Source organism: Zootoca vivipara, chromosome 16 (assembly GCF_965207765.1).
Source record: "Zootoca vivipara chromosome 16, rZooViv2.hap1.1, whole genome shotgun sequence".
NCBI lineage: Eukaryota > Metazoa > Chordata > Lepidosauria > Squamata > Lacertidae > Zootoca > Zootoca vivipara.
Window position 1 is genome coordinate 24030206 of NC_142599.1, and position 140437 is coordinate 24170642.

Genomic DNA, 140437 nt, shown 5'->3' on the forward strand with positions numbered 1-140437 from the left:
ACCTGCAGGGGTCTTCTTCTGCAGTGTGTGCCATGCAGGGCCCTGCAGAATTGAACCCCACCCATCAGGCGATATCAGCTGATAGGTCAGCATGGTTTGCAGGAAATTGCTTTTAGAGCCAACTTAGGACCCACCCCCACCCCCCGCTGGCCAAGATAGGTCCATGGGCCGGAGGTTCTCCCCACTTTCACCCATGCTGATGCACAAGAGGGAGGTTTTGGTGAAACCCCAATATGTGAATTTTTTAAAGAATTAAAACCGGTAATTGGGAGCTATAAGGAGCACCACTGTGGGCTATGGCCAATTTAGATTCACTGGAAATAGCACAAAATAAATTGTTGCTCACACTCCTGTCAGTCCCTGTTTCTACAAAAAAGCATTACTCCATGCATAATTGGGTGTAAAGGTAAAGGGACCCCTGACCATTAGGTCCAGTTGTGACCGATTCTGGGGTTGTGGCGCTCATCTCGCTTTATTGGCCGAGGGAGCCGACGTACAGCTTCCAGGTCATGTGGCCAGCATGACAAAGCCGCTTCTGGCGAACCAGAGCAGCGCACGGAAACGCCGTTTACCTTCCCACCGGAGCGGTACCTATTTATCTACTTGCACTTTGACGTGCTTTCGAACATGCCCATTAAAGCTGAAGCTCTTAAAATGGCAGGTATCACATCTTCTCTTGACAATTTTGGTAGAGATGCTGATGCCCAAACCTAAGGAAGTGTGGAATGCGGTTGGCTGCCGTGAGTTTGGGATTCTCTTCCAAGACATCTGGTAGACTACAAATGTTAAAATGAGGGTAGCCTTTATGCAGGCAAGATTAAATGTTCTCCCATTAGCAGATTGGATGGGTCAACATAAAGGAATTCCTAAGAAAGAGTCTGTGGCTCGGCTGCAGCTCGGGGCTGGATCTTCTAGACACATCAGAAAAACGTTTCATGAAAATGCGTTGCAAACCTCATAATGGGACTAGAAATCACATTGCTGAAAGATGGAACTCTACAAGCGCCATCTGGGGTCACAGTGTTATAATGCATTTACACGCACACACACACATATACCCAATGTAGCTGAGTCTCGGTGTCAATAGAAGAATGCCATTTCTATAATGATATTAGAAACAATTATGTCTATCCACTGTTAAGAGCGCAGAAGGGAAGTTCATCCCTTGCAAAGACTTGGTTTTTTGCTGTCTGATGTAGAGAAATACAGGGTGAGTCCTTTAAAAAAGGCCCCGTGGAAACAGAATACACATGTTCCATGGGGCCTTTCTTAAAATGCTCACCCTGTATTTCAGAACATCCAAATATCTTGTAGCACTCTACAGATCTGCGCTACAAAACTTAAAAGGATGTACCGTATGGGAAATGACGCGTTTTTTAAAAAAGGATAAGGAGTACAAATGCAAATAATTATTATTGCTATCATTTTTAATGTGTATATTGGCTGTTTGCTAAAACACAATAAACTGACTATGTAGTCCCCACTTAGCCCATTTAAGTCCCAACTTAGTCAACAAGTCCGCACTTGGCCCACTCAGTTTGGGGGCGGCAGGCGGCAGCACTAAATGCGGGCTTTGCGGCACCAAACCAGCAGATCACAGATGCCAGCGAAATCCACAATCCTCTCCCCGCCGCTGCAGAAGGGAGGGGGGACAGGGGAGGCTTACGACAACCCTGCAGTGTAGTGTCCACTCGCGGTTGATATCCCTGCGGGGAGGTGTGGAGCCAGAAAGTGACTGACCATTTGCAGCCGGAAAAGGGGGGGGGAACGCATGCAGAACACACCTCCGCTTGCAGAAAGGGCGGCCGAAACTGCCGCCGCTGATTTAAGTTTAAATGAAAAAAGGAAGACGCGAGTTAGAGAGAAGGAAAGGGGGGGGGAGACACACGACGCGGCAACGCTAAAAAAACAATTCTGCATGCATCCCTGGTTTCCTGCTTTCCTTCCCTCGTTACTACGGAAGCGACGGAGAGGGTGTGGGGGTCAAATGAACCCGGAATATAGCAACGTGTGCATAACTTTGATTACTATAAGTCTGTGGATCAGAGTAAGCCGCCGGAGCTCCCCCAGCATGCCTTGCCAAAGCGGGACTTCAACTCCCATGCTGCCCTGCGCGCGCGGCGGGGGTACGGACGGCTGAAAGAGCGCATTCGAATGAGAGAGCTGGAGAGGTGAGACGGAGGGGGGCGTGTTGGGAAGGCGCCGTTCTGCATGCAGCCCCGCCATCGGCTCCCCACCTGCGAGGATCCTGGTGCAGCAGAGGCGCAGCTGCAAATTGCAACAGCCTTGGGGTGGGTGCGGCTCGTTTCTTCTCCCCCCCCCCTTGATGTGCAGCATGAGGTTGTGGCTGATCGGGAATGCAGGAGGGGTGCGATCAAATTTACACCTCCGCGCGGAGGACTATTGTTATGCGATGTTGCTTTTCCCGCTGCAGATACGGATCGAACCATGTTTATAAAATGTAGGGAGCTGCCTTAGTTCCCGGATGCTCCCTTTGCCCGCCAAACTCAGAGCAGGCAGTAGTTCTCCAGGGCATCTCCTTACAACCGCATCCTCCCGCCTGAACATGGCAGAGCTGCAACATGCGCGACAGATGCTCTGCTGTTGAGCTCTACTCCCTCCCGATACGATATTCCCAAACTTTTTAGGGGTGCGGAGTTGTGCACCTCGTCAAGAATTGATGTGGTGCAGCCTTTGGCAGTCTGATGCCCCCTGCAGATGTTTTGGGCTGCAAAAACAGAGGGCTGGGAGTGATGGAAGTTGCAGCCCAGATCATCTGGAACGCAGCAGGTTGTTGATGAATGAACAGTGAGTTTCCTCCGTGTTCAAAACCCTTCAGATGCAGAACCCTAAAATACCGTTCTCCCAAGTAGGCCAGTGTTATGTCTGCATCTGACAGAGAAGGAGGGAAGAGCCAACTCTTAAGAGTTAGTAAGTGGCTCACTGAATGCAACCATGTGAGTTCATAGCTTTATTGGAGAAGGGTTGTATATCAGATGTTTTGCATGGGGGAAATTGATGATTCAATCCTCAGCATCTCCAGGGGAAATGCTGGTCTCTGCCTGAGACCCCCCCCCCCAAAGATAGTCTTCCTCAGTCTTAGGTCCCCCGATGATGTGGGACTGCAAGCCCCATCATCCCCTTCCCAGCCTGGCCAATGGTCAGTAGTAACAAGGGTTGTTGTTCAGTTGTATCTGGAGACCAAGCTTGGTCATTTGCCTAATAATAATTTAGCAGCAGGTTTCCCACAAGCATGGGGTGCAGTACAAGCAAAAGGTGACCGTTTTTTGGCAGCGCTGCACTCCCAAGACGGATGGCTCTTTTGTTCCTCAGTGGGGCATCCACATTCCCATTGACCATTTTGCTACCCCAAACCTCCCCAGGCCCCAGATCTGAGCTTTCAAGCAGCTCAGGCGTTGCAAAATTCCTCAACCAGGATTGCGCTTGGGCTGAAACTTCCTGCTCTGCACTTTCTGGTCTCCAGTTTGAGATAGGTTCCCCCCCCCCAACCTCCAAGCAAGGCAACGTGGCACACACACTAATGGTCTAGTGGGCATTTAAGTCAGTGACAATATTAAAATATACTTCGGCTTTACTTTTTTCATGACCCCATTGAAGATTTAGATGAGCCTCTCTGTGCTTACCGAGAAAGAACGGATATTTCCTGCTGTTAGGTTTTAAAAGCTGGCAGACATCTGTTACACGAGGGTGGGGAACCATATGTTTCTGGACTCCAGTTTCCATCATCCCTGACCATTAGTGGTTAGTTCCCCATCTCTGTCTTAGGCTAAAACATATTTGAATTAGATGGACTGCCCTCTTGCCCCCTGCTAATTCTGACCCTCCTCCTTCTCTTCTTGCTCTCTAGTGTGCCCCCTTGGCCATGGGGCTGAAGGGTGCTCAGAAGGCTCTCTTCCCCCTGCGCTCTGTCTCGGATGTGGTCCGCCTCTTTGAGCTGGAGCTTCGCCGGGAGCAGCCCGACCTGGTGCTGCTTTCGCTCGTCTTGGGCTTCGTGGAGCATTTCCTGGCCGTCAACCGCGTCTTGCCCACTAACGTGCCGGGCATCAGTTTCGAGCCTGCCCAAGGTCCCGACAGCCTGACCTACTTCCCGGTGGCTGACCTGAGCATCATCGGGGCCCTGCATGCCCGTTTCACTGCCCAAATCCGTGGGGCCGTGGATCTCTCACTCTACCCGCGGCCAGAGGGCTACTCTTCCCGGGAGCTTGTCAAGAAAGTCTCCGATGTCATCTGGAACAGCTTGAGCCGCTCCTACTTCAAGGATCGGGCCCACATCCAGTCACTGTTCAGCTTCATCACAGGTGGGGCCATGAAGGGAGCATGCTGCTCTCCATCCCAAGTGCAACTGCCGATCTCATGTTACCATGCATATATTTATATTTGTTTATTAGATTTATGTTTCCCCTTTCTTGCAAGGAAGTCTTGGGTCTCTTCCTCCCCATTGGGGGGGGGCATATTGTTTTGCTTTGTTTTGTTTCAATTATTTACTTGTGTTTTTATCTTGCACTTTATTTTGTGAACCGTCCTTGGATCTTATGATCGATGGGGCAAGCTCCATTTTTGAGGATCAGCTCAAAGTTGGTGAGCTTACCTTGCAAAGGGAAAAAAATCCTGTTTTTATGGGGTTCAACTCACAGTTCTGCAGCTTCTCTAGGAAAGGAAACGGACCCATTTCTACAGTTTCCAGACAGATAATCTAATCAGCCAGTCACATGTCGCTGGAGAAACAAACAGCCTCCCTCTGCAGACAAGAATTGAGGCCTGGGCGGGCCCGGAAGGGAGCTAGCTCCCTTATCTCCCTCCCTGATTTCTTGCAATCAGCTTATCTCCCTCCCTGATCTCTTGCAATCAGCTGCTGAGCGGGTTCCTTTCAACACTCTCTTTCCCTCTTGTTAGCCTTTAGCTCTTTCTTTTTTTAAAAAAAGCATGATCTGCCTATCGCCCCGGGCAATTAGGCTCCAGGGACCACACATTCGCTCCATAAGACGCACAGAATTTCCTCTTACTTTTTAGGAGGAAAAAAGTGCGTCTTATGGAGCGAAAAATATGGTGCTGCAGTGTTCACCCTCCAAAAACAATTCTTTTACAAATGTAAGAGTGGCTGCATGCCTCTTATTTTAATCCAGATGCAATAGTGTTTTTCCGCTGCTCTTCAAGCTGTCCTGAACGTCCTGCTCCTTTTCTTTCTTTTACTAGGCACCAAACTAGACAGCTCTGGGGTGGCTTTTGCAGTTGTGGGGGCCTGCCAGGTCCTAGGACTTCTGGACGTTCACCTGGCGCTCTCTGAGGACCATGCTTGGGTGGTGTTCGGCAAGGATGGGGAGCAGACCGCGGAGGTGACATGGCACGGCAAAGGCAATGAGGACCGGCGTGGGCAAACGGTCAACTCTGGTGTGGCAGAACGGGTAAGATATCAGCTCAGGAAGGCAGGATGTTCCCCTCTTGTCTTCACAAAGGAGGCAGGTACAGCTGGATAGATGGTTTGTAGCTTGCAGGTTCTGTACTCCATCCACTTCTTCCATAGGAGCGAATTAGCTTTACATGGTGTACACATTTCATTTCATTTTATTTAATTTAATTTCATTATTATTGGAGCATGAGTGTTTGTTTCATACGGCCAATCTGAGCATCTCATTGTGTAGAGGCAAAAATAAATTTTGCGAATAGGTCCATTGTACATGGATTTGACCAGCCAGTAAATGTGAAATACAACCTGCCCCCCCTTCATGAAAATTCTTATCTTAGTGCTGCTGCCTGGCGAGACCCACCCACAGCTGCAATTTGCCTGTCAGCCTTGCAGCAAATGTCTTTGGAAAGTTTACAAGGAAGGTGTGAGCAGTGGCCTAGTTGGGGGTGGGTCACCCCGGGTGCAAATTTGTTAGGGGGCACAAAATTTCAACACCTGGTGCTGCCTCAGTACAGCTGCATGCTTCCGTTGCTGCGCTCAGTTGAGAACTGCTGCTCCGTGCAAACCAGGAAGTGACTTCTCCAGACGACTCTTCTTATTTCTCTGAATGCAATCTCCTGGGTGATAGACACCATTGGCAACCCATGCTACGCCACTGGGCGTGATAAAGGTAAAGGTAAAGGTCCAGTCGTGACCATTAGGTCAGTCGTGACCGACTCTGGGGTTGCGCGCTCATCTCGCATTATTGGCCGAGGGAGCCGGCGTACAGCTTCCAGGTCATGTGGCCAGCATGACAAAGCCGCTTCTGGCGAACCAGAGCAGCACATGGAAACGCCGTTTACCTTCCCGCTGTAGCGGTTCCTATTTATCTACTTGCATTTTGACGTGCTTTCGAACTGCTAGGTTGGCAGGAGCTGGGACCGAGCAACGGGAGCTCACCCCGTCACAGGGATTCGAACCGCTGACCTTCTGATCAGCAAGCCCTAGGCGCTCTGGTTTAACCCACAAGCGCCACCTGGGTCCCTACTGGGCGTGATAGGGACTCCTTTATGCTTCTTTAGTTTGTTGCCATTGCACCTGGGATTTGCCAACATCCTTCCTTGAGTGAGGCAGCTGGGTTGTTATCTCTATCGTGATAGATCACCCTCCAGGAATCGGTTTTCTTCAATTATTATTATTATTATTATTAAAATAAAACTCTCCAGTATGCCTTCAGCCACACAACCCTATGCAAATATCTGAAACAAGGGAAATCATAGCTGAGTGGTAGAGTACATTGGTTAGGATACAGGAGGCCCCTGGCTCAATCCTGGTGATATGAAAGACCCACCTCAGTCCGAGAACTTGGAGAGCCGCTACCAACCAGGGTGGGCAATAGTGGAGTAGATGGGCCAACCGTCTGACCTGGCAGAGGGCAACGTCTTTGTGTTTTCGTGGGTGGCACAATCATCTGCTTGGAGTGCAGAAGATCCCAGGTTGCATCCTAAGACAGAAAGGAAGATCCTGCAATGGGAAAGTTGATGCCCACCTGGACTTCTCACCTGCAAAATTCCCTGTTGGGATTCTAGACAGGGCAGAGTTAAACACTCCTGTGGGCGTTCTTATTCTCTGGGCGACTGCCCATATTATCCTGGCATTTTCTCCTTTGTTCTCAGCACCCGGTTCTGTCTCAGTCTGTCTGAGTATGTAGGAGTATGAGTCTGAGAGAGTTAGTTTCGTTTCCGTAAGAAAGATAAGAGCTGCAGACATGCAGTTGGTTTTTCTGTTACTTTATGCTTCTAAATACAGTGGTCCCTCAACTTACGAATTTAATCCGTTCCGAACGGACCTTCGTAAGTCAAAAAAATCATAAGTAGAGGCCAATGGGGGGGAAATTTTAAAAAATTCGTAAGTCGAAAAAACCCTATCTAAACCGCTTCCAAAATGGCGGATGGAGCTCCGTTCGTAACTCGAAACATTCGTTAGTCGAGTTATTTGTAAGTCGAGGTACCACTGTAAAGACTTATTAGAATAGAAGCATTGGTGTCAGTTATTTGAGACACCACATCTGAGACACAGACAACTGCCATCATCCTTGCTATGCTGGAACTCTGCTACGTTTTAAGAGAATTGAAGTGTGGCTGAGCGCAGTTGGAAGAGTGCTGGGCAGCCATAAGCATCGGACAAGGTTGTAAATCGAGCTGATTACCCTGCCGGCAGTAAACTCCGTGGGTCAAAAGGCTTTTATGACCCACAACCTTAAAATACCACAACATTCCCATCCCCTTTGCAGAGCTGGCTGTACCTGAAGGGCTCCTACCTGTGCTGCACCCGCCAGATGGAGGTGGCCTTCATGGTGTGTGCCATCAATCCTTCCATCGACTTGCACTCGGATAGCCTGGAGTTGCTGCAGTTGCAACAGGTGAGCTGACATGGGTTGACCTCCCTCCTTCCCTTTGGTGGGGGTTTGCAGAAACTGGAGCCAATATCGTCCCCATCATCATGATGCCTCTCACGCTTGCCTCTCTGTCTCCATCCCTTGCAGAAGCTGCTGTGGGTTCTCTATGACTTGGGCCACCTGGAGAAGTAAGTACTTTAGAGAGGGTCTGGTCTCACAGGGCCCGGCCCTATCGCTAGGCAGAGGAACCTTTGGCCCCTCCAGATCTTGCTTGACTTGCAACTCTCAATGTTGGTCACGCTCACTGGGGCTGATGGGAGTTGTAGTCTTCCCAGTTTGGGGAAGACAGCTCTAGGGAGAGAGGAATCCAGTCGCCATCCTGATGCTGTTAGCTAACAGAGCTTCATTTCTCTGTTAAACTATGGAACTCACTCCCACATGACGCAGTGACAGCCACCAACCTGGATGGCTTTAAAAGAGGACTTGGCCTGATCCAGCAGACATAAGCTTATGCTCTTATGTTCTTAAGTTACAGAGGGAGTCTTGCTCCTTTCTAGAGGAGCTTCCAGCTATTTCTGAGTAATTCCCAGAGGGACTCTGCCACGTGAGTTGGAAGCAGCCAAAGCAGCCAGGAATTTAGTGGAGGTGGACTCTGGTGGTGACTAGCTTGAGTCCATTGATTTCAGTAGGTCTGCTCTTGTCTGTCTTAGCTGAAACTCAGAAAATTAGAATATCGTCAAAAAGTGCATTTATTTCAGTAATGCAACTTTTTATTTTTTTATTTTAATTTTAATTTTTACAAATGCTTTCTTTTGGAAATTCCACAGTAAGAAAACAAATAGTTACAAAAATACAACAACAAACATCGCTATTACATTTCATTACTTACATTCCATTTATAATTGACCCGCCTAACGACGAATAATTACAATTACAACAAATAAAGGCTTGGCATATCTTGCTTTGCATGTCATGCATCTATCTCATATATTGGTTTCACCTTTTTAAGTTGCATTACTGAAATAAATGCACTTTCCGACGACATTCTAATTTTCCGAATTTCACCTGTACAGCAAAAAAACAGGGGGGGGGAGACTTGGTCTCTGGAACTCACCCTTTTGATGGAAATAGACACTAAATACTAAGTATTAGAAAAAGAACAATATGGGAAGGGGATGCAGACATTCTTAAGGCATGGGACATAACAGCCTCTGAAGTCAATTTCAACAGCAATAAGGGAAAACTCTGAAGTTTCTTCAGGGGTGGTATATTCTCCCCTAAAAGTGGCTCAGATCACCTGTGCAGATACTGCCTCCTGCTGGAGGGTCTGTGATCAAAGAGTGGAGTGTATGTCATCTATGTGAGAGAATATAAAGAGTGCCTTGGCACAGAATGTGAAAGTGTGGAAAATATTTATTGAGATAACCTCTTAAATATCAAGCGGCTGACAGTCCATTTAATGCTTCTCCTCGCGCGCCCCCCCCCCCACTGTAGCAATTTTAATGCCCTGCCCTAGATGCGGTGTGATTTTTAATTGCATTTTTATGGCTTCTCTTCCTTCTTGCGTTGTACCATATTGGCCCGAATATAAGCCGCACCCGAATTTAAGCCACACCTTTAAAATTCAAGGGGGAGGGGGAGACAATACCCAAATGTACGCCGCTCCCTTAAAATTCCGCAGGCACCCACACCCGTTCCGTTTTACCATATGTCTGTTTCAGCAGCGATATCCTAAAAAAGCAATTTTTTTGTAAAGTCGCGAATTTAAGCCACACTTTTAACTTTTCACGGTTGGAATTTGGCATAAAAAGTGAGGCTTATATTCAGGCCAATACGGTAATTTATTGCAGGGAATAAAAGAAACAATGATAATACAATTGAAGAGATTGTGTTGAATGCAATGGCTGAGCTGTTCCCCCCCCCCCCGGTCCTCAGCCACAAATCCACAGTGCTCTTATTTGTGTGTTCTTAAATTGTCCCCTTGGGAGCCTCGGCCTCCTCTCGCCTCTGCTTGTCCTCAGTGATCCCTTGGCTTCCTCTGCAGGTACCCAATGGCATTGGGGAATTTGGCAGATCTTGAGGAGCTGGAGCCCACCCCTGGCCGCCCAGACCCCCTCTTCATTTACCATCAGGTATTTCCCCCCCTTTCTCCTAAGGGTGCTGGTGGGACGCGGGTGGAGCTGTGGTCTAAACCACAGAGCCTAGGGCTTGCCGATCAGAAGGTTGGTGGTTCGAATCCCCGCGACAGGGTGAGCTCCCGTTGCTCGGTCCCTGCTCCTGCCAACCTAGCAGTTCAAAAGCATGTCAAAGTGCAAGTAGATAAATAGGTACCACTCCGGCAGGAAGGCAAACGGCATTTCCGTGTGCTGCTCTGGTTCTCCAGAAGCAGCTTAGTCATGCTGGCCACATGACCTGGAAGCTGTACGCCGGCTCACTCGGCCAATAAAGCGAGATGAGCGCCGCAATCCCAGAGTCATTCGCGACTGGACCTAACGGTCAAGGGTCCCTTTTAAGGGTGCTGGTAGGTTGGGCTTGGCAGTACTGTGGCCAAGAAGGGGATACAAACCCTAGTCTGACCACTACACCACATTGCCTGAAGCAAAGCTGTTGAAGGTGGGTCATGACCTAGATCTGTGTGTATGAAAGGGGGGGCAGTCCAGTCCCCCTGTCCCCGAGATGAACCGTGACCTCCAGATTGCCAACTTCCTTTCTTTTCTTTTTATTAAAAAGTAAGTTTCTAGCTTTCGTGGAACCTGAGATATGAAGCAAAACGTACGGGCAGTATTATTGTCATTTTAAAAATAATAATGAAAAACCGACCTGGTTCTCTTTGCAGTGTTTTAACTCCCCCATCCCACCAAGGGAGGAAAAAATTCCCCGGGATTTTGGCCCTTCAAAGTGGGGTCCAGGGAGTAAGGCAGCGTTGGGGAGATCCGTGACATTGCAGGTGCTGCTGGAGTCCAACTGCCACCTTCTCTGCCCATGGGCCAGGCTGGCTGGAGCTGATGAGAGCTGGAGTCCAGCAGGATGTTAGTAAAGGGAGCCTGCTGCTTTTGAGTTGATGATGCAGAAGGCATCACCCAAAACGGGTTTGACGTCTGTCACAGATGGGTGTTGGCTACTCCCGAGTAAGCACTCCACACCTCCTCTGGATTTTTAGAGTTTTATTGTGCGTGCTATATACAGTGGTGAGATGTCTCAAAATTCAAATCATGTCTGCTCTGCATGGGGCAGAAGCCCGCAATGGCGTCTCGCGGGCTCTGCTCCCCCCTTTTAAGACTGGGCATCCAAACGCCCCTCCTCCTGGCTCTACGGTTACTCCGCGGCCCCAAACTAGGCTCCTGAGGTGCCGTTCTACTTCTCCCCTCCTTTCCAGCCGCTGCTGAAGCTAGCTCCTCCCCTGCTTCCCTGCTACCAACCTGGAGTTGAGCCTCCAGGACTCTGCAGAGCCCTGGACCCGTCTTTACCACTTCCTGTTCCTGGTTTTCCCTCCCAGACTTTCTGCTCTCGCTGCTGCTCTCTCAGCTGGTGGAAGTAAGCAGAGTGGGCTGCTCTCTGCAAGCCCTCTCTCTTACAACGTCCATGTCGTGATATTGGTTTCATAATTCATGACCTGGCAATATATCACAAATCATGTGCGTGTGTGCTATGCAAAAATCACAATGTGGGGAAAACTGTGAAGCCAGCCAACACCTCTGCGTAGCTCCATCTTTATTTCAGACATCGTGATATATCGGTATATTGTGATATTTGATATATCATAACGTTGAAAAGCAGGTACAGTGGTGCCTCGCTGGACGAATTTAATTCGTTCCACGGGTCTTTTCTTATAACGAAAAATTCGTCTAGCGAATCCCATAGGAATGCATTGAATTTTTTTTGAATTTTTTTTTGCCCATAGGAACGCATTAATTGAATTTCAATGCATTCCTATGGGAAACCGCGATTCGCTAGACGAATTTTTCATAAAACGAATTCGTCTAGCGAGGCAACCTCCACTCGAAAAATCCTTTCGTTAAGCGGAAATTTCGTTAAGCAGGGCATTCGTTAAGCGAGGCACCACTGTATCGCCCAGCCCTAGATGTTTCCCCAAAACACCTGAGCCTGGATGTCTTCATGGATCAGCTCCTGCTGTCCCTGAACCCCACCTTATCCCCCACCCCCCTTTTCCTCTAGGGAATCAACTCAGCCAAGCAGTACTACCACAACGAGCACATCTATCCCTACATGTACCTGGCCGGCTATCACTGCCGCAACAAAAACGTCAAGGAAGCCCTGGAAGCCTGGGCTGATTCAGCCACCGTGATCCAAGAGTGAGTGTCCTCCTATCCTATTGATCTTTCCTTTCCCACAGGAGGAAGCGGAGCCTGGTGGCAGGACCCCTTCTTTGAAGGCAGAAGGTCCCAGGTTCTGTCCCCGGCATCTCCCAGAAGGGCCGGCACATATTTGTACCGAAAGCCCCAGAGAGCAGCTGCTGGTCATTGTAGAGCAGGCATGCCAAACCTGCGGCCCTCCAGATGTTTTGGCCTACAACTCCCATGATCCCTAGCTAACAGGACCAGTGGTCAGGGATGATGGGAATTGTAGTCCAAAACATCTGGAGGGCCGAAGTTTGGGCATGCCTGTTGTAGAGTTTACCGCAGCCTGGTGGTTGCATCCATGCATTTGAAGTGCTGGTTTCATTTGGCCTCCAGTCAAAGGTAAAATAAAATTGCATTCTTTTCTCAGTTCCTTTTAGTTGGGGAGGGAGAAAATGCTGATGTGGAAGACAGGTTTGTCCAGGACTCTCAGTTCTCCTGAAAAAACCCAGTTTATCAGATTGCTCTGTGGGCAGCAGCTAACAGCTCCTCAAGAGGCTTATTCCAAGGTGGAGATGCTGTGATGGGGATTTTCCCCCCCTGTAGTTAAATGCCTCATGTTGGGCTGTCGGAGGCTCCAGATATCTCTACATAAGACCCACGTCTGCTGTTATCTGTTGGTGGCATTGCACCCTCTTCTTCTCCCCCTCTCAGTTATAACTACTGTCGAGAAGATGAAGAGATCTACAAGGAATTTTTTGATGTGGCCAATGACGTGATTCCCAACTTGCTAAAAGAGGTGGCCAGCCTTGCTGACTCAGCTGAGGAGAAGGGGGCCGGCGAGAGGGGAGAGGTAAGGCGGGTGAGCAGACAGGCGACGTAAAGGATGAATGTTGTGCCTTGCTGGCATTCATCAAACGGGGAGGAAATTCTGCTGGGTTTGCCAGGTGTTATGAAAAGTATCATTAGGTAGAATGAAAGTTGCCGGATGGAGCGGGGTGGGAATTCTAGCAGGTGCGGCAAAAATTGGGCTGGGACTTTGCAGAAGCAAAGGAGGCAGAACAAAAAGGCACAGGAAACAGTGTGAAATTGTACAAGAAGAGAAGGTGGAAAATACGACTTTGCGCAAAGCAGAGGGGGGGGGGTGTTAATGAGAAGTGTCGTTTTGCACTGGGGACTAGAAACTTGGAGAGAAACCATGAAGCCCTGAAAAGGGGATATTGGCATCCAGTCAAGGCGAAAATAGAGAGGTTGTCGCCTTAAAAGGTGACAGAGACAGGTGAGTGGAGCAGATTTTCTAGTGGGTGGAGGGGAGAGTTTCTAAAGGGAGGCTGACTGGAGTATGGCTAAGAGATTTGGCATCACAGAAAGGGTTTTGGTTTTTTTAAGAAGCTTAAGAGAGGAGAGTTGGGAGAGAGTCTCTTGTGAATTGGATCAGGGCAAGGAATGCCCTTGGCAGACTTTGTTGGGAGAGGCCCAGTTGGTGCCAGGGTGGCATCTCTTCACTGAACAACTTGACCTTGTCTTGCCCAGGCTTCGCCATCGCAAGGAGGAGGCGGCTCGGCCCTGCAGGACCCGGAGTGCTTTGCCCACCTCCTTCGTTTCTACGACGGCATCTGCAAGTGGGAAGAGGGGAGCCCCACGCCCGTCCTCCACGTGGGATGGGCCACATTCCTGGTCCAGTCCCTCAGCCGTTTTGATGGGATGGTGAGTGCTTGTGGCAGAGCAGGTTGCAAAGTTCAGAGCATTTTAAGTGGCACTTGGGGGGGGGGATGGCCAACGTCATGCTATGTTAAGGGGTGCAATGACTCGGCAGGACTTTTGGGGGCCTAGATGCTGTGTATGTTTATTAGCTGGAAAAGAGGGAGCTCTGTTGTTGCCAGATTCAGGAGAGAAGGGTGAGTTACGTGGTGTGAGGGGGAAAGAGTACAGAGAGCCCCCCCCCATCCTGAGGAGCAGCTCCTCCACCAGCAGTAACGCCAGCGGGGAGGGGGAAGAGTCCAGTGAGGAAGGAGGAAGGAGGAGACGGGGCTCTGGCAGCATAGGAGAGCCCCTGCTGCACGTGGGAGAGGAAGAGAGGGGGGGGAAGAGGGGGAGAAGGAAAACAGGGAAAGGAGACCCTTTTTCCCTCCGGTTCCGGAATTACGCAGGAGTAAACGCGGGAGGAGATTTGGCGTGCCCAGACTCTTATGTTGGAAGAAGACGCGGAGCGCGCCATTCCAGGGTTCTGGGTCAGACTAAGCGGATGTATCCTGTATAGCTCTAGCACTGTAAATAGCCTGCACTTAATAAAAGCATGAAAAGGCAAAGGTCTGGAGAGTCGTTACTCTAGAGTAGTCGCAACACACCGCCTGTGACACGTGGAACATAGCAAAAAAGAAAATCAGCAGTTTAACAAGAATAGAAATGAATTAAAAGAATGGTATAAAGAGGTGTGGGATATAGCTGTTAATGATAAATTAACATGTGCCATTAAGGTAAGGCGGGGAATATGCAGGAGAAATGATTTTGAGGCGATATGGAGGGTGTTTGTAGAATTTGTACTGTTAAAACGGAAAGGGGTGAAACCATTGCAAGAGGTGTTGAAATTTTGGGAGGTTGGATCGTTACAATGGAACGGTGCCGGCGGTGGGGTGCACATTTTTATTTTATTTATTTTTATTTATGTATGATTATACTTCGTAAAAATAAAAATAGTGAAATGAATTATGATGCATGTTTAACAGGCACAAGGAGATTGTTTAAGCTGAGATGCTAAAAACTCGCAGAGTAATTGCATGTGAAATCAACAGGCAGGCAGGCATCGCTTGTTCTCTAGATGTCAAAATGCGCCAGCTAGATATCGGTGGCAAGATTTAACTAAATCTGTTCTGGAAGTGTACAGCCCAATCAGATAGGCGGGGTATCACCTTCGTCATCCAGTAAGTGGCCTTCAGTTTTGTGCCAAGGGCGCCCTTGGCTTTCTGACTACTCCTCTCCCTCTCAGGTGCGGCAAAAGGTGACCCTGGCGAGTCGGGAGGTAGAAGCAAATGAGGACGACGACCAAGGCAGCGAAGACCCCCGGGAGGGTCGCCGCAGGGGTCCGCGACGGGAGTCCAAGCCTGAGGAGCCCCCCTTGCCCAAGAAAGTGACCGAGCGCCGGCGCCCCAGTTCCAGCCAGCGAGTGGACAGGCCCCCCCTGGAGAAGGAGGACAGGCCCAGCAGCGGCCCCAGCCCACCTCCCGAAGGGCCCGTCCTCACCTTCCAGAGCGAGAAGATGAAGGGCATGAAGGAGCTGCTGGTGGCAGCCAAGATCAACTCGAGCGCCATCAAGCTGCAGCTGACAGCTCAGTCCCAGGTGCAGCTGAAGAAGCAGAAAGCCTCAGCCCCCCGGGACTACACTCTCTCCTTCCTCAAGCGGCCCCGCAAGTCCCTCTGAGCCTGCCAGGGGCAGCAGAACTCTGCCCTTTCCTTGAGCAATATCTTGGACCTGTCTAGAGTCCACCCAGGGTCATGGTTCTCGTCCTTCCTTCAAGCAGCCAGGAGTAACCCGGGGTGGGGCGGCGGCAAGCAGGTCTGTCAAGAATCTTCCCAGCTATGCTGCAGAGCCACGTTTTGCGCTCCAGTCCCCCAGCTCCCCAAAGGCAGGAGAACTTGGCGCGCCCCCCTGCTTGAGTTGCAACGCAGGCAGGATTCCTCTGGGTTGCGATTGGAAGCGTTTTTTATTTTGCTTGTAACCCTTCCCTGGGAACTGAGGTTTCAGACATGAGTGCAAATCCTGCCAGAGACAAGGGGCAGCTAGCAGTTTTCATGGTGCCCAGAAAATTATGGGTTGAGCACAAATCAATGCCTGTGAAATAGTGGTAGGCAGAGGGGACTCGCTGCCTCTGCTGCTGTCAGTTGTACTAATTTACAGGATTTTTTTTCTCTAAAAGGAATTTTTAATAAATCTCAAGTTGTTGGGTTTTTTTAATAAATAAAAAAAAAATCTCTTGTAGCAATTCATGTTTCCAGTGTAGAAGCTGGTACAGTATATTACGTCTTTGGGGACAGGTGAGAGGATGGAAATACAATCTAGAGCAGGCATCCCCAAACTGCAGCCCTCCAGATGTTTTGGCCTACAACTCCCATGATCCCTAGCTAACAGGACCAGTGGTCAGGGATGATGGGAATTGTAGTCCAAAACATCTGGAGGGCCAAAGTTTGGGGATGCCTTATCTACAGACAACCTGTTCATTGGGCTACATCTCTCACCAGACCTGAGCAAACAGGTTAGGGCTAAAGGGAGCCAATAAGCCCAGCATCATGTTCTCACAGTGGAAAACCAGCACAAGAGCACTCTCCCCTCCTGTGGTTTTTTGGGCAACTGGCATTCAGCAGCATAATACAACCATTATGGCTCGTAGCCATTCTTCTGTTTCTCTACTGCTGACTAATGCAAAGGAAACTGGCATGACCTGAAGGGCAGGCAGATGTTTCTGTATGACCAATCCATCCTGACGTCACCCTCACCCCAATGAAGCATCATCACCATCTGAGATGTCGCTATAACATCTGGTTTATGCACTCCTTGGTAACATTTCCTCCACCTCCCAAAAATTTACGCCAACAGCTGCATGCCTTCTCATGTTAACAGAATATTTTTGAAACCACAACGAGCACAACGTTCTCATTTCCCCCTTGGGTGATTTCACTTTATTAAGTGTTGATAAAGAAAACAAGGAGATGGGGCAGAGAGAAAGGGACGAGGAGTTTTTGTGGGGAGGGGGAAGAATACAAAAAGGAGTGGAGTAGAGTTTCAGCCCCTCACTCTTTGGCCCCCTGCATATGAGATGTAAAACCTCAAATGCCTCTTCTAATGAATAGACGACCCAATTATTGCAGTCTCTGGTAGCATCTTCAAGTCCTGATCCCCAACAAACATCCAGGGAAGTTGGTAGGGAGGGGCCCATTCCACCCCCACCCCACCCCCCGATTCTCATGGAAGCGACATGTGGAAAGGGGTGGAGGGAGGCACACAGCATTCACCCGAATGGCCTGGCTGTGACTGCACACTTGAGACTGAAGGTTCGCATCTGAACAGCTCCAAAGAGGGCCTGGTGAGCACAGGTGGAAAGGGGGCGTATTACTGGTAGCAGAAAAGGGGAGGTACAAGGGGCAGCAGCCAAAAGTAGAACTTGGAAAAAAACTGGATGCCTGTAGAAAGCTGCTTGGGTCACAGGACAGCCTCAGCGGAACTGCAGGGGGCTGATTCTTAAGCCAATGACATCCTTGCCGATCTCCGTTACCTGCATAGCCAAACGAAGACATAGTTAGCGGCCCCTAGACTTGGAACCGAGGGGTTCTTTTAATATGGCAAGAGCCCCTTGTCCTGCTGCATGGAGAGCTTCATTCTGAACCTCAGAAAGCAGGGAAATTTCTCATTCCTCTAAGCACTTCCAGACCACGGATGTGACACACTGTGCGTGCCTCTGAAACTCAAGTGTTGGGTCCAAAACAAGGTATTGCCAGGCTCAGGGTAGCCAGCCTGACGATACGGCTGTCCAAAGATCCTAAACCTTTTGATAACCACATCATCTGGCTGGCCACCAAGGAGAGGCATGATCTACACAGAACCATGCAAAATAGAGGAGGAAGTGCAGTTCTTCCCCTCCCGCAGCAAAACTTGGCAAGTGCTGGGATGCAGGAGCTCATGACAATGGAAGGATGTGACGTGAGCCAATCCAGACCAGCGGGAAAATCGAGGCATCTCCGCGTTCAGGGCCAGCAGGTTGCAAACACTTCCTCTCTGAAACTCTCCCTGCAGAGCCATTGGCCCTCTAGACATCGTTGGGACTCTCCAATTCCCACCAGTCATGGCCTGTGGTCAGGAATGATGTGCGTTGTAATCTCAACAACATCTGGAGGGTCACAGGTGAGCCTAGAGAAATTCTCCCTTCCAGCAGGTAGCCAGCAGGCCTCTCAATGCTGGGAGAAGGGGAAGATTAATGCTCCCACCCCAACAGGAGGAAGCCGAGGCCTGATTTATCTATACATGAAGCAAAATGAGATGGTACAGTCCTGCAGAGGTAGAATGGACTGCGCGTGCCATGTCAGACTGCAGATGGAGGATGCCATTATTAACTATCCTTGCAGGTAGAAGGGAGCTACTTAGGTTACTAATCTACATAGCAGTAGTAAAAGGTAAAGGGGCCCCTGACCATCAGGTCCAGTCGTGTCCGACTCTGGGGTTGCGGCGCTCATCTCGCTTTATAGGCCGAGGGAGCCGGCGTTTGTCCGCAGACAGCTTCCGGGTCATGTGGCCAGCATGACAAAGCTGCTTCTGGCGAACCAGAGCAGCACACGGAAACACCGTTTACCTTCCCGCCGGAGCGGTCCCTGTTTATCTACTTGCACTTTGATGTGCTTTCGAACTGCTAGGTGGGCAGGAGCTGGGACCAAGCAACAGGAGCTCACCCCGTTGCAGGGATTTGAACCGCCGACCTTCTGATCAGCAAGCCCTAGACTCTGTGGTTTAAGCCACAGTGCCACCTGGATCCCTTTGGTAGTAGTAGTAGTGTGGTTTTTTAAGCATAGAGGAATAAGAAGGTACACTCTCCCAGATTCAAAAGTGGTGCACCCTACTAGTAACAGCAACTAGTAGTAGTAACTAGTCGTAACTAGTACTGGTAGGGTGGTAGTAACTAGTAGTAATTACTACCACCCTACTAGTTACAGCATGTGTAGAGTGATGCTTCAGCCCGTTTCTGTCAAAACACAGTATCTGCCAGCAGCAGCACCCTTGATGCCCTAAACTTGCCACGGAGACCACGGGAAAGGCTGCCAAGAAGTAACCAAAAGAGGCTGAAAAGTCTCCAAGGAAAGAGTTGCTCCCAGCAATGGAGGGAAGGAGGCGGCACTTACGGTTGTGACTCTGCAAATCTGGCCGTGAAACTCAGGGCAGTAGCAAGCTCCGCTGAGCGGACACTTTTCCACCGGCTTGCCCCGATAGATGGGCCGGTAGGAGGCGGCGCAGATGTCGAAAGGGTTGTGCATGTCGTAGTTGAGCTGGTAGGCGTCGCTGGGGTTCTTCTCGCACGCGGTTAGGATCTTGCGTGTCTGCAATGGTGGCGGAGAGAGAGGAAAACTAAGCAGCCGTTAAGGAGAAACAGGATAGATGGCCTGGGAATCCGAATGTTCTGTCTCAACACTTTAGAATGAGCAGGGGAAAGACGGCACTGCCCCCATTTCCTACCAGCACTGCAAAGATTCGCCTGGAGTGTAAAGAATCGAAAAAGGGACTTTACATAATTGTATGGTGGCAGAGGTGGGGAACCTCCAGCTCACGGGCCAGTCTTGGTCTGCAGGGCAATTTGGCGTGCGGGGGTTCAATCCTGCCTGCTTCAGTAGACCCAGCAGGAGTGCGTGCCCTGCTCACCAGCCGAGCAAGTGGAGAGTGCAATCCTGCTGAGTGCTGCACATGCCAGGACATGCCCTTCACAATGGTGAAGCAGACCTCTGCAGCTAACAGGATTGACCCGGTCAGCTCATCAGCTAGTGGGAGGCAAGTTAAATTCTGCTGGGGGCTGCCTTGGAAGCGCATTACATGGAACACCATGACAAAGCAGACCTCTCTCCCCATAAGTCAACTTCGAGAGGTGGGCAGTCACCTGAAACTATCATCCCATCAGGTGATTGAGCCCCCCTATCCATCAAAGTTGGCCTGTGTCATAGTAGCACTACTCCTGCGCCAAGGGATCATTCTTCAGATATTTTACATCTTGTGCCGGAACCTCACCGTGGGTTTATTACACTTCAAAATACCCTCTGCCCTTTGTGCTTAGAGCCCTTGAAGACGATGAAGATGACGGCTTTGAGCAGCTCCTCTGGGAATTTACCTGCTGAGCCACTTCCGGTTTGGGCCCCAGTTCCAGGAGGCGGCGAGCGAAAGTGGCAGCCGTCTTGAAGTTCTTGAGCTTGAAGAAGAGATTGAGCGCTGTGCGAAGGACGAGGATCATGTGGACGGGCTGCAGGTTGGAGTGGGTGAAGTAGGCGGCCATCTGTTGGGCAGAAGGATGCAGTTCCAAAAAGGAGTTTGCTTTGGTTGGGGCACCGCTCAGTTGTGCAGGAGACGGGCCTGCAGCTCAGCCACAGGGCAGCTGTTTTGCATGCGGCATGGATGTTGCACTGCCGCCTAAAAGGTTCCAGTCACCAGGGCAATGAATGACCTCTGTCTGAGGTCTTGGAGGGCTGTTCCTACTCAGGGTAATAGGCGAGAGGGACTCAAGAGACAATGGCACTTTGGGGTCCTCACATCCGCTGTGTTAAGGGTTTTCCCACAAATGCAACTACTTTCTGAACTTGCCATCAGAAATGGCTAACCCTTTTTGGACCGAGGCCTGCTTTCAGCTTTGACAAACTCCCGGGGGCTGTAGGGGAGTGGTAGGTGTGGCCAACCCTATGGTCCCTACCCTCCCCAACTGATCCATGTAGGTCAGCTGGGGAGGATGCCACTCAGATGATTGGGAAGAGGGTGATTTGCATCCCCACCAGAGCTCTTAGCCCCTTCCATTCCAGCACTGCCCTCTACTCTGTTTTTTTTTTGCTGCCATCACGGACAAAATTAGTAGGGTCTTGAGTCAGTTGCTTGGAAGGGTCCGATCAGGCTCATGAACTGGGAGTTGGCCACCCCTGATAGAGTTAATGGTGTTCATTTGATTTCTTAGCCAATTATTGGTGCTCTTGTCCACAGAGAGTTGTGTAAGCGTTGCCTTCTGGCAGACTGTAACAGCTAGGTTGGTTTTGGTAACCCAATGTTTGAACCCTTGGTGTGAGGTCATGGAGAGAGAGAGGGGTTGCCCTACCTCGCAAATGCGCTTCTGCTCTTCCAGGGTCTCCTTGGGCAGCTTCTTCCTCTCGATCTCCATGGACAGCCCCACAATGTACTCCCGGCAGATGGCAATCAGCTGCTGGGCCTGTCAGAACAAAAGAACGAACAAGCCAGGGCACGTTAGCTACAAACAGCGACTTGAAAATTTAGGGCAGTGCTTTGTAAAGCTTCAAATAAAAACAGGAGATGGGGGCGTGTAGGGAGAGAGCAGATTTCCAGCTGTTGGGGTGGGTCATTCAGTCTACCCTATACCCCTGAGCAGAGGAGAATGAGCGGATGGCTGGTGCAACAACATTGCCAACACACAAGGGATTGAAGTGTTGGAACTGAGTTTATCCCAGCGCAGAATCAGCAGGGGCTGGTGTTCTTTTAGTACAGTACACAGGCCTGAGCACACAATGCTTCTGGGCAACGTGGAATAATGCTTCTCTTTATGAACAGAGAGCGAATGGGCTCAGTCCACCTCGGACGATGCGAATGAATCGACAGTGGGGTGGGGCTCACCTCCGCGATCTCCTGCTTGTTGTCCACCACCAGCAGCGGCACGCTCAAGAGGATGGAGCGGAACTTCTCCACGGCCTCTTCAAACTTGCCAGCTGTGGTGAGCTGGTAGCACAGCTGCAGCCGCTGGATCAAGTCGTTCAGCTTCAGTCCCACAGCCGGGAGGGCGTTTTTCAGGCCAGCGTCCTTCCTAGAGAATGAGGAGGCAGTGTGAGGACTGGCCTACGGCAGATGCTTGAAGTGCAATGTTTCGTTAGCCGATTCCAGAGCAAAAGGGGTTAAAATTAGGTGTGGGGTAAAACTGGTCAAGGAAGGGGGATGCAGGGATGTTCAAGGACTTGCTTATTACTGGATGGACACCAAGTCAGCTTGACTGAGTAAACTTGTCGGAATCAATGGGCCTAAGTTAATGGCCACTAATGTTGATTAGTCTGTTTTGAGTATGACGAACAGTGGATATGAAGCTATGCAGCATCTCAAGAGATTCCTCTGTTTGAGGTTAAGCATCAGCCAACAGCCCTGGCTCCTGCATTCATGCATGCAGAAGGCAGCCAGGGGCAGGTCATGGCAAAGCCCATTTCCTGCTCGCAACCTAGAGAGCTCATGGCAAGACCCTGGGTCCCACAACCAAGCGCAGCCGCCAGTCGCGGCAGGAAGAACAAGGAGACTCACACCTACCAGTTGCGATGGGGGTATCCATACATGGCTGGGAGGCTGGGAAGAGCCTGGTACGTGGTGCGCCCCCGGGCGTAGGTCTGCAGGAACAGCTGTTTGTAGGGGGCAAATGTGACCACTCCCACCTGGTCATGGAGAAGCTGCAGAGGAAAGCGGAGGGGGAGAGGTGGTGTTACCGGGGAGGGGGGGGCTCCCAGGTGCTTCCCAACCAAGTTCTGCCGCACAGACCCTCCCCTTCTCTCATTCTTCTCCCCTGCTCTAAAAATATCACTTGGCTTGCCATATCTAGGCTAAGTTGCTGCAATGCATTATACTTAGGACTGCCTTTGAAGAGTTTGAAAATTGCAGATGCTGCCGAATTTGCCCACTGGGGCAAGATCAGGCATTCCCAAAATCGGCCCTCCAGATGTTTTTGGGACTACAACTCCCATCATCCCTAGCTAACAGAACCAGTGGTTAGGGATGATGGGAGTTGTAGTCCCAAAACACCTGGAGGGCCGAGTTTGGGATGCCTGGGCAAGATGGTCTGAGAACCTAACATCAATCCTGGCCCAACTGCGTTGGCTGCCAGTTAGTTTCCAGGTCCGATTCAAAGCGCCGTTTGTGACCTATAAATCCTTATGTGGAGCAGGACCTCAATACCTCAAGGTCTGCCTTTCTTCATATGAACCAACTTGGACCCTGCAATCATCATCTGAGGCTGTCCTCTGTGTGCCCTCTCCACTGGAGGTCCAGAGGGTGGCAGCATGAGAACTGGCCTTTTCGGTGGTGGCTCCTCACTTGTGGAATGTTCTCCCTGGGGAGGCTCACCTGGCGCCATCACTACTTTTCTATAGGCACAAGGCAAAAGCATTTCTCTTCCGCCAGGCCTTTGGCTTGTGGCCTCTTTCACTGGGCTTAATCCTGCCTTTTAAAAATACGAATGTGTTTCAGATTTCTTTTTGTTTTATACTGGTTTTAATGTAAATGTAATTCTTGTAAGTCACTCTGAGTTACTTTTGTAAATAAAAAAAACAATTAGTAAGTTAAATAAATAAAAATAACAACATCCTTTAAAGGTCACATTGTGTAGGCATCCAAATCAACCATTTCCGCACAGAACTGTGCTCAAGTTAAAGACAGGCAAGAAGTCACAACCCCTCTGAAAGGAAGCAAGGCTCACAGGGGACAAAGCTTTTGTGACAATGGCGAACCCCCACTTGGGATGCGCGCCCCAAAGTTCAACACACGGTATGAGAAAGAAAAAAGGCCAATGCAGAGACATTGTCCCCAGGCAACTCACCCTCATAGCTGTCTCAAAAGAGCCAGCAAGGATATGATCAACTGGAAGCTGGGAATTGTTGCACCAGACCTAAGCAGGGAGAAAAGAAAGGGATCCGGTTAGAACCACAAAAATCAGAGGACCTGTGGAGGTGAACTTATCCCATCGGCCCTCCACCGCAGTGAGACAGGAACCAGCCCAAGGGTGCTGAAGGATCTGCCTGATTTTAATTTGTTTTTCGAAAGCTCTGCAAACCTGGCCAGATTTTTCAATCCGGCCTTCAGAAATTGGCTCCTGTTGCTTTTTTTCTGTCTTTTACACTTTCAGAATGAGCATGTCTTAAAGCACCTTGAGGACCAATGCACTGATTCGCCTTTGAGGTGTCACGAGACTCCTCAGATGCTTTCGTTGCAGCAGACTCCGCACCCGGCAGACCCTTCTGGATTTATTTTTTTAATGGGAATTTCAGCTGCGTGCTTATTGTCGCAGCCGGCTGCCTGGGAGCAGCACTTGCATTTGAGGGGAAATGCAGGGAAGTGTCAAGCCTCTGCCCACCCCCAACCACCTTCCTTTTCTCTGCTACTTCTAGGGCTTGGCCGGTCTCAAAGAGTCTTGTGCTTCAACACAGATGCCCTCCTACCTGTGCAGGGCTGGTGCCTTTGGTGGGCGGCACGAAGAAGCCGTCTTCTGCCTCTCCAGCGGAACCACCAGGAACATCCTAGCAGAAATGTGAGTGGGGGGGGGAGAGAGAGAAGGAGGGGCAGTTACGGTGGGTTCAGACATGGAGGTTTTCCTGGTTACAATGCTAGTGCTTCCATCCCGTTTTCCTTTCCTACTATGGCACCTGCTGCAACGTGAACAGTGGCTTTTCCTCATTCACACCAGTGGTGAAACACGACAACAAACGTCTGATCACAGAAGAGCTGGGAGGGACCACGAGGGTCATCTCCTCCAACCCTTTGCAACGTAGGAATCTTTTGGCCCAATATGGGGCTCGAATCCACAACCCTGAGATTAAAATCTGCGTGCTTTTACTGACTGAGCTATCCCGCTACTCCCCATCTTCCCCGCACATGTGTGCTTCTGTTCCCCATGTTCCAGTGCATGAAGATATCTGAGAGGTAGACTGTGCCCACACATGGAGGTTACACAGAGCTCATGTGGTAGTCAATGGAAAAACATGCTCTCCACGATGGAAGGCTCATGCGTTGCATGCAGGAGCTTCCCGATTCCATCTCTGGCGCTTCCAGGTAAAGGGGAACTGAGGCAGCAGCAGGCAAAGGCAAAAGGCCCCTCGTAGCCTAGGATCCTAGAGAGTGGCTGCCAGGAAGAAAATGGTCCAGACTCAATGGGCCAAGAGTGAGACTGACTTAAGGGGAGATGTGTAAGCATTTGCTTTTTGTCTGCCCTCCCCTCCAGTCCTGCTGCAATACATCCCACCAGTTAAAAATGAATGAAACCCATAGTTACCAGTTCAGGGGGAAGATCCAGGTCCTCTTCGATTTCCCACCCACCTCCTTCCTCTTGGCTTTTAGCCTGGGCTTCGTCTCCAAAACCTTCCCCAGCATCCACAAAGCCATCTGTAAGGGGACAGAGCACGGATTGGGGGAGTTTAAGAAGGGTCGACATGCACCCCATATGAAAACAGGAAGTGGTTGGGTTGCTTCATTGCGAAGTGGTGGCAAGGAAACACTTTAATTAAGTAATGCAGAGCAGGAAAGCTTCAGAGAGTGAGAGACTGGGGGGGGGAATCCACACACGTTAAAAAACGTGAAAATGTTTCTGTTTGTTTTGGTTTTAAAAAAACATTTTGAAAAATGTGTTGATTGGCTATAGCTCACAGTCGCCATCTAGTGTGCCAATTGTATATTACACTTTACAACGCATTCAAAACGTTTTATTTGCACCTGTATAGCTGAGTCCCGGGAGAGGGAAGGAAAGCTCCCTGGAGAGAGCTGGGAGGGTCTTTCATTTTCTGTGGGTGGCCAGGATTAAGAGCTACCTTTGGATAGAGAGAAGACTCAGGATTTGTGCACTGCGCTGCATGTTGCAAACGGCCCTGTGGCCTTCTGACGAAGGATGGTATATGACCTTAAACCAGCAAGCAGCCAAGAAAACCTGGCCTTCATGGGATTTCACCGCTGAGCTCTCACCTTCATCCAGCTGCAGCTCAGCATCTTCTCCCCAGCCTTCGGTGCCTACTGTGTCTATATCAATGTCAGCAGCCAATGCACCTCCTTTGCCTGCAGAGAAGAACAAAATCACCAATTTGTCTTGTGGTGGGATTCTGCAGCCTCAAGAAACAGGCACGGCTCGAGGTACAATGGCCCTGTTCGACAGCAGCCATTTCTGGCCTCCACAGAGGACAGCAGCAGCAGCCACTGACAGGAGCAGCCTCAGTACCTGGGAGCCCCTGCCACTCCCCTCCTCCCCTGCGAAATCTGAGAAGGGGAAGCCTTCCAGTAACAACGTCCAGGCCTCCTTACCTTTGCTAGCAATTGTGCCTTCAAAAAAGCCCTTGGAGACAGTGAGCAGAGGCCAGTTGGTGTCCAAGGGCATGATGGGAGCAAGCGGCTGGAGCAGTTGTGCATTGGGGTCTATTTCTGGGATCTGGAAGAAGAAGAAGAGGAAACAAAGAACTTTCAACCCTCCATGTAAATTTGCACTCTCCACAGGGACAAGGAAGGGGCTGGCTGGGAATTAGGCAGGGAGCCACACAGCCATTTCAGCCCAGGGGCAGTTTGGGAGAAAGCTTCAAGCTGCAAGCAGGTGGGTGATGATGCTTATGCATTCTGAGATGCAGAGCCGGGGGTCCAACCTGAGAGACTTGGGTTAATAGGTCTAGTAAGCGACAGACTTGTAAGCTCCCGCCCCCAGACTAAAACTCTTCCACCAGTGTTAGGCAAAGGGAGAACGGCATGCCAACCAAATCCAGCCTGCCCATAGTCCTGCACCAACCGTTTCCTTTTCCAGGTCAAAGGTCTCTTTCAGGCTCTCTGCTTCCTCATCTAAGCCATGGGTTGCAGCCGTCAGATAGGCCAGGGACTCTTGACAAAGACAAGCAAGCAAGAGAAAGGTCAGGATGAAGGGAAGCTCTCCAGGGTAGTCTGGTCATGCAAAAGGCTACCAGTGGCTACCACCCATGATGGCTATGCCCCACCTTCAAAGCTGGGAGGCAGCAATGCTTCGGAATACCAACTGCTGCAAGCCACAGAAGGGGAGAGGGCTCTTGGGCTCAGGCTCTGCTCGCAAGTTTCCCATAAGGTGGCACCTGGTTATCCACTTTGAGAACAAGATGCTGGGCCAGATGTGCCACTGGCCTGATCCAGCAGGCTCCTCTTGTGCTCTTGTTAATAGAAACTGTGCTCATTTTTCTAGGAACCCCAAAGCTCACATTGCCAGCTTACTTACTCTGTCCACAGTTCTTCAGGATCCTCACCCTCTCAGCCACGTCCCCAAGGTACAAGGCATTCTGGTAGTGGCCGCTCATGTCCTTCCGGATTTCGGCTGCAACAAAGAACAAGGGAAGGGGGAAATGGGTCACTTCCGCACCCAGCTCTCACCCAGGAGTTTCAAGCATTAGCTCACTGCAGCATTCCTGGTTGCTGCTGCTGCTGCTGCTACAAATCTTTCCTCTTCCAACCTGAAGCGGATTCCCTAGTTGCAAAAGGGCAGCCACCTCCCATTACTATGCAATCGCATTTCGTCCTGCTTTTACCCCCTCCGCCACGAATCAAGGCTACTGGTCAGTAGTCAGCCTACACAGAACCTTCCACATCTAGGATTCCACATGGTTTTCCTTACACTGGAATGGGATGAATGTGTCTTGTTATGAGGTTAACACCATTTCCCAGTCCTTGACTGTTAGGAGTAAGTTTGCTAATAGTCACAAGATTTTGAGAGGGCCAAATATCAGCAACTGCGATCATGCTGCGAGAGAGGCAGTGGCTGCATTCTCACACAGTAAGTCAGAACTCTCTACTTATTCTGGGTTTGTTGTGAATGAGTAGCTTGCTAGTACATGGAGCCCCTTCGCTCTTCCCTTCAGAGAAAAAACAAAGCAGGAAGGGATCCGGCTTATGTCCGCACCCAAAATTCTGGTGTGTTGCTTCCATATAAACCAGGAGCATAGGCCAGCAACAAAACAGGATCCTGGGTTCTATGTCCCATCAAGCTATCCCTTCCTAGCAGGGGCGGAGGAAGCGGGGTGCGGGCCACCCTGGGTGTCACCACTGAGGGGGTGGCAAAATGCCGGGCGGCACTCACGCAGTGGCTTGGGCGCCCGCAGGCTCCATGCTGCCCAAACAGTCTGCCCGCTGCCTCCCCCCCAGCTGTAGGGTGGCTGAATGGGAGGAGGCAGGCAGACTCCAGAGGGCCCCGCGGTGCGCCCCACCCCTGGGTATGCCGCCCCAGGCGCCCAAGCAGCTTCCTCCGCGGCTGCTTCCTAGTCAACTGTGCCCTTGGGTGAAAGGAGGAGTTGAACAGGAAGTGTGCTGCTGGCTCACAGTAAACTGCAAAGGTGGCCAAGTCTGTTGCATGCAATTATATTTTTTTGTAATGCATTTCTGAACCATCGAAAGTTTCTGGCTCCATATGGGCTGGAAGAGCCATTCGTTGTAGAGACCAACCTATCTTCATCATCTTGCGCAGTTTCTCCAGATTGCCCGTAATTAGGTACAGGAAGGAGAGCTTGTCGAAGTTCTTGGTGCGCTGGTAACACATCTCCACGATCTGGTGGTTCCCTTGGAGCAAGGCCACTTCTCCCAGTTTTTCCCAACAGTTCTTATCATCCAAGGCTTTGGCTGCCTCCAGAGCAATCTAAAAGAGCACCAAAAACATGGCTCTCAGGTTAATACCTAGACAACCCCAAGGGGGCGGTAGCAGAGAGGCCGTTCCCACCCCTGCTTCTTGAGATCATGCAAGTAAAAGTTCACCAAAGACAGAACCCGGAACCTTCATGCTCCACCACTGAGCGATAGAGAGGAAGATTTAGCATTTTACGGCTTAGCAGTCAATTGCTGGGACAGAACTTGCCAATAAAAGGCAAGTTTGCTTTAAAAAGAAAGGAAGGAGACAACGCTGGAACGAAGGAGTGGATTTGCTAAACTAAAGCCCTAGCTAGTTACAGATTGTTGGGAGCGGGGAGGAAGCATGGGACCCTTGTGAGAGACACCTCTAGGTCTTAGGTCTGCATGCAAGTCCTCCTGGAGGAGAGCTGGCGCCATGCCTCACCTCAATGTTACCGCATTCGAGAGCCAGGCTGAACCGAGTCTTCTCATCTTTCACAAAATGGAGAGCAACTTCAGGGTAGCCCTTCTTCTGGAGGTAGGCGATGATGGACTGGCCCACCAGCTTGGCGTTCCGCACCATGTGGAGCACCTGGAACAGGAAGGAGGTGGGGGACAAATGAGGGCGCAGTCACGCATTTAGGGAATAAATCCTAGGTTAGCACAATGGCGATCACACGTGGCAGGTGGTAAGGAGATCTGGAGGGAAAGAGGCTCAACTCAATGTGTGGTAGCACTGAAAAAAGGAAATTCAGTGCTATGGTTATTAGGAAAGGGATAGATAATGAAAGGATCTGTATTGGGATGCCTTTATAGAACACTGTGTATCATTCTGGTCATTAGAGCTGCAGGATAGCATGCAAAAAGATCAGGATGTTTAGGACACCCTAAGAGGAAAACGCAAAAGCTCTCACTTTAGGGGAGGGGGGGAAGATAACTAGATTGTTCCAAGGCATGGAAGTAAATGAGGGGGAGATTTCCCCCTCTCCAGTAACACAAAATCTTGGGGTCACCCATGAGTTTGACAGGCAGCCAAATTCAGGGCAAACAAAATAAAGAGCAAATTAAAGTGGGAATCTGATCTGAATGGGAACAAAAAGGACCACAAATGACTACAAATTCCTAGATAAGATGATGTTGTGAATTCCACTGAAAGCATCAAGAAAAATGGTTGTCTTGTTATGTATCCATGGTCCTTTGGCCCTACGAAGTCTGAAAAGCTGTACTGATATAATTGAGCTCTGTTTGCTTTTAATACACATTTGGAATTTTAAAAAACAATAATACCATTTTAATTCACTAAGCAACAAAAGTTATGTATGAGGATTTTAGGCAAAGGATAATTCTGACCCCCAGAGTGCCTTTAAAAAAAAATGACGTGTGAAAATAGGTGAAAGAAAATGTTAAATTGTGTACGAATATTCTTGCAGCAGCTATAATGCTAATTGCTAAGTACTGGATGCCATGCAGAATTATAGCTATGGAGAAATGGAACCAAGTGGTTTCTTCCTTCGCACCCCTAGTAAAATTCCTGTTAGGAATTAGTTTCATAGGGTAACTGTAAATTAATTCTAGTTATATGTTCCAGAGAGAGAGAGAGAGAGCTGCTTGTAAATCATTGGGAAATTAAGATTTTCTTATGGTGTTTGCAAACAGCTTATTGAGTATTCTAAGGTTTAAGGCTTAAGAGGAATGTTTCAATTTTGTAAGCTGAATCTTTATATGCCTTTGTTCATTCTTTACCGTATATGTTGTATTTGAAAAATAATTTTAAAAAATGAATTCAAGTGCCTCCCTTCAGGCTGCACACCTCGGCCTCCTGTTCTAGCAGTGCCCTTACGTTTCTACGGCAAGAAGCGGACGGAAGTCCCGGCATGACTTCCTGCCTGCTCATATCAAAGATGGCCAAGGAGGTAGAGAAAGATACAGTTGCCCTCCACCCTCCACGGTTGCTGGGAGGGCAATGCAAGAGATGAGCCGTTTGAGACGACCCCTCCTCCCCACCGCTGGGCACTGATGGCAAGAGGAAGCACGCACCTCATCGTACTTCCGGTTGATGAGAGCCAGCTTGAACTTGAACTCTGTCGGGTCAATGGTCAGGACTCGGGGGCGGCATTCACGATCCAGGCAGTAGACGTTGTTCCCCTTCACCCGCGTCACATAGATAGGCAGGTCCAGGGTGCGGATGATCCCGTGGTCTCTAGATGGGGAATGCGGAACAGGAGTTGTGGGGGGTGTTAGGGACTGGACTGAAGAGGAACGGTGGGAGCCCCCCCTCCTTTTTCTGAACCGTCCCAAGGGCAGGAGGACAGCATTGATTTAGAACAGTGGTTTGCAGAAGAGCATAGTCCAGAGGGGAAAAGCTAGGAAATACTGGGTGAGGAAAACTAGAAGAGGAAACGCCAAGAGAGAGACAGCTGGCAGATTGTGTGCTTGGATAGCATTCCTGGCCCCCCACCCCCCTTCGCCTAAGAAAGTGATAGAAGAGAAAGTGCAACGACAACAAGCTCAGATTACCCAATATAGAAGTGACATAGATTAATGGGGACGGAGGGGGTGAACCTTTACTGGGAGCAATGCCATTTTTTTATCTTGCTGTGATTATTAAAGAACTTATCTAGTACTAACACTCCTTTCGTTTGACCTGCTTATTTACTGCCACTGGGGGAGGGATCCGATTCCCTGAAGCCTGACGGGGGAATGGGCAGGAAATGGGGTCATACGACCCTCCCTTAAAATTTACAAGATTGAAAGTGGGGGGTGGGAAGCAGGGAGGACACTTTCTGCTACTGGGTAAGCGTTGGAACTTTATAGTAAAACTGACTTAATATAATGATTGAGCTCTAACTAAGCTTTGCTTCTACTAGGGACTGGAAAGGAAGAGGAAGGCCACTCGAGCTCCATGATCTTTACATCAATGAGCCATCTTCCTTGGCAAACTCCTTTCAAATCTTGGTCTCTGTCATTTCTGTTCACTCAGATCAGTTTTCTTTATAAGAGCACAAAAAGAGCCTGCTGGTTGCCCATGGGGAGGATCCATGGGGAGGATCTGAGCACAAGAGCACACTCCCCTCCTGTAACTGTTCCCAGCAACTGGTCTTCAGAAGCATTACTGCCCCCGACTATAGAGGCAGAGCACAGCCATCATGGCTAGTAGCTGTTGACACCACGCCACAGTTAAAACAAATCGAGGTTTGCAAGCCAACAACAAACCATGGCTCCAGATCATGGTCTGTTGGGCAGTAAACATACCACAGTTAAGCTTCTGGAGAAGGCTCAGATGATCTAACAAGCCATGGTTTAACAAACTGCATGCATGCCTCTCTTTAAAAAGCAAGTGCAGGCTTTCTCTCAAGACCAGGTGCTAACAAGGGATTTTAATGCTGTTACTAAATCCTACTGGGGACTGGCTGCACACCAGCTTTTTAGAGCCTTGAGAGAACTCCTGTTTTGCAGCTATGATGCATAGCACTCTGTCCCTGGGAAGCTTGTGTTGTTGTTAATGAACATATCAGGTTTTCCCTGTCTTCACGGTGCTAAATCATGTACCTTCAAAACACAGGTATGGCTGCTGAAAAAGCAGGCCCCAAAACAACTTCCGGAGAGGAGTTGCTTTGGGGCTTATGCCTCAGAGGGCAGTGATCATAGTAAAAATAAGTGGCACTTTTATTTTCAACCATCCTGGATAACAACGATGCTTAGCCAGCAACCTGCTGGGCGTCACAGTCCATTCACGCTGCCCGCTTACCCGGTGGTGACGGCATATTTGATGTGGTTGCTTGTGGTGTAGATGAAGACTCCGCTCTCGTCCCAGGCGCCGCTCTTGACCCGGATGTTCTCATGGATGTTACAAAGCGACTCCAGCTTCCTGTTGCAAATCATGATGGCTGGAGAAGCAGAGCAGAGGAGAGATGTCATGCACAAGAGGGCTTATTCCTAAGTAACCCCAACTGAAACAAATCCAAAGTACAGGGGTCCTGGGGCAGTGCCTAGGCTGGGAGGTCCTGATTCAAATCCCCATTCAGCCATGAAGCTCAGGGGGCAGGTGTGGGCCAGCCAGTCTCTCTCAGTCTAACCTATCTCTAAAGGTTGCTTTGGAGCAGGGGGACAGAGAGATTCCCGTATCTGCAGCAGTGAGCTCCTTGGAGGTAGGAAAATGAGACAAATGGGGATCATTCCTGTGAATGGCTCTTCTCTTCACTCAGTTCAAGGCTTGTGTTTGCAAGCTCCTCAGGGCAGGGACCCCGTTCATTCTTTCCTCCCACCCCTTAAAGCAACATGGATAACTAACAAAGAACAGAAGGATGCCAATGTGATTTTCTGCAATAAGGCACATTTTGCACCGCAGCTTTCAACCAGGGGGAGGAAACCATTTCTCTTGGCTTCCTCTTCAGGCTGTCCCTCTTTCCTTCACCCTAATGTGAGGAAGAAAGGACCAGGTGACATTTCATTCAAGGAGGACCTGCCACCAAAAAAAAAAATCCAAAAAAAAGGGTGTAGATCTGCTGGCCTATCAGCAAACCCATTTGAAACTACAGTGATTAAGAGAAAACCCAACGTGTAAACTTGTGGGGAAAGAGCCTTAAATGAATGCACCATTCAGCCCTAAAGTTATGTATGGCACTTTAACTCCCCTCTGCCCCACTCCACCACCACCACCCCCAAAAAAAGAGAAGAGAAGGATAAATTTAAAAAGGAGCTTCCAGTCAAAAGCAAAACATCGGGGGGAAGATGAGGAAGCTGCAAAATGGAGCAACCCAGAATAAGAAAATCACTGATACAAAACCCTTGGGTCTTTCTGTCAAGACACCTGTGAGGCCTCTTCTTACCGTGCTTTGCCAGGAGAGCCACGTGGGACATGTCAGCCGACCAGATGACATACTTCACCTTGGAGATCTTGACAGAGGCCAGAGTCCTGCAGGAAGGGAGCAGCCCCCCCGAGTCCATGAAGTCACACCAGGACACGGCACCTTCCCTTCTCCCCCATTTGCCCGCTATTCGGGCACAGGAGAAGCAGCAATCAATTGGTGGTGGTGGTGGGGAGGTAGTACCACGGGCAGAAAAAAGCTTTAGCCTACAGCCCATGTGAGACTTATGCCAAGTCTGCTTCAACTGGCCCACAGAAACCAGCCCTTCTCCTTCCTCTAGGGCAGCTCTCTGGGAATCCCTGGTGGCCAAGAACACCCCCAGATACCCTACAATATGCACATTATCTGTGGTATCTTAAGGAAACCTGGTAGCTGAAAGGCCCTCGCAGGAAAAAACCTGCAAGTGTTTGGTAAGGATCAGCAACTGGAAGCCCCTGGGCCAAATCCGGCCAGGTGTTTCTACTCCCCCATCCAGAGAGAAGGAAATCAGAGGGTTCTACATTTACAGCCTTAGGGTTCCATATGAAAGTGACCAAGCTGGTAAAAGTCGTTGCCCACCTGGAGTTTGTCTGATGGACTCCAACCACCACCACCCGAGGTCAGAGGTTATCTGCTGCTCAAGGTTCTTACCGTTTCTGCTGCACATCAAAGAGGGTGATGGAATCAGCATCTCTCAGCAAAAGGTTCCCTGTCCCAGCGTAGAAAATCTCATCGCAGTTGGGAACCTGGACTTTCTTGGTGATCTCATTTTTCAGGTTCTTGATCAGAATCTGCCATTTCAGCAGGCCGGCAAGAGACCGCAAAAATCAGGGAGAGGAGCGAAGAGAGAAATCAGGTACACGAAAGCGAAATCCGGAAGAGCAAGACTCGGCGCTGGCTCAGGACCTCGCACAGAGCTGCTCAGCACCTTTGCGTGCTGCTCAGTGTTGCCTCGTTCCTTCTCATTTTAATCTGCCACATAACCTGACAATGGCTTGCAGGGGTAGCTCACAATCAAGAGAGTGGCAGGGGAGAGAGGGGGGGGAAATAGAGAGCAGCAGTGTAGTGTAGTAGCTGAGACTAAGCTGCGAAGCAGAATGCTCCGTTTGAATCTTGGCTGACATGAATTGCCTCGGGGGACTTAGCCAAGCCATAAATTCTCTCAGGCTCACCATATGCAACATTGAGAATAGCATTCCTCTCAGGGAATAACTCTTCCAGAAAGAGTATTTCTGTTCCGACAGGATTTCCCAGCTTGGTGAATGGGTCTCTACCACGAGTGCCTACTTGTTGGGACTTCCGCCTTGCGTAAAACGTATTTGCTCTCTTTGTGTTTTAAACTGTTTTTGATTATCTTACGTGTAAAATTATCTCGAAACAATGGTTTAGAAGGTGAGTGATAATTATTATAAATTCCTGTGCTTTAGTCTTCTTCGCAGAAGACTTCTTTGGTTTTCCTCCTCTCTTCCTAAATCAGCTTTTCTCTATCAGGATTGCATGAAACTTGTGGAAGTTCCAAGCTCAGGCAGGAGAAGCCGAGGCTCATGGGAAGGAAAGCAAGGCTGCTGCTGCCCAGAGACAGCTCACGGCTTGATGGGACAGGCAGAGCGTTTCATACGAAGCTTATGCAGAGTCAGACCCTCAGTCCACCTAGCTCACTATTTTATCAACAGGCTGGCGGCAGCTCTCGAGGGTTTCAGAAAGGGAGCCCCTCCTAGCCCTCCCTGGAGATGCCACTGGGGAATGAACCTCGGACCTTCTGCATGCCAGGCAGGTGTCCTGCCACTGAGCTATGTGGTTCTCCCCACTCACCGAGTGCATCCGATCCAAGACGGCAAAGCGGTTCCGAGCTACCCACACAGCTGTCAGCCCAGAGGAGCGTTTCCCTTCAGGAGCTGGGGGGTGGGGTGGAATAATAAATGACAGGCATTAAGTCATAGACTGCTGGCTCTGCTCCAGCTCTGCTCCTGCGGATCAGCTGCTCTCTCCCTACCTCCACCCCACCCCCAACTCCCATTTAACCTCAGGCTACATGTAGGATCCAGGCCCTCCTCCTCTCTGCCTCTGACACATACTTTTGGATTCTCAAAGTGGCCCACTGGAGGAGCCAAGCAGTTGCTGGGGGAACCAGTGCCACGACTGACTGGCACAGGAGGAAGCAGCCATCCTGGCTGACACGCCACTATGTCACGCTAATGAGCTATTCCTCTGCCGCCAAACAAAGCGAGCGCCGAGGGTCCTGTAGCCAACACACACCCCTCCCTTGCCTCTGCTTCCAGCAGCTGTTGCCTCGCACTGAAGCACAAAGCAACGAGTGTCAAGAAAAGAAGCCTCTCCGGGAGAGAATTGCACAGAGTGAGGCACCTGGGCAGCTTCAGACATGCAGGCGAGGCCACCAAAGATGCAGGGCGCAGCGCTTCCTGCAGCCAAAGGGCAGTATATAAATACAAGTTTAAAAATTGCATCAACAGCCATGTAGATCAGGGGTGTGGAGCTTCTGGCTCTCCAGATGTGGCTGAACTGTGACCTCCATCACCTCTGAATATTGACCATGCTGGGTGGGCTTGATGGGAGATGGAGTCCGATAACACCTGGAAGGCCTTCCTTAGTGCAGATTACAACAACAACAACAACAACACCCAACACACTGGGAATTGCCCCATCTCAACATTATCCAGTGTAGTCGTTAAAACAGACCAGGATGTCCCAAGCTCAGATCTCTCCTCACTCAGCAGTCTTTTAGGCTAGCTGTCTCAGTCTTCCTACCCCCGTTGTTGTTGTTGTTGTTGTTGTTGTTGTTGTTGTTGTTGTTGTTGTTGTTGTTGTTGTTGTTGTTTTATTTATACCTTGTCCATCTGGCTGGGTGCCCCAGCCACTCTGGGCAGCTTCCAACAAATATAAAAGCATAATAAAACAGCAAACATTAAAGACTTCCTGATACAGGGCTGCCTTCAAGTGTCTTCTAAAAGTTGTGTAGCTCTTTATCTCCTTGACATCTGATGGGAAGAGCGTTCCACAGGGAGGATGCCACTACCGAGAAGGCCCTCTGCCTGGTTCCCTGTAACTTCATTTCTCTCAGTGAGGGAACCCCCAGAAGGCCCTTGGAGCCGGACCTCAGTGTCCCAGCTGAACGATGGGGGTGGAGATGCTCCTTCAGGTATACCATTCCGCCAGTTATATGGGGGATAAGTATACTGGGCCCTCCTTACATGGTTACTCTGCGAATAACTGCAAATTATCCAACAGTTCCCCACTTGATGATTTTGGTGTTAATGCACATAATCAAAAAGGGAAAGGACACAAGAATATACCAGAACCGCCTTCATGTTTGTAAAGCACAGTAGGAATTTTTTTTTCCTCTTTGTGCCATCACACAATGTGAAAAGAAGTGCCTTAACACACTTACTGCTATGAAAATGGTGAGGAAATGGGGCAGCCCAAATATTTGCTTGCAACATTGCGGGATATAAGAGCGAGAAACGAAAGCGCCCCAGAGTCCTTAGTGCCAGGAGGAGCTCAGCTCACAGCAAGGCTGGAACGTAACTAGCAGAGTTTCTGTGCCTTGGAACGAGGGGAGGTAACATCGCCTTTATAGCAAATGGCGCCTGGCAGCCACGCAGAGCCCGTAAATCTGCTAATGGGGGGGGGAGGCGGGAGGCTGGCCTGGCTCATGCATCACTGGAACTCACTCCGGGAGCTTTTACTGCCGTGACGTCAGAGGCAGGGGAGACCCAGCTGGAACTTCAACTCCCAAGTGGAACGAAAGGCACTCTCGGAAGGAAGAAGTTCCAGCGGCACATTTTGATGGGCAAATTACACGCCTGGTCTGGAATTGGCCAAGAGGGAGAGAACAAGCACTGGGCACTTGTACAGCTACTTTGGAAGCAGAGGCCTGCCTGGGACGGAGCTGCCTTGCTAGGAGATCCATCACGACAGGCGAGCCAGTGAGGCAGCCTGCTGGGCAGAAAGGCAGGATGGATAGTTTCTAATAACTGATTTATAAAAAATATATTTGCAACCGTAAAAGCGAGGGGCACAAACATGAATTTTTCAAGTCAAAAGAACCTGCCAAGAGCATGTGGGCTCCGCAGGAATGGTGGAGAAGGAACCCAGTTGTGATTTTCGGAGGGTGGGGGAAGGCGGTGGGAGGCAGGGAGGAACAGATGCAAAGCTCACCATCAGGATTCTGGGAATCAGCATCCTTAGGAATGGTGTACAGGTCGTAGGTGCTGTTCTCCAGATTACTGGCTCTCTGTGGAGGGAGGAAGAATTCTACACGTCAGTCCAGCTCTCAGGACTAGGATTTCTTTCAACTGTTTGTGCTTGTTTCTTTTGCTTGGCAATTGTGCTCCAGCATTCGGCACTAGCCTGCAGGTCAAGCCCAGGGGAAGCCCCACATAGAGCGCACTGAAGTAATCCAGATTTAATAATCTAGAATTAGGCAAAGTCATGGAAGAGAAGATCTATCCTTGGGCATTAAGCCACAAAGGTAATATACTACCTCTGAATCTGGAGGATCCATATCTGCAAATACAAGCCGGGGGTGGGTGGGGGTTGCCTCCCTGGAGGTATCTGGTTGGTTACTGTGGGAAGTAAGGATACTGGACTGGAAGGGCCCCTTTTGTCCAAGGCAAGTAGCAGGTTCCTTGGGCAGCTGCCCTGTTCTTCCACTTTCTGAAAAGGTGGGCGTGTACATTGCCCCTGTGGGACTGAGCCCCGCAAGTGGCAAGGCCTCAAAAGGAGTCCCCAAACCCCTTAGCCAAGGGTGATGAAGGGCTTGCGGAGCTCCAGGTTAGCTTCAGCTTACCGTGCAGAGGAGGACGGCGTTCTCCGCAGGGTTGTAGGACATGTTGAACACGGGGAACTTGGAGCCGCTGAGGAGGAAAGTAATGAATGAGGGATGCAGGGAGAACACAAATAATAGCTGGCCTGTGTCACAGCTCTGGCTTCAAGCAGCAGCCACTGACTCGGAAAGAAAGGACCCCCATGACATGTACCCTCAAAAAAAAAAGGTGCTCTGCTGGTTGTCTGCCTTCATGGTTGGAGGTGGCTATGCTTCTGAATAACAGTAGCTGGTAACCGCAGTGAGAGAGAGAGTGCTCTCATGTTCGGGGCCTGCTTGCCGGTTTCCCAACAAAGGCAGCTGGCTGGCCACTGTGAGAACAGGATGCTGAACTCGATGGATCATTGGCATGATCCAGCAGGCTCTTCTGGTGTACAAGCAGCGCATGGCGCCTTCTCCACCCGCAAGAAGCACAAAACAACCACCTGGCAACAGTGGTGGAAGGCATCGAGCGGAAGAGGACCTCCTCACCTTCTCAGCTGCATTACGGCAACATCTTTGGAGCTGTTGAAGTCGAGCTGTCGCAGGAAGCGGTCCTTCACGTAGTAGAGCATGTTGCCGTGCACAGCGTATGCCGGCCGCTCGCGCTCCAGCTTGAAGACAATCATGCCTCCATCATGTCCTGGAGACCGGGGAGAGAGGCAGCCGTGTTAAGATTTCTGCAGCAAACGCTACATGCACTCGTGGCACCTTGGAGGGGTAGACAAAGTCGCGTGCCCTTCAGGCTCAAGGGTCGCAGCTCAAGGATGGAGCATCTGCCATGTACGTGGAAGGTCAAGAGGTTCAATCCCTGGTGCAGAAACAGATTATACTTTATACCAAGCCAGACTCTAGCTCACTACTGTCTGCAATGCCTGGCAGTGGCTCTACAGAATTCTAGGCAGGAGGCTGACCCAAGCCTAGCTGGAGATGCCAGGGATTGAATCCGGGGACCTTCCGCTTGCGAGGCAGGCGCTCTTCCCTATGGCATCTCAAGATGGGGCTAGGAGAAGCCCCTGCAGCTTTTGTCTCAGTGGCGGCCCTGCACCTTTGACCTCTTCCCCATCAGAGGCATGAATGTCAAGCTTTTGGCACCAGCTGAAAACCTGGCTATCTTGGGAGCTTAGTGCCAGGATGAATGCTTATTTTATTAGTGCTTGGCGGTAATTTATTTTTGTTTCGTTTTGCAACAACAACACAACAAAAACAAACAGCTGTGGGGCCCCAATCCAGATCAGGTGCCCATGCAGGTTTCTGCCTGAAAATTTGCCTTGGTATGTGACACACACACACACACCGGCCGGGGTGCTGTTTGCAGAGAGTGGAAGCTATGCAGGCAATGTGCAGTCAGAAGGGAGAAGAAGGGAGAGCTTTTCAACAGGAAATCAGCACCAGGGCCCAATCTGGAATGGGAGCATGTTCCAGATCAAGGTTCCACAGCAGCTTATTCTCTCCAAAGACTAACGCAGCCTGGTTACGCGTATTCATTGGAACACTTGACTGTTTTGCAAGCAAAGGCATATTAAAGCACCTTTAAAGGAGAAGGTGTAAGATGCTTCAAAGGGTGCTTTCCAGGCATCCCCGTGTTCCTCTTTTAAACTTCTGACATTGGGTTTAAAGCATGGGAAGACCTGCAAAGCCACAAGAGGGATGGCAGATAGGGGGGTGACCCCACTCCTACGTCAATCATGAGATGTCGTAATAATGGTATGTGACTGACAGATCATAAGCTCCACCCATCTGTCAAATTTGGCCTGTGAGGCCAAGCTTGATAAAAAGATCTGGCCCCTGGAGCAAAAGATTCCCCCACTCTTGGACTGGACACTGCCAACTAATTAGATACATGAACTACTTTCCTCTGCACTTAAGTGTCATTTTGACCCCATTTTCTTTAAAATTATACAATACGTGGTTACATCTGCCAACTGCAGAGACCATTTTGTGCATGCCGTGACATGGGCTTGAAATCACAAAAGCAGATGCCACCATAAATCTGTTTGCCTTTTGGCTAACGGAGATCCCTTTTTGGCATCTAGTGAAAACTCATCATCAAATCCAGAGCGCCTTCAAGAACAGATCCCTTTACCTGCAGCAAAGAGGTTGAGGTTGGGGTGAGCCGCCAACACCCAAAAGCGGTCGTGATCCCTGCGGAAAGTCTGGACTCCCGTGCTGGGAAGGGGAGAATGAAAAACAGAAGCAGACTAATTAACACAAAACAACTGGACTGCTTTATTCAATTGATAGCCTCGAAGCAGCTATTTTCCTAACAGAGGGGTAGGGAACCTCTGGCCTGCAGACTAAATGTGGCCGACAACAACCAAAAGTTTACTAACACTCCCTCCTCACCTGACCCCAAGATCTGGTGGCCCTGAGTTTTGGATTCCTCCATCACGTAGCGGAAAGGCCGGAGGTCAGTGGCAGAGCTTCTGCCATGTCAGCAGGAGGCCCCAGGGTTCAATCCCCAACAGCATCTCCAGACAGGGCTGGGGTAAATCTCCCTGCTTAAACTGTGGGGAGCCACTGCCAGTCACTGCAGACAAAATTGAGTAGATGGACCAATAGCCTGACTTTCTATAAGGGAGCTTCCTGTGTACTTGAGCCAGGCATTCCAGGATGTATTATTTTAAATAGTGCAGGGCCCAATATCCCGAGATCAGGAAGGGCAGGCAGGATGGTGCACTTACCGCTTAGACATATCCCAGACGCGAATGCTCTTGTCCTCAGAGTTGCTGAGGATGAGTTCCTGGCGGGGGTGAAAGACGGCGCAAGAGACGTTGTTGTAATGTCCGCGGCAGGTGTCTACCTCCCAGGCTTTCGACTCTAAGGATAAGAATGCCGGTGATCACGAACCGCTTCCTTGGCAGAGAGGTCAGGGAAATGGGAGCCTCCCCTCCAGCTTGCAGAGCAACTCATCAAGGTCCTACTCAGGGAATTGGTCCTGAGAGTTGCCTAGAGCAGTTCTGGTGCCCAGCCTTTTGAGGTCCTTATTGTTTTTACCCTTTTAATGCCTTTCTCCCAAGCTGGGATTCAAGGTGGCTTACAACGATTAAAAACAACATTACAAAATAAGCCACGAGCACAAATGAGTTAAAAGCTAAAACGCAGTAAATGGTTAAAACGCAGAACACATTTGGAGCCAGCAATTAAAACACAGTTTGCCCCAACGGCAGCCCAGTGGTCAACAGAGCCTGCAACTTAGTTTCCAAAGGCACTGGCCTTCTGGCAGAAGGATAACAACTGAAGGCCATCACTTCCAGGCTCTGCTCGCCTGCCTCCCAAGGAAGCTCAAGCCAGACAGACTTTTGAACTGGGCCTGCAAGGCATTTCTAAGGCTTCTGCAATCTTCTACTGCAGCTTGGCATACGTTTGCCCGCATTTCTTCCCCTAACCTACCAGAGAAGCAATCCCTTCCGGTGCCGGGCTCATTTCTAAACAGCTATCTATGCTGGATCAGGTCCTCACCCTGCAGCCAAGGTTCCTTCTCTTAAGTGCCCCAGCCAGCCTAGCAGCATGTGCGGCTGGGTCCTTGCTCTCGCAATTCGGCTCCGTGGAGGGAGGGAGGAAGAGGATGGCGCTTACCATTCATCCGCCAGATCTTGACTTGCCGATCGTCAGCCCCCGAAACTATGAGGGGCATGGTGGGGTGGAAAGCGGCCCAGTTCACACCACGGTCGTGCCCCTATGAGAAGAAGGGAACTAATCTCAGGCCGAGGCTGCCACTTTTGGGAGGCGGTAACATACAGTGGCAACATGTGCTGGGATGCGAGGAGCAGAGTTGCTGTAGCTGCCGCCCCCTGCCTGCTAATCCAAAGGGACCCACTCCATCCCTACAGTCAGATGGGGCTAATATGGTCCTGCCTCTCTGCTCCTCCCTCAGCAAAAACTCTGCTTTACAATCTGGGCCAAGGGGAGAGGGAACGACTGCAACCGCCTCCTCCCTGGTCTTTTGCAGTCACGCCTGAACCCTCTCACCTCTTTACCCAGAAATCAGCCATCAAACCCACCCATCTTTCTCATTACTGACCAAATAATGCCCTTGACTCCATGTACCAGGCTTTGCGTCCTGCCCTATCCACTGTGAGCTCCTTATCTTCAAAGCTCTCCACTTCTCCATCCTAGGACCCTGTTATTTCCCCACCTACTGTTTCGCTTGTCCAACTCCACCCACACCTGACCAAGATTTCTTTCTTACTCCCTCAAACTTCCCTGCCTTTCACCCTTGCCTCCTCTTTTATACCTTCCAGAACACCCCTGAGGCCACCTCTCTAACTTACTTAAAATTCTTCCTTCAAACACCCATCCTGCTTCCCCCCCAAAGCCTTTGCCATAACCTTTCAGTATCCAAATTGTTACGTTCAAGAACTGCAATGCATGCGAACTCTTGCCCTGTCTGCTCCCTACTTCATCTCCTGTCCCCCTTCTGGTATTGTTCACCTGAGCTGAATTTTAGACCATACGCTTCTCAGGTCAGGATAAAGGTAAAGGGACCCCTGACCGTTAGGTCCAGTCGCGGACGACTCTGGGGCTGCGGTGCTCATCTCGCTCTATAGGCCGAGGGAGCCGGTGTACAGCTTCCGGGTCATGTGGTCATCTGGTGAACCAGAGCAGCGCATGGAAACGCCGTCTACCTTCCCGCTGGAGCGGTACCTATTTATCTACTTGTGCATGCTTTCGAACTGCTAGGTTGGCAGGAGCAGGGACCGAGCAACAGGAGCTCGCCCCGTCGCCGGGATTCAAACTGCCGACCTTCTGATTGGCAAGCCCTAGGCTCTGTGGTTTAAGCCACAGCGCCACCCGCGTCCCCATCAGGGCAGGAAGCTATGCTCTTAATACTTTGCACGTGGGTGGCACCATATAAACAATGGTTTGCAATAGGCTTGATCCCCGAAGCAAGGATCTTTCTTGCAATCCAGCTCTGTAGGTTGCAGGTCTTGCTGCTCCTTGTTGCAGAATTACTCAGGGTAGGGTCCAAAGCCCCTGCCAACAGCTGCTTGTGTCCTGAGCAGTTTAAAATAGCAGATATGCAAAGGTGGCTCCCCCATCCACTCCCTGCCCAAGCCAGGAGTACCTCAAGGACGTGCTTCACCACTGCATCAGTAGTGCCAAAGAGATCTACTCCAGTGATTCCCCTAACATCCGACTCCACGGCTCCTGGGGAGAGGTTCTTCTTCCTCAGGCCTTCACGAAAGGTGAGCGTGAAGAGAGCAGGGGCAGAACATGAGGTTAGTGAGAGGATGCTGCAAAATTCAGAGACAGGCTGTTTATATAAATGGAAGACATAAGCGGGTGAAATGGAACAGGGAGAAAAGGGACCACAGGTTATTTTCATTCCCTACGAACATCTACCAGAACAATGCACAGTAGGAAGCCATTTCTACATGTCTTTGCAGTTCACTAGGGAAACTGAGATGCCTTTGCAATCAGGAAGCAAAAAATCACCAGGCTAGGAATGCTGCCGCTGCTGAGTTACTTGGTTGAAGGCCAAAGAGAAAGGGGGGGGTCAATCGGTACCTAGTATATTGGATCTGAAGCATTCTGACCTCTCATTTTAAATACGGATTTGGCTGTTAAAAGCTATCAAGTTAACATAACCAGGCAGGCACTTTCAACAAGGAACCTGACGCGATGGGCTGAGATCCAGGAAGCTCTAGGCTCGGACAGGAGCTTCCTTCGAGTCGAGAGTGGAAGGAACCACCTGCACGCCTGATCCAGGAGACACTGAAACTTCTGGGCTTCAAGAAGGTGGCAAAGGAACTGAGCAACAGATGGAAAATTTTTGGAGAAGCTACACAAATCCAGAGGGAAAGGAGGACACTCACAGAATGAACCAGCTTTTTAATGCTGTGGGAGAGTGAGGTGTTTGTTTGTGTGAGAGACAGGCAGGCAGACAGATGTACAAGAGCTGTGGGGATTAATGTGGTCTGCAGAGCAGTTAGACAGCCTGATCATGCGAAGGCACTGTCTGGCTCCCGGGTAGTTGGGTACGGTTAAAGGGGACTCTGAAAGCTCAGGCATGAACTGAAGAACAAGCATCACCCTCGGAGCGTTAGACCACCCTGGACGCAGCTCACAGCACTCCCAACTCATTAGGAAGCCTAGCACCATCATGCTTCTAGAGCTTTTCCAGAACTCCTAACCCCAGCCCAGCCTTTTGCTGCCTGGAACCTCAACAAGGCTCAACCTTGAGTGCCCCCCGGCAAGGAACGGTTAGGAAATTGCTGTGCAACATTAACTCTTGTTAAGCCCTCCCTTCCTGCCATCCATGTCAAGGCTCAGGTTCCACCTGGATTAAAAGGGTGCAGGGAGGAAAAAAGGGAGTTATTTCATTAACACCCCGACAGGTTATTGTTAGTATCAAGAGCAGGGAAACTTCAGTTACAACGCAGCTTTTTCATGCATTTTAATACGGCAACCAGAATCCAGACCCAATCTGGCTCCTTTCACGCACTCTCTCAGCAGGAACAAGGGGGATTCTGCACTCAGTTGCCCTGGAATCCCACCCATATTATGGTTGATATGATTGTCTGTTTTCTCCAAGAAGTGCAGCAAATCCACGACACCCCACTAATTATCAGGAGAGTTCGGGATGAGGCTACAAATCACTATAAACCCGGGCTGAAATTTCCACTGTCGAAATGTAAGGAACAAGAGTTGGCACAGGGAGGTGGTGAAAGACATGCCAGGTTCCAATTGCACTTGGCCAGCTCACTAAGTGGATTTAAGACAAGCTATGGACCTATCTGCATCATAGGGACAATTCTGGCCTACGGTTGTTGTGCAGGTGACACTCCCTTCGTCCCTGCACTTTGCTCTCTAACTGGCATTTTGAGAGAGGATGACAACCAGCAGTGGGAATTAACTCAACATTTCCAGGTCTGTAAAGATGTTGGAAAAGTTTACGGGTCTTCCAAACAACCAGTTTGGAATTCTGCTGAGAGAGTCTGTGAACGTAGTAGCAAGGGTGCTGGCAGAAGAGATTACAAAGCTCTCCCCGTCAGTAGCCAAGAAGCAGCAATCCTCCCCCCCCCCCACAGCTGGGTCATGTCTGAATGTGTGCTACGAAACTCCAGCAGCCCACCTAGCTGAAAACTGCAGTTGAGAAAGCGGCAAGTCTATTGTGAACTCATGAGGGGAGGGGTCCTTGCCCCCAGTTTTCATGTTCCACACTCCCACTTCCTCAGGCTCCCTCTTTTGCAACCAGGGCATGACTCTCCCACGCTCAAAGAATTCTGCAAAGAATTCCTTGTCAATGGCCAGGGGTGATGGAAGTTGCAGTTCAGCAGCAGCTGGAGCACCAAAAGTTCATCACACTTGCTCTACAGCAGGCATCTCCAAACTGCGGCCCTCCAGATGTTTTCGCCTACAACTCCCATGATCCCTAGCTAACAGGACCAGTGGTCAGGGATGATGGGAATTGTAGTCCAATTCTACAATTGGACTACAATGCCTGCTCTACAGGTTCACTTTCCAGAGGGCTTCCAGGAGCTAGACCCCAGGGCCTGCAGCTTCAATGGAGCAGGATCCTTTCTCCATGAGCACCCAGGTGCCTTGGCTCCTTTGCTCTGGTCCAGGGGCCCATCATATGGGCCTGTGCACTCCCAAATTGTGTGATGCTGTTTCCACCAAAACAAGAACAGATTCTTAGAACTTGGGGCCCAATGAGATTCAGCACACTACAGAAATTGGGGGAAGAGCATTATTCCATCGTGCATCCAATTAAACTGATACCATGATGCACAATTCTCTGATGGAATTTGCTGCTGGAAGATGAAGTGAGGGCTGCAGCCATAGATGTCTTTAAACAGGGATTCGGCAGCCATAGTGAAGGAAGAGACATCTATCAGCAGCTATTGGCCATGATAACTGAACTGAATCCCAGTTGCTAGCAGCAAATGGGGGAGAGGGCAGTTGGGAGAGGGCTTCTCAGCGGCATCTGGCTAGCTGCAGAGGAATTTCCTAGAGGTATTTGATTGGCTGGACAACTCTGATCAAACACAGGGCCCCAATGTTCATGGCTCCTTCCACGTAGTGCTGATTTGCTAGTTGCACATTTATACCCAGCACAGGGGTTTCCCGCACTTCTCAACCGCTGTTAACAGCTGAGGAGCCACAAACTGATGCCAAGTGCGCAGAGTGGGCGGTTTCTACCCAAAATTAAAAGGAATCAAGCAAAACAGATGGAAACACAGTTCCACGATCTCCTGCGGTTTCACAGCACCTTCTGCACAGCAGAGCTGGTGCCATAGGAATGGGGCTGGACTCTAATTACACCTCTGCCCTGCCAGGATGGTCTACGGTCAACTTCTCCTCTCTTGTGCTCCGCTTTCAACAACTGCAGTTTTGACCATGGTGCTGCTGCTGGACGGCCCCCTCGACCTGGGCAGCTCACCAGAAATATCCCAAACGCGCACAGTCTGATCCAAGCTGGCTGATACCACCAGGTCCTCCGAAGGGTGAAACTGAGCGCACATCACGTAATGGTTGTGTCCAGTCAGCACACTAGGAAGAAGGCAGGGAGGAGAGGGAAACACTTGTGAGTAGTTCCCCTGAGTATTCAGGATCAAAGTCATTCATTCGACAAGACAGCAGAGAGCAATTTATTTAGAAAATTCATGAGCCATCTCTTCAGCGTAGATCTCTTGCAAAGGGCTGAGAATGGGTGTCAGGGACCAGCTGCCTTTTTGCGCTGTTCCTGACAAGGCCAGAAAAACAACAGCGTTTCTTGGCTCTCCAGATCTCCACACTCTCAGCCACCTGCAATGTACTAAGTGAGGAAATTCACTTCAAGCAGCAGGCGTAAAACATGAGATCTGTTATCCACCTTCCACCTACAAACTCCCAGGAGGATCACAGTCAAGGGAAGAGGCTTGGTGAGCACTCCAGTCATGCTTCTCACTCTCAGCTTACTGATTATTTACTTTTAATTATTAAGTGTTATTATTACATTTATCACCTGCCCTTTACCAACAAGTCCCATGGCGAGTTACAGGAATTTAAAATTCAGAATTAAAAACAGCTAAAAAATATTGCATTCACAATAGGCTGGTTTCTGAAACACATAATTCAGGTGGCGTATTTTGTTGCATTTTGATCCCACCCTTCCTTCAAGGGGCCTGGGGTAGCTGGTGCAGATCTCCTCCCTCCTCCTCTTAACAATCCTGCAATGTAGGTTAGGCCGAGAGATAGTACACTCAGAAAGCACCCAGTGGGTTTCAAAGATGAGCAGTTCCAGCCTGACACTAACCACTATGCCTGCCTTATGAGGCTGCTGCATTTCTGAGAAAGTGTACCTGAAATCCTCTGAACACTTAGTAAGTGCTATACTGTATAAATAATATGATGGAAACATAATTTTATAAATTGTCCAATTTCACCTATGAATTGAAGAATACAAGGCTGAGGGGGTTGCTTTCAATAAAAGTGCTTGGGAACCACAAACAAAAGACATCTGAATGAAGAAATATGTTTTGGTTACCAAACACAGGTTCTGGACTGCCAGTTCCAAACCCGAATGGTTTGATCATCAGAAGCACTCAAGATCCAAGGGTATTCCTACGAACAAAAAAAAACATAGACACATATCCCTTTCTTTTCTTTCTGCTACATACTGCTTTCATGAAAAGAGGCAGCAAAGATACTTTGCAGAGCTGCTACCCCAGTGCTGTTCTAGGGCCTTCAGACCTAACGGCCTGTAGAGCAGCAAAACAGGATCTTGGCAGGAAAAAGCAAAACAGGCAGGACTGGGAGCGCCTTGCTGGACTCACATGATGGAAGAATGTGGTGCGGATGTAATCCAAGTGGCCCAACAAGGTGAAGAGACAGCGACGCAGCTTGTAATTCCAGACCTGAAAATCAGACATGACAGGGTCTATACATCAGAAAGCTGAGCACTCCAGGTTCCCCCACAAGCATCCCATTTGGCAACTTTAAACATATTCATCTGTCTGTGCTAAGACTACTGCTAAATGAGCCTTCTGCCCAGCTATGGCTCTGTCCTGGGTGGGTTTTTTGTTGTTGCAAGCAGGACAGGAGGAGGATACAAACTCTCCAAAGAAAACCAAGTAAGAGTAAGGGCTCTATAAGGCTCATCAAGTCCAGCATCCTACTTCCGCCTGCTAAGTCATATCCCACTGAGAAGCCCCAAAGTGGGGTTGTCTTCAGCACTTGGCAGTCAGAGATCTACTGCCACTGCCCATGCAGGCACCATGGTACTGTTGTGGCTAATAACTTTCAACATATTTTTCCTCATGCTGACTTCTTGCAAGAGGGTTCATTACCTTAATTTTGTAGTCATCCCCTCCAGACACAAAGAGTGGCTGCTGTTTGTGGAAATCAATCCCTCTGACAGGGCCTAGAAACACACACATACAAAAGACTGAGTAAACATTTCCCCGTTTCTGGTACTTAATAAACAGGAGTACTCAATAGATTTTTGTCCATTCCAGTTGGCTACTCTGATTTCTTCTCCCAGTCCCTTCCCTGTCCCAGGACCTTCTCCTGTCAATGAGGAAGAGTTCTGCCTTGACTCACCACTGAGATTCCTTAGCCCCAATCCATACTGCTCCTCCAGCCGACTCTTAGTTCCTTTCGTGGCAACAGCAGCTGCAAGACCCCACAGTGACTCTCTTGTCCTCTACACACACATACCCCTTCCCCGGGACTGAGATCCAACAGCCTGCTGGGGGAATGTGAGGTTGCAATTGGACTACCTTTAGCCCATGTTTCTTGCGAACCCCACTCTAGAAAGATCCAATTTTCATGAACTCCTACCTTGGAACTTTATACTGCAGCTTCCGTTACAAAAAAATCCACCACAACACTTAAAAACAAATATGCACTTTCCCCCCAAATATAGCTCCAAGTTCATAGGATAACATGAACAGGAACAGAATAAAGCAGGCTTCCTCAACCTCGGCCCTCCAGATGTTTTTGGCCTACAACTCCCATGATCCCTAGCTAGCAGGACCAGTGGTCAGGGATTATGGGAATTGTAGTCTCAAAACATCTGGAAGGCCAAGGCTGAGGAAGCCTGGAATAAAGGAAAGAAGTTAATTCAGAGGATGGGTCTCTCTGCCTATAAAAAGGTGATAGACAAAGCCCTATATAGGTTTAAGTTAATTTTGCTTTGAAGTGTTGCAGCAAAACATGCCAGAAAATCTTCATACAGGCAATTGAACATCCACTTGCCTATTTGAGATTATTGGATCCACTTGTATTTACGCTTCTAATCACATCATGTTTTGCAGTAAACTGTGCAATAAAGCACCACAGGCTCCCACATTTTGCAGACAAGAGACCCTGCATATATGTAAACATTGTAAGCAGGCTCGACTTACCATCATGTTCATCAAATTTGTCAATGAGTGTACACATTCGGTAGTCCCAGAGCTGGATCACTCCATTGTGCAGACTTGTTAAGATCCAAGGCCGCTTTGGGTGAAAGCTCAGCCCTGGGAAGGAAAAGAGAGAAGGGTGGTTTACAGACAACATGTTTGTTCATAGCTGCCAAGTTTTCCCTTTTCTCGCGAGGAAGCCTATTCAGCATAAGGGAAAATCCCTTTAAAAAAGGGATAACTTGGCAGCTATGTGTTTGTTCCTATTATTTTTGCTGTCTACATTGCATGTAGTCAGCTAGCAAAATATTTAACATCCAGTGGGAATTTGAACCCTGGTCTCCCAGGTCACAGTCCAATCCACTAACCACTACACCACACTGACTCCAAGCCTCCCCCATCTCTGGTGGGTAACTGTCAAAGTCTAACAGCTACGCCACACTGCCTCGACCCCAAATTTCAGACGCATATGGATCTACATTACCCAATGACATATCAAGAAAACTTAAGTTCCTGTTTTATGGCATATATTAAAGTGTGTGGACATGAACAGAGCTATATATTGGCAGGTAACTCCATTCATGTACAGACCTTTAATATTCTCACTATGCAAACCCATATAAACATGTGTGTATATGTATACACACACACACACACACACACACACGCCAACATCCCCGTTGTCTACCAACAACGCAATAAGTTGCGCTTGTAACCTTCACAACTTTCTCCCTGATTCCCCCGAAGCGGAAAAACCCTCCGCCCCACGGCAATCCCATGCAGGTCTACTCGAAAGCAAGCCCCGCTATTCTTAACGGGGAGCACTTCACACGTAAGCGTAAGGCTACGACCGTGCGCGCACTAACCTGGGAGCAAAGCAGCAGGGCTTACTCCCGAGTAGACCTGAGAAACGCTAAGGAGACGCGTCCTCCTCCCCCTCCCCGGGTACCTTTGACGCGAGCCGACTTGGTCTCGAACTTGGTGAGCATCTTCGGGCCAGGCAGCCTCCGCGCCCCAAAGCAGAAGCGACAACCGGAGCAGCCTCCACGTCACCGCCAGCCGCCGGAGCGCCCCGCAAGCCAACTCAGCACTTCTGCTTCCGGCGAGGAAACCATAGATTACAGACGGAAATGGGGAGGGAGGGAACAGCCTATCTGAGAAAAGAGCGCCTCCTGGGGGAAGCGGAGGAAATAGCCTCCAGCAAAGAACCAGTCGCCGAGGAGGACAAAAACAGGAAGGAGCAGCCGCCGCCTTAGACCATAGAGGCGGCATACGACTAGACCGTCTCCCGCTAAGGTCGCTCGCGGCGGGGGAGCGGGCCAGAGCGTCTCCCATGAACCTCGAGAAAGAAAGGAAGCGGAAGCCGCCGGCAAGATGGCGGCCGTCGAGGAGGCGGAAGCGGCGACCAGCTGCGGGCGGATGATGAGGGAAGCTGAAGGGTGGCTCCTCCGGGGGCTCCTTCTGTGCGCCTTGGCGGCAGGTGAGGCAACTCCCCCCCCCCCGCGAAGCCTGGGTGGCGGAGGCGGTGGGACCCCCGGGTCCCTCGAAGGCTCTCCGGAGGCTCGCCAGAGCCCTAACCTGACCTTGTCTGAGAGGAGCTTGGGAGGGAGCCGCCTGAAAGCCGAGGGAAAACAAAGGCCTCTGTTTCTCGGACAGGCGGGTGATCCACAAGTGCGAAGTGTCGTCCATTGGTCACTAGAATCGCGGTGAAAAGAGCAAATGAAATTATTTGGTGTCTGGTGAAGCGGTAGGAAAACTCCCCCCCCAAAAAAAACCATTTTCGGTAAAAGCTAAGTTGGGACCAACCCAAATGTCACGAAAGCGTGGGGAGCTTTTGAGTTTTCCAGCGCCCTTCAGTAAGCAACACTTTGCACAAAAAGGTGCGTCTGTGTGTTAAAATTTAGGAAAAACATTAAGGGGGGTGTTTTGGCCATGAGGTCAGCTTGTAGGCTTCGTCCCAAGACGGAGGTTGCAAGCAGAATAAGCGTCTCCCAGTTGGTACCGGATTCTGTGGTGGAGATGCAATAGTCACTCCCTGTTTTGGGGAAAATAAAAAAGAAGAAGAAATAAAAGAACTGAAGTCTAGCTGGTAAACCAGATCAGTATTCCCATAAATTTGTGGGGAGGGGGGATGTCAGCTACTGCATCTTCATCCCCAGACTCCCAGGTGTATGGAACTTTACATCTGTACTACCAGGGAGGGACTTTAGCCTGCAATCTGATGTCATGGAACTCATTTCACAAGTTGATGACTTCATAGCTACAACAGTTTTTCATTTTCTTCACTCCCTGCTTTGTGGTAACCTCTAGCTGAGGGACTCCACTGCTTGCCAAGCTTCGTGAGGTTTTATGCCAGCAACTCATAAAATAGCAAACAAAAAAACATGCACAATGATTATTAAAATGGCTGGCTCATCAAGAAAGTTTAAACAGCTCCATAGCCTGTTGATATAAAAAGAGCTCTAAGAGATTCCTGACAGTCAATAGAAAAGTTGTGGAATCTCTGCAGGGAAAATGTTATAGAGCATGGGACCTCCAATACTAAATGTCTGACTTCTAGTTGGAGTCAGTTGGGACTCTTAACATGAAGGCAACTAAAAATGATCGTGTTCATAGTTTATTATTTACAAACACAATACAATGAACATTAAAATCAGTTACCGGTAGAATTATAAAAATAAGAAAATTCACTTAAAATACCTGCTGGAATAAAGTCTTCAGTGAGTGCTGGTACTTTGGTGGTGATGGCTTCCTGCCCTCATCTGGAAATGAGTTCCATAAAATTGGGGCCACAATACTAAGTGAGTGGTTGTTGGTGGATATGAGTTGTGCATTCAGCATATGGACTGAATACTAAGTCCATTAAAAAAACCAAAAAAACCCTGTGTGTTTGTGAAAGCCTGTTGGGCATCTGTAATACAGGGACAACTAATATCGATCATGTCAATAGTTCATTAAAAAAAATTAGACCGCTTATATACAAACACAAGGCATTGAAAATTAAAATGGGTTAAAATAGGAAATTCAGTCAAACTGCCTACTGGAATGAAGTATTCAGTACCGTAGGCACTGGAAGTTCAACAAGGAGGGTGCCAATATGACTTCAACTAGAAGGGAATTCCATAAAATTAGGCCACAGTATTGAATGCATGGCTCCTGGTAGATCTGAGCCATGGGGGGGACTAACAGCGATTCCCCTGAAGATTGGGCAAGGATACAAGAGATTATGTATCAGCCTAACCTTAACAACGTAAAAATAGACTTTGATTGCTTTTATGGCTCAAAATGGGTTTCAGGTGGAGACAAACAGGGGAAGTGCAGCCCTGTTGATTCTCCCAGATATCTTAGTAGTTTTCAGTTCCATTTACCATAATTTCCTGCTGTGATTGCCACATGTCTTTCTTCTCTTTAGTGGTTCCATTCCTTTTTGAAAGCAGTTGGTGACTGCTGTTTTGCACAGTTGCCTTTGACTTCTCAGCTCATATGGTCTTCCATAGTTCTTAATATCTAAATAAAATCTTGAGTCAAATCACCAGTATGCTGTCCTCCCATTATTTACTTTCAATGAGGCCATGGAAGTAATAAACAGGTATTTGTAGTTAATTTTAGAGTAGATGAAGGTTAACAAACTTATACTTGATCTACACTGGACACTGGTACTATGAGGGACTAGGAGAGATAGTTGAACCTGTTCTGGATGGGGATACTGTACAGCCCTCTTGAAAGAGCAGGTTATACAGTGTAGGAGACTCCATCCTTAATTTTCCTGGATGCCCAGATGGTGACTGTTGCTAGGATTGCCTTTTTATCAGTTTTGCCTATGTCCTTTCTCTAAGACCACCAACTCACATTCAGTCAACCATACTTCAATTACCTCCAGATTGGATTTTTGTAATCTTGACTTTGAAGACAATGATAGAAAACCATTCAGTTGTTTACATTTTCTACCTGCATCACGCAGCTGTTAAAAATAGAAGAGCGAGATCTGTAAGCAGAGGTGGTAAAGCTTCACAGCTTTTCTCTGTGCTTAGCATCATATTTCGGGAGACTATGACATAGGATGGCTAGAAGGAAGGGGTGATACTGGATGTGTGTAAAGGCAAACCCTGAAGTGCAGTGTTGGGGGAGAAGGGATCCAGCTGAGGTTTTTCTAGCCTCAACCAATTTGAGAAGCAGCAGAAAACCTTTCTGCCTTGGAAGTGAAAGCAAAGATAAGTCGGTGAAAGTTGGCTTCATAATGGGCTGAAGTTAAACAAGTATAATTTATTAAATTAGCAGGTGTCCCTAAAAGGATAGGAGGTTGTCGTAGTAAATGAGTGAGCAAAAGATGGATGGGGGTTGAGGGATGGAGATACTGTTAGTCACATGCTTTTGGTGAATGTAGCAATTGTATCGTGTTTTATTTGTTTTGCATATGACGTGAAGAATGTTCAAGGCTAGGGTTGTGTTTGCTGCTTCACTTTTCCATTTGTGTACAGTGACATGGGATAGGAAAAAATTGTATAATCAGTTCATTAGCAGCAATGTATGGGTGCCAGTTGCAAATAGGTGAGTTGGGCAGATTCAGATTTTACTTTTGTTTACTGAATGCATATAAAATAAACATGCTAAGTTAGTTTACTCTTTAGGTTACAGCATCAGAAAATTTTCTAATGCAACCTATTTTTTTTTAAAAAAATGCAAGTTATCCTAATTTGCATAAGAGAATTTTCCATTTTGGAGTTTTCCAGAAAAAAAAAATCCCTGATTACACGTTGGATTGGGGATGGAGCATGTTTGCAATACAGTACTTTGAGGATCTGTTGGTTGCTAAGGGTGTTGTGAAAGAGGGCTTCCAGACTCCACAATGCCATCTCATTGACTGCTGGCTCTGAGTCACTGAGATAAAACAGGCAAAGGGGAGAAGGGTTATTCCATCCCTCAGTCCGTCTGCTTGATCGGCATCAATTTTCCCCTAGCCTGCTATGAGGCCCGCAGTCTGCATTTCCATACTGGCTTGGGGAGGAGGCTGCTTCCTTCTCTCTGCAGCCCACATGGAAATTAGTCTTAGCAGGCAAGTCTCTTACATGGATTTATTTACAAGGCAAGATTACACTAGCCCAAAGTTTGTGACTGAGTGGGGATTTGAATCCAGGTCTCTCTGGTGCTCTATAGACCGTGCCACATACTCAACTGTGAGGCGCAGCCAGCACTTAAAATGGCCTAGGGGTAGCCAACATAGCGTTCCCCAGACGTTTTGGGCCAATATTGCCATCAACCGCACCCAGTGATTGGTGGTGATAGGAGTTGTGATCCAGAACATTTGAAGGTTGCTATGTTGGCTACTCCTGAGCCACACCATTTCAGTGAGCAGCCAAGGAAATGAGAGCAGTCCTTGAGTGGGGACTGCAGAGAGGCTGCCAGTTGGATGGCCTCCTAGCAGGGATACTGTAATAGTGGATTTCCTGCATCAGTATAAGGTGGGACTAGATGGCCTATAACAGGCATAGGCAAACTCAGCCCTCCAGATGTTTTGGGACTACAACTCCCATGATCCCTAGCTAACAGGACCAGTGGTCAGGAATGATGGGAATTGTATGTAGTCCCAAAACATCTGGAGGGCCGAGTTTGCCTATGCCTGGGCCTATAGGGTCCCTCCCAACTCTGTGGTTAGGCCTGGATAGTTGAGGCCAGATTGGGATCTTTACATCTTTTTCTCTCTCTCTCTCTCTCTCCACACAGGTGCAGGCTGGTGCAACTCTGTTGAGAGGAAAATCTACATCCCACTGAACAGGACGGCAACCTGTGTCCGCCTCCTGAACGCTACTCATCAAGTTGGCTGCCAGTGTGAGTGTATCCCATTCTAATGAATTTTTGCCTGGGAGAGAAAGTGGAGCTACATCACCTGGACCGCATCTACTCAGCCACAAATTTGTCAGTCAGCAGGTGGCATTTTAGATATAAGCCACTGATGTATACGTGTGGCGTTTTAGAGTTGAAGAGGATAGCCCCTGCTGGGTGGGGTTGCAATCTGAAATTCATCATGGGAGGAACAAGCAGAGGAAGGGGAAGCAGGAGTAAACTGGGGAAGAACTGGTAGTTATTTCAGTTTCATGTACTTAGTCTTATTTACAGCACAGCTTAGAAGCTAGCTTGTTGGGGGTGGGGGCGCGAGTCCAGTGCAATTGCCAAGCAACAGAAAACGAAACACCCAAGGGAGCTACCTGGTGAGAATGTTGCATCAGGGACCTCTTCCTTTCTCATGGCAGCCTCCTTGAATGGAGACACCGGAGTCATCCATGTAGTGGAGAAGAAATCTGACCTGGACTGGGTGCTGAAGGACGGGCCACATTCCCCTTACATGGTGCTGCTAGGTGGACATCTTTTCACCGGGTAATGAACCATTCCCCCTTGCCGCTGCCCCCACAAAAAGTGCATAATTTATTTATTGTGCTTGTATCTCTTGTTTCTGTTAGAAAATCTCAGAGGGGCCCCTGGGCTGGAAGGAACCATGAGGTTCATCTAGTTCAGCCTCCTTCGATGCAGAAATCTTTTGCCCAACATGGGGCTTTAGCAGTGTTTCCGCCATGTGTGCCTTCCATCTGTTCTTGGGTCTGTGGCAATGTTGATACTCAGCAGATCATTGTCAGCAGAGAATGAAATATTCATCTTGCATGCAAGATGTTTCACATCTTCTCTCCCCCCCCGCCTGCTTCCAACCCCTTCTTTTCACAGCTTAGCTTCTTCTGTTCTCAATTCTCATTGCGCTGAGTTTGTTTTTAAGTTTGTCTGTGTATGATCTTGCATGGTACCAGATCTCATTTAATAATGTGTAACTAAGGAGTGGAGTATATATAAAAACTATTTTAAAGTATACTATCCAAACAATTCTCTACTTGCGGACATTGAATGATGTTTGGGAATATTAAGAATGATTGAAATGGAATGGAAGAGGAAAAAAGGGATATTACCAGTTAAAACCTGTGAAGTACAAGATATGTGAAAATGTATAATAGGAGGGACAGGAAGTATCTATGTTCAACTGTAATAGTTGTGTTTATTTTTGAGGTATGTTTTTTTTCTTATGTTTTTTTCTTTTTCTTTCTTTTTTTATCTTTGTACTCTTTTGTATGTACGTGTTTTATTCTTTGTGCTTTTAAATAATAAATAATATTTAAAAAATTTAAATAATAATAATAATAATGTGTTTTGGGCTGTCTGGGCTGCAGCTTGGGTAGAACAGCTGCTTTGCATGTAGAAGGGTCCTAGGTTCAATCCCAAGCATGTGCAGATCGGGCGTATCTCCCTTGGCTCCTGCTTGAAACTCACATGTTATGGCAGGCAACGCTGAGCTACACCACTGCTCTTCATCTGCTGAGTCCAAGTCAGGACCAAATACCTGACCGCGGCCTGATCTTACGTGAGTTGCAACAGCAGCACTACCACCATACAGATAGATGGCAAAAAAATTGAGAACTGGGTCCCCAAATGCATGTTTAGGTTTAAAGGTGTGTCTGAAATGGTTGGAAGACTGCTGAGGCAGATGGACAGATGAAACTGGCTCAGTAAAATTCAGCTTCCTGTGTTGTGGTCACGTGAATATCCTGTGATATGCAACATAGTATTTATTGTGGGAGTAGCTGGGAAAAAAGGACTCTGCGTAGAAATTTTTCACAGCACACACTCTTTAGATTCTTAAGGGACTGTGTGTGTAAGCAAGAGAGAGAGAGAGTGTGTGTGTAGTGCCCTTTGGGCCAAATAAAATGGGGAATGCAGAAAAGGATGGGGTGGTTGAAGAGTTCATGCCAGTATGGGTGATGGGAAGGCAAGAGTTAATGATTAAACTCTTTCTCATTAGGAAAAATAAATGAATGAAGATGGTTTATCAGGACCAGATGGCATTTAACACCCAAGTGCAGCCTTGACTTCCTGTCAATCTGCAAAGCATTAAATAGATAAGGAGGAAGTTACGAATTCCAGTTACTTAAAATTGCTTCTCCCTTTGGGGGGGGGGACAGAATGTGGCTAAACTCTCTCTCCTTTTATGATTTGTTACAAGCGATACCATGTTTTTTTGTTTGAAGTCTCCCCTTTTGTGCTTGGCTACTTAAGTGCTGTAGGTAGGCGATAACTAGCTAAGAATCTAAAACAGCCCCCCCCCCCCGGAAGGTCTGTTCATCATTTTTGTGTTTCTTTTCTCGACAGTGATGTAATGCAGCAGCTGAAGGGCAGCTCCCGCATCTCTGGCCTCGCTGTGGCCATCTCCAAACCCAGTCCCCACGCAGGATTCTCTCCTGGTTTACGGTGCCCCAACGATGGCTTTGGTAAGGAAGGAGCAGGGAGGGGGGGAGAGACTTGCCTGTGGGCTATGCTAATTTGTGGAGAAGGGACCTCTTCCTGCTGCAGGTCCTCTGAAGGGCTCTCATGGGTTCATACTGGGCAGGATGGGGAAAACAGCAGCATTTGCCTGGCTAGATTTCCAGCCAGCTACCTTGACTAGCCTTACCTAATGTCATTATAGTGCTTTCTTGATGTAGACCAGCCTTTGTCAACCTGGTGTCTTCTAGATGTTTTGGACTAAAAGTCCCATTGGCCTCAGAACAGCCACATGATGCTAGGGCTGATGGAAAGTGTGTACACTTATTGCAATCCTGAATCAGCATCATCACTGTAGGTGTGATGAGCGTGAGAAGGGAGGGGCTTACCTTAAGGCAGAGCTAAGCTCTGAATCAAGAATTTCTTGTTAAAAGGCTCAGCCTCTTAGGCAATTCGTTTTCTCTTCTTATTCCAGCCTCCTTCATCTCCATGGGATCTGAGCATACTTTCCCCCTGTCTTTTCTCCCAGTTTTTCCTCCTTTCCTCTTGCCCTCTTCTTGTCCCAACATTATGTTCCTCTTTCCAGTAGTTTGCTGCCTCCTCCAGTGTCAGGCTCAAGGGGGTGCCCCAGTTAACAGGAGATTTATGCCTTTTGCCCAAGTAATCACCAATGAGGGCAGGGTTGCAGATGCAGCACAGCCCAGGCAAACCACAGAGAATCTGTCTAGGTCCTGGTATTACCCAGAGGCAAAGTCTGGCAACAGCCCAAGGTCGGTGTTACAGGGAGTTCAGACAAAGTAACGAGATAGCAAGGCAGGGAGATTAGAATTGGAAAGCAGGAGCCAGAAGCCTGTGTTGTTCCCAGCAGCTGAAAGGCTCAGGAAGTGGACCTTATATACTCCGACCTCCTAAACAAACCCTAAAAACAGCTGCTGGGAGTGAAGGATTATCAGGGTTGCTTACTCATGAGTGGGCAAATGACAGTGGGTCAATATCACAGTCTTGGTTGTGTGCTTTTGACACTGGCATTCTCAGGGACTTTGGGGGGCAGCTGTACCTCCTCCTCTGACCGTTTTAGTGGTTCTTCAACCCAGAAAGTCTCTCAAAGGGATCCTCAGCATTGGATCTGGAGGACTTTGCCTGTTCCTCAAAGTCCTTGACCCGCAGGTCACCCTCTAAAGGCTTCATGCCTGGTACCACGTCAGGGATAGGCATGACACCCGGCCCCTGTCCCCTCCTAATCCTCCGTCACTAGGTAGTTTCACTCACCCTGTCCTATTCTAGGAGCAGTTTACCCAACAGCAGCCAGGGACCCTTTTTTCCCTGAGACACTAGGGCAGCTGGGACCGTCGCTGCAAGAGGCTTAACAATCACCAGCAGAAAATGTCTTGGTGCATCACAATACAGGTGGCTGTTTACTAGACAGCCCTTTCTGAGACGACATGGGTATTTCCTTCTGAACGAGACTGATTCAGTGGTGCCTTGGCTCTTCCCACTTTGTCCTTCAGGTGTCTACAACAGCAGCTATGGCCCTGAATATGCTCACTGCAAAGTGACAGTGTGGAACCCCCTCGGCAACGGCCTTTCCTACATGGATTTTGGTTTCCCCATCTTCCTCCTTCAAGATGAGAATGAAACAGAGGTCATTAAGAAGGTACTGCAGGGGAGGAGGGCAACCGAATCAAGATGGGTGTGGTACAACTAATAAAATTAGCTCCAGAAGATTGCAGCCCTCTGCTGGAGATGCAGTGGGGTCGAGGATACGTTCTTTCATACGTGGTGGACCTGTAAAAGGGTAAAAGAGTACTAGGAAAAAATTTATAATGAATAGAAAAAAATGTTTAAAAGTACTTTCCCCCCAAAAACAGAGTCCTTTTTGCTGGGAATAATTCAGATGGAAATTACCAGGTGTCAAAAAATATTATTTATGTATGCTACTACTGCGGCCCATGTTTTGTTAGCCCCCAAATGGAAAACGAGCAAGGTCCTAACTAACAAAGAATGGCAACTTAAACTGATGGAATATGCACAGCTTGAGGACCTAACTTGCAGCCCTCTGGAACAACATGGGAAGTGGCATGGGAGCTTTGTAGGACATTAAATAGGGGGGAAATGTCTCCTTGCCTCTGTCCACAGAAGACTGTGTTGGAGCAAAGAGCCTCCTGTGAGCAAAGGGAGACCATGAAATACAACTGTAAGGAACACATGCAAATGAGTCCGATGAAGTGTTGCATTTCTAATCCTCCCCACCTTCTCTGTTTCCCTCCTCTAGTGCTACCAATCCTACAACCTCCCTGCCAACGGCTCCGACCCAGAGTACCCGCTGTGTGCCATGCAGCTCTCCTCCCACATGCACGCCGTGACCAGCACCGTCACCTGCATGCGGCGCAGCGCCATCCAGAGCACCTTCAGCCTCAACCCAGGTGAGACAACAGGGCCGGGGTATGGGGAAGTGTCCCAAGACGAGGCTGACAACTGCCAAGCTGTGTGTCAGGAAATTCTGGGCGCGGTTGAAGGAAGATACCAGCAGACTGAAAGGTGCTCTGACGAGGGTGGGAAAAATGGCGAAGGGCCTGCGAGCCCCGTGAGGAAAGGGTTAAGGAGTTGCGTACATTCAGCCTAGGGAAGAAATGTTGAGAGGCGATGTGATACAGCCACCTTCAAATATCTGACAGGCTGTCTCTTAGATGACGGAGCAGATTTGTTTTCTGTTGCTCTAGGGAGGCAGGTTCACAAGCTGCCAAGAGCTCACTGATACAATGCATATTTTGCACGTAGAACTGTATTGGCCAAGCTGATGTTTTGGACTACAACTCCCATCAGCCTCAGCCCCAGTCTGTGTGGCTGTGCTGGCTGGGCCTGATGGGAGTTCAAAGCATCTGCAGGGCACCAGGTTGGGGAGGGCTGAAGCAGAAAATTTTGGATTCGGGTGGTGGTGGTGTTTTAAAAGGGGTGGGTGGGTATCCTGGCTGCATAAGTTGGATAAGACTTTGATCTCATTTCTCCCAGCTAGACGTCAAATATAATTTTAAAGTTTCAAATGGTTGTTTCAAAGCTGCCTTGAGGAGTGATACCACAAGGCCGCAGCACATGGTGGGGGTCAGTCAGCCTTCCCTGGCCAGGGAATGACTGGCCAGCCAGTTTGTGATCCTTGCGCTTTATTGAGGTCACTTTCTCCTTCCACTCCAGAGGTCGTCTGTGACCCTCTCAAAGATTTCAACGTGTGGAGTACAGTGAAGCCCATCAACGCATCTGAGAAACTGGACCCGGACAGTGTCGTCATTGCTTCCAGTCGGGTAGGTGTTGTGCACGTGGAGGCAGGGGGCTCTTCTTGCTTAGAGCAGAATCCATATTTACCCTCATTGGCTGCCCCTTGTGTCAGCTATGAATTGGCTCATTCCCCCCACCCCTTTCTCAAAACTCAGCTGTTGCACAGTACTGACTGGTAGGGAGCAGAAGGATTTTACCATGTGACGTTGGGTTGTAACTACACAGAATTCTAACAGTTATGTAAAATGGATTATTGCGTAGATTGGGCAAAATCTGAATCAAGTTTCAAATTGGAAATTGATGTTAAACATGATCCGTATACAGATAATGCCCATTAAAGTAATTTAAACGGGCCACTTTGGGTTTAAAATGATAAAACTATCATTATTTCCTAAATACGACATCACTTTGGGAATCTACAGTATGACCGTTTTAAAGATGTTTCCTTAAAAACGTAAATTGTTCTTCTGTTTATTATAGACAGAATTTATAGGCTGCCTTTATTTTTATTTAGTGGCATTTCCAGCTTAACACAAAAATAGATTGTGTGTGATTGTAAGATATCGAATGTTGCATAGAATATAGTAAAACAGCTCAGAATCTCAGAATCCAGCTGCATGAAAACACTGGGTGATACCCATTGTAGCGTGAGTGGATGTCTCTGCACCTACCGTGGAGCTTCTCCTTCCTCTCATCTGCTCTGCAAACCCCACCCCCCCACCCCAAATTGGCACTGGATCTGAGAAGCTGACTAGCAAAGAGGTCAACTGTTGTCAGTCACAAATGCCTTTTGTTCAAAGAGCATAAAAATGAACAATGCCTCAACTTTCCCATTCTCACAAATGCATTTGCAGTTCCATAGTTGTTGATGCCTCATCACTCTGTGTGGTGTTTGTTCTTAGAGGAAATGTGTCTTAATGCTGTTAAATAAGATTCACAAATACGTGGATGCTTTAGTTTGGCTTTCAGATATATTGATTAGCTGGTCCTTGTGACAGTATCGGGAAGCCATCTCCACTCCCCTGTTTCAAGTGCCAAATATATGTTGGGAGCTGATAAACATACCAGGGGAGAGGGAGGTAAGACACAAAATTTAAGGAGTCTGTCTGCCCTAAACACAATGGCCGGTGAGGGGTTGTTGTGGCGGGTTTCAAGGCTCCTGCTTAAGGTTTCATACCCCTGCTTTAAAGATTAAAGCCAGCACTTTGAATTGCCCTCGGAGACCCAAAGGATACATGCAGAAAGGGCAATGGAAACGTTGGTGAATTTTTGGACCTTCTTGACTCTCTCTCTCTCTTGCTTCTGGCAGATGGACAGTCACTCTTTCTTCTGGAATGTGGCCCCTGGGGCAGAGAGTGCCGTGGCATCTTTTGTGACTCTCTTGGCGGCAGCCGAAGCCATCCACAAGATCCCCGGAGTTGAGTCCTTGCCGAAAAACATCATGTTTGTTTTCTTCCAGGGGGTAAGATCAGGTCTTGTTTTTTCATGGCAAGGGAAGGAAGGAGTTTCCCTTCAGAAAGGCCCAGGCCCCAAAATCTTAGGTTTGGCAGGGAAAGGCAGTGGTAGAAGGTCTGCTTTGCATGCAAAAGGTCCGGGTTCAATCCCTGAGGGCATCTCCAGGTGTGGTTGAGAAACACTCCTGTCTGAAATCCTGGAGAGCCCCTGCCAGTCAGTGTAGGTAGCACTGAGCTAGATGGACCAAGGATCTGCCTCTGTATAAGGCTGTTTCCTATAGGCCCCTCTGGCCTTGGAGACAGTGTTAGAAATTCCCCAGGCGCGTTTTGCAACTGGCGTGGGTCCAATTGTGACCACGTGGAGATCTCTGGATGCCAGGTTGGCAACTGACCTCTCCATCTCGCTGGCCCTGCCAACTTTCTTAAGCAGGCAAGCAGAAGAGCTTATTCACTGTGTTTATGTCCCACCTTTTCCTCCAAGGACTCCATGGTTCACACAGACCCCCCCCCAGTTAATCCCTACAACAACCTTGTGAGGTAGGTTAAGAGGCTGTGACTGGCCCAAGGTCACCCAGTGAGCTTCATGACTGTGTGGAGATTTGAACCCTCATCTCCCAGGTCCTAGTCCGACACACTGGCTTCCTAGAGTACTTCTGCTATGGGGCAGCTGTATAAATTAAGTAGGTAAATAAAGATGGGTTGGAAGAGCTCTCCTAGTTTCTGCATTGGGAATAGGAATCACATTGGTGGCCTTTGTTATTCTCAGTTGGAAAACGTAGCCATTGAGCCCTGGAATAAATGTATTTATCCTCAGGGAAACAAATGATCAGAGGGGCAGATGTACCCAAGCCCAGCCCCTCCGGGGAATTAGCCAGCGATGTGGATTTTGCAGAAAATGTTCTGATGCTCTTAATCTGTTGGGATCTGATCTAGCATGTTTGCTTTGACTGATATTTAGTAATCAAGCACTAAAATGTTTGTCAGCTTAATTTTAACACATTGCATAAATTTCTCCATAAAAGTTTTTTCCAATAGTGAAAATCATTGCAGCTGAAATACTTAGTTAGGAAAAGAAAATTCAATAGAGCACACTTAATGCAGCTGAAACATAATTCGAAGGATGGTATTCAGCGATAGTCTTACTTGGAGCAAACCCACTGGAATTGGTGAGCCCATGAATTTCAGTGGCTCTACTCTGAGTATGACTGGAGTGCTTTTGGTTGGACATAATTTTTGTTGGCATCTTTATTAGTGTTTTAGGACCTGATAACTCAGTATCATACATACTTCCTTACTTTGTTAAATTTCTTTCTTTTTTCTTTTTATTTTTAAAAAGGCATTTAAAACTGCATACTAACAGAAGACAAAAGAAGAAGCAAAGCTAGGGAAAACTGTTGCCTGAGGCCCCAGACAGCTCCACCAGTTAGAGCTGAGATTGTGCAGAGCTAGATGGACCAATGATCTGACTTGGCAAAAGAACAATCCCTGGCCCCTCCCTTTAAAAAGGTTCTGGAAAGCTGCTCCCAATTGGAGGGCAGCCCTCTGTGGTGCTGGGGAGCATAACTCAGTGGTAGACCGCCTGCTATACACGCAGAGAGCTTCAGGTTCAGTCCCCAACTTTTTAAAATGATCTTGGAATGGCAACCAAAAGACCCCAGGGAGCTGCTAATAAGTTGAAATGAAGGTACATGGTTCTCCCTGTTGAGGCTTCTTTCCTGGGTAGACTTTTGTAGCTTCCTTTTCCCCTTTCCGCCTGGGGATGGGGAGATTTTTCCCTTGGCTGGGATTTAGCTGGCCAAGAATGGTGGAAACCAGGTTGGGTGTTAACATCCACACATGTTAGCACCGTAACATTAGCCCTGGTGGATCAGGCATGTGTGGGTGTGGGTGTGGGTGGGTGGGTGGGTGGAAAGGTCCACCTATCCCGGTATCTTCTCACCAGCAGCAACAGCCAACCAGATACTCCTCAGGAAGTGCTGGAGCATGGCAGGAAGGCCGGCTCCAACTCTTTGTCCCCCAGCAACGGGTATGCGGATGCCCCGCTGCCTCCAAACATACAACATCACATGGAAAGGATTAAAAATATATGCGCACTCTGGAGCAAACCAGTTTTAATTTCTGGGAGCTGGCAGCTGTGTGAAGCCAAGAGGATATTTGGAAGGGGAGGGGCATATGGGAGAGGGGGAACCGATGGTTAGCAGCTGATGTTCCCCTCCAGGCATCAACATCGAAGGGCCTCATTTGCTCAGCGCTGTCAACTTTGCAGTGGCTTCCAAAGTCCTGTGATATCTCCATATGATCTCCCCACCCAGTGGGGGAGCAGTGGGAGGGGAGGGGGGGTGAGAATTGGCAATGAGGACCTCCCTCCAAAGGCTGCAAAATTAGCTGTTGGGAAACCAGTAGTTTTGATGCAGTATCTGGCACTGTTAGGCTGTTCAAAATACTTCGCACATGCCTACCCACAATAAACTTTACAATGATCCCGCAAGGTAGGTTGGTGTCGTTACCTGCTGCGCTGCATATTCGGAGGGGGGGGAAGGACAGTAGCTTGATTGTGGTTAAGAGACTGAGCTGTGAACCTAGAAGCTCCAGTTCAGAACTGCCATATAGTTGGCCTCAGATAAACCCCCTCCTTCCCTCTCTCCACCACCTGCAAGATGGGTGTGTAAATACAAGCCTAATTCGCAAGGTGGTTGCTGCAGCAATGCCCCTGTGCTGTATAATAAATGCTGCATCTTATTCCAATCGTTGTGGTTTGCAGCTGAGGCTGGGTGGCCAAAGGCTGTTTTGTGACCGTTTTTGAATTTGCCTTCCCTTCTCAAGGAGACCTTTGATTACATCGGCAGCTCACGGATGGTTTATGACATGCAGAATGGCCACTTCCCAGTCAAGCTGGAAAACATCCATTCCTTTCTGGAGCTGAGTCAGGTAAGGAAGTTCAGTTCAGTTCAGTTCTCTCTCCCTCCCTCTGCTAAAAACTCAGTGACTTTTCCTTCTCTGTCTTGCTGCAATGTTTACCCACTTCCATGCCCCAGAGGGTGGATTCTGCATTTCTAGGCAGACGGGTGCCAACTAACTAATAATATTTGCGGAGCAGGGAAGGATTTCTTGATTTTATTGTTTTACCTTTTTGAAGGTTGTTGTTGTTTCCACAGTCAGGCAGTGTATAAATGCACTTAAGTAAATAAGAAAACAAAAGCACCAGAGAATACGAGGTCTGCAACGTGAGAAGGCTCTGACACAAATTGTGGCAGCGGGTGGCTTGCATCTGACCCGCATTCTCACATGGCAAAGACGAAAAACAATGATTTCTTCCTTACACTTCCCCCACCCCAAAGGCCTTCCAGTGTGTCACATCTGTTGGAAACATCCTGATTTATAGTTTGCTAACACCAAATGCACTCTGTCTTTAGGCAGGCTGGAGTTCAGGTCCACCTGCCTGCAGGGGGCCACTGTCAATCCCTGGAGCCCCCTGGCCCCATTCCCCTTTTTCCTCCTCCATGCTATCTCTGCCTGTCCACCTGCCCTCTTTTAAGCAGGCAAGCATTGGCAAGAGGGAGGAAACACACCTCCTTTTCCTCTGGGCTATTGGACAGGTTAAATGGCAGAGAGGGCCCACAAGGGGCATCTTTCCCTAAGCCTCTCCTGCCTCACACCTCCAAAACCCAGAGTAGGCATTGAACTTCAACCATTTCTTCCTGGCTTCCCAACCGCAGAGGAGCAAAAATTAGAACTGGCCCTCACTGCAGTCCTCCCTCTCCCGTGTTTCTCTCCGTCTCTCAAATAACTGTTCATTGGTTATTTAAAGGCATGCAGGGGTCCCAAGGCACGTGTGAAGGGACATAATGCCGCAGTCTTGCAATGATGTTCCCGTGTCTTGGGAGTTCCTGGACGGGAAGTCACTTGGGGACATGCACATCCCAGGTCAGCCTCCTTGAGTTCCAGCACAGAGGAAAGGCAGGATGCAAACAGTACAGGCAGAAGGACGAGGGAACTGGGCTGAAGGCCATGTTGTTCTCGAGGCCAAAGTGACCACCTAATGCAGGGCTGGCCTAACTAGGCTACTCTCTTGTTTAAAAAAATTAGAAACTTCCAAGCTCCACCAATGGGTATTTAAATTTGCAAAGCAAGAATATAGACTCAGGAGCTTGGCATAATTAAGAAGTGCTCATTGATTCTGAGAGCCTTCTCTTGCTCAGTCCTGAGTGGCACTTAAGGGCCTCTAGTCCAAAATTCTTTGGAAACAGCTGGTGCTAGATAAGCTGTTGGAAGTGGCCGTTTTCTTCTCCCACTCTGAAGGGTAAAAAAACCAACTCTCCTTTCCTGCCCAGACAGCAAACCCTCACCAGTTGTATTTCCAGATGTTAGGCCCTCTTTCAGCTCCTGTTGGTCGGGCTTTCTTGGGGGGGGGTGTCTTTCTGCCTGCTCCCCAGACAGCCTAAGTTACCACTACACTGCTGCCACAAAGTGGGATGATGAGCGCTCCTTCTGTTGCAGGTTGCTCTGATGAATAACTTCGATCTGTGGATGCACACAGATCCTGTATCGCAGAAGGACCCCTCTACAGAGGTAAGGGTGAAATGTGCTCTTTTTTTGGTTCTCAGGTGGCGCTGAGGGCAATTAAGGCTGTGCATGGTGGGGTGGGGACCTGCTTTGTTCTCCTGCCAGGCCACTGCCTTCAGCAATGATCCTCAAAACACTGCCTGCTTTGCTCTTGACGTCTGTGTGGCCATGTTGGGCAAAGGGCAAAAGCTCTGCCTCATGCTTTGGTTGCCTTTCCCCTCAGCTGCGGCCGTCTCCTTTTGTCTTGCCTCCCTCTGTCTTGCCTTCATCCCCCTCAAGCCTGTCCATTGGTTCACCTCTCTCCAAACACCAGTCATGCAACGCCCCATCTTCTGGCTTCCTGCCTGTGCCTGGACCCAGCGCAAGCGCCTTGGTCCTTGCCTTCAGAGCCCTCTGTGGCCTTGCTCTGTCTGGCCTTTTGCCCTTGGCTCCCTGGAGGTCCCCTGTGCCTTCAAAAGACTCCACCCTTGTTCCTGTGCCTCTGAGAGCAGTTGCATGATGCCGATTCTCCCGTTTCCTTGTAACCCCTTTCCCCCTGAAGCCTTAGACTTGGCCCATCGGTCCTCACCACGTACTGAAACAACAAAGTCTGTGTAATGGAACTGAATTGTGTCCCATGTCCAAAGTTTGCACGAGGCAGGGCCTTGTCCTTTTAGATCTGTAAGACCTCCAGTCATGCTATATAAATGACAGTTCCTGAGAGAGTGGCAGGCGAATAGTACAACGCCTTTAACTTTGAGTGCTTTCCGTGGGTGGGTGCTTCTTGGGAAGTTTCTGTGATGTTCTTGAACACCACTGGATGTTGTGGCTACAGCCTGCCCCCAGCATCACGTCAACGTGTCTGTTTTTGCAGTCGCTAAACTGGGTGAGCAGAGGCCGTTCTCCAGTTCTAAGCTGCAGCAGACAGCTTGCGTTTGCTTTGCTGCCATCGTCGTCAAGTCGGGTTTATTTATATAGCCTTTCCCCTGCAAATTCTGCACCTAAAGTGGGGTTTGCAACAAACGCATCTTCATAACCATAAGCTGGGATCAAAAAGGAATGTTGTCACCAGCCTCCCCCTTACTTCTTAGCAAAGTGTTCAGAACATGGTGGATACCTTGAAAAACAGCAGCGGAGATACTGGTGTCACCATGCAAGAGATTGGCGCCTCCCAGCCCCTCCCTCCATCCTCCTTCCAGCGATTCCTGCGGGCCAGGCAGGTCCCTGGCGTGGTGCTGGCCGACCACAGCTCCACTTTCAAGAACAGGTAAGCGGCCCAATGAGTCCTGCCCTTCACGTTGGTTGCAAACTGTTCGTGTTGGGAGGGTTGGCTGGGGAAAGTCTTAAAGAGAGTTGCGGTGGCTGCTGTGCACGAGAGCTGCTTTCCAAAAGCTCTCCCTCCCCCCCCCTGGTGCATTCCCAATGAGTTTTGCGGCACTTCAGTTAGAATCCTGTTCATCCGATTCGGGTTTCCAGCCCTCCAGAAACCCCTGCTGCCTACTTCTCTTTGCAGGCTGCCTTGCCAAAAACCCTCGGCAGCCTGTGAAACCTCCGCTTCTAGGGTCTGGCTAGGTTGGCCCCTGCCAAGGACATAGGCTCAGGGGCGTGTGTGCAAAAATCACACCTCTCCACTCTGGTTTGGAGGTGCTAGGTGCCTGGCCTGCCCATCCACGTGTTCAGACAGGTGGACCACGTGTAAAAGGAGGAAGGGAGGCAAAGCAGAATGCACTCAACCCCATGGCTGTGAAGTCGTCACTGACAGAGCGCAAAAGGCAACAAAAAGCAAACTTTCTGAGTTTCCAGTCCATGGCCTCTCCAAGCTTCGGAGGCACCGATAACATCTTCTTTCCAGGGGTACAAGGGACAGGGGGCACCAATACAGCTGCTTGCCAAGGGTGCAAGGGAGCCTGGATACAGCTCTGTCCAGAGGCCCTGGTCATGATGCTTCACACAGATTCCTAATTCTTCCTGCAAGCCATTCACTTTTTCCAAAGAGCGGCCCATGGGCAGCCCAAAGGCCACTTTGCCATGCAGACAGAATAGGAGTGTCTATTTCTAGCTTGGGCTTGTTAGCCAGCTGCCACCTTTCATGGCCTTAGCCTTGCCGAAGAAGTATATCCTCTGGTTAACCTCATGCTTAGACTATTGCAGTGTGCTCTACCTGGGGCTGCCCTTTACAGTCCTGAGGCTGCCTCTGGTGCGGAATGTGGCTGCCAGACTGTTGGCTGGTGCTGCAGAATGGGATTGTGTTCCATGGGAAGGGATGGTGCACCTCTGTGGCTACCCGTGCTCTGCAAGCAGAAGGCCCCAGGTTCAACCTGCAGCATCTCCATGCTGCGAATATCCTCTGAAGAGCCGGTGTCAGCTACCATGGTGTACAAAGCCCTACACGGCTTGTGATCCAAGTGTTTGAAAGAAAGCCTCTCCCATTCCCTGTCAACCTTGGGCCTTAAGATCAGTGTGGGAAGCCCAGCTTGTAGTTCCATGGACTGCTCTGGTTTGCGATGTGCAGCAACACAAGAGCAGGGCCTTTTCTGTCACAACCCCCTCAGTTCATTTTCCCCACCTCCCAGTTACCAGGCTTCTAACATCACGTGAAGGACATGTGCTTTCCCCCCTTCAGGCCTTGGGAGACAACTGAGCTATTGAACAGATCTTTTAAAGCCAGATTGGTTATCGGTTTTATGTTATGTTGATATGTAGCCTGTAGGGCTGTATGATATCTGTTTTTCAGCATCGCAACATATCGCCCGTTAAACATCGTGATAAACCGATATATCACGATGTCTGATATAAGGATGGAGCTATGTAGAGGCATTGGCTGGCTTCACGGTTTCCCCTACGTTGCGATTTTTGCATAGCACACACACACACACATAATGATTCGCAATATATTGCCAGATCAATAATTATAAAGCCAATATTGCGATATGGAAATCAAACCGGTTTGGGACAATATATTGCTATATTGCTCAGCCCTCGTAGCCTACTAATATCCTCTTGTGCATTGCTGTGAGAACCTTTTGGTTATAAATAAAATAAATAATAACCCACCCAGAATAAAGCAGTGGACAAACTCCAGAATAAAGTTGAAGTTATTTAGCAGGTTCTCAGGCAGAGCCGGGCCATAGTGTTCAAGATCCAAAAGAGAGATGTAATGTTAAACCATGAGAGTCTCTCTTTCCCTTTCTCTCTCTTGAAACACCTCTTTTTCCCTACTAGTGAAAGTTGCAGACTTCTTTTCAGAAAAAATATCCTGTGCCATAGGGCTGCATGGAAATGGGGCGAGCTCTGTTCTGCATAGCAGACCCACCTGCTGGGAAGCTGCACAGCTTCCAAACAGGTTGAAGAGTCTTTGCAAAACCCTTTTCTGACAGTAGCCAGTAGAGGGGGTTATGGCCACCCCTTTGCACGAGGAGTGAGAGGGCTGGGGGTGGGCGAGGATGCTGGGAAGAGCGTAGCAGTTGTGTTTTGGGGGAGGCAGAGGGAGCAGACGTGTGCTATGTAATTAAAGAGGCGCAGCGTAATTGTTCTGACAGCCACGAGAAATCCAGTTTTGTACCGCAATGTTTTCTTGCAGCTGGCTGGCAGCCAGAGGTTAGCAAACAGCAATTGAGCGTTCAGGGAGGGCCTCATCTGTTCTTCAAGGACTGCTTTAAAACAAAAACAAATATGGGAAGGAGTGTGTTTGCGGTGGCCTGGGGAAATCCAGCTGTTGTAGGCGCCGGGCTCTACCCTGGGCCCTTCAGCCTGTGCCGTGCGCACCCAAACGTAGGGTTGCCATGTTCTTTGCCAACTCTTAACCAGAGACCCCTGGGAAGGGAGGCAAAACCCTCCCCGTTTGGCTCCCCGTTCGTCACAAGAATGTAAGAAGAGCCTGCTGGATCAGGCCAGTCCATCTAGTCCAGCATCCTGTTCTCACAGTGGCCAGCCAGATGCCTGTAGGAAACCTGCAAGCAGGACCTGAGCACCAGAGCCATCTCTCCTCCTGTGGCTTCCAGTAGCTGGTATTCAGAAGCATTACTGCTTCCAACAGTGGAGGCAGAGCACAGCCATTGTGACTAGTTGTCCTCCATGAATTTGCCCAGTTCTCTTTTGATGCCATCCAAGTGGGTGGCCATCCCTGCCTCCTGTGGCAGGGAGTTCCATAGCTTAACTATGTGCTGCATGAAGTAGGACTTCCCTTTATCGGTCGTGAATCTGGCAGGCTGGTCAGCAGCTTCTGCCTGCTGCAGCCCGGCTGTGTGTTGAAACCCGCATGCAGTTTCTGCTGTCGCCTTGCCTTTGCTCTGCCTTAATGCCCTCCCTAAATCATCCGTCCACTTTGCTCTTAAAGCCACGGAAGGTTGGCTGCATCCCCATGCCCAGAACCTGCCTTTCAGCGGGCCTGGTGCCATGGCAAAGGGAATTCGCTCGCTGAGCAGAAACCGCTCTCTCCCAGCCTTCTTCAAAATGGGCAGAATGGTTGCATGGAGGTGGTTCAAGGGCTCAGGCAATATGATGTTGCCCGGGGTGCTCTTGCAAGGCTTCAGTTGCTGAGCCCGTTTCTGAGGAGGCAGCAGATCTGGTCATTGCATTTCAGATTAGAATTGCAGAGATACAGCGGGGTGGGTGGGTGGGTTGTTTTTTGCGGGGGGGGGGGTGTCTGCGAGCACCCATAGCATGCCCCTTGCTTCTCCTTTTGCCAGCTTCAGGGAACTAAGTCAAGCCAAGATTATGAACTCCTCCTCCCCTCTTTTCTTTACCTCTGCTAAAGCTCATTATTTATATATTATTTGTGGCTCTCCAGCACAACCGACTACCCAGCTTCCTTGGCCCCACTCGGAAAGCATCAACCTTTCTGCTAGAACAGTGTTTCCCAAACTTGGGTCTCTAGCTGTTTTTGTACTACAATTCCTATCATCCCTGACCACTGGTCCTGCTAGCTAAGGATGATGGGAGCTGTAGTCCAAAAACAGGCCCAAGTTTGGGAAACCCTGTGCTAGAGCGTTCTGCCAGTGGCCCCGTGCCTCTTCTAGTTGGCAGCTGACTCTGCCCACGTCCAGGTCTGGCCTCTTGAATTCATGCGATTTTGGGAGTGCCCCACCCCCTGTGTTTTGGCCTCAAGATTTGCCGGCATCCTTAAGCAGATTGGCAGAACTTCTTCGGAAGCGTGTTCCATGGACTTCTCTTCTCCCTCCCACCCCTGCCAATAAACGGCCTTGAGCTCATCAAACAGGCAAAGCTGCAGAAGGGCCAAGTTAATTACAAAGCCTCATTAAACGCTTTGAGGAGGAAGGGGGCAGGCAGGAGGAGGCTGGATTCCCCCCCCTCCTCCCCCAGGAGAAGCCTCCCGGCACCTGCTCCAGACACCGCCTGCTCTCGAGGGCCCCATTGTGTCCTCGCCAACCTGCCTTCTCCTCTCTTCTTCCAGCTACTACCAAAGCATCTATGACACATCGGAGAACATTCAGATGTACTACCCGGAGGGACTGAGCCCAGAGGAAATGCTGAATTATGTGACGGACACGGCTAAGGTTCAGTGTGCTGTGACGTGGCTGCGGGAGGGTGGTGGTAGGGGAGCAGCTTCCATCAGTCCTTCCCAAAGACTTGAGGAGGGGGAGGGAGGAGAGAGTCATCGTAACTTCATATTGTCTTGAGTTCTTGGTTGTCATAGAGACATGCCAACAGCGCACAGGCAGGAGGGTGGCTGGCCTGCTCTCCATACACTCACCAAACTTGCCCATCTCGATTAACCTGGAGCCCCTCTTCCTCCCTTTCCTACAGTCCCTGGCAGATGTGGCCACTGTGGTTGCCCGCACACTCTACCAACTTGCAGGAGGAAGTGGCAACGCCTCAGCTGTTCGGGCAGATCCAGCAACGGTATGAGCAGATGGGGATCCAGGGCCCTGGCACCAGGCCTGAGACCTGGCCCTTTCCCCTTCTGTGTGTGTGTGTGCGCGCGCATGTGTCTGTGTGAGTGTCCCTCTCCTTGTTGCATCAACAGAGCATGCCTTGCTTCATCTCCCTGAACCAGCCATCTTCACCACCACAATCAATTTTTTCTTTTGTGGGTGGGGGTTGTATCCTTTCCCCTCATCCGGACTGAAGCGTATGGGTGATCCTCTGACCACCAATGACTAGCGCAGAGCAACCCCACCCTGTTCAGTCGCACAAATCAGTCTCATTTGGATGGAATGTGTGCTTTGTGGAATTATTATTATTATTATTATTATTAATTTATTTGTACCCCGTCCATTTGACTGAGTTGCGCCAGCCACTCTGGGCAGCTTCCAATGTATATAAAAACATAATAAAACATTAGACATTAAAAGGCTGTCTTCACATGTCTTCTAAAGGTTATATAGTTCCTCATCTCCTTGCCATCTGACGGGAGGGCATTCCACGGGGCAGGTGCCACTACCGAGAAGGCCCTCTGCCTGGTTCCCTGTAGCTTCACTTCTCACAGTGAGGGAACCACCTGAAGGCCCTCTGTGCTGGACCTCAGCATCTGGGCTGAACGATGGGGATGGAGACACTCCTTCAGTTAGTTAGGCAGAAAGGGGTCAGGGGCCTACATCTCCCCCTACCAAAAAAGATTTCCATCTCCATAATTTCTGAGCAGCCCCACCCCGCTGCTTGTCCATCAGGCAAGCATTGTCTTTCAAGCCTGCCTCTGCAGCCTTTGGGACAGGTTGGAAACATCCCCTTTGCTTTTTTCATGGGTAGGCTTACTAAATTCCTCACCCTCTTCACCCTTCACCCTTCTCCTCTACAGATGTGAAGTCCTGTAAGACAGCCTCCTCCCAGTTCTGGTTAGGCAAAAGCGCAGGTCCCCAATGGCTTCCTGGGTGAACCCAGGTCTCCCAGTGAGCCAGCCCAGCCTTTTCTGCCTGCTTCTGAGTGGTCCCAACTCAATGTTCTGCTCTCGAGGCCCTGACTCAATGCTTCGTCCTCTTTCCAGGTCACACGCATGCTGTATGGCTTCCTGATCCAAGCAAACAACCCCTGGTTCCAGGCGATCATGAAGTCAGATCTCAAAGCCTATCTGGGTAAAGTTGGTCTGGGTTGCACATGAAGTGGAGAGAAAAGTTTTTCCTCCCTCATAATACTAAAACTCGGCAGCACCCAATGAAGCTGCATGTTGGGAGGTTTAGGGCAAAATAAAGTGTGGAGTTAAAACTGTCACTGAATTTAGTAATGGGCTCAAAAGGGATGTAGATGTATTCTTGGAGGGTGAGGTGATCAGGGGCTGCAAGCCACGAGGACGGTGTCTTTCCCTCAGGATCTGAATACCAGCCACTGGGAATCACAGGTTATGAGAGAACTGTCCTACTTAGGTCCTACTTACAGGCTTTTCATAGGCATGTTGGATAGTTCTGTTGGTAGAGCATGCATCTCGGTTGTGGGTTTGAGCCCCACGTTGAGCAAAAGATTCCTGGGTTGCAAGGGGTTGGGCTAGATGACCCTTGTGGTCCCTTCCGACAGCCACAAGAATGGGATGCTGCGCTAGGTGGGCCTTTGGGGTGGGCAGTGCTGGCTTCAGGGCCTGGTGCCTCTATCTGCCTCTATCTGCCCAGCCCCTCTTGAAACCTTTCCCTCCTCTCCCGCCCCAATTTCCTCCCAGGAGACGGACCCCTCCAGTACTACATCGCTGTGAACAACCCTGTGAACTCCACCTACGTCGTCCAGCATGTCTTGGCCAACCTCACAGGCACCCGGCAGGAGAACGTGACCAAGGAGCAGTGCCAGGAGCTCAACAAGGCCAGCCAGGTGAGTTTGCTCATCCCACTCTTTTTCGAAATGCAGCTTATTACTCTGCCACCTGCAGCACTTTTGATTATATTACTTTTGCATTTGTGTCTCACCCTTGCGGTCCAAGTTAACTGTATTGTTGATCTGCCTTGGGCTCTACTGAGGAGAAGTGGAATAATAGCAATAAACACATGCATAGCAATAAACATGCGTAGCCATCCCAAATCAGTGGGTTTGTAAGAACTCCTGTAAGCGACAAGCCCAGACATCAGGCTTCACTGAGAGCACATTTTGATCATTCCAACAACAGCAAAAACCCACCTTGGGTTGGGCCATAGCGGAAATGAAGTGCAGGAGCAGTGTCTTCAGAAAGTCCCAGACCCCCAGCATCACAGCAACACTCTTGACAGTTTTACAAGTCCACCTTTGGCTGGAACTTGCACCTGAGTCTCTGCTTCCATTGCCCCTGTGTTCCCTCCACAGCTGTATGACTACTCGTGGGTGCAGGGTGCCCCATACCCAAATGCCACATCCCCCCGACAGCCGTACTGTGTCATGTCAACGGTCCGCTTCAGCCAGGCTTCCTCCCCGGCATTTGAGCTCGAGCAGTGGGGCTCCACCGAGTACTCCACATGGACAGAGAGCCGCTGGAAGGAGCTCCACGCCCGGATCTTCCTCGTGGCCAGCAAGCAGCTTGAGGTGAGTCCCTGGGCCCAGCTGAAGGGTCTGGTAGCAAAGTGGATCTTTGCTGAAGGTGCAACAGTTTGGGGGCTCATGAGGGTCCTTGCACAGGGCTTGAGCCCAGGTCCCATATCTGTGCAGAGGAGGTGGCAGAGCATGCAGAAAGGCAGGCTATGACTTCTCAAATTAAAGGGATCTCTCGGCCAGGGAAGAGTAACTGCCAGTTAGAGTAGGATGGATGGACTAATGTATCATGAGTCCCAAAGAGGCGTCGCGGAGTGGCTGGTCAAATCACGATGGGGTGGGCGGTGGGAGCAGCCTGTTGAAGAGGCAACCAAGGCAGTTAAGGAGTAAACCCTACACAAATCTTAAGATGGTTAGATGCCAAATGCATTGCTCTGCTTTCCTTTGGACTACAAGAGTGAGACCTCTATACACACTGCCCAGGCTTGCACCCCAGAGAGGTCATTTCAGAACTGCAAATGCAGCAATTTGACTTCACCCTCAGAGGTGCACGCCATTGGCTCTCAAGACAGATGGACGCCCACATAAATTCCCGTCTAACGGGATCCAAAGGTTTGTGCTACTTGTTGGATCATCTTCTTAGCATTTGAACCCTTTTTGCCTGTGTCCTGATTTGAGCATTAAAGGTTCCGGCAGAAACCGTACGCCAAGACAGACAGCCCCTTAATCCTCTGGTGAGAGCCAGGACGCATGTGGAAGGCAGTTTGCTGCGGAATCTGGAATTCTGGGTAGCAGTAGCCACCCCTATTTGCATGCAGAAGGAGTAGGGGTCAATTCCTGGGATTTCCAGCTGAAAGCATCTGGGGCAGCATTGCTGGGCAAGGCTTCTGCTTCAGAGAGCTGGCCAAGGCAGACTCTGAATAAGGCAGCTTCATACGTTAGTCAGCCCAGCAGAGGTCTTAGCTCTAGAGAGGCCAACGGACAGGGCAAGCTGGATTTCTGCCATCTATAAAAATGTGCTAATAGGCAAAAGCAGGGGAAACTGTGCAGAATTCATTCTGGATTCTGCTGATGGTGGGACTCTTGACCTGCTGCCCCTCTGGCTTCTGATATTTCAGCAGGCATGCCCTTTCAAGCCTAGCTCCTTCACTTTAAATAAAAAATAAAAATATCTGAGTCTTTTGGGGAATAAAATTCTGCTCTCCTGTGGAATTCCCTCTGTGAGTCCCCTCCCAATGGATTTACTCTCCTCGTGTCCCAAGAGGTACACTCCTGATTTCAAAGACGCTCCACCCCTTCCAAAAAAAGAATAAATTCCAAGAGTTTGGCTTTGGCCACAGCATTCTTTCTTCTAACAGTCGTTCGTTCTGCCTTCTGATTCTCTCCGCAGATCATCACGCTTATTGTGGGCATCGCTATTCTGATTGTCTCGTTCGTTGTCACCTACTTCATCAACGCCAAAGCAGATGTGCTTTTCACCAACCCGGGAGACTCGGGAGCCGTGGCGTATTGAACTCCTAGCACTCAAAGCCGGGCGAGACAGAGAACGAACTTTGGGATTGCTGGTAGAACAACACTGGAGCCTCTTCTTCCCTGATTGATGTGGATTGTGGCACTGAAAGGAATCTCACTTCTCTCCCCTCCCCACCACCACCTCCCCCAAAACAATCTTGTACTGGAAGAAGGTGCTGGCGATACAGACATGATTTTTCTTCTTCTTCTTCCTGCAGGGGAGATATTTGGCCAGATGTCTTTAAACTTCAGAGAATATACCTTTCCTGCGAGGGCACCTGCTACGCACTTCTGCGAGAATAGGTGGTCAGATACAGGGGGAAATCTTCTCCAGGGGTCTGTGCAGACGAGAGGGCATTCCTCAGTCTCCTTTGTTCTCCCTTTCCCTTTTTTATTATTTTAAATATCCAGGTTACCTAAAAAAATATTCTCAAATCATTTGGTCTGTATGTGTATCAAGATGCAAATAAAAGAGGGAGATCAGAAGGCTGGAAAGGGGGAACTGGGTGTAAAATATTTCTTTTTTTAAAAAAAAAAGAATTGGAATTTTTTGTACATATTCTATAAATAGCTTGGTTTAATTAAAAAAAAAACTTGCGAATTAAATCGGTTGATCCCATTGGCTTTAATATCTTGCTTCCCCGGATGACCAAGGGTATCAAAGGGTTTGTGCAGAGCAGGGGAAATGGTGGTCGTCTATTTTGTGTGGTGTCTATAGAGAGATCTGTTGAACTGGAGGGTGCGTGACTTATACGTAGCCACCAAGGGATATTCTGAGATAACAACACTGCCTTGTGTAGGGGAAGGAAGGCTTGACCTGGGGCTGTGTGAAAGTGAAGTGAAGAAGAAAAATAAAAATAAAAATCCTTCCAGTAGCACCTTAGAGACCAACTAAGTTTGTCATAGGGACCCAGGTGGCGCTGTGGTTAAACCACTGAGCCTAGGGCTTGCTGATCAGAAGGTCGGCGGTTTGAATCCCTGTGATGGGGTGAGCTCTCATTGCTTGGTCCCAGCTCCTGCCAACCTAGCAGTTCGAAAGCACATCAAAAGTAGATAAATAGGAACCGCTACAGCGGGAAGGTAAACGGCGTTTCCGTGTGCTGCTCTGGTTTGCCAGAAGCGGCTTTGTCATGCTGGCCACATGACCTGGAAGCTATACGCCGGCTCCCTCGGCCAATAATGCGAGATGAGCGCGCAACTCCAGAGTCGGTCACGACTGGACCTAATGGTCAGGGGTACCTTTACCTTTACCTTTAAGTTTGTCATACGTATGAGCTTTCGTGTGCATGCACTGGAAGGTGCTACTGGAAGGATTTTTTAAATTTTGTTTTGACTGCGGCAGACCAACACGGCTACCTACCTGTGAAGAAGAAAGGAAGCTTTGGCTTCCAGAATAACTCTGGGTGGATACTCACTTCTGGCTTAAACGAGAGCCGTGTCACCCGAGGTCCAGTTACATAATCTGGTTGTTGTGACATGACCATCAATGAAAATGCAAAAGTGGTTCATCATCTGCCAGAATGAATCCGTGTAAACTTGGCATTGCGCATGGATCAGCTCTGATGTCCCAAAGTTTCCCACGGTGCATGATTGAACTTGAGGATCCTATGGATGGGGGGGAGGGTTGCGGGGTAGGGGTGTTTGCTGCAAAGTTGTATCCTCCACTCTGGCACAGTGATGCGTCCCTGGAGTCAGTCCTGGGGGCAGGCCTTTGGCACCTGCAGCACGCAGGCGGCACCTTGACATGAGAAGCAGCCGCAGGGGACGAAAAGAGGTGGCTTCACTCACCTACCTGCTAGGCAGAAGCAATTATGCAGCATTTCCTGGTAGCGGGGCATTCCTGGTAGCGGTGCAGGATTGTCTGGAAGTGTGGTGAGAAAGTTAAATGGCGCGGCACTGCCATTCCAGTAGGGAAACCGGAGCAAAAGGTGGCATGCGTGGTTCTCCCTACGACAACCCTGTGGTGTAGGCTAGGCTGGGAGTGAGTGTGACGGGACCACTCTAACCACTACGCCACACTGGCTCTCACACCACCTCAGCGAGTGTCCCTCTCCACATGCTCTGGCAGCAGATTCCGTAAGCAACTCCTGTGCTGCGACCTTTTGGTCCTTCCTGAATCTGATGCAAGATCAGTTTCCTTGGACTGATGAAGCTCCGTTTCAAGTTTTATTGCAGTGCCATGAAGATCTCACGCTCTGTTCCTCTCAGTCACCTTCTCCCCACATCCCCAACTAAGAAGCCCATTGGAAAATACTCCAGGCCCCTGATGTATTTTGGCCATTTTTCCTCTCTGTTCTGTTGGTTGAGGGGTGGAGGGAATCTTCCTCTTCTCCCCTTCTGTAATTTCCCCCTTTTGGAATGAGAGCAGCAGGTCTTTCTATCGGCTCTGCTCTCCCTCCTCTCTCCCACAGCCCTTGGATCTGACGGCTGGCAAAGCGAAGGTGCAGCTGCCACACTGTTGTCTCTGCCTCCCAACGCTCCACGGGCAGCCAATGGGCCTTCCTGCGGATGGCGCAGGAAGTCCTCACCCTGATGCTCTGGCTGCCGAAGCCACGGCAACAGAGGGGCAAGCGGGAGCCCAGCATCAGCTAGGCCAGGAGCTGCCAAACCTTGAAAAGACCGAGACCTGTTCCTGCAATTCCCTTGGCTAATCGTCTTCTGACCATCTTCGAAACTGAGGAAGGGCTGTAGCTCAGTAAGAGAGCATCTGCTTTACATTTAGAAGGTCCTGGAACATCTCTCAGCACCCTTAACAAACTACAGCTCCCAAAACCATTGCTATTTAGAGTGGCATCATAGCTCTTTAAGTGTATGATGTGAATTTGGCCTACTTCCAAAGAACCACCATTGCAGGGGGTACCACTTGTATTCCCAGCACTAGAGATGATGCTCAGATGGGGTGTCGGATGCTAGCCTCTCCTCCTCTCTGAAGGAGAGGGCTCTTGTGCTCAGCTTCTGTTTTTGGGTTTTACTTTGGGGCATCTGGTTGGCCAATGTGACGGAGTAGATGGGCCAATGGCTGGATCCAGCAGGCATTAGGACTCCACCTGAAGCACCAGGCGCAGCCAGGCTCTGTCCAACACCTCTCACGCACCATACACACTATCTCTGGCTTTGTTACCCAAACCCTTAGTTCGGGACCTCTGGCCCATCATCAAGATCCACCAGGCCAGCCATTTTGTCCCATGTAGCCACCATTGTTTGGCCATAACTTCCCATGGCTCTGGTGGTGGTGAAGGATTACGGCTACAGAATTGTTAAAACTACTAATTAACTTATAATTAATATGGTTACAGGTAGGTAGCCGTGTTGGTCTGGGTCGAAGTAAAATAAAAAAATTCCTTCAGTAGCACCTTAAAGACCAACTAAGTTTTTATTTTGGTATGAGCTTTTGTGTGCATGCACACTTCTTCAGATACACATGCATGCACACGAAAGCTCATACCAAAATAAAAACTTAGTTGGTCTTTAAGGTGCTACTGAAGGAATTTTTTTATTTTGCTTCGACTCAGACCAACACGGCTACCTACCTGTAACTTTCCCATTGAAAGTAGTGGAAAGTGGATTAATCCGTTCCAGACGGGTCCGCGGAGTACTTAAACTGAAAATACTTAAACTGAAAATACGCAAACCGAGGCGTACTTAAACCGAGGTATGACTATTTATTATTATTATTATTATTATTATTATTATTATTATTATTATTTAATAAGAATAAGAAAAATGTACAGCTTGTGTTTTTGATGTTCTTCGGTAAGCTTGCTGCAATTATAACAACCATGCAAAGTCCGATGCCATTCCTTCTTTTGGATTTAGCTTTTAGTCAACGTCCTCAAATACCAACATACTTTAGCGCATGTCAGGCAACCATCAAACACACAAGTATGTGCGCACACACACAGACACACACAAATGCTCTCCGTCCAATTTAGCTTGTTTTCTGCACAAAGCTGCTCTACCCATCTCGCCATCTCTTACAATTCTGTGACCCGGCATTTGGACTCATGGGAGAATTCCCATCACTGAAGCTTGCTTTGCTTTGGTAATTAGTGGTGGCAGCAGGGGAAATCACACAAAACCCGGCAGAAAGTCAACAATTTTCTTTGCGGTGGGGCTGCAGCCTCGGAAGCTGCCCCTGCAGCTTTAAAAATACGTGCCTGCTATGGTTTGGGGAGAAAAAAAGAGCCAGCGTCTGCTTTCCCACCCCTCTCCTTTTCATACTGGTGGGTTTTCTTGGCAGATGTAGTCTGCAACATGTTCTTGATGCAATCACAGTGCCTTAGTGATGGGCGCTTTGCACACACCTGTTTTATTAGTCTTTCTCTGATGCTTCGCCGATGCTTCTGAAATCTGGAAGGGGCTATTGTTCAAGAAAGGCAAGACAACCCTACCGCTAAAAAATGTTTGTTGTATGGAAAGTTACAGGCTTTCGTCAGGAAGTTATAGGACATGCACTGATTGGAAACGAAGTGGTATGACCACCCCGGCAGAAGAGCAGTACTGAAAGCGTAATTGCGTATGACTGCCTCCACAGCATCATGAGCAATCCACAATAAAATGGACCTCTATGAGGGGACACTGAAGTTATGCACTGCCGCCACGTCAGTGAAAACACCACATGATTTCCCACAAATTTTAAACTGGGGAGAGGGCCCAGATATTGAAAAACAGTCCTCCTCTGCTTAGATTTGCATTTCAAGGCGTTGGACCCACACACACTTGCAAACTTTTTTTGGGGGGGGGATGTTGATTGGAATGTGTCCACAATTTTGTGGGGTTGAAATACCCCTTTATCCTGTGCCTCTGTTCACTGTGTTCCATTGTGACGCCACAGAAGCAACCCTTGTAAGGAAAATGGTCCCATTTTTTTGGGAGGGCGTTAGCTTCCCTCATTTGTTTTTTGATAATTTACAAACATACCATGCTTATTTGGAAGAGAATATTTGTGAACAAATTCTTTCTCTTCCATATGAAAGCAGTGGTTTTTATGAATCATGATGGGGGTGTAAAGAAAATAAATCAGCTCTTGTATGTTTAAAAAAGCTCAAGTTGTTTTCAGCTTAACTTTTTTATTTTAGACTATATCATTGCAGAAGATGTTCCTCCTCAGCCTTACAGAATTGCAATAAATAAAATACTTAACCCAGTCCATTTTCCTTCCTTCCTCCTTTCAAAGTTGCTCAATTTCTACCATTTGAACCATCTTAATCAGCTGTGTAACTGGCAGAGTTTATGTTGATCGCCAAGGCTTGGACCAATATAATCTGAATGATTTAAACCAAGTAATCTACAAATACCTTGCCTATCCTTTATCCAAATAAATCAGCAATATCACAAGTGTCTCTAATTTCAGCCTAACACATTAGCTGAAAGTTTAATATCTACTTTTGGAGACCAAGTCAAGAAACAATGATGTGAAACTCGAGGAGAAATTAGTGGAAAGAAGGATGGAAGAGGTGGGGACAAACCCCCCTGAGATGCTGTCTCCACAAACCTCCACCAAAGGGCACTTGGCTATGATGCAACCTTTGGCAAATGTTACCTGAAAATAAACAAGGTATGTGCTCACCTGTGGGGTCTAGGGAGAGGAGGAGGGGCTGCCTGGCCCCGAGGGGGCTCTGACTATCAGGTAGCATCCCCTCCAACATGTTCTGGACAAAAATAGGGCCATGTGTTGTGCTTATTCTCAGATCACAGCCTGAGGGTGCATGGCTCCCCGCCCCCTTGTATATTGCCCACTGCACATTGACCATTTATTTGCTATTTTAAAAGCACAGAGTGAAGACAGACATAGGAGGAACAGCAGAAATGGCGTGAACACGCTTGGGCTGCCCTGAAAATACAGTACAGTATCCAAGCCACTTCCTGTCTTCCTGTCCATAGAATGTTGATTGCTATGGATCTGATTGCAGCGGATGGTACAATACCTGCCAAACACATCAAGGAACATTAAGACTCACCTCCTGAGTCTGAGCACAGGGGCAGTTTGGTAAGGGAGAAGGCATTCTTGCAGATATTTGAGTCCCAACCAATTGAGACCATCCTAGACCTGCAGGGCCAAAGCCAGGACCCTCACAGGCACTTTCCCCCGAGTAACCAAATGCCTTGCCAGGAGCGGAGTAGACCAGTGACGGCTGCAAGTGCACCAGGTAGGAGGAGTCTAGGGATCAGAGTGCCTGCTTTCAGGACGGGGGGTTTGGCCCTTTTAAGAATCCACAGTTGGGTCACATGCCCACCATGCATTTAAAGCACTATGGCACCACTTTAAAAGTCATGGCTTCCCCCCCAAAGGATCTTGGGAACTGGTTTGTTGAAGGTGCTGAGAATTGGTTGAAGACCCATCACAGAGCTACAATCCCCAGCACCGTAAACAAACTAGAGTGGTACCTCGGTTTATGTACACAATTGGTTCCGGAAGTCCGTACTTAACCTGAAGCGTACTTAGCCTGAAGTGAACTTTCCCACTGAAAGTAATGGAAAGTGGATTAATCCGTTCCAGACGGGTCCGCGGAGTACTTAAGCTGAAAGTACTCAAGTACTCAAACCGAGGCGTACTTAAACCGAGGTATGACTGTACAGTTCTCGGGATTCTCGAGGCTGTGAAACCTGAGAGTAGAAGCTGTGTAAGGCTCAGTTGCTTTGAAACTTGGTTGGAGTGGAGCGGCTTGCTTGGAGCTTTCCATGGTGCTGGAACCTCTGACCAGCCTCGCATCCTTCTCTGTGGGGTCCAACATCATTGGACCAGAGCAGGCAGGGGTCTGGGGTGGGGAGGAAGAATAAAGGAGCGGGGAAAACAACATTGTGGCTGTGCAATTTCTGAACCCCACTCCACTCACCCACAGTGCCCAGTCCTGGAGAAAAGGAGCAAGACACCCTTGCCTTGGGAAGGGAGGCAAAAGCCTCTTGGGCTCCCTGAATCAGAAAAGCCTACTGGATCAGGCCAGTGGCCCATCTAGCCCAGTATCCTGTCCACACAGCAGTCAACTAGATATTCATTAGGGGAAGGACCTGAGGGTAGTAGTAGTAGTAATAATAATAATAATAATTTATACCCCACCCATCTGGCTGGGCCTCCCCCAACCACTCTGGGCGGCTTCCAACAGAACACTAAAACACAATAATCTATCAAACATTAAAAGCGTCCCTGAACAGGGCTGCCTTCAGATGTCTTGGGGAAACATATGGGAGAGAGCCAGTGTGGTGTAGTGGTTAAGAGCGGCAGACTCGTAATCTGGGGAACCGGGTTCGCGTTTCCGCTCCTCCACATGCAGCTGCTGGGTGACCTTGGGCTAGTCACACTTCTCTGAAGTCTCTCAGCCCCACTCACCTCACAGGGTGTCTGTTGTGGGGGAGGAGGGGATAGGAGATTGTTAGCCGCTTTGAGACTCCTTCGGGTAGTGATAAAGCGGGATATCAAATCCAAACTCCTCCTCCTCCTCCTCTTCTTCTTCTTCTTCTTCTTCTTCTTCTTCTTCTTCTTCTTCTTCTTCTTCTTCTTCTTCTTCTTGTCTGGTAGTTGTTTTCTCTTTGTCATCTGGTGGGAGGGCGTTCCACAGGGCAGGTGCCTACCGAGAAGGCCCTCTGCCTGGTTCCCTGTAACTTGGCTTCTCGCAGCGAGGGAACTGCCAGAAGGCCCTTGGCAGTGGACCTCAGAGAGCCCTCTCCCCTTCTTTGTTTTCTAGCAACTATTTTTCAGAAGCTTTACTGCCTCCAACCTCGGGGGCAGAGCATAGCCATTGTGACTAGCATCCGTGAATGGCCCTCTCCTTCCTGAATAGGTCCAGTCCTCTTTTAAAGCCATCCACGTTTGTAGCCGTCACTCCCTCCTCTGGAAGCGAGTTCCATAGTTTAACTACAGTATGCACTGCATGAAGAAGTCCTTTTTATTTTTTTAATCTGCCCTGAATCTCCCAACATTCAGTTTCCTCAAATGTCCACAAGTTATAGTGTTATGAGAACTGGAGAAAACCTTTCCTCCATCCACTTTTTCCATGACATGCATAATTTGACAGACTTCTATCATGTTGCATTTTGTCTGTCCCACATGCTGCAACGGAAATGGCTCCCCTGACCCAAAGCCAGGATTGTTGGTGAGGAAAGGCAAGGGAGCTACGCAACGCATGTAGGAGTCTCACGCATACAGGCCCACGCAGAGGGAACTTGCTCATCTAGCCTGACTTGCAATCAGTGTCAGTGTAGACCGAGAAGGAACCTTTTTTCAGTCCAAGGGCCACATTAGCTTCTGGGGCAACCTTCTGGGGGCCACATGGGCAGGGCCACATATCCTCATTTTCCCTTTGTGCCCTAGGTCTGTTTCTACACTCACATACTGCTCTCTTTCCTCCATCCAAACAAGCGAGAGGCATTATCGGAGTTCAAGGGCACATTCCAGCCAGGCAAAAACATTAAAGGAGAGGGCAAAGTGAGGTCAACAAGGGAGTGGTCTGGGGAGAAGAGGCTAGAAAGAGTAAGACAGACACATGTGGAAGGTCAGATTTGACTCTTGAGCTGGAGGTTCCCCATCCCTGGTGCAAAATAGTGCCACACAAGAGGGACTAAGGCATGGTATGTGGTAGCTTTCTCTTTGCATCAGTATTTGCATTCACAATCCTGCGGACTGGAAAATTACTTTATTTTGTGCAGTAGAACCACAGCTCAGTGGTAGAGCGTCTGTTTCATAAAAGGTCCCAGGTTTAGCCCTGAGCAGGGCCATGGCTAGCGGGTGGTGAGGTGGGAGGGGTGCAGGCAATGGGGAGTGCACGCAAAATCAGCTAAAATATATGACCATAAATATAAAATGTTGATTATTGGCTCATAAGAAATGGTTTTTAGGGACCCAGGTGGCGCTGTGGGCTAAACCACTGAGCCTAGGGCTTGCTGATCAGAAGGTCGGCGGTTCGAATCCCTGTGACGGGGTGAGCTCCCGTTGCTTGGTCCCAGCTCCTGCCAACCTAGCAGTTCGAAAGGACATCAAAATGCAAGCAGATAAATAGGAACCGCTATAGCGGGAAGGTAAACGGCGTTTCCATGTGCTGCTCTGGTTTGCCAGAAGCGGCTTTGTCATGCTGGTCACATGACCTGGAAGCTATACGCCGGCTCCCTCGGCCAATAATGCGAGATGAGCGCGCAACCCCAGAGTCGGTCACGACTGGACCTAATGGTCAGGGGTCCCTTTACCTTTACCTTAAGAAATGGTTTTAAATAGAGGGTGAATTGAATGGGGGTTGGGGTTGGAGGAGAGGCGGAAAGAAGAGCTAATTTGTCCATGGCTAGGGGTTGCAATCTGGACGATTCTGCCAGGGGCGCAAGATCACCTAGCTACAGCTCTGGTCCTGGTCATAGAATCATAGAATTGTAGAGTTGGAAGGCACCCTGAGTATCATCCAGTCCAACCCCCTGAAATGCAGGAATATACAGGTGTCCCTTATAGGGATTGAACCTGCAACCTTGGGGTTATCAGCACCATGCTTTAACCAACTGAGCTATCCAGAAGCTCCAGGTGGAGCAGCAAATGTGCCCTATCTGAAACCATGGGGAGCTGCTGCCAGCCTGGGTCTGTGATGCTGAGCTTGATGGACCAGCAGGCTGACTCAGTATCAAGCAGCTTTCCATGCTCCTGTTCAAGATGCAGGCAGGAATCCTGTCCTCAGCTGCAGGGGTGGGCAGATTCTGGTTGGTGGATCTCAGCGATCTAGTAAAGAAACAGAACAGGGCCCTGCAAGCCTGCCCAGTAGGGCCTTTCACACCTGGCTTTCAGCTTTTCAATTCTTCCTTTCTTTCCCCCACACCCTGACTGGGCACAGCATGGGGCCAGGAGCACAATGGGGCTGCATCGCCCAACCTTTGAACTCAGCTGTTTCCCCTGGGTCAGAGGTAAGGTGGGGCGGGACAGAGGGGTGGGGTGGGGAGAACTGCAGCTGCCCCCCCACTTGCTACCCTGAGGGGAAACATATGGGAGTGAGCCGGGAAGTCAGAAATGGGAGCAGTTAATAAATGGAGCATCTTCGTATCCTGGCTTCACAGACTGGGAACTTTCTGGCTTTGGAAGAACTGGGAGGGAGTCAACTGAGGCTCAGCTCCCTTGCGGCTGGAAGTGGCAGTGTTGTCTACACACACACACACACACACACATCCACTGCCCTCCCAAATCCAGCACGCCATCCAATTCATTATTTGCTTATTAAATTTTAAAAGCTGCTAAGCGGGAGAAGCGGGGAGGCGAAGCGCCAAGCTGGGGAGCGAGTCTGGCGTCAGAGCTCGGCACCGGAGCTGTCATCACCCAGTTTGGAGCTGGCTGCCTCCCATGGCATCCTTGGCTTCCGGGGAGGTGCAAAGGGCCTTCCTGGGGAGTGGGCCAGGCGAGCTAAGCTTCTGGTGAGGCTGTTCCAAATGCTGGGGAGAAGCAAGGGAAGATCTGCTCCTTGGGGGCCAAGCGAAGAGCTGCTTCTTGCATGCGAACCTTTGTGGGAACACAGGGTCATCTTAAGCATATCTGGTGCCATGGTGCGAAGATCCCTGCGGCGCCCCCCCCTGGCCCCGTTTCCTAGTGCGGTTGTCTGGCTGCCGCAGGCGCAGCAGCGCGGCGGCTCGGCACCCTGCGCCACCCAGCCTTGCCGTAGGGCCGGCCCTGCGGGCACACACGCTAATCCCTGTCTGGGGTGCCTACCCCTTACCCCCAAAGAATGAGACAAGAGACTAGAGTATGGGTTCAAATTGGCCGCAACTTTATTGAGCTTCAGAAGTGGGAAACTTGGCATAGGCCTTGGCAGGTAACCCTCTCAGCCCATCTGGCTGAGGATATGCAGGCTAATGAGGTACAGTGGGAGGGGACTGTAAAGCGCAAACTTACACAGCATGCCCTTCCACTAATCTGGGCCCGGGAGTTTGACCTACATGCCGCCGCTCTAGGGCCAGGGACTCCCGGTTTTTGCCCTTTGACGGGCCCTGCAAGCGCCGCCACATAGGAAGGGAGCATGAATGCAGTGCAGTAGACAGTACTGTGCTTGACAGACCAGTGGTCTGACTTGGTCTTCCTTTCCTTGTAGGTCTTTTTGGTGGGATGTCAATCTGGAAGATACCTGTGGGACTTCTCCAAACTTTTTTTTAAAAAAAGTTTTACGTTGACTTCTGATAATACAGTGGTACCTCGGATTGCAGACCCGATCCCTTCGGGGGTGCTGTTCACACCCCGAAAGGTCCGCAACCCGAGTGACACTTTCACGCATGCATGAAAGTGCAATAGAGCACTTCTGCGCATGTGCACATGGCGGAACCCGGAAGTAAACACTTCTGGGTCCGTCGTGTTCTTATCCAGAAAGAACGCAACCCACAGCGGACGCAACCCGAAGTATGACTGTACAATAAAAAAAAATCCATCTAAACAAAAATAAAAACATGAAAAAGAAAAAGGAAAGTGCAAAGTCCTCTCTCATAGGTAGATCTCAACTCTTACCCCTTCCAGAAAGAGGTGAACACCCCCAGCTCTCACCTGGGAATTTCCCTTCCCTTTCCCAGCCTCCCACCCTGGGAGATCTTCACTTTCCTGCCTCTCACACAGGTTCCTCGACCGACCATCCATCACCTTCATTTGTGGGTAGTCTCTTTGCTAACCCAGAGTAGGGGATAAAAAGCCTAAGCAAAGCAGAACGGGAAAAAGAAAAAGAAATCAGAAAGATAGACATAAGAGAGGGATGAAAGAGTGAAAAAAGAAAGGAAAGAGGGAAATAAAAAAAGATTAAAGAAAAACATTAGCAGAAAATGCAGAAGAGGAATTTCCGGTTTTCCGCCTGTTTACATAAAAAAGAAAATATTACTTTTAAAAAATTAAAGATTTTCTTGGGTTACATAAGTACGTGCATTGTCTCTATTTTTAGGTCATGGAGTCTTTTCTACAAATCAGTTACCTTCGATGTGAGACATTGATGTTGTATGCAGTTTAAGATTTACAGCTTTCAATCCATGTCAGCAGCCGTCTTCTCCACTTTCTGCTAAACAATATCTCTTTCAGGCCAACCCTGTGATCCTGCATACGTGAGGCTAGAATCTGTCAGAGGGAATGTGATGAACCCGTCAGACTGGGCAGGCTAAGTGTTTCTCAAGAAGTGAGCTGTGAGGATAAAGTGGGGTGGAGAAATATGTAGCACAACACCTTGGGCTCCTTTTGGAGGAAAGGTGGATGACAAAAAAAATGACTACCGAGTTAGATGGGGCCCAATGGCCTGGGCTCCACGGGAGGCAGCTTCCGATGCTGAGCACAGATCCCCAGAACCGTTCTGAGCAATTTACCTGTGCTCATTTGGAAGGCTTGCTCCTGAGCTTTTGGCCACTGTGGGGCTGGGGCTACGGCAGGCCTATCAAGCCCCAAGCAGCATTGCAGGGGTGAGAATCCAGTGGACGCAGGCAGAAGGAGGTGAAAAGGTGCCATGCCACAGGCCTCCCCAATGACTTCTTGCTCCTCCGCATCCAACCTCTCGTCTCTTCCCCCCTTCTCCGCTGGCTAGCACGGAGGCAGCTTTAACCGGAGCTGCTGGCTCTAATCAAGATGGATAGAGAGCGAGGGAAGAGAAAGAAGAGGGGCCTCCCCAAGAGGAGAGGGTCGGGGAAAAGAGGAGCAGATGGACAGGGGAGGTGGAGAGCCACGCGGCAGCAGCTAAGTGGATTGATGGAGAGGCCTTGGAGAGAGAGAAAGATGGAGCCACTGCAGGCCAATGAGAGGGGAAGAGCAGAGCTGCTGCCGGGAAGGGACCCAGGCAAAGGTGGTGGCGAAGGCCTGCAGCTGACAGATGGATGGACACAAAGGCGCGAATGGCAGAGGGTGCAGTTTAGAGGGGGGGGGACAGATGGACAGGCAATAGAGCCCGCCGAAGAGAAGGGATCGGAGCATAATTAGCTTGGATCCGATTATGACAGACTCGATTAGGGCCATATTATGATCGGCAGCTTCTGCTACACTTTGGCTTTCGAGGGAACAAAGCCACAGAGGAGCCGGGAGCAAACGGGGACAGGAACAAGACCGTGTGTTTGTGTGTGTCCTTTTTACACAGATCTGACAGCAGGAGCAGCAACAGATTGCGGTGATATTGAGTAGCGAGGCCTTCTGTCGGGGGCTGCACGCAAACCCCAGGGAAATAAGGTGAAGCAGGCAGAAGGCCTAGTGGAGGGAGCAGAGCGGGCCGGGCTAGGACAGGCAGTGGGCGGAGGGGGTCTTGCTCAGGCAGCCTGGCAAGGGAGGCACAGACGGCAAGCGTGCCACAGTGAGCCAACACTGCGCACACAAAATAAATTGCCCTGCTGCATGGAGTCAGAGGCACACACCTCTCCCCTGCATGTGTGACTTTGCAGAGATGCGGAGAGCACTCTCCTTGTGTTGTTTTCGAGCGCACATGTTCCAACCAAGCATGTACTCTGCAACGCACTCCCCTCTGCTCACTGCCTAGGAGTGTCTTGCGAACCCTTGGGGAAGGGCTGTAGCTCAGCAGTAGAGCATGCAGACGTTTCCTGTTTCAACCCCCAGTGGCATCTTCAGGTAAGGGTGAGGGTGTACCCAATCTGGAATCCCAGAGAGCTGGGGCCAGGCTGCGTAGGCAATACTAAGGTAGATGGATCATACTTCTGGCCCAAGCACCTACCTAATGTTCCTGAATGGGGCACTAATGCTTCTGGAAAAGAGTCCTCCTGATCAAGCCATCAGACACAGTGAGCAACATTAACTCTCCAGACAGGCAGCTGGGAGCATGAGAACATGAGAAGAGTCATGCTGGATCAGGCCAGTGACCCATCTGGTTCAGCATCCTGTTCTCACTGTGGCCACCCAGGTGCTTGCAAGAAGCCCATAAGCAGGACCCGAACACAAGAACAACTCTCCCCACTTGTGATTCCCACCAACTGGCATTCGGGGGTGGGGGGGGTGCCATTGTGGTTAATAGCCATTCATAGCATTATCCTCCATGAACATTTATGAGCAGTAGGGTCCTACCTGGAGACGTTTCCTGTGATCAGGTGCAAGTGTCAGAATTTCCATTAGGCTCTCGGACATAGCCTAGCAAATGCTACTTAACTGGGCAGACTACAATGGTTCATTAGGAATTTTGACAAAGTCTGCTTCGTCGCTCCTACATTTGAGGTGGCTTCCCAATCACCAACCAAAGTGAGGATCAAATCCAGTTTAAAATACGTAAGTGTTCAAAGGTCCACACTGGTTGCCAATTTGTTACTGGTCGAAGTTCCAGTTGTTACTATTAGTAAACAAAGCCCTGGACAACTTAGGGCCAGTTTACTTGCAGATCGCCTGACGTGATAGACACCCACTTGACCGCTTAAATCTGCAAAACTGACCCTGTTACAGGTGCCACATAATATTTGTCCTGCATTTGTTAAGAAATTCAACTTCTAGTGTGGCAGCACCTACACTTTGGAACTCCGCTGTTCAATTTCCGGTGCCTGATAAAAACGTTTTGTTTAGGCAAGACTGTCCAGGTATGCAGAATACCGATGCGTGTTTTCATATGTTTATATCACCTATTATTATTATTATTATTATTATTATTATTATTATTTGCATGTTTTAAATAGCTGTTTCTAACTTTACTGATAATTTCTCTGTTTTATTCCTTTGTAAACCGCTTCGAGGCTTGTTTACAACCAAGCAGTGTATAAATCATAGGACATAAACCTAAAGTAACGTTCAGATGAGCTTCCCCTTCTGCCTTTTCACCCACATAATTAATGAAGATGTTGGACAGTGCTGGAACCATGACAGGCTGCTGTCAGATCCTACAGCAGGACACTGATTTATAATTCCATTTGGGGTCCAGCCTTCCAAGTCAGGGCGGGTTATTTCTCCTATAGCAGCATCTATGGCCTCTAGCCCATGGTAGTCCTTTTACCCACCCAAACCCACCTCTTTCATTGAAGGTGTGTGTGGTGGTTTGGTTCCTAGCAATGGCTTTGTAGCAGTTGGGGATCGCCCTTGTTTCTTGTACACAATTCCAAGCCAATTCTGTTTTCAAAGAAATTCCCAGGAGTTGAAGTTAAGCCAAGAAGCCTACGGTATCAAGGTTGTTGTTATTATTCTTTTAATGGGGAAGAGTCCCTTCCCAGTTGCTGAAGATTTGGTGTGGGGTTTTTTTATATATATATAAAAAATATGATAGCAATAATGGCCACTATGGTTTATCTCTCAGCTGCTGATCTTCCTTCTGCTCCTCACTTTAAAGGAAAGCATGTGGGGAGTCAGCAGTGGCGCTCCGCCGGCCCTTCAAGGGTTAAGTCCGTCTGCTCTGCCTGACAAGAACAGGCCAGCCAAGGTCCCCCAAGGGGTTGTACAATATGTCGCCTTGCCTCCTGCCAAATGTTGCCTCTCTGGTGTTTTCATGGCTCCCATTTGCCTTCCCGCTCAACTCCCCCCCCCCCCGGTAAAACACACACTCACAGCAGCCTCCGCTGTGCCCATAGCAACTCAGTCCAGAGCTAGGCCTGGGAACAGTCGGCCTGGATTTGCTCGGATTCTGCAAAAGGAGGTCTCTTCTTCCAGAAAGGGAACATCCGAGGCACAAAAGGGGTGTTTGCTAGGGGTTTCGGGAACAATTAATTCGCTGGTGGCTGTGCCGTTTGTGCGCTCGTTGGCGTTTGTCACAGAGGTGCGAAGGAGAAGCTAAAAGAGGGAAGGTCCCTGCTCCAAGGGCCTTACAATCTGAATGGAACACAAACACACCCCAGCAATGTTTGAAATGAGAGTACTCAAAAGAGGACTGTGCTGCAATTGGTGGGATTCACTCCTAGGCGGAATGTACCTTGAAGGCGGCTTTCAGATACAAAGCGATTTTAACCGCAACCCTAACAGACGTAGACGTTTTGGACCACAACTCCTCTTAGCCCCAGCCAACATGGTCATAACCAGCGCAAAAACAAAACTATGCCATGATAAATCCCTGAAACGAGATTGATAAGGTGAATAAAACTAAAACTCAACTAATGATTGTTCAAAGAAACGTAATAGGTTTAAATTTCCCAAAAGAAGCTAGGATATAGAAAAGACATGAATATCTCAAAATAACCTCTAAATAAAGTAAACCTTGACAAGGTGCCGGCTAAGTGATTCGTTTCACTGGAAAATCTCTATCTGTTTCCTCAGAAGGAAAATGTCTGAGGAAGGAAAATATCTGAGGAAACAGATAGAGATTTTCCAGTGAAACGAGTGACTTAGCCGGCACCTCGTCAAGGTTTATCACGACATAGTTTTGTTTTTGCACTGCTTATACATTTCCGTGATTGTCTTTTTTGCCAACATGGTCATAACGGCTGGGTCTGATGGGAGTCCAAGACAGTTGAGGGGCACCAGAGGAAAGGGTGGAGGAAGTGGGGGTGGTCTGCCCCAGGTGTCACCACTGAGGGGGGTGACAAAATGCCGGGCAGCACGCATCGCGGGGCCTGCAGCGCGCCAGAGCCACACGTCTCTCCTGGGAGTGACGTGGCGGCTTGGCTCCGAGCTGCCCCAAACGGTCCGCCCGCCGCCTCCCCCTCAGCTGTAGGGTGGCTGAGTGGGAGGAGGCAGGCAGACTCCTTCAAGGCCCCACAGAGCGTCCTGTCCCCGCGGGCAGCAGTCCCTCCCCCGGCCATAGGGCACACACTCTGCCCCATGCGCCCAATCAGCTTGCTCCGCCGCTGACCAGAGGTGTAGCTGACCACTTGAACCTGCCCTCTCATCAAGTGGAGCTGGAAGGGTGGCCGGGGGTGATTCGGATGTTTATTGACTTTATGGGTTACTTGTCATTCTTATTGTTGATTGCCTTCATAGACTACATTTTTCGCTAAGGAGCTCGAGGTGGCATCCATGGTTCTCCCCCTTCTCATTTAATCCCCCACAACAACCCTGAGAGATGGGTTCGGCTGAGAGGCAGTGATCGGCCTGAGATCACCCAGTGAGGGAATTTGAGCCTTGGCCTCCCAGGTCCTAGTCCGACCCTCTAATCATGAGGGATGGCTTCCTTTCCAGAACCTAGTTCTAGCAGTGTGACCACACCCAGAGAGGACACTGGGGCCTGTGGAGACAAGCAGGGCATTCTCCTTTCCCCTGGAAGACTGGTCAAGTTTCCCTCTTTTATGCAAATGGCAGAGCATCCAGGCTAAAACAAGAAACTACAAATTAGGAAGTCTATGGCTTCAATTAAATGGAGGGGCAGCGGAGGAACACCCAATTATAAAGTTGTTTTTTAAAATTACATTTCCCGCCCCCCTCCAAACAGAGAGAAAACATGCTTAAACTGAGCAAGAAACAAAATCCACAACAGGTGTGGCAAAATCTGTGCTGTTAACGACATGCTCCATATTCTGGGGGCCATCATCGAGATTTCTGGCATTGCTCAGTGCCTGGACCCAAGTTAAGCAGAAAGGATTCTGCTTGTTTTTGCTCTTCCCCACCACACAGACTCGCACTGAACTAAACATTTCACCCAGGTGCTTATTTGATGTTTGTATCTCACCGCAGCTAGTATTTGGATTAATGTTGGTTTTGTATTTTATGGTTATATTACATGTGCTTTTACTCATGTTTTAATCTCCTAATCATTAGTAGCGTTAGTATTCTTTCCACTGCCATAATCTTACTCCCATCGCCACCCTCTAGTTCCCCGTCCCTGCATTTTATTTAACATCTTCCTCCTTTTGTCAACCCTTTTGAGGTTGAGGAGTAAAGAAATGTTTTAGCAAATGAGGAACATGTGTATTCATTTAAACCTTTTTTGTTAAGTAGGGCTAGCTTCTTTGTACGGAACTGATGTGACGCTTATGCCGTGACCTGCCTGGCAACTGTTTATAGGGTGAAAGGTGAGAAATAAATCCACAAAATACAGTGATGCTTCGCAAGACGAATTTAATTCATTCCGTGAGTCAATTCGTTCTGCGAAAAATTTGTCTTGCAAATCGCGGTTTCCCATAGGAATGCATTGAAATTTCTTTTTTTGCCCATAAAGGTAAAGGTAAAGGGACCCCTGACCATTAGGTCCAGTCGTGACCGACTCTGGGGTTGCGCGCTCATCTCGCATTATTGGCCGAGGGAGCCGGCGTATAGCTTCCAGGTCATGTGGCCAGCATGACAAAGCCGCTTCTGGCAAACCAGAGCAGCACATGGAAATGCTGTTTACCTTTCCGCTGTAGCGGTTCCTATTTATCTACTTGCATTTTGACGTGCTTTTGAACTGGGACCAAGCAACGGGAGCTCACCTCGTCACAGGGATTCGAACCGCCGACCTTCTGATCGGCAAGCCCTAGGCTCAGTGCCACCTGGGTCCCCCCCCCTTTTTTTGCCCATAGGAACGCATTAATTAAATTTCAATGCATTCCTATGGGAAACCGCGATTCGCAAGACAAATTTTTCGCAAAACGAATTCGTCTTGCAAGTCACCATCAGACCGCAAGACGCATTCGTTTTGCGGAAAATTCGTCTTGCAGGGCATTCGTCTTGCAAGGTACCACTGTAAAAATTAATAAATGTTTCCAGGGCAGCTTACATAGTATTACAATTATACTGTAAAAATAGAACAAAAGCATTAAAATGGCACAGGGTTGTATCCAAGTAAGCCTTACTTAGAGTAAGCCACTAAACTTCGTAGCCATGATTAACATATCCATTTATTTCAATGGATCTGCCCTGCACATAAGAACTCCCATCAGCCATGGGAAGCATGGCCAATGGCCAGGAATTATGGGAGATGTAGTTCAGCAGCACCCGGCAGGCCAAAGTTTCCCCACATGTGGCAGAAAAGCTGTATTGTTCTTTTGAAAAAGTGTAAAAGCAGGAACCTGCCGCAGGTGATATAAATGCAACTTTGCAGGGGGTTATAAGGACAAGCACAAGAGAATGCCTAAAAAAAATTTTTTTGAACACAAAAAAGTATTATATAAACTGGAAGAATCAAATACTTTAAAGCAGCTCGCCCTATAAGTGTGTGCTTGCTTCATGTTGCAAGACAGGTGCTAGGAGTTGGCAGTGGCACTACCAGACGGTGGCTGAGGCCCATCAGAGACCAAAGTAGATCCAGGAACCCTCCTGTCCTTGCCGCAGCTTTTTAGTTTAGAAAAAAAGGTGAATATGGGAGCATATGTTAATGATTATTTTGCATGGTGTGGAGAAAGTGGACAGAGAACAGTTTTTTCTCATAACATTAGGACGTGAGGACATCTAAAGAAGCTGAATGTTGGAAGATTCAGGGCAGGCAAAATAAAGTACTTCTCCACACAGCTTTCTGTTAAAACACTGCGGTTCGCTCCAAAACGGTGTAGAGCAAGGGCCACCAACTTGGAAGGCTTAAAAAGAGGATCATGCTAATTCACGGGAAGAGAAGGTTATCCGTGGCTACAAGCCACAATGGATATGTTCTCAAACCACTGCCAGGGGCAGCGCGCCTTGGAATAGCAGTTGTTTGGGAAGCACAAGAGGAGTGCTGCTACACTCAGTTTCTGCTCCCCGGTTGGCCACTGTGACAGGAGGATGCTGGGCTGGCCGGCCTGATCCTGCAGCCAGCCTCTTCTGCATAGCTGCCAAGTTTTCCCTTTTCTCGCGAGGAAGCCTATTCAGCATAATGGAAAATCCCTGAAAAAAAGGGATAACTTGGCAGCTATGCTCTTCTGACAAGTCCTGACACTGCCTGCTGCGCCTTCTGCTCAAACTGCATGTAAGCAGCCAGAGGAGTTTGGAAAAGGAGCTATCACCTCCTCATGACTCATCCTCTGGAGGTGCTGACTGGGCCCAGGGGCTAGCAAGTGGGGGGGGGCGTGGAGCAGGGGGGACTCAGGGAGAGGCCCCCACTCCAAACATCTTGACCACTGGCTGCTGGCCCTTGCAGATCCACCTTTGCCCATTCCACACACAGCCTAAGTGGAAAGTCCACTGCACCAACTGTCAGAATTCAGGGTGATGCCAAGGCTGGCTTCGGGGTGGGGTGGGGAGAGAGATTTGTCTCTTTTTAAATCAGCTTTAATGAGTCCCCTCCTAATGTGAAGGCGGCGCGTGCCGGCTTCTGTCTCCCTTTTTCATTCTGCCTCTCCCTTTCCCTCTCTCTCTATTTCTTCTTTATGAAATATGCATGCTGAACAGATGTCTCCAACTCCCTGAGGGCCCACACCCCATTCCCCCTCCCCCCTCCCCCTGCCTCCCTCCCCTCTCCTCCAGCCCCCCCCCCCGTCCCAGGGGCTTGCCCTTCTTTTCCCAGCCAATGGCATCCTTGCTCCTGGCTTTTAATATTTATGAGGGGGGGGCACTGGAGTGGCCAATGGGAAGCCCGATGATGGACACAGCATGCAGCCAGGCTGGGTATATATAGTGGTTGGGGCAGGCATCCCCAGGTGCGCCCATGGTGTCAGTGCAGAGCACCTGGGCGTGTGGCGGATCAGGGGGCCCCCATGTGGCAGCCGCACTCCTGCCAGAAGAAGGCAGGTGCTGGGAGCACAAGGATGCAAACTTTCTTGCCTGCAGATGATGGGATGCATGAGTGGATCAAGGGATGAATGGAGTGGCCCGCTCTACCTGGATTCCCACTCGGATATTGCCTCTGAAGCGGAAAAAGCGCTCCAGGAAGAAGTGGTTTGGGAAGGAAAGGGTCTCCTTTGCTCAGGGGTAAGACTTCTCATGTGCCTTGGGGTGGGTGTGGGGGGGGGTTACTGTGTGGGTTTTTTAAAAAAATTAAAAAAGAAGGCCTGTTTGGAAGTTGGTTTTGCACATTTGTGGTACCCAGCTGAATGATGTTGCCACAATCAGTAGGCAGAGAAGTGTAGATGGGAAGGAAGGAAGGAAGGAAGGAAGGAAGGAAGGAAGGAAGGAAGGAAGGAAGGAAGGAAGGAAAGAGAGAGAAAGAAAGAAAGAAAGAAAGAAAGAAAGAAAGAAAGAAAGAAAGAAAGAAAGAAAGAACACCTGGGGAAAACTGAAGGAAATGGGGAAGAAAGGGAACCTTCTAAAGAGGAAAGGGGTTTTTTGTTTTAAACTGAAACTACAATCACAAATACTGTATCTATCTATCTTATCTATCTATCTGTTTGACATCAGAAAATAATAGTGTGTGAAAAATAGTCTCCATTTAACAAAACAGGTGAAGAGATCCCATGGCTTATATGAACTACATCTGTTTGCTGAACCATTTCTATCATTTCAAGAGCCTTGGTCAGCCATTCGTTTATAGAGCATGGTTCTTCTGCCTGTTACTTCCAATGTCTAGGACAGACAGATGGATGGATGGAAGCAAAGCACTTTTATTATTTAATAATAACAACAATTAATAAATTTATTATTTATACCCCGCCCATCTGGCTGGGTTTCCCCAGCCTCTCTGGGCAGCTCCCAACCGAATATTAAAACACAATACAGCATTAAACATTAAAAACTTCCCTAAACTTCCCTATTACTGTCTTGATTCGTGAACATTTCCCTCTCCGCATTTCGTGCTGTGAAGGAAATGAATTACATCCTGTTTTGTTTCTTTCTGGAACAGGGTTGCCAACTGACCAGCCTGGCCTGGTCTTGTACCTTTTAGAGCAACATGTTCTGTAGACATCATTCATGTTCAGCTGTTCACAACACAGGAGATAAACCTTGTTACCTGCTCGTGTCAGCAGATCAGGCAAAGGAGCGGAGGCTGGTGTTTTTCTTTAAAAAAAAAAAAGTTGGCAAACCTGCCAGAACGGCAAGGAAAGTTTGTGTCTAAGAGTGCGCTGTCTTCATTTCCATGATATCCGTAAAGAATTCCAAGCCAAAGTTTTTTTAGAGGCAGATTCAGAGAGGAGCCACTGGATCTGGGTGGAGCACAAATAGTAGTAGTAGTAGTAGTAGTAGTAGTAGTAGTAATAATAATAATGCCTTCCGTCTGACTGGGTTGCAGGGTGATGCTCCAGGGACAGAGGGGGTAGGTGTGGGAGAGGGATGGGTCTGCTGGTCACCTGCCTTCATCCCATGGATAAAGCAGAAAGATGGAGATTGCCTCCCCAGCCTGCCCACTTAATTCTAACTCCTGAAAGGCAGCCCAGATAGAGACGTCTTGCAATATTTCGCAATGATGCACAGGCACAGACTTTGACTAGCCTTCGACTGGAGGACGGGGCTTTAGCATCAAATGAAAAAGCACTCCGTGAGAATGAGCCTCTTCGCTCCCTTGCAGCCTGAGCCCACGGCATTTGCCAGTATTAATATGGGCAGAGAAGGACCTTTCCTATCTCTTCCTTCCGAGATCCTTTTAAAACTGGACATGTGGGGGATTAAATCCAGCCTCTGCATGTGCTCTGAATGATGGGCTTTCTCAAGGAAGTTTGGAAGAACCCAGTTTGGCACAAGGCAGCCCCTAAGATACGCTCTTCTTCCCGAGGGTGTCCCCGCAAATTCTGCTCCTGCGCCTTTCATTTTTGAAGGGTTGCAGCTCAGTGGCAGAGCATCAAATTTGTACATAAGTTCACTTCTTGGCATCTCCAGGCAGGGCTGGGGGGAAACCCTATCTAAAACCCTGCAGAGTTGCTGCTAGTCAGTGCAGGCACTACTGAGCTGGAGGGAGTAATGGGCTAAGCTTAGCAGAAGGCAGTTTCCTGTGGTCCTCTGAGGTGGGAAATGCCTGGTCCCCAGTATGTTTGAGCCTTGCCCTCCAGATGTGTGTGGATCTGGCGCTGGTATTATCCCACCTGACTCCAATTCTGTGAGAAGTTTGGCAAAGTTTTAAGTGTTGAATTCATGTGGTTTTGGCATAACATATTATGACTGTACAATTTAGATGGAGTTTCTTTAAATGAAGTGTCCCTTGCTAATGTTGGTTTTATTTTCATTTCTTTTAATGCTAAACGTACGATCACACACCTTAGCAATCCTGAGAATTAATAACTAGATTCATTTAAACCAGCTTGGAGAATTTAGCTCCGTCTTGAATCTTCCATATGCAAACCAAACGCTCTTCCCCCAAAAGCTACCATGAGAACAGAACGCAGCGAGAGTCGGGGCAAATCTCACAATATTTGGCTTTGATTGCACTTAGCCCCAAAACCTTGCTTATACTTCCAGGTGCCACTCAGAGAGGCAGGCAGTAATTAAAAATGCATTTGGTGCCTCTGAGCATATGCAGAGTGCCTTTCCTCATTCTGCACACCCAGAAGGTGGGTCCTTCAGTGCCATTTGCAGGGCAGTAACTGTGCCCCAGGGTGCTGTGTATCAGAAACTAAGCACGAGACTGTTCCTTTAGCTGCGTTTGCTCCCCAAATACTGTGGCATTTTTATCCACGTTCCCTCCAGCTTTCTCTTGTTTGACAACTTCACAGGGGCTTAATTTCACCCTGGCTCAGCCTTGAAAGCTCAGTCCAGGAGCTTTTCATGCCACGAAGGAGACATCTCTGAACTTGTGCAGTGTGGTTCTGTAACCAAACCAGTGACACACAGATCTGGGATCAGGGAGGCAACATCTGCCTCACAACATTCACTGATGAAATGAGGGTTTGGCTTGCAACATCCCAGTGCCCGCCTTTCCATCATCTCACACTGAAGGTTTCTCCCTTGCACATTCAATGCTCTGTCCACTGATTTTGCAACAAACTATTGGTTTTTAAAGCCAGCGATGTGTCTTGTCAGAAGCTAAAAATGAGCCTCACTCCAGCATGTGAAATAGCAGCACCTTGTTCACTTTGTGGCACCATGATGTCCACAATGGGTGTGCAACAGAGGGAAGGCATATCTCTCTCCCTTCTAGGGGTGAGCCCTGAAAACAAGTTGTATGCTAACAAGCTATTAGGAGCTCAGCCACCCCCAGAGGAACTCAAGAACCCGTTTTCCTTTCCTTATTCAAAACATGTTTTCATACACTGGTTCAGAACTCTGCTGTAGCTTCTGATAACTGGATGAAGTTTGGATAACCCAAAGTCACTAGCCAAACAATGGTGTATTGATACCCAGGGGGGTTAGGCCAGGGAGTGGAACAAGAATGTTTTGTGCCACTGCCACATGATGCTGTGTTAAAAAGTGCCCCTTTCTTTGTCGACTCTCAAAAATCAAGAGCCCTGCCGTGGTGGATCAGTGCAGGATCGATCCAGCATCTTGTTTTCAGCTGGTCAGTCAAAATGCTTCTTCTTGGGAACCCCACAAGCAGGACATGCCCACCTTCCCATGCTATTTGCCCCCAGCACCGGACATCAAGAGGCCTCCGAACTGTAGGCTCTGCCTCCGTATCATTATGATTGATAGGTTTATTTTGTAAAAAGAAAAGAAAAGAAAAGCATTGAAGACTATGACTATTACCCCATCCAGTAGCAGCGAATGCATCCTGGGTTAATTGTGCATAGTATGGGGAAGTAATGTTTCAAAGCAAGTTGAGCAGTTTATTTTCCTCGATCCAAAAGATGTGGGTACTCCCTGGATGTAATGCAGGCATCCCCAAACTGCAGCCCTCCAGATGTTTTGGCCTACAACACCCATGATCCCTAGCTAACAGGACCAGGGGTCGGGGAAGGTGGGAATTGTAGTCCAAAACATCTGGAGGGCCGAAGTTTGGGGGTGCCTGATGTAATGGATTCATTACCGCTTAGGGTCTTGCTTCTCCTCTTGACCATGCAAAGTGTCATTTGAGCACAGACAGAGTGCTGCATAAGAGCATAAACGAAGAGGCCTGGATCAAGCCAGAGCCCATTTTCTCCTCAAAGTAACCAACCAGATGCCTCAGCGGAAAACCTGCAAAGAGGACCTTAAATGCAAGAGCGTTCTTCTCACCTGGAGTCCCCAGCAACTGGGATTCAGAAACATTACTGCCTCTGAAGTATCTGAAGAAGTGTGCATGCGCACGAAAGCTCATACCAATGACAAACTTAGTTGGTCTCTAAGGTGCTGCTGGAAGGGGGGGGGAAATTATTTTGTTTCGACTCTGCCAGACCAACACGGCTACCTACCTGTAACTATTACTGCCTCAGACAGTGAAGGAAGAGCATAGCCATCATGGCCTGTAGCCACTGAGGGCCTTAACATCCACGAGGGTTCCTTTCCCTCCTTCCTAAGGAGGCTCCCAGGGTGAGGCTTCAGGCAGACTTGAGGCCTGCCAGTTGCTCCCATTTAAAAATAAAATAAAAGATGGTAAGCACTGAGGACTAGCAGGCTGACGAGCCCTCCTTCCTTCCCGGCCATTGGGATAAGCTGGCTTTCGCACGCCCCAGGCACCAGATTTCTGCAACAGAAGGGCTCTTTTCCAGGGATAGGCGGGCTCTTCTCCTCCCTCCCGACCCTGCAGGCCTGTCTTCCCTCCTCTCCCATCCGCCACCTGTCACCTCTCAGGAGGGAACAGAGCAGGCAAGGGGCTTCCAAAGTCTGGCCCCCTCCCCCTCCCTCCCTCCGAGGTCTTGGGATGGAGAGCACGTTGGCCTTCCTTCCCCCACAGGCAGCATGTAAGAGCATCTGCCAGAGAATTCCCTCTTTTCAGACTGAGGCCGTCTGTCACTCGCAGATATTCCCCCAACCTACCACATTCAGTCGCTCTCCCCGTTTTTTCCATTCCCTCCCCCCACTTTCTCTTTCGCATTGCACTTTCTTTAATCCTCCCACCTGTTTCCTTTCATTCGCAACCTTTTCCCGCACTCCTTGTTTCATGTTCACTTCTTCGATTGGTTTTACACAGAACTTATTTCGTTTTCTTTTAAAAACCACAAACCTGGATCTCTTCCCCCCCCCCCCAATGTTCCCTCACCTTGCTCGCTTTAGCCTCCTTCTAGAAGCATCTCCAGCTAATACTTTACAGGTGACAGGCTGCCACAAACTCTTTATGGTCACACTATGAAATACTTGACAAACTCGGCTAGAGTGATTAGCTGAAATGAATGTATTTATTACATACCCCCACCTTTCCTCTGAGGAACTCAAGGTGGTTTACATACATATTTCTCCTCCTCCCAAATTTATCCCAACAGCAACCCTGTGAGGTAAGTTAAACTAAGAAGAAGTGACTAGCCCAAATGTGCCCAGGGAACTTCATTGCTGAGTGGGAATATTATTATTATTATTATTATTAGGCAAAAGCTGCTCAACAGTGGAACAGGCTCCCACAAGAGATGGTGAACTCTCCTTCCTGGTATGCCCCACAGAGGACCTTAAGGTCCACAAACAACAATATTATGGAGATCCTGAGCCATAAAGTGGCTAGATTGGCCTCAACTAGGGCCAGGGCCTTTTCAGTATTGGCCCCAAGTTGGTGGAATGCTCTTTCACAGGAGACCAGGGCCCTGAGGGATTTGTCATCTTTCCGCAGGGCCTGCAAGAAACTAGGGCCAGGGTCTGCCTGGCCTTTGGGTTGGATTCAGTCTGACCCCTGTGTTTTCCTCCCTCATGGTTTGGATTCATGGACTACTTAAAATGAGGCTGCATTTTAAATTTTAATATTGTATTTTAATCTGCATTTTAATTAATTGTTTTCTTTTCTTTTTTATGTCTCGTAATTTTATTGGTGTTAGCCGCGCTGAGCCTGGTTTTGACTGGGGAGGGCGGGGTATAAATAAAATAATAATAATAATAATAATAATAATAATAATAATAAATATTATTCCTTGGATTTGGACCCTGGTCTACCGGACAACATTCTAACCACTACACCACACTAGGCTTGCTTGACTCCTTTTGCAGCCTCTTTTGCTACAGAATCCCATCTGAACAGCAATAAAAACCACAGGCCGTCTAGGCTACTCTCCTCCAGTCCCTGCAACTGTATTGGCCTCCATCTGTGTCAGGACACAATGAAGCGGAGTGCGCTTTTGTGGGTGATGTCAAACAGTTGGGAAGTTGCAGCGCCTGCTGTGGCTGCAGAGACCGATATGGGAGAGACATGTCTTGTTGCAACTGGAGAGGATGAAGGCATCGTTGCGCTGCTACAGGTGCAGCATGTCCTTTCTTTTCTCTGCGTTCCTCCCAGCGGTCATTCCTCCTCTGGTCAGTGCTGTGGGTGCACAACTTGACTGTCTCTAGGCACTTGTACCCCTAACTTCACATTATCTACTTTTTTCCAGTGGGAATTTGCAGGAGAGATCTGAAGGATTAGTTGCTGCTCCTGTTATTAGCAGTTGCTATTTCGTGATTTGTTTGGAGCTATGAATTTGACGAAACTCCAGGAGGCAGTGGAAGACAGGAGTGCCTGGCGTGGGGTCCATGGGGTCACGAAGAGTCGGACATAACTAATCGACTAAACAACAACTGCACAGTTATTTTATGGCTTGTGCTTTTAAAAAAATATTTTTAATTGATTTTTTTTAAGTACAACAAAATCAATTGCAAATCCATATCAAGAGATTACTCTGAATCTCAAGACCTCTCCCCATTCCTTCCATGGGTCCTAATATCAACATTTACAACTGCATATCAACCCGTTATCCACATTTTTTTTAATCCATCTGAGTTAGCCATAGTTTCTGTTACCTTACAAACAATATTAAAATCCTGCTAATGTGTTTGTCTGCTTACAATGGCCTGCTAAGTAAGTTATAAAATTTCCCCATTCTTTTTTTTAAAGTTCTTGTCTTCACGGCTTGCGCTATTTTATGGGTTCTTTGCATCTTCATCTGACTTCCTCGCAACCCTCCCTGTGGCCGGCGCAAACGCGGAGGTGCCCTGAACGCTTCTATTACCAAAAAAACACACCACTTTTAGATATATTCATTTGCTCCATTTTCCTCCTTTCAACAGGTTAAGGACTCTTCTTTCTCGCTCGTTCTCCCTCCCTCGGCGGTTAAGAAATCCCTTATCGTCGGATGACTGGCTCTCTCCGCAACTCAGCCCTGGCACAGATCCAGAAGCAAGACCAGCAACCTTTATTTCTCTCATGGCCTAAGCGGGGGCCATCGCCCTGGAGTGCCCACCACCCAACTGTGCCCCATTTTGAGGTGGCCTCCTAAGCCGGGACCCTAAGCCCCACTCGTCCACCCCTTTGCCCCCCCTGACCCGCTCTAATTCGCCCTCCTTTCTCCCCCTCCCTTGCCCCGCTCCCCTACCTCGGCCTCCTTGCCTTGGGCCATGATGCTCAATTCGGACCAGACCGAGCTGGACCTCCAGCCAACACACTCCGAGACGGAGTCGGTCTTCAGCGACTGCGGAGGCCGAGGCCTCGCAGGGGAAGAAGCCGGCGGCGGGCTGGGCTTATGCAGCCAGTCCCGGGTAGCTGAGCCTGGCGACCCTCTGAAGAAAGACCTGCAGCACCTGAGCCGCGAGGAGCGGCGGCGACGGCGGCGCGCCACGGCCAAGTACCGGACGGCGCATGCCACACGAGAGCGCATCCGCGTGGAGGCCTTCAACATGGCCTTCGCCGAGCTCCGCAAGCTGCTGCCCACGCTGCCCCCGGACAAGAAGCTCTCCAAGATCGAGATCCTGCGGCTCGCCATCTGCTACATCTCCTACCTGAACCACGTGCTGGACGTCTGAGAAGGGACGGGACTGGCCTGGCCTGGCCAGAGGAGCCCACACTCCTCCTCTTCCTCTCCAACCTGCCTCTGCTTTCCTGCTTCACCTCCTCAGGGGAAAATATATGTATAGCTCGATCTTGATCTACTGTAGATATAGGTAGGGGGGCAGCTGGTGGAGCCAGCCAGGTGGACCTGCTCCTCCAATTCTCTGCCTGGTGGAAACGCCTACAGATGCTAAAATTCTCCATCCTTAAATTATCCAGGAATCCCACACTGGGGTGGCCGACATGGTGGTTAAACTGCCCTCCAGCTGCAGGCAAGGAAATGTGGGGTGCCTCAGTACTTCGTGCCTGGAACACCTCCTTGCCCAGGTCAAAACCACCCTTGAGGTATTGTTTGTTTACACACTCACTCTCTCACTCTCTACTCAGCTCTTTACACACAAGTGAGCCCACTAGAAAAATATTATTATCATCATCATCATGATTTACATTTCCATCACCCTAAGGTCCCAGGAAAGGGCACAACATTAAAAACACATTTTAAAACAATCATAGTCACAGGAAAATATATAAAAAACCATAGCAGCGTTATTAGGCCAATCAAGCAAAACGTTACAAAACAGCATGCAAATTTTGGAGTTCCCCAGGACTCTTTTTTTTCAGGTTAGATGTCAACAGGGCAAAGGGGGCACAGGGAGAGAGCAAACATTTGCTGGTGATGAAGAGCTCTGGAGAACTCGAAAGCTTGCACACCTTTTTGCAACATTTTGGTATTGGGTTGCGTTCAATTTAGTTACACCCAGAGTAGACCCATAAAAATGAATGGGCAGGTCTGAGTAGGACTAACTTTGGATTCAACTCCAACACCCTAGTATGGATTTGGATTTCAAAACATCTGGAGGTTAAGGAAAGTTGGTTTGTGGTCATCCTGCCAGAGAGCAAGAAGACCAGTTTGAGACTCCAGGGGCAGCCTCTGGAGACGGAGGTTAATTGGGAAGCAACTGTCTTGGTGCTGGATGGATGACCTAGGAGGACCCATTCCTGATATCCAGAGTAGGGACTCGTTTATACACTTTTCACGGTCTACTCGCTCCTTTTCCTACTTTTACTCTCTTTAGGGCAGCCAGATGCTACAGAGGGTCAGGCTCCTATATTATTCATAATTTTATAACAGGGTTTTGTTTGTTTGTTCATCAGAGCTGCAGCTTGTCAAGTACATCTGAGAAGAGCTGAGCTGCCTATGCACCTACGAACAGCAAAGATCCCTGTTCTCCTTTGTATCAGGTCACTGTCTGCCCCTCTTTTGTTTTCCAAAACACAAGACACAACATAGTGGTGCCGCTGGCGTAAGTCTGGCCCTTCAAGCTCAGAATACTGTCTTAACTAGCCTTCTCAAAACTGGTGCCCTTCCAGATGTTTTGGACTCCTGTCTCCCATCAGCCCCAGCTGGCATGGCCAACGCCCAGGAATGATGGGAGCTGGAGTCTTGAGGGCACTACTAGTAGGTTGGGGAAGGCTGGTTCCAAATGCTCCAACAGCAGCTTTCCAGGGTTTCAGATGAGGGTCTTTCATACCCTCCAACATTTCTCTGATGAAACTAGGGACGTCCCATTCCATAATGATAATTTTACTATTTCATAGAATCATAGAATCATAGAGTTGGAAGAGAGCACAAGGGCCAGCCAGTCCAACCCCCTGCCAAGCAGGAAACACCATCAAAGCATTCCTGACATATGGCTGTCAAGCCTCTGCTTAAAGACCTCCAAAGAAGAAGACTCCACCACACTCCTTGGCAGCAAATTCCACTGCCGAACAGCTCTTACTGTCAGGAAGTTCTTCCTAATGTTTAGGTGGAATTTTCTTTCTTGTAGTTTGAATCCGTTGCTCCGTGTCCGCTTCTCTGGAGCAGCAGAAAACAACCTTTCTCCCTCCTCTATATGACATCCTTTTATATATTTGAACATGGCTATCATATCACCCCTTAACCTATTTATACCCCACACATCTTACTGGGTTGCCCCAGCCACTCTGGGCAGCTTCCAACATATATAAAAACATAATAAAACGTTAAACTTTTTTTTTAAAAAAACTTCCCAATACATGATTGCCTTCAGGTGGCTCGGGGGGGGGGGGGGGTCGGAAAACTCCATACCCTCCAACATTTCTCCAATGAAAATAGGGACATCCCAAGGAAAAACAGGACGTTCTGGGGTCAAATCAGAAACCAGGACGGCTTCTCTAAATCAGTGAAGTACCTGGGAAAATAGGGACACTTGGAGGGTCTGGTCCTTTCCTTCCCTGTCTGGAGATGCTGGGGATTGATGCTGAGAATGTGATTGACCCCTGAGCCGCTGCCCTTCCTCTTCGGGTGCTGCATGACAAACTTGTGTATCTCAAACCACCAGCAGAAGACCAATGATCCAGACCAACATTCTGTTTCTAAGAGGGGCCTGCAAATGGACTCTTCCCCCCCCCACACACACACACCAGGAAGCTTAGATGTTGGGCACAGAGGTGATGGATTTCCCCTATTGCTGCTCCCCCTGCGTCTGGTGTGCCCCCGGCCCAGTCTACTGCCTCTAGACAGGGGATGTTCTGTTGAGCTGTTGTAGCCCACCCTAGTCGCTTTGCACAATACTCAGAAAAGCTCGGGAGCTTCTGGCTTTTCTCAGAACATGTGATTTGGCTCCTGGTTCGGAAGGAGACACGGACAAATGCCAGGATTGGAGAGGATGGAAGCCCCTTCTCGTGTCTTGAACAACGTCTGCGTGCCACAACCAGCATTCCTTTATTGTTTATTTATTTGGTGTATTTATTTTTTAAGATGTTATTTATTTGCAGTGTTTATGCACTTTTTTTGGAAGGGAAAGAACTTGGGAGGAGGAGGGGGGGCTGGGGAAACCTTGTTTACGGTGTGTCTTTATATAAGTGTGTGTGTATTTATATGTGTGTCTGTTATTTGGTTTAGAACAGACAAGAGATTATTATTATTATTATTATTATTATTATTATTATTATTATTGATTTTGTAAGCAGAAGGGAAGATATTAAATTCTTCCATTCAGATGAGAATGATCTGGTGGAGAAAGGAGGGAGGAATTAATGATGTGTCCATTTCTTTCTTTAAATAAATTAAAATAAAAATCCCCGCCTCATGTGGCCTTGGGTGGCAGCTGGGTAATTTCACGAGCGGTAATTGATGGTCACGGACTCCGCCTGTTAGGATCAGCCTAATCAAATCTTACGCTCCAAAGCATGAAATGATCACAGTGGGGTGGAAGGCTGGAGGATTACTGCTGGAGGGGCCTCCCTCTTCATAAGCCCCCCCACCCCCCCCGAGTCAGTGGGAAGGCTGAATGTTTGGTTCACTGCCCCAGTGCATCATAGGCATTGGCTGGGCCAGTCCTACCATTTCACACAGGTGACAGGCGTGGGTGGGGGGCATAAAAAGGGCATTATTTTGAACTGCATCAGCCAGATTCTTTACTAAAGCCGCAAAATGTTTGGCCATCTCAGGGAGGGGTGTTCAAATTATCCCCCACCCCCACAGTGGTGCACAGAAGAGTCAAAGGTTGGGTCTCAGCCTCAGGCCTGTCACCAGGATGTGCATCTCAAGCAGCAAAATTGAAACCACATCCACACTATACAATTAAAGCACTCAGATACCACTTTGAACAGTCGTAGCTTCCCCTAAAGGTTTGTGGGAGCTGTAGTTTGTTAAGGGTGCTGGGAGTTGCTAGAGGATACTGTCAGGAGTGGATGCCAGGAGCAGGTTAGCAATAACTCACATGGCGTCAGTGAAGTTAACTCCTTATTCAAAGAAACAAGACTGCTCAGGAAGCCAAGCCTGGAGAGCACATCAACTTTTACTGGTAGATCTTGCCCCAATGAGGCAGTTGCAATGATTGAAGGTCCCCACCTTCCCACAGCTCCCTAAGTCTCCTCCTTCCCCAGTTCCTTCCCAAGCAATCTGAAGCTCCGTTGTCTTGCTTGTCTTTGCTCCGCCCTCTTCACACCTCTTTGGGTTCTGGAAGACCTGCAGGGAGGGCACCCTCTGGCTTCTTCAGCAGCCTGCCTCCTCTCCAGCCTCCACTTCTGCTTCTGGTTCTAGACTGCTCTCAGCCACAGACTCTTCCTGCTCACCAAACCCTGTTACCTCTTCAGCTCCTGACACCTCCTCTTCCCAGTCTGCTCCCTCTTCTTCCTCTGACCACTCACCGTCATTTCTTCCCTTGGTGGTTCCCTGGCTGGCTTCTCCCACCACTCATCTGTATCCAGCCAGTCCATGACAGACACCTATTCCCATCACATAGCTACAATTCCCAGAGTTCCAGAGATGGACCAGTCAGTTGCCAGTCCAGGCAGGGGCGCCAACTAGCCCCCCACATTGGGGTCTGTGTGTGCATCACGTGATATCACATGACGTTTCCCGCCACTGCAAGCACTTGTGCACCAGGCTGGGCCACGCCGCACGGGTGTCCCCACAGGGGTGGGACACAAGGAGGGCAATCTTTGCCCTCACTCATCCCAGCTCCCGGGTGGGGGCTAAGGCCCAGTGGTGGGAAGGGGATGTCAGCTCCCTCAATATTGGCTGGGCCCCCTGATTCAAAACATTGAGGGAGCTGGAACCCCTTGCACCCCCTATATCTGGTGCCAGTGTTCCAGTCTGAGCCAGATTATCGGGGTCCATCTAGCTCAGTGGACTGGCAGCAGCGCCCCAGAGTTTCAGACAAAGAGTCTTTCCTAGAGAAGCCAGAGAACTGGGATCTTCTGCATGCAAAGCAGGTGCTCGATAATTGGAGTTCCAACTGTTTCCCACGTCAGTTTCCCATGTGTTCAATCATAGGTACAATATGTTCTATTATCTGCACTTGTTTTAGAATACACACACACAATATTCACATTTAAATTGTTGGCATTTCCCCTTAAAATATGCACCTTCAATGCATTCTTTTCTAAAATACCCAATTTTTGTACATATTTCCCCACAATATACATGTTTGTATGCAATTGTTATATTTAGCTGAGGATTGCATTGCAAAATCCAGAGGGGCTCATGACCCCAAGGATATCTGTTCCAATCCATACATTAGGTGGAAATTAGGACTGTTTAAAAATGCAGATCAAATAGCCAGGCTTGCTTTCCTAAAGTGGCTATTCTAAATTCTGGGTGCCTTCCTTAAAAATATGCCCTGCCTGTACATCTAACTGGGAGACTCAGAAAAGAGCCAGAAAAACGAAGTGAGGGTCTCAGGCAAATTCATATAGGAAGAGGCAATTCTTGAGATACTCTGACCTCATTCCTTTCAAGACTGTAACAGGTTAAAACTGCAGCCTTGACTTGATCCTAAACAATTGCCAACTGATGGTGATGGCAATATTGAAATACCGTATTTTTCCGTGTATAAGACTAGGGTTGTTGTTTTTTTACCAAAAAATTAGGTTTAAAGTTGGGGCTCGTCTTATACATGGGTAGTGCTGAGGGGTGTTTTCTTAATTTGGAGTCCCCCAAAATAGGGGATGTCTTATACATGGGGACGTCTTAAACACGGAAAAATACGGCATTATGTTCTGTCCTGCATGCTCCAGTTTAAACCCTGGTGGTTGCATTTTGAATCAACCTGATGTTTCTGAACTGTCTTCAAGGGCACCCCCATTTAAAGTGCACTACGGTAATCAAACCTCAAAGTAAATAAGGTGTCAGCGATTGAGGCCAATCCTTGAAGAAGGGCCACAGGCAAAAAACTGTGGCCTGATTCCTTCCCATGTAGAGCACTGTGTGCTCCACTCCCCAGGTTGTGACAACCTAGAGATGGGATTGTCACAAAACCCTGGAATCAGCCAAAGCAAGAGGGAATTAATTCCCCTTCGAGGGAAATTTACTAAACTTTGGACCTGGGACTGGCAGCTTGGGACTTTTGTAAGAGGGTTCTGAATTGCCTCACCTACCAGAGATGGTTCTCCATCCTTTGCTGGAGAAGGCAGAAGCGCACAACCCCATGCTATGGTACAATATGGTTTCCAAGATAAAGTAAAGGTAAAGGGCAAAGGGACCCCTGACCATTAGGTCCAGTCGTGGACGACTCTGGGGTTGCGGCGCTCATCTCACTTTACTGGCCGAGGGAGCCGGCGCACAGCTTCCGGGTCATGTGGCCAGCATGACAAAGCCGCTTCTGGTGAACCAGAGCAGCGCACGGAAATGCCATTTACCTTTCCACCGGCGCGGTACTTATTTATCTACTTGCACTTTGACATGCTTTCAAACTGCTAGGTTGGCAAGAGCAGGGAACCGAACAGCAAGAGCTCACACCGTCACAGGGATTCGAACCACCGACCTTCTGATCGGCAAGCCCTAGGCTCTGTGGTTTAACCCACAGCGCCACCCGATGTGGTACCACCCCTTTAAATTCCCTGCCACTTTGCTAGGGAGTGAGACTCCGGCAGTCCTACTCAGACCCTGCTTCCTTTAGAGGGAGCAGATGGGTAAGATGGCTCAGTAGAGGTTAAAATTTTGCCAGGTCAGTATTTCTTTCCTAACCTGCAGTTGCAGAGCAGAAGGTCCTAAGCTACACCCCCCAGTAGCAACTCCAATGTCAGGGCTGACCAAAATCCCTCTGCCTATGAGAGGCCCTGGATTGCTGTGGCAAATTGTCCAGAACTGGGGTATGCAAACCAGTAGCACTACACAGTATAAATTAGATCAGAGCCCAGACTCGGAAACCCTCACCCAGAACCATAGACCTGTTTCCTGCTTCATACATGTTCAACATCCATGTAGGTTCTCATCCTGGCCGGACCTTTATTGACACCACCATGTTAGTGGTGTACTCTCCTCCTGGACATTGCTGTTTAACATTTCAATTGTGCGGTAAATCAAAACCTACAATATTCAAGTCATCATTTTGTTGTTGTTTAGTCGTTTAGTTGTGTCCGACTCTTCGTGACCCCATGGACCATAGCACACCAGGCACTCCTGTCTTTCACTGCCTCCCACAGTTTGGTCAAACTCATGTTCGTACCCTTCTTTTGCAGGGTATCTTCTTTGGTGACCACCCGTAGCCGAGTAAGATTGTCTTCCATAAACACGTTTTTAAAAGAAGTGTGCATGCACATGAAAGCTCATACCAAAATAAAAACTTAGTTGGTCTTTAAGGTGCTACTGAAGGAATTTTTTTTACGTTTTTAAAAGTGACTGTGGAGGCCAATTCTGGATCCACACGTCCTTCCACAGTGGGGACATAGGTTTCCGGGCGGGAGTTGATCGTGGTGAGGGTTTGCCAAGCGTGCCTTCCTCTTAGCACGTTTCTCCCTTTTGTCCTGAGCTCGAGCGTCTTCAAAACCCATGCCACCTTTGGTAAATGCTGTTCTCCAATTGGAGTGCTCACAGGTCAGTGTTTCCCAGTTGTTGGTGTTTATACTACATTTTTAAAAAATATTTGCCTTGAGAGAGTCTTTTAACCTCTTTTGTTGACCGCCAGCATTATGCTTACCATTTTTAAGTTTGCAGGTTATAGGGCAGACTTAACTCAAGGCTTGCTTCCTGTTTTCAGTCTCTCTCACACATACACTCTCCCTCTTTGCCTCATGTATTCCCAAGAAAGCAGACACAGAGCCTGGCAGCAAATTCTGTTTTCCTTTTTGCCTCAGAACATGTGGGGTTCCCCAAGGAGAGGATGGGAGGCCGGTTGCAGGTGTTCACAAGTTGCTCCAAATTTCTTCGGATAATCGATTGGATTCGGCTGAATCTCTGCCCGCTGGGGACACATTTTTTTGGGGGGGGGATGGACATGCAAAGGCAGCGGCAGAAGCGTGACAGTTCCATGCCTGCTGAGTCCTAATTCAGAGTAGTCTTTGACTCTTTCTTCTTCCTCAGGGTGATGAAAATGGAGAGGCTTTGTGACTGCTTGGCCCAGGCCCCAAACAATGGAGCAAGGTGCGGAATACTGAAAGGGAACAAATATAGGGGAGCAATTTGATTCAGTTCACATTTATTATTATTATTATTACTTATTAATCATCTTCTAAACAACCGTCTCAAGGCAATTCATGCATAAGGTAGTTTAAAACACTGAAAAACACAAAAACAGCAAATAGATTTAAAACAACACGAAAAACATACAAAGTAGACACTCATGCTATTTATCCTACTAGGAAAGCCTATAGGAACAGAAATGTCTTCAACTGTTTCCCGAAAGTAAAGATGATATTACCGTATTATTATTATTATTATTATTATTATTATTATTATTATTATTATTATTTCAATTTATATACCTCCCTTTATAAAGAAATCTCAGGGCGGTGTACAATATTAGAAAGTGGCCGTCGTTCATCTCTCAATTGCAATACTGTTCCACATGGGCAGCCACACTCAAACCTTCCTCTGACTTACTGCAAAGGGGGATTCTGAGATCTTAGGAACTTGCAGGAGTCAGGCGAAACCTTTCCACAGATCGCAGCAATGCAGTGGGTGTATAAGGGAAAAGGCGGTCTCTCAAGTAACCTGGCCCTGAGCTGCTTAGGGTCTTATATGTTAGGACTAGCACCTTGAACTTGGCCCAGCAGCAAACATTTAAGGGTGGATCTAGTAAATTTGCACTTTCTGAAACATTATGAGAACAGAAACACAGCCATCTTTTGCAATTTGCACTTATCCGAATTTTGCGATATAGGGATAGTTATCCGACCAGTGTTTACACAAATGCATTCTATTAAGGGAAACTGTGCATGAAAATTAATATACGGTATTAGTGAAAATAACATACAAAAATTCGTTATATTGTGGGAAATTGCTTGCAAAACTGTGGACGTTGGTCGAAAATGTGCTGTGCCATTATGAGAAGGGATCTGAAAGAAGTGGGAAAGGTGGACCCACAGAGGCGTTCTAGAAGGCAGTTCTGGGTCTTCCGAAGGTGTAGAAGAGCTTTAGATCAGGCATCCCCAAACTTCGGCCCTCCAGATGTTTTGGACTACAATTCCCATCATCCCTGACCACTGGTGCTCTTAGCTAGGGATCATGGGAGTTGTAGGCCAAAACATCTGGAGGGCCGCACTTTGGGGATGCCTGCTTTAGATGAATGGTGAGGCTGTCTGGACCAATAGATGATAGATAGATAGATAGATAGATAGATAGATAGATAGATAGATAGATAGATAGATAGATAGATAGATAGATGATAGATAGATATTCTGTCCAACTGCCTGCATTTTCTTACTTTCCTTTGGATGTGGTTATGAGGACTGGTATGATCACTATAGCACCTTCACTCTGTGATCTTAGAATTAAGGATCCAGGGTCTCCCTTCCTGGCAGATGGTGGGCACTCATCTGAGCCCCAGCACCTCTTCCTGCAACACAACTAAATATGGTGTTCTACCACTGACTAGTTCCCCCTCCCACCGCACAGTAGCACCATCTTGTTGCACCCCACCATTCCCCCATCAGCCCTGACCCAGCTCCTGCCTCCGTAGGCTAAAAGAGCTTTGAGGACTTCTGATTCACGGCCTTGGAAACAGCTGCTCCCCTGTTTATTATGGTTTCCTGCGCTTTTCCCCAGTGAGACCAGAGGAGAACAGAGCGAGGCTCGAGAGGACATGCCTGGACATGCTTTAATGAAGAGGAAGTGAGGGGGGGGCAGCTTGTGGTTGTGGGTCACACATGGGCAGGCAACTCTTGAGCCAGGAGGGCGAGTTTTGGAGCAGTTGGTGTCATCAACTCGTTTTGTTTTGTTTTTATTTGAAGATGGTACTTCCCACCTTTTTTTGCAGTTTTAGAGTTCATTGAAACATACAAGAAAAGCAACATAAAAAGAAGCAGAGCATCACACACTATGTCACTAAGGGCTCTGCTGCACCATGAGATTTTGCAACTGCATGGGAGCCTTTTTCGACCTGTATGAACACTCACATGATGAATTGCATTGTTTTCTTGGGAAGAATTATTGAACTTATTTGGCCCTTTGTCTCCTTCTGGTGCCCTTCTATATTTTTTTCTCCCTTTTTTATTAGCATTAGTTGCTGGTACCCTTTTAGCAGTTTTGCTTCCTAATGGTTTTGTGTTATATGGTGTGTGTTTTTTGCCCTTTTTTATATGTAATGTTATCAGGGCTGGGTGTGTAGGGATGGATCAGCCCATTCCCAGTCACGCCTGCCCCCAAATTAGCCCATACCGTCGGCCAGTAGGCTCGGAGGCCTTCCTGCAGCCCCAAAGTCAAGTACAACTTAATGTCCCAAGTGCTGTTGCATTTGAACAGCAACGACCATCACCATTAATAATAATTAAATAGTTCAGTCACAGGGCCCTTTTGGAAGGCCTCAAGAGACTCGGCAGAAGGCCTAGATGAGGCTGGCCTTGTTACTACGGCCTCCTCTGCTCCCCTTGCTGCCTCTTGCCGTGTGTATTTTGGGGGGGGGTGGAGGTTGCCGAGGCAGCCTGACGGGAGCCCAGACAAATTAATCACGTTATGAAAGTGTGAACATTCTGTCGTTTTCTCCAGCCCGTCTGCAGCGCCCATTGTTACACGCCTGCCAGCCAATCCCACGACATATGGACCCCATTGTTGCCTCACACGAGGCAACAACCCGCACCGGCCCTTGTAGTCCCCCTTGACAGATTGGGCTTCCTTCTCCTCCTTTAATCTCTCACTCGCTCCTTTGTGTTCAGCTTCAGGTAGACTTAACAGACCAAGTTAGCTTCTGTAGCTTGCAAGGCCTTCTTCACAATGTTTGTTTGTTTTTTTCATCACCAGAGTCCTGTCAGCCCTGCAGTTTTGACACAACTGCAAGTTGTTTTCTGTCTAGAAAGCAGGCCGTATTGCACGTTGCGCCCCCCACATGCACGCACATGTTAGGTTGCTATGACTCCTGGCACACATGCACAGGCAAAATAATAATAATAATCACATGCACATAGACAGGAGACAATAGCCACACAGGATTGAGGCACTTTCTTCAAAGCGCACACACGGAATGGCTAACAAAGTGGCTGTAGCATCAGTTTTCAGCTTCTGTCACAATTAACCTAGTGATCGCCAAAGAAGAAGAAGACGACAACGACGACTAGTCCTTTAGGTGTCTCTGCACACTGGAACCTGTCTTACAGGAAGCAGGTGTTGGATTTTTTAATGCATTAAGAAAACCCCCAAATGAGCCTTCCTTAGTAGTACTTTGGGGAGATTGGATCTTCTGGCTATACCCCCTCTTGGTAGACTGAGCCCCCTAACTGGGACATATCCCTCATTGCAATTCTATTTTGGCCTTCTTACAGGGAGCCAGGTGGGACCCAAGGGAGTCTTGGATGGGACCCAGGTGGCGCTGTGGTTAAACCACTGAGCCTAGGGCTTGCTGATCAGAAGGTCGGCGGTTCGAATCCCTGTGACGGGGTGAGCTCCCGTTGCTTGGTCCCAGCTCCTGCCAACCTAGCAGTTCGAAAGCACGTCAAAATGCAAGTAGATAAATAGGAATCGCTACAGCGGGAAGGTAAACGGCGTTTCCATGTGCTGCTCTGGTTTACCAGAAGCGCTTTGTCATGCTGGCCACATGACCTGGAAGCTGTACGCCGGCTCCCTCGGCCAATAATGCGAAATGAGCGCGCAACCCCAGAGTCGGTCACGACTGGACCTAATGGTCAGGGGTCCCTTTACCTTTACCTTTACAGGGAGCACAGGGTCCTTCCCTCCCTCACCCATTTTATCCTGTGTTGCCAGGGCCGTCTTAGGTGATGATCCCTCCGGCGCGCCTCGCACTCCTCCACCGGGCAGGGCCAGGTGCAGCAGGCAGCCGAAGGGCACAGCACGACAGGCAGGGGCGCTGCCAGTTGTCCTCCGTCTCCACCTGCATGGCTGAAGCAAGACGGCAGCAGCGGCAGCAAAGCTGCCTCTGTCAAGGGAAACCTGGACCTGGGCTACTTTCCGCCCACACTCCTTCAATTCACAGCGAGCACAGACAGTACTGTCCCACAATGCTCCACTGCACCTCATTTGCATAAATGAGGTGCCACGGAGCATTGTGGGGCAGTGCTGTCTGTGCTCACTGTGACTTGAAGGAGTGTGGGCAGAATGTAGCCCAGGTCCAGGTCCAGGTTTCTTTCTACGGAGGCAGCTTTGCTGCCGCTGTTATCGCCTCGCTTCAGCCACCGCTGCCAGGAGCGGAGCAGGCAAGGTGGAGGTGGAGGCGCGGGTGGCTCCATGTGCCTCCTTGATGGGCCCCCTTGATGCGCCCCCTGCTGGGCAGGTGCCCTGGCGCACTGCGCCAGTCAGCCCAATAGGAAGGACGGCCCTGTGTGATGCAGCCCGAGAAAGAATGACTGGCTTAATATCACCCACTGAACTTGGCTTAGTGGGATTCCCCCCCCCCGTTCCGGTTATATCTTCTCACCTTCTTAATAGGGGCACCCTCACAATATGACATTTGGAATTCATAAGTGCTATGGGTTAAACCACAGAGCCTAGGGCTTGCGAATCAGAAGGTCGGCGGTTCGAATCCCCACAATGGGGTGAGCTCCCGTTGCTCGGTCCCAGCTCCTGCCAACCTAGCAGTTCGAAAGCATGTCAAAGCGCAAGTAGATAAATAGGCGGTAAGGTAAACGGCGTTTCTGTGTGCTGCTCTGGTTCGCCAGAAGCGGCTTTGTCATGCTGGCCGCATGACCTGGAAGCTGTACGCCGGCTCCCTCGGCCAATAATGCGAGATGAGCGCGCAACCCAGAGTCGGTCACGACTGGACCTAATGGTCAGGGGTCCCTTTCCCTTATGTCAGCATGAAGTGATGGCCACCAACTTGCATGTCTTTAAAAGAGGACTAGACAAAGTTCATGAAAAATAACTACCTTACCAGTTGCTGAGAATCACAAATGGGCAGAATTGCTGCAGCACACAGGTCCTGCTTGCTGCTTTCCCAGAGGCATCTGTTTAGCCACCGTGTGCTGGACTATATGGGCTTCTGGCCCGATCCAGCAGGGTTTTTCTTATGTTCTTCACTGCTTACCTTTATATTTTCAAAGGAAAGCCACCATTTATTTCTGCCAGTAGCAAAGTCTTGCACCCAGGACCTCCACATGACCTAGTGATGTCTATGTCATTGCACCAACTGGTCTGTTTTCTTTTCTGTCAACTGGCACTGTTCCTCTTTGGATCTTTAAAATAAGCAATTCCACCAACTTCACCAGGAGTTACTCCAAAGAAAGCTTGCAACTGTGTACACACTTACCCCTGAGCAAGCATGCATCTGATCAAACTGCGCGCATTGGTTCGATTAACTCAGCTTAGGTTTTAAATAACATGGCGATGGGCAGTTTCCAAACACCCTCTTGTTTCTGAAGCCAGCACAGGCAAGGCGGCAAGGAGCTGATGAAGGCAGGAAACAGAAAACAGCAAAGCACCTTCCATGGTGGTTAAGGGGTGCTGGTGTTTAGCAGTGATCCTCAGTGTGAGGCCGGGATTTCTGGTGTGAATGTGTAGGGTCTCTCCCAGCCCTACCTGGAGGTGCCAGGAATTGAACCTGGGACTCTCTGCATGCAGAGCACTTAATCATGTCCCTTCCTCTACGGTAATAATAGGTGACAATCATCTCCCACACTCCACTTTAGGGGCTTAGCTTCTTTTCACCACACCCAAGGAATATATATCTTTTACAATCCAGCCTTTTTCTTGCTTGTGTTTTGAGGCCCCGTGTCTCCCCCCCCCCCCCCCCGGTTCCCTAAGGTGTAAATAACTAGACACAACACATTTTATTTGGGATCAAATAAAAGCTCATACCAATGACAAACTTAGTTGGTCTCTAAGGTGCTACTGGAAGGAATATTTATTTGTTTTGTTACAACTTTATTGGTTACAGATGTGAGGTTTGACCATAGGCATGTTCCTCCTGTCCGTCTGCTGGGAGTGTTTCTAAGGGTGAAGCTGGTGGGGGTGGGGGTGACACTGCCCTGTGACCTAAGTCAAATTGGGGTGTCCCCCAAGTGGTTCCCTTAGAGCCAGTGTGGTGTAGTGGTTAAGAGCGGTAGACTTGTAATCTGGGGAACCGGGTTCGTGTCTCCGCTCCTCTACATGCAGCTGCTGGGTGACCTTGGGCTAGTCACACTTCTCTGAAGTCTCTCAGCCCCACTCACCTCACAGAGGAAGGGAAAGGAGAATGTTAGCCGCTTTGAGACTCCTTCGGGTAGTGATAAAGCGGGATATCAAATCCAAACTCTTCTTCTTCTTCTTCCTTAGGAGGAGGAGTATGGCCCTAGCCCCCGCCTGGCCATCGGAGAGGAGCCACTCCTCCTGGATCGCTTTAACAGGATACCCTTACCTGTGGAGGGGCAGGCGGAGGCTACAACCTCCCCTCCAACCAAGACTAGGCTTACCCAATGCCTATCTGCCTTTACAAAGTTGTGACAATTGTCACGAGGTAGGTGAAAACAAAAATGGCAGTGCCAATTAGCCAAGTTGGAAAAATACCTACGCAGCTCTTGAAAATTAGGCGGCCGACATTGTCCAATAGCAAGGTCAAACCATACCTGAACAAAAAACAATCCAAGGGAGGGAGGGTAGGAGAACAGGCCAGAGAAAAGCCGAAAGGCCACGCCGGTCGGGCATTTAAACTTCCCCTGGGTGCAGTGCCAAGGACTGCAATTGCTCGGTTGGTCCCGTGCCCAGGGGAACGCCCACTAACTCCTGCCGCCATTGGCCAATTGAGCAACACTTTAGCAGATACACGATCTGGACTCCAGTAGGCTGGATTTCCAGGGAGGAAAGGAGCCGAACGGATTTAACATCCCGCCTGAGGGAGAGTTCTGGGGAACGTAAAAGCTTGCTTCTTCCTTTGTGGGCTTTGTTGATCATTTTGACAGCCCCGCTTTCTTCCATGAAGGCACACAAAGGTACCTCAAGCAAAGCATTGTGCGCCTTCAGACCAGGCTGTAGCTACACGGTCAAATGGCATCCTCTCCTCCATTCCCAGTCTTTTCTAGAACCATCCCAATGGATTGCATCTCAGAGGGAATCCACTGCAATTTTCCAAGGTCCTTGCCTAACAGCTGCGGCCAGGGGCAGCTGCTCTTCCTTCTCTCTCTCTCTCTCTCTCTCCTCATCACAGCCATGCCAGCCGAATTCACACTGCCCTCTGCCTGTTGCTCACATGACTGCAGCCTCTTGATTGGGAGATGGAAGTGGTCTTTGGTGGGGTCCAACCTTTGCAGGACACACCACATCCATTTAAGCCAGGTTGGGGAGAAATGAGGCTGGACATTGCTCCAGAGAGCATCCTTGGGTTCAGACTCTGAACTGCCCTGGGCATATCCAAACCCAGCCTTCCCAAGAATAAATAAGCTTGTAATGTGAACAGGAACTACAGTGATTTAGAAAATGGAATGAGTTCTGGCTGACACCAGTCAAGAAGAGAAGCTGAGAAAACCTGGCTTGTTTCTGTTTTGTAAACAGTTTGGAGCTACATAGTTCCTTCTAACCCAGTCGCTGTGGACCATTCAAAAGCTTGCAAATACTACAAAGTGCTCCCTTGCATGAATAAACTTAGCAGAGTTATTGTAAACAGGCATGGCCCCAGGGACACACATGACCAAGAATCTGCTCAGAGCTTTGCAGCTCAGAAAGGCCAATCGCCAATTGGTCCTAGTCTAGGGTTACCAGACACCCCCAGTTCCTGGGGACAGTCCCCGGATTTGCAAATCTGTTCCTGGACAAATTCCGTCCCTGTAATATCCCCAGATTTGCACATCTGTCCCTGGGAAATGTGGCACCGGCAGCCTCAGCAGCCCGGAGCCAGCCTGGTAGCGCAGTTGGCTGTAGCTGGCTTCAGGAGCTGTTCGCTGCCGTGGCGCCCGCCATTTTTCCTCACCGGAAGTCCTACCAGGCTGGCTCCGGGCTGTTGACTGCCGCTGCCAAAGGGGAACCAGGGATGTCCAGCGCTACAGATCTCCTTCCCCCTTCCCCCTTTGTTTTGACTGACTGGGAGACGCTCCGGAGTTGCGGGCGGGCGGCCATTGCCCAGTTTTTCAAAAAAACCTCTGCGCATTTATGTTTCACAACGTGCAAAATAAGAGCTTTGCACCTTGCCTGGCAGAGAAAGCGTGCGCCTTGCGCCCCTCCAGGGCAATGCCCGCCCGCCCGCAACTCCTGAGCCTACCCTGATCGGTCAAAATAAAGGGGAAAGGGGGCAGGAGATTGGGGAAGGCTCAGGAATCACAGGTGGGCAGCACATCGTTGCCCAGTTTTTTTAAAAAAAAAACTCTGCGCATTTATGTTTCACAGGGTGCGAAAGAAGGGCTTTGCACCTTTATACAATATGCATGTGTGCTTGGGCCCAGGGTCTTTTGCCTCACCATCCCCACTACTGACTCCCTGTTGCTACTGAGCTTCATTGAAAAAAATCTGGCAACCATATTCTAGTCACTCGCTGCACCCTCTCACCTTGGGTGTGATATACTGCTTTTAAATGGGACCTAAGCCATTTTATATGGGACCCAGGTAGCGCTGTGGGTTAAACCACTGAGCCTGGGGCTTGCCGATCAGAAGGTCGGCAGTTCGAATCCCTGTGACGGGGTGAGCTCCCATTGCTCGGTCCCAGCTCCTGCCAACCTAGCAGTTCGAAAGCACTTCAAAATGCAAGTAGATAAATAGGAACTGCTACAGAGCGAAGGTAAACGGCGTTTCCATGTGCTGCTCTGGTTTGTCATGCTGGCCACATGACCTGGAAGCTATACGCCGGCTCCCTCGGCCAATAATGCGAGATGAGCACGCAACCCCAGAGTCGGTCACGACTGGACCTAATGGTCAGGGGTCCCTTTACCTTTAAGCCATTTTATGGCTCCAATCAAATGTCTCCACAGTACAGAGTTCTAGTGTTGTGAGAGAGTGATATAAGCTTTTCTCTCTCCATGCCAGACATACATTGATAAACTTCGATAATGTCACCTCTTACATGCTTTTTCTCCAAACTAAGAAACCCCAAACGCTGCAAACATTCCTCATGGGGGGGTCATGCCTTCCCCTTGACCAGACCCCTCTTAACTCTCCCCTCCCCTTCCCCCACCAGCCTCCCCTCTCCCTTGTGCCTCTTGGCCCAAGACTCACAACGGTGTGGTTTGTCTAGCCATTGTTTTTATTAAAGTCAGAGATGGTTGGAGAAGAGGGGAAAGCACCTCTGTCCCTTTGGGGCCTCTTCTGCTTCTTGGGCCACTCTCAATGCCCCCTCTCTCTGTCCCCCTTTCTGCTTCCTTTGCGGTGTTTGTGGCTGGTGCTGGAGAAGGAACCCATGAGAATAGAGGAGATCTTGCTGGGGCTCCGGCTGGCAGCTGGAGGGAAAGGAGGAGAGACCCCCGAGAGGAGTCAGCGGAGCTGCTCCCACCATCCTCACCTGCTGCCCCTCCCCTCCATGGGCACAGGCGTGCAGCACTGCCCCTACCCATCTTCGGCTGTGCCAGGGGTAGCCAACGTACCCACCCTTGTCGTTGCTGGACTACAGCTCCAACATCCCCCTGACTATTGGTCATGCTGGCTGGGGATCATGGGAGCTGCAGTCTAACCAACGTCTGAACCCTTCGCCTATCAAAGCGTGCAACGAATTTATTCCTGCACTGCAGAGGGGTGGACTGGATGACCCTCAGGGTCCCTTCCAATTTGAAAGTTCAATGATTCCATTGCCTTATTTTCAGATGCCACAGTTCTCAAATCCATTTGATTTTGGAAATGTTGATCCAACATGGCACCCCTGGATTAATGGATACAGTGGAACCTCAGTTTATGAACACCTCGGTTTACGGATTTTCGGTTTACGAACGCCGCGGACCCATCTGGAACGGATTAATTCACTTTCCATTACTTTCAATGGGAAAGTTCGCTTCAGTTTATGAACGTTTCAGTTTATGAACAGACTTCCGGAACCAATTACACCCATGCTTTGGGTTAAGTACGCTTCAGGTTGAGTACTCCGCGGACCCGTCTGGAACAGATTAATCCACTTTCCATTACTTTCAATGGGAAAGTTCGCTTCAGTTTATGAACAGACTTCTGGAACCAATTGTGTTCATAAACCGAAGTACCACTGTAGATGGAGATTCATGGATTAAGGGCTTCTGCTTGTTCCTTGCCTAGAAAGCACAGCTCCAATAGGTTTTCTGCTTGTCCAATGCTTTCTAGGCACAGTCTAAGTCAGTGACGGGCAACCTTTTGAGCTTGGTGTGTCAAAATTCGCCAAAAAAAACCGAGCATAACTCGGATGGTGTGTCACTTCGAGAAAAAACCCATAATTTCACGATATTTGTAGTTTAAATAACAAAAATGTTTCCGCTTTTAAAAAAATGAAAAAGGGAAGGGCCGCGTGTCACCGAAAATGGCTATGCGTGTCAGTGCTGACAAGCGTGTCATAGGTTCGCCATCACTGGTCTAAGTAGTTTCCATTTGCACCACCACTTTCCTTAGAAAACCCGTCCTTTGCTGATGAATCGCAGCAAATGTCAATCTGCAGAACACCCAATTGATGTTTGCTCTGATTCAGCGGAGGGACAGGCAGAAGCATGGCTGATCCCTAAGATGCTTACAGTAGCATAGATCCTCCAGTGTGTTTGGGGATGGGATCTGAGAAGCCGGCCGGAGCAGCTCTTACCTCTCTTTGATGAATGGCTTCGGCGTGACTTGCTTGACCTTTTCCTTCTGCTGCTTTTTCTGAAACAGGAAGAGCACCTGTGAGAATGGCTGCCATGTCCACCTCCTCCATTCACCATTCACCACAAGGACAATCGGAAAGTGGGTGGGTGTGGCTCCCCCCTACACCTCACATTTAGGGCTTATCTACAGTGGAGTTTACTGTCAGTTTGCAGCTATTTGCAGTCCCATTTAATTAGCACAATCCACATAATACAGATCGTGAAGCTGAGGCTCCAATACTTTGGCCACCTCATGAGAAGAGAAGAATCCTTGGAAAAGACCCTGATGTTGGAAAGATTGAGGGCACTAGGAGAAGGGGACGACAGAGGACGAGATGGTTGGACAGTGTTCTCGAAGCTACGAACATGAGTTTGACCAAACTGCAGGAGGCAGTGCAAGACAGGAGTGCCTGGCGTGCTACGGTCCATGGGGTCATGAAGAGTCGGACACAACTAAACGACTAAACAACAACAACAACAACATAATACTACTCTCAAACAGCACCAATCTCAATGCTTTTCTCCTGAAAATTTGGGTTTACCAGATACAGGATGTATTGGGGGGGGGGCACTGTTGACTCCGCCCAGGCCTTGCTGCTGAACAACATCAGCCCCAAGCTGCTTTGCGAGGCTGCAATTATCCCAGCCTCGCAAAGCGACACAAGGCTCACGCTGCCCTCTCCGAGCTGCTTTGCAAGGCTAGAATCTGATTAGATCCCAGCCTCACAAAGCGGCACAGAACAGGCTTGGGGAGGGTGGTGCGAGAAACACCCCCCCCCAAAAAAAAGTGCCCGGGGCGATTGTCCCAGCAGCCCCCCCCCCACGTTATACCCCTGCTACTGTGAGATCAGAATTCTGGACAAGATGGGCCTTGGGTACGATCCAGCAGCCAGGCTGTTCTTATACTATAGGATATTGGGAACTAGTTGGGTAGCCAACGTTGTCAGAATACAACTCCCATCATCCCTGACCATTGGATATGTTGCTTGGGAGTAATGGGAGCTGGAGTCCAAAAACATCTGGTGTATATGTGCACCACCTAGCTTGCCATAATGTCAAACTGGAGCTTTCTGCCAGCATATGTTTGTTTGGGGTGGTATGGGTTGAACGCTTTCGCCGTCAGCCTCAAATCCCAGCTCCGCACTCTGGCTGCCAGCACAAAATTTCCCTGGTACCTGCTTCCAGATGAGTGGTCCTGATGCCTCCTGTCCTTCTTGTCGCCCTTGGAGGACCTTTGAAGGAGTTCTTTGGAACTTGGACCCTCTGAAGGTGGGAGGCTCTCTGTTTCTGCTGGTATCCCTTGGCTGGGAGTTGGAGATGGGCTGCTGCTGGGTTCAAGGATGCTATACTGATTCTCCAAGGGCTCAGCTGGGTTCCTCTTGTCCTCTTCTTCTTGCAAAGTGCTTAGGACTTCTGCAAGGGTGTACTCTCTGTCCACAGGGAGCTGGGGCTCAGGATTCTGGGTGGATGGAGAACAAGGTATTTGAAACAATGGCCATGGACCTAATTTTCTTTCCTGGCAGCTTTAGGGCAGCGCGACCAGTTTCCCCACATTGGGTGCCAAGCCTAGGGGGTGCCGTAAGGCGTCACAACTATGACATAGTGACTTGAGCAGAGCAGAAGGTGAGATGTGGGAGGGCGCCCAATTTTCAGCTCACACAAGGTGCCACTGAAGTTTCTACAACTATTTGGCTGTAACGTTATTTGTTGGAAGAAAATTCTATTAGTAAAGCTTTGGAACCATATTTCGGGTCCGGACAATATTTATTCCAAGAGGAGTCAGTTTTCATCCACCCTATTGCTTCAAGCTGTGCAGTACTGTATTAATATCTGCATTATGTTGTAAGGGTGGACGGACTTGAGGCTTGTCGGACAGACGTTGCTTGTTGTTTGCTAGGAACTGTCAGATCAGCCAACCAAAGCCAGGTGCATAAGATAGAAATAAATAACGCATTTTGAGCACAGGCTGAGGCTAGGAAGACGTTTTTAGAAGCTGAAATGAGTGGAGCTTACAGTCCTCTCACATACACACTCATGGTTACTCCAAACTTACTTCATTTTAGCAGCCTTATTTAAACGGAGAGGAAACAATGTGAATAACTAGTTTTCAAGAAACCTTTACTGATCTACTTCAGAACACACAGAGCTCTACCAAGCGCCCCCCCAATCTAACAGCACTCCACCCCAGCTCTGCTAAGTAAATTCCCTTTAAACCTTTTTTTCAGCTGGGGTTCCCCAGGTGCTGTTGGACTGGGAATCCCATCATTCACCATTCATCCCAGACTGCTATGCTGGATGAGTTATAGCCCAACAGTGTCAGGAGTATGGGCAGGAGTCAGGCTCTGGGGCCTGTAGTGCTTTGCAGGTCTGGGGCCTGCCTCAGCTTGTGCTGGGGAAGCAAGGCGTGGCCACACAGGTGAAGACCTCAGCTTGTGCTGGAGAAGCAAGGAGTAGTCACCCAGGTGAGGCCACTTGAGATCTCACTGCACCTGGTGGCAGGAGCTGGGAGGGATAAAAGCCCAGCATTTCCCTTCAGCTTTTTGCCACAGCAACGCTATCCCTGCCTGGTTGCATCTGGCCTCCTGATCCTTGCTCCGTGGACCCTTGCCTTGCCAACGTCTTGATTCTTGTTCCTTGGACCCTTGCCTTGCCGACGCCTTGATTCTTGCCGTGGACCCTTGCCTTGTCGACGCCTTGATTCTTGCTCTGTGGACCCTTGCCTTGTCGACGCCTTGATTCTTGCTCCATGGACCCTTGCCTTGTCGACGCCTTGATTCTTGCTCCATGGACCCTTGCCTTGTTGATGTCTTGATCCTTGCTCCGTGGACCCTTGCCTTGTCGACGTCTTAATCCTTGCTCCGTGGACCTTTGCCTTGCCGACGTCTTGATCCTTGCTCCGTGGACCCTTGCCTTGCCGACGCCTTGCTCCTTGACTCCCAGACCTTCACCTCTGCCTTGCTCCTTGACCCTGCGACTGCCTGCTGCTGGACCCTCAGCCCTGCACCTGTTCCTGCCTCTACACCACCATCTTGCCTCTGGTCCTGACGCCCGCCGACCGGACCGTGACAAACAGTATCTGAGACTCCAAGGTTAAATAACACTGCTTTTTAAACAGCTAAGATCAGTTCAATGTACTGTTATAGATTTGAGGGGTCTAGATTATACCTGTGGGTATAATCTGGACAAGTGATCCTGTGTATGGGAGGCTAGAATCTATAGGAGGAAGCTTGCCAGTTCATTTGTCAAGGTAATGGCCTCAGCTGCTCAGTTAAATAAATACCTGTCATTCACATCTTAAAAGACTGAGCTCTGTTCCCATAGAGACATGTGGGTGAGTTTTTCCCCTGTCTGTTCTGGTTATATGCCACATCATCCTAGGATGGAGAATAATAGGCCAAGACTGTGTATGTGAAAGTTGTGAGAGAATTTTTGCTAATGCTGGCAGCTGGAGACTCAGACGCATATTTTGCTTGGTGCTGGACTCCAAAGCTAAGGCTTTGGGCTTCCCTGGAACTCTAATGGGGAGGCAATATCTGTTTTGGTGTTAATGCTGTGAGCCCCTCCATCCTATGCTCAGGTTGAATATATGTGTCAAGAAAACCATATATCATAAAGACACCACAGTCTCTGTTGACCTTCATTCCAAGGAAACTGAACCCTGGGAAAGAGCAAGCACGCCTGGAGTCTCTCACCGCTTAGAGATTAGGATGTGTGCAACACTGGTGTCAGAAGTGCTGGAGAAGAGCAAAGTGGGGTGTCTGTGAAGGGATGGCAGAATGCACCTCAAACAGCACTCCTTGGTGCAAGAGCAGGGATAGTGGAAGTCCTCGAGGGTTACCCTACTTCCATCTCCGAAATGGTAGAGATCATCCATCTGTGAGAATGGAGAGGGCTGGGGTCTTCTGAAGTGATCTTTGGTGTGGGAGGAGTGTGTGTTAACTATACCCTATTTTCGCCTTCCTTCTCACATCCCCCCTGCATTCCCAGGATTCCGGGTGTCCTACTTTTAGGGGCTTTACTTCCATCACCGCAAAGGAACTCACATCTGTAGCATTGAGGGCAGGCTGGCCTGGCTTCCATAGGTCTTCAACAGGCTCCTTCTTCAGGCTAATGTCCGAGGGGGGTCGCAGCAGGTGGACAACCTTGACCCATGACTCAAACTCACTTTCCTGTGTATCTGGTAGTGGGCAGAGCTGGAGGTAGAAAGTGCGGCCGGTGGACATTTTGAATCGGAGCTGTTGCTTATCAAAGTCATGGATGGAGATCTTGACAAAGCACAAGGGAAGGAGCCTGCAGGGACACAGGGAGAGAAAGGAGGAAGATCTGTATGTGTGTTTGTTGAGGGAGCACAAAATGGGGTCTATGAACTGACTTGCCGTCACACCACGCTCTGCACCCTCTTTATTTATTAAGACTTTTTAATGGCATGTACATTCACTGAAATAGCACAGCCATTCTTAAAAATCACCTCTGAAAGCAGCAAGAGAATTTAGAATGAAACAAAGTGAGGTCTGCTACACTCACGTCCTGCTTGTGGGCTTCCCATTGCGGTTGCCAACATTTTGGAGCCAGTGCCTACAGTTCCCAGAGTTCCCTGTAAGGAGGGATCGACTGGTAACCCATCCTGGAAATTAGGGTTGGCCCAATATATTTTTGGTACTTGAGGTAAACCCACAAAATGGCGCCCCCTTCCCCACCACGTAAGAAGGTGTGAGTGAAAATCGACATCAGGAACAAGGGAATAAAGACCTATATTAGGATCTGCTGTCCCTGTGGATCCTGCCACCTGAGGCAGTCACCTCACTTTGCCCCATAGGTGGGCTGGACCTGCTGGAAATTGTATCTCTGTAGGGATAATAGGAGGGACCCAGGTGGCGCTGTGGGTTAAACCACTGAGCCTAGGGCTTGCTGATCAGAAGGTCGGCGGTTCGAATCCCTGTGACAGGGTGAGCTCCCGTTGCTTGGTCCCAGCTCCTGCCAACCTAGCAGTTCGAAAACACGTCAAAATGCAAGTACTGTAGATAAATAGGAACTGCTACAGCGCGAAGGTAAACGGCGTTTCCATGTGCTGCTCTGGTTTGTCATGCTGGCCACATGACCTGGAAGCTATACGCCGGCTCCCTCGGCCAATAATGCGAGATGAGTGCACAACCCCAGAGTTGGTCACGACTGGACCTAATGGTCAGGGGTCCCTTTACCTTTACCTTTAGGGATAATAGGGGCCTCCTAACCACTCTCAGCACCCTTAACAAACTACAGCTCCCAGAATTCTTTGTGAGGAAGTCTTGACTATTGTACCATAGTGCTCTAAATCATGCGAATGTGGCCTTTTTAAACAGGGTGCTGCCTTGGTGTGAAAATGGGCAAGCTGGGCCTCACCTGGTCAGCTCAAACTTCGTATTCATCGAAGAGCGGTGTAACCGGGCGGCATGGAGGCTTTGAGGCTGCTGTCGGGGAGGGAATATTGGCCGGGCCAGCAACAGCACGTTGGGGACCTGAAGGCCTGGGCTGGTGGCCGCAATGGCAACCCGCACCATCTGGACTTGATTGTGGACGTCCAGGGTGCCACCTCGCTTGCTGACCTGCAATGCAAAGAGAAGTTACCATGTGGTGACTGTTGGATCAATCCATCAACCTCTGATGGATGATTTAGAAGGATTGGGTCCGGCATCACTTTCACTATGTGTGTGTGAGTGTGTGCCAGTGTCCATACTCGGCAGAGTTACATCTCAACGCAGCTCCTTCCTTGGAAGTGTCTTCAGGGTTGAAGGTACACACAGCAGACAATAAACACTCATGGACGCCATAAAGATTCGATCAAGTGTAGACGCTTACTTGACAGACATAAAAGCATATCGGTAGCAAATGTATGCAGACATCCACCACTGCTGGGGTCAAGGCATGCTTAGAGTCCAACAAGAGTCCAAGACTCACTCTCACTGCTTCTCATCTCCCTTTACGCTTGGAAGAAAAAACTGACACTGCCTTTAGGAGATAAAGATGAACTCCTCTTCTGGCCGCTAACAAACCAGCCTAAGAAGATAGCTCCCCAGAAGGGGTCTGCTTCCACTGACACAGACTGAGCAAAGTCCCCCTGACAAACATCACCTCACCTCTCTGCAAACAATAGACATCACTCCCTATGTTCCTGGAGATTTAACAGCTATGTACTGAACTGCACTCAAAACTGACAGCACAGCCTGCAATTCCATACTGCTCCAGTAGGGATAGGAAAACACTCCTGCTTTTAACTCCATAGAAAAATAATTTCAGGCTTACCAAACTTGCTAGACTGCAGATGTAGGTTACCAGCTACAACATCCTCACTGCATCCGTGAAACTCACTGCCACTACACCAGAAAAACACCAGCCTAAAGTGTTTTGGCAGGAGGTTGGCAGGAGCTGGGACCAAACACCCTAGACATGGCGGCATGTCTCGTATCAGCACCCCAGACTATTTGTAGGGGTGGTTACAGCAGGGAGAATTCTGCCAGGGCCAGATTTTCCAAACATGTTTCTGCAGCGACAGAGAAAGGGGAATTCTCTTCGGCTGAGTTTTGCCCAGTTCTTGAGAAACTCTGGATGTGAGCTGGGGAAGGATCTTGACTCAGTGCTTCCCCCCCCCCCCCGGCCTTGCATGCAAAGGGGTGTTGAGTTCAACGCCCCATTTCCAGAGTCCCAGGAAGCAAACCTATACCTGGACAAAGTCGCTTTCAAACATGGTGGCACACTTGAACAGGTTGTACTCCCCAGAGCGTAGTTGGCGCTGGAGGGGCCCCATAGCTGTATTGAAGAGGCCTTTGGTGGCGATGTGACTGGGTGGTTTAGGCGCCTCCATCGCATTCCCTTGCTCCATGGCCTAGATGGGGTGTGAGAGACTAGTGGTTAGAACAAGAGCAGGGAGGGGCAAGAGAGGCAGGCAAGAATTAAGGGCTGTAGCAGATAAGTATATGTGTGCATGTGTCAGGCTACTGTTATAAAGGCACAGGAGCAAAGCTGAGAGGAAAAGGTGGCAACCTTCCCCGAGTGCCTTGATTTGTGAGTTGTTTTTGCAAGATTGCCAGGTTTCCCCACTGGCTGCTGCTCCTGTGCCTTTAACAGCCTCTTGATTTGCAGACCTTATCAGGTTAGGAAGCTGTAGGTAGCTGTAGATCTTGTAGGTGTGGCTTCTGCAAAAGCAGATCAAGCTCTCCCCTCATCCGTTGGCAACCCAACTCATGGGGCGTTGGGGCTAAGGCAGGCATCCTCAAACTTCGGCCCTCCAGATGTTTTGGACTACAATTCCCATCTTCCCTGACCACTGGTCCTGTTAGCTAGGGATCATGGGAGTTGTAGGCCAAAACATCTGGAGGGCCGCAGTTTGGGGATGCCTGGGCTAAGGACATGCTCTGGTGCCTGTGCTCATCGCTTGCTTCTACCATGGCTTGTTTAAAGGGTGTCAGTAACTGACCTGTGGTCTTTTTCCGGCCCCTCCTGCCAGCCCTGCTCAGTCCCTGTTTTTCCCAGGCCCCTTGGATGTAGCTCTCTGCCGGAGAAATCTTGTGATGTCATCCTTCCCTCTATGACCTCTCACTCCATTGCCATGGATCTGCCTGCAGAGTTCTTGAGCCAAGGCAGGTTGGTCCCTGGGATTGCCATCTTTTTGTGTTTCTCGAGAGGGTTCTTGTGGATGCAACAGCCACAATGTGGACAGCAGAAATGCAACAGAGACAGAGGTTGCCACACGGCGGTTATAAAGGCGCAATAACTCTACTGGTGGTTTATGGCGCGAGAGCAACAGTGGGTCCAACAGTCAAGGCGGTGGTTACTTTGACGCTGCAAACTCAGCAAAAACAATGCAACAGGCAGCAGCCACGAGTTACTGGTCTCTGCAGCCACAGCAGGCGCTGTGATTCTCTAGCAGTTTGACTACAACCCCAGAGGCGCACTCCATTGTCAGCCAACCTTTCCCAGCTCAAGAGGTACACGGCAGAGGTGTCTAAAATGATGTGCAATGGGGAGAAATAGGTAAAGGTTCCCCCCTCCTTCACTCATAATGTTATAAACCAGTGGCCTCATTCAGTTAAGATGAAGCGTGGGGGATTTAGGACAGACCACAGGAAGGCCTTCTTCACATGGCATATAGTTGAACTCTGGAACTCACTGCCACAGGATGTAGTGATGGCCACCAACTTGGATGACTTTAAAAGGGAATTAGACAAATTCATGAAGGAGAAGGCTTCTAATGGATGGGCTACTAGTCATGATGGCTGTATGCCACCGTCTGGATCACAGCTGAAAACTGTCTATGTGTAAAACTAATAAAAAATTTTTTTAAAGAACAAAAGAGGAAATCCTGGGTAAAAATCTTGTTCTGCCATAAGCTTACACACTGGCCTTCGGCAAGCTGCCATAATTTATGCTCCCCCTCCCATCTGAAATAAAAAGTGGCCTACTTCGCAGGGCTGTTGTAAGGACCAATAAAATATCATTTGCACACTGTAAACTCCTAAATGCCATTGTGCCTCTAATTATTTGAGCTCATTAGGGTTCTACCTAATGTGAGTCATACTCAGACTTCACTAGACCCATTTAAATTCATTAATGGGTCAATTCATTTCTGTAGGTCTGTGTTGAGTTGGACACAAGTTGGGCACAACCCTCAACTCCTGGATTCTTGACCAGTTTGAGCTTGGCAGCTCTGTCGAATAACATCACATTTTTATTTTAGCATTCCCAATTGGAATAGCCTACACATTTACGAATTCAATAGCAGAATTTCATGGGTCCCAAGGAAAAGCTCATAGGTGTGGACACTGGCTCCATCTAGTGGAAGAAACAAAAACACACTTTTCTGAAGTGCAAACTTTTGACCAAACACTAGTTTCCCCTCCTAACACTTACCCACACTATTGTTTATCATTGTTATATAGACTGCCAACTCAAGTGGGCTTTTAGCAACCATGGGCATTAAATGTCATGCCTAACTGATATTGCAGAATTAAAATGTTTAAAAAAATGAATAAGAATGGAATACCTGAATAGCTCCGTTGGTTAGAACACAGTGCTGATAACTCCAAGGTTGCCCTTATGGGCAGCTGCGTATTCTGGCACTGCAAGGGGTTGGACTAGATGATCCTTAGGGTTCCTCCCAACTCTACAATTCTATGATTCTAAGAACCTGTTGGATCAGGTCAATGGCCCATCTGGTCCAGCCTCCTCATCTAGTCCAGCCTCCTTCTCACAGGAAGCAAGCAGGACCCAAGCAAAAGAGCCCCCTTTCTTCCTGGTACAATAGTCAGAAGCATCACTGCTTCCAACCAGGGAGGCAGAGCATGGCCACTGCAGTTAATAGCCATTGACAGCCTTATCCTTCATGAATTTAATCTTTTTAAAAAGCCAACTAAGTTGGTGCCAATCACTGCCTCCTGTGGCAGCGAGTTCCATAGTTTAATTATGCACTATGTGAAGAAGTCCTTTCCTTTATCTGTTCCAGCATTCAGCTTCATTGGATGTCCACAAGTTCTGGTGTTATGAGAGAGGGAACAACAACAACAACAAAATCTCTAGTTACAGGTAGGTAGCCGTGTTGGTCTGAGTCGAAGTAAAATAAAAAAATTCCTTCGGTAGCACCTTAAAGACCAACTAAGTTTTTATTTTGGTATGAGCTTTCGTGTGCATGCACACTTCGTCAGATACACTGAAACAGAATCCACCAGACCCTTATGTATATTCAGAGGGTGGGGGTGATGGGAATGGGTGATGGGCTGAGGGAGTGGTGAACCTGTAGATGGCTGTTAACGACTGTTGATGACTGCAATTGGTCCTGGGGGGGGGAAAGCAAGGGCTGAGGCGCTAAAGAAAGCTTGATCTCTATTTGTTTTATCCAGGTCGCACATACGGTAATTTGATAAACTTCTATCATGTCACCTCTTACTTGGCTTATTGCAACCTTTCATCAATTCAATTCAATTCAACACCTTTATTGGCATATATAAGACAATAAAACCATATAGACCATCCATATGTGTTATAATTCTGAAACATACAGTAAAGAGGGAATCTTTGGCAATCACTATTATACAGGCCAAACTACCCCAGATTTAACTTCAAAGATCCTAGTCAAAAATTGTACCATAACTCTAGTGAGGAGAGTCATCTCTCAGTAGAGACTGCACCACGTGTTGTTTATTGGCGGGGGCCCCAAGCCACAGAGATGACACCGAAGGATCATCACGGAAGATGTTAAAAAGAGGGCAGTCCAAAATTATGTGGTCCAAAGAGTCAGGTACATTCTGGCCACAGGTGCAGAGTCTATTCTGGTAAGAGATGCCTCTGAGCCTTCCAGATAACACTGCGGATGGAAAGGCATTCAAGCGGGCCAGCATAAATACTGTGTGGTGTAATGGGGTCACTAGATTGTAAAAATAATTAGGCATCATTCCATGATGGAACAGGGGCAAAGTGGAGATGACTAAAACACAACAGGAAACAGGAAACTCTCCCCTCCTCCGCCGAGTCTTCCAACAACCACAGCGAAGAGCTGGTTGTGCAGAGAGGGGAGTGTGCGGAGGAAAGACACAACAAAGGGCCGAATGTGCTAAAAGGAATTCCAAATATACTCGGCACAACCGCTGAGCTATCCCTGAAACTGAGATTTAAACTCCAAGTACCCCCTGCACCCCCTGCTCCACCTGAACCATCCCAAAACCAAAAAATGGAGGAGCTAATGCAACCTTTCATCATAGAGGAGCCACAAACCAAAACTGACACGGGGACAAATAGAAGACGACTACAGTGGTACCTCTGCTTACGAATTTAATGCGTTCCAAACGCACATTTGTAAGTCGAAAAAAATTGCAAGTCGAATCCCATAGGAATGCATTGGGATAAAAAATTCGTAAGTCGAAGCAACCCTATCTAAAAATTCGTAAGTAGAAAAAATCCTATCTAAACCGCATCCAAGATGGCGGACGGAGCTCCATTCGTAAGTAGAAACATTCGTCAGTAGAGTTATTCGTAAGTAGAGGTACCACTGTATTTGTTTCCCCAGCCCAACAAGACAACAACACTAATTCAGCATATGAATCAATCTGGCTAACTTGATCAAAAAACACACACATACCCCCCCCCCAAAAAAAACTAATCTCACTACAGCCAACCAAAGACAACCAGCCACTGGGCCTTCCCCAATGTCTCTCACTACCGAGGAAATACAAGAAGTGAATAGTAAGAGAACCCACACAAATGCCGCTGACACATACACTAAGTAGAAGAATAGAAGCATTGCCACCGAACTTAAAAATGGAAAGCGTAATGCTGGTGGTCAACAAAAGAGGTTTAAAGACTGCCTCAAGCCAAATCTTAAAAAATGTAGTACAAACACTGACAACTGGGAAACACTGGCCTGCGAGCGCTCCAGTTGGAGAACAGCCTTTACCAAAGGTGTCATGGGCTTTGAAGAAACTTGATCTCAGGACGCAAGGGAGAAACGTGCTAAGAGGAAGGCACGCTTGGCAAATCCACACCGTGATCAACTCCCGTCTGGAAACCAATGTCCGCACTGTGGAAGGACGTGTGGATCCAGAATTGGCCTCCCCAGTCACTTACGGACCTATTGTTAAAACCGTGTTTATGGAAGACAATCTTACTCGGCTACGAGTGATCGCCAAAGAAGAAAGAAGACCCCACTCACCATGCCCCTCCTCCTCTTTCCCCCCTCTTTTCTTCCTAGCCTAACATAGTATGTAACACTAATGTCTCACAACAAATGAAACCGTTCTGTAGAAAACGCAACTTGAAAAAAGAGACAATGCACGTATTTTTGTAAACTAAGAAATCTTTAGTAAAAATATATCATAGAGGAGCCCACCCCATCCCATTGATGGCTGTAGCCAGAAGGTTGAAAGTGCTGAAAGTGGTATAAGCAGTGCCGGATTTACATATAAGCTAAACAAGCTATATAGCTTAGGGCCCCACTCTCTTGGGGGCCCCCCAAAAAATTAAAGGAAAAACAAAACTGGATGTACATTTTCAAAATATAAGATAGAAAAACAAATAAAATAAAACCTACATACAGCAGCAGTGTTTTGTGTTGTGCAGGCTCCTATTTGTTATGTGCAAATGATTTTACAGTAGATACCTATTAGGTCCATAAATTACCATATAGCATATATTCAACACAAAAACCAGCAACAATTTGTTGTTGACAAAGGACAGCTGGACATATAAAGTGCCCCATTACCTTCAGGAGCTTAGGGCCTCATCAAACCTAAATCCGGCCCTGGGTATAAGCTGAGGTGTGTACTTTTCAGGCAACTGTTGCACATGCTGGGGGTGGGGGACACAAATCAGGTACTGGGCGCCAGGTAATGACACCCCAGCCCCCTCTCTGGTAACAGCAACATTAAAGAGCAAACTGAAACACAGTGAAGGAAGGGGGGGGAACACAACCTCACTGCATTTCACTGCTACAGTACAGTACTAAAATGCACATAGCCACAGTGAGGCACACACACACACACACAGTGACACACACACACACACTGTGCTAAAAAACAAAACCCTTTGTCTCTGCTCAATCCAGAAATGATAGCAACTGAACTTCTTAATGTACAGTATTCAGTCTTTTTGCATTGCAGTCTCCCTTTGAAGTTCCCTTGCTGCAGGACGGTCACTTTAAGGTCCCTGGAAGAAGGAAATGCGCCGCCACTCACTTTTGAATGGTATCTTGCAAGACGAGCAACAAAAAACTTGCAAGACGAATGCAGTTTTGCGATGTTTTTGGTGACTCGCAAGACGACGTTTTCTACGGCCGCGCTTCGCAAGATGAATTTTTTTTGCCAGGTTTTCGTTTTGTTTTTTTGCCGCGGCAAACCGCGCTTCGCAAGACGAAATTATCGCAAGACAAAGCGACTGCTCTTTCTGGTGTCTGGTTTTGCTTCCTAGAGACTGGCCTGTTTGCCCTATGAGGAATAAATTGCAGGCATGCACTCTTGGCTGATAGCATCATATATCACACTGGAAGATAAGCAGGGGAATGATCCCCCTATTTTTGGGGGAGGGGAGCGTGATTAGGTCCTGCAGTAGCATTGCTGGAGCAGATTGGGGAACAGAGTTGGCATCTGGGTCTGGAGTAGGGGCCGCTCTACATGTCCATATCTCTGTTATGTGGCTGGCTGTTGAGAAGCTGTTTTAAGTGGTGGGGCACTGTTCACATAGTGGACTGTCCTCTGTAAACTAGGACATATAGCCATTCTGCTAAGTGTGCCTAGCTCAGTCTGCTCCAGGTAGGTTCTTAGGCAGGGTATGAACTTTGGAAGAGACAGGTGGGGACACCGTAAGGAGGGACCCCTCTTCCAAATGTCTCCCAACACTCTGAAAAAGAAAACAAACTATTAAAGAACTAGAAAGACATAGCTGCCAAGTTTTCCCTTTTCTCGCGAGGAAGCCTATTCAGCATAAGGGAATTCCCCTTAAAAAAAGGGAGAACTTGGCAGCTATGTAGAAAGAGTGTAGCATAGTGGTTAGTGTCGGACCTGGGAGATTAGGGTTCGAATCACCACTTAGCTATGAATCTCTCTGGGTGACGTGGGGCCAGTCACTGCCTCAGCCTACTCTGCCCCGATAGTTGTTGTGGGAATTAAATGAGGAGGTGGGGGAGCATGTGCACCAAGCTCCTTGGAGAAAAAGGCAGGAGGGTAATAAATAATAATAATAATAATAATTTTTCTACCATACCCATCTGGCTGGGTTTCCCCAGCCACTCTGGGTGGCTTCCAGCACATATAAAAGCATAATTAAATGTCAAACATTAAAAACTTCCCGATACAGGGCTGCTTTCAGATGTCTTCTAAAAGTTGTGCACAGTAGTTCTTTATCTCCTTGATATCTGATGGGAGAGCGTTCCACAGGGCAGGTGCCTCTGTAGACAAGGCCCTCTGCCTGGTTCCCTGTAACTTGCAAACTCAATAAATTAGTTTCATTTTTTTAAAAAAAGCTAAAACAGAGGGAGCACTTGGGCAAATCCTGCCTCCTTAAAAGCACCAGATTCACCTTAAAGCAGGCATCCCCAGACTTCGGCCCTCCAGATGTTTTGGACTACAATTCCCATCTTCCCCAACCACTGGTCCTGTTAGCTAGGGATCATGGAAGTTGTAGGCCAAAACATCTGGAGGGCCGCAGTTTGGGGGTGCCTGCCTTAAAGTATCTTTCCCCAAACCTAGGACCCTCCAGAAATTTTGGACTATGCCAACACCATAAAGCCAGGCTGGCGGGGGCATAGCTGCCAAGTCTCCCGTTTTTTGCTGGAAACCCCCGGGTTTTAATCCGTTTCCCGCTGTTATCCCGAATAGAAAAAAAAATCCTGTAAATCCCCCGATTTCCTACCTGCCAGAGAGGCTCCTTCTGCGCATGTCTGGACATGCGCAGAACCGATTTCGGGTGCCGTTCTGCCCATGTCTGCGCACCGGAAATCGGGCAGAGCGGCACCGGAAATTGCTTCTACGCATGTCCAGACATGCGTAGAAGTGACTTCCGGTGCCGCGCCGCTGCTGATCCCGGATTTTTCAACGGGAGACTTGGCAGCTATGGCCGGGGGCTGATAGGAGTTGTAGTCCAAAACATCTGGGTTGGGGGGGGGGGAGAGCCGCCTTAAGGTCTCTTAGGCTTGCAAGCCGGCGCTGGCAGGGAGAAAAGAAGGGAAGCAGTAACATCCCCGCACCTCCCCAGTTCCCCAAATGTGCGTGAAGGTAGCCAGCTGGGCGGACTGCGCCTCTCAGAAACCAGCTGGGGAAGCCTTATGATGCCACAGGCAAGAACCGCCTGGAGATGCAACATTGTGAATGGACCCGCTCAAGTCGGAACGAACGTGAAGCTCGGAGGCGGAGGCGGAGGAGGAGGAGGAGGAGGAACCCCAACAATCAGGAGGAGGCTGGCACCCCCTTCCTTGAAGCTGACAGCCCTTTCCGTCGCTCATTGGCTCTATCCACCCTCTCCGACGCCTCCTCCCCTTTAAGAAAAGAAGAAGAGTCTCGCTTTGGGAAACGCCATCAATGGAGCCTGCGGAGCAGCTGGATTGGCTCGTTTGGAAAGGCTGGCTCCGCCTCCTCGCCTGGGCTGCCTTTTGAATGGAGAGGGTGAGAAGGGAGCGGAGGGCTCGCTCTAATTCAGGCTGAAGGATGAATAGGGAAGCGGGAGGAGAGCGGGGGGGGGGAGTCTGCTGGGAAGGGGCTCTTTTGTCAGGCCGTCTTCCCACTGAGGCTGCAAGCGGAGGCCGGGGGAACAAAGGTCTTCTAGCATCAGCCTCGGTCCCCTGCCTGCTCCCATCCCGGCCCCTCTGATGCAGTACTTTGCTATTCCCCACCCCCACCCCAGACAGAGCACCCGCTAGATCCCCTCCGAAGGCCGGCCAGGATTAGCCTAGTTGCGCAAACCCACTGGATTCAGATAAGTGACTTTCCCTGATTGAATAGTTTCTAATATTATTCATTCATTCATTCATTTTCATTTCGAAATCTCTTTCTGTGAAGTATCTTGAAATGATCAGATCATGCCTCATTGCGCCTTAGGTTTCTCAGGACTGAACTCCACGTGGCATTACCTGCGTGTTTGAGGCACCATGTGTACTGTGGTACCTTGGTTTACAAACTTAATCCGTTCCGGAAGTCCGTTCTTAAACCAAAGCGTTCTTAAACCAAGGCACACTTTCCCATGGCAGCGGGGGACTCAATTTACAAATGGAACACACTCAACAGGAAGCGAAACTTGTTCTTATTACAAGGCGAAGTTCACAAACTGAAACACCTACTTCTGGCTTTGCAGCTTCTTAATCCAAGTTGTTCATAAACTAAGATGTTCTTAAACCACTGTGTTTTAATCAGTATCTATATATTTTAACCAGTACAGTCATACCTCGGTTTAAGTAGCTTCGGTTTGAGTACTTTCAGTTTAAGTACTCCGCGGACCCGTCTGGAACAGATTAATCCACTTTCCATTACTTTCAATGGGAAAGTTCGCTTCAGGTTAAGTACGCTTCAGGTTAAGTATGGACTACCAGAACCAATTGGGGACCCAGGTGGCGCTGTGGTTAAACCACTGAGCCTAGGGCTTGCTGATCAGAAGATCGGCGGTTCAAATCCCTGTGACGGGGTGAGCTCCCGTTGCTTGGTCCCAGCTCCTGCCCACCTAGCAGTTCGAAAGCACATCAAAATGCAAGTAGATAAATAGGAACCGCTACAGCGGGAAGGTAAACGGCGTTTCCATGTGCTGCTCTGGTTTGCCAGAAGCGGCTTTGTCATGCTGGCCACATGACCTGGAAGCTATACGTCGGCTCCCTCGGCCAATAATGCGAGATGAGCGCGCAACCCCAGAGTCGGTCACAACTGGACCTAATGGTCAGGGGTCCCTTTACCTTTACCTTTACCAGAACCAATTGCACTCATACTTCGGGTTAAGTACGCTTCAAGTTGAGTACTCCGCAGAGCCGTCTGGAACAGATTAATCCACTTTCCATTACTTTCAATGGGAAGGCTTGCTTCCGGTTAAGTACGCTTCAGGTTAAGTACAGTCTTCCGGAACCAATCGTGTACTTAAACCAAGGTACCATTCTATCATACCAAGCCAACAGTTGTGGCTTTCCCCAAAGAACCCTGGGAAGTGTAGGTGCTGAGAGCTGCAAATGGCAACAGTTTGTTATGGTTGTTTTCATTTACTGAATCCCCCCCCCCCCCGAAAGGCGAACAGCCTGGCATTCTGATGCAAGCAATACAATGGTGTGGGTTCTTGTAAACCTTTGCATGCATGCATGACATCAG

At 48.9% G+C, this 140437-nt stretch overlaps 5 protein-coding genes across 6 annotated transcripts; 3 read left to right on the forward strand and 2 right to left on the reverse strand.

Moving 5' to 3' along the window:
• The first annotated feature begins 2072 nt into the window (after positions 1-2072).
• MEN1 (menin 1) lies at positions 2073-16052 on the forward strand. 2 transcript variants are annotated; one of them, XM_035097997.2, is made up of 10 exons: positions 2073-2171; positions 3869-4319; positions 5215-5423; positions 7698-7826; positions 7950-7990; positions 9847-9934; positions 11979-12115; positions 12815-12953; positions 13634-13807; positions 15087-16052. In XM_035097997.2, the coding sequence occupies exons 2-10, from the start codon at positions 3884-3886 to the stop codon at positions 15516-15518; spliced, it is 1785 nt and encodes a 594-aa protein (XP_034953888.1). In that variant the 5' UTR covers positions 2073-2171; positions 3869-3883; the 3' UTR covers positions 15519-16052. The 2 variants fall into 2 exon arrangements, with proteins under 2 accessions (XP_034953888.1, XP_034953887.1); XM_035097996.3 differs by having other exon boundaries at positions 2107-2291.
• A 693-nt stretch (positions 16053-16745) lies between these two features.
• Positions 16746-50245, reverse strand: COPA (coat protein complex I subunit alpha). Its single transcript, XM_035097995.2, has 33 exons — positions 50124-50245; positions 49178-49291; positions 48119-48192; positions 47606-47686; positions 47317-47393; positions 46231-46340; positions 42910-43019; positions 41421-41520; positions 40526-40661; positions 39928-40010; positions 38334-38484; positions 37827-37893; positions 37196-37271; positions 34832-34914; positions 33671-33810; positions 33002-33087; positions 31921-32059; positions 30210-30372; positions 28618-28764; positions 28014-28203; positions 26797-26892; positions 26344-26432; positions 25872-25995; positions 25539-25628; positions 24856-24965; positions 24026-24103; positions 23407-23475; positions 22128-22264; positions 21453-21639; positions 20923-21033; positions 19957-20118; positions 18983-19177; positions 16746-17367 (listed from the first exon to the last, which is right to left on the reverse strand). The coding sequence occupies exons 1-33, from the start codon at positions 50161-50163 to the stop codon at positions 17308-17310; spliced, it is 3675 nt and encodes a 1224-aa protein (XP_034953886.1). The 5' UTR covers positions 50164-50245; the 3' UTR covers positions 16746-17307.
• A 294-nt stretch (positions 50246-50539) lies between these two features.
• Positions 50540-77232, forward strand: NCSTN (nicastrin). Its single transcript, XM_035098522.3, has 17 exons — positions 50540-50654; positions 54896-55000; positions 55423-55546; positions 57359-57477; positions 58978-59123; positions 59742-59892; positions 60659-60765; positions 62049-62201; positions 65017-65121; positions 66691-66762; positions 67827-68002; positions 72149-72251; positions 72502-72597; positions 73679-73766; positions 74342-74487; positions 74953-75168; positions 76505-77232. Exons 1-17 carry the CDS (start codon positions 50549-50551, stop codon positions 76625-76627), a joined length of 2136 nt encoding a protein of 711 aa, XP_034954413.3. The 5' UTR covers positions 50540-50548; the 3' UTR covers positions 76628-77232.
• Positions 77233-104617: 27385 nt separating this feature from the next.
• NHLH1 (nescient helix-loop-helix 1) lies at positions 104618-105022 on the forward strand. The gene has a single exon (XM_035099184.3). It carries the CDS (start codon positions 104618-104620, stop codon positions 105020-105022), a length of 405 nt encoding a protein of 134 aa, XP_034955075.1.
• A 17061-nt stretch (positions 105023-122083) lies between these two features.
• LOC118076205 (Golgi-associated RAB2 interactor protein 4-like) lies at positions 122084-130500 on the reverse strand. The gene is made up of 6 exons (XM_088659386.1): positions 130342-130500; positions 129024-129226; positions 127688-127934; positions 124820-125103; positions 123605-123663; positions 122084-122294 (listed from the first exon to the last, which is right to left on the reverse strand). Exons 1-6 carry the CDS (start codon positions 130498-130500, stop codon positions 122182-122184), a joined length of 1065 nt encoding a protein of 354 aa, XP_088515512.1. The 3' UTR covers positions 122084-122181.
• Positions 130501-140437: the final 9937 nt, after the last annotated feature.

What these genes read in the sequence shown, in the direction of transcription:
- MEN1 (XM_035097997.2), top strand. Translation starts at nt 3,884, where the DNA reads ATGGGGCTGAAGGGTGCTCAGAAGGCTCTCTTCCCCCTGCGCTCTGTC. An exon ending in ACTCTGGTGTGGCAGAACGG is followed by an intron (nt 5,424 to 7,697) that starts GTAAGATATCAG and finishes TCCCCTTTGCAG; the next exon opens with AGCTGGCTGTACCTGAAGGG. An exon ending in GACTTGGGCCACCTGGAGAA is followed by an intron (nt 7,991 to 9,846) that starts GTAAGTACTTTA and finishes CTTCCTCTGCAG; the next exon opens with GTACCCAATGGCATTGGGGA.
- COPA (XM_035097995.2), bottom strand. Translation starts at nt 50,163, where the DNA reads ATGCTCACCAAGTTCGAGACCAAGTCGGCTCGCGTCAAAG. An exon ending in TTGACCTGGAAAAGGAAACG is followed by an intron (nt 25,996 to 26,343) that starts GTTGGTGCAGGA and finishes TTCTTCTTCCAG; the next exon opens with ATCCCAGAAATAGACCCCAA. An exon ending in AGGCACAATTGCTAGCAAAG is followed by an intron (nt 25,629 to 25,871) that starts GTAAGGAGGCCT and finishes TCTTCTCTGCAG; the next exon opens with GCAAAGGAGGTGCATTGGCT.
- NCSTN (XM_035098522.3), top strand. Translation starts at nt 50,549, where the DNA reads ATGGCGGCCGTCGAGGAGGCGGAAGCGGCGACCAGCTGCGGGCGGATG. An exon ending in AGATCTCAAAGCCTATCTGG is followed by an intron (nt 73,767 to 74,341) that starts GTAAAGTTGGTC and finishes ATTTCCTCCCAG; the next exon opens with GAGACGGACCCCTCCAGTAC. An exon ending in AGCTCAACAAGGCCAGCCAG is followed by an intron (nt 74,488 to 74,952) that starts GTGAGTTTGCTC and finishes TTCCCTCCACAG; the next exon opens with CTGTATGACTACTCGTGGGT.
- NHLH1 (XM_035099184.3), top strand. Translation starts at nt 104,618, where the DNA reads ATGATGCTCAATTCGGACCAGACCGAGCTGGACCTCCAGCCAACACAC.
- LOC118076205 (XM_088659386.1), bottom strand. Translation starts at nt 130,500, where the DNA reads ATGGAGCAAGGGAATGCGATGGAGGCGCCTAAACCACCCAGTCACATC. An exon ending in TTGAAAGCGACTTTGTCCAG is followed by an intron (nt 129,227 to 130,341) that starts GTATAGGTTTGC and finishes TTTGCATTGCAG; the next exon opens with GTCAGCAAGCGAGGTGGCAC. An exon ending in GACCACTCATCTGGAAGCAG is followed by an intron (nt 123,664 to 124,819) that starts GTACCAGGGAAA and finishes TTCCTGTTTCAG; the next exon opens with AAAAAGCAGCAGAAGGAAAA.